Consider the following 139489-nt stretch of genomic DNA (forward strand, 5'->3'; position numbering starts at 1 on the left):
TCTGCTACACCACCCGCTCAACCATGCATTTACATCGTCAATTCAACGATCCCTGCTCAGTCCTTTCCCTTCAACATCCCTGCAGCTGCCCAAGGCTGCTTTCAGAAAGGGCCACTTGTGAGACTGACACCCATTGGCCGGCTAGCTTGGAGGTTTGGAACGTGGTGCTCGTACCACACAGACGCATCTTAAGAACAAGCCCCTTATTCAAACCATAATGGACTCGCTTTTCCGACGTCCCTGTAAACCTCAGGGCACGAGGAGGGAAGGATGTTTTGGAATTGCGATTTATTTCAAACTAAGTGCCGTGTAGGCAGCACCGAATTACAAAATAAGCTATTTCAATATTGACTCAAAATAAGCTACACAATGTCATTGCTTATTTGGAGCTGTGGGATGCACCCCTAGTGAGTTAGAGCCCAGATCTGCCCCTAGCTCCCTGCTCCACCCACCCATGTACTGACTCCCTTGCTGCCATGGGGCTGTTTGCATTGGCCTCTTCTCTCTGTAGCCAGGCTTTAGCCAGGACTGAGACTCAGGCAGGAGAATGTGACCCGGCTCCCTGGACCTGGGCCCTGCATTTCTCATCCCTTCAGAGATACTTGCTAGTGTAGGAATAAATCACAGTCACGTGAGTGTAGATTATGAAATGTTGTTGTTGCTGTTGCCTTGGAAACTTCCCACAGACCTTCCCCTGGGAACCCTGGGCAGCCTGCTCACATTGCACAGCTCACTTTGAGGTGAGGGTGCTGAGTAGATGCACCCACCCTGTTGAGGACCAGCCTACTGTGGGGAGGCTCTGGCCATTTCCTTTCCTTGTCTCTCTCAGGCTGTGTCTACACTGCAGGGCTACGTCTACACTGCAGGCTTTTTGCGTAAGAGCAGCTGTTCTTGTGCAAAAACTTGCAGAGCGTCTACACTACAGGCACGTTCTTGCACAAGTAAATTTATAGTACAGCATCAGACAACAGGGCTTCTTGCGCTAGAGTTATTCCTCTCCCACTGAAGTATAAGCCCTCTTGTGCAAGAACTCGTCCACAAGGAGGCAGTGTGGACGGGCAACAGCGGTTTCTTGCTTAAGAAAGCCCTACAGCTAAAATTGCCATCAGAGCTTTCCTGTGCAGGAAACTGTTGTGCAAGACCTTTTGCACAAGAACTCTTGCACAAAACTGTTCTTGCACAAGAAGCCTGCAGGGTAGATGTAGCCCGGGGGTGTCTGGATTTTTTACCGCACTGAGCTTTGCACAACAACCCAGGGAACATTGTGAAAAGCCAAAACCTTCCCGCCCTGGGTGTCCCCGGACTGCCATCAAGTGGCACAAAGGTGCCCTGAAGTGTTGACTTCAGGTCATTTGAAACAAACCCCAACAGCTCAGATGAGGTGGCCAAGTGGTTAAGGCGATGGACTGCTAATCCATTGTGCTCTGCACCATGGGTTCAAATCCCATCCTTATTGGGTGCTTGCAACCCTCCCTCTTGCTTCTCCCAGGTCTCTCTTCAGTTCAGTGCTAGCCCCTCCTGTCACCCTGCCTGCCCCAGCCCCTCCCACTTGTTGAAGCAAGAACACGCTCCTCTGTGTTTAGGCAGCTAACAAACAGCTTTATTAATTAATAAAGCACAGCATGAGCCAAACGTGGTCACAGCAGAGCCGGGCCCAGTAAGGCTGCTAATATAATCAATCCTAGTATCTTTATACCCTTAGCCAAACAGTCTGACGTCAGGGCATCCGATTACAGAAATCCTCAATTAAATTTGGAAAAACAAAGCCTTATCAACAAGATGGCGGACAGGTACAAGGGAGTATATCTCCTGTCCCAACCAGCCCAATTAACACATACCAATAGCCCATCCTGTAGGCCTCTTCTCACGGGGTGACAGAAAGTTCACTCTGGTCTACGTGCTTGAGAGAAAAGCTGAAATGGTTTCTGATGTACAAGATGGCTTCTAGCTAAACATAAAATAGCTTCTACACACTGCAGCCTGGGGAAAGGGGAAATCTCCACAGAGACACTCCCAGATGGGACCCTCAATCCCTTCTGCCCTCAAGGGGAAACCTCACAAAGGAGGCTCCAGGCAGCCAGGCCATGTGGGTCTCTGACATGCCCCAGCCCTGCAGCCTGTCCCACCTGGCTGTTGCCATGGACCCTGTGAGGTCACTGCCTCCCAGCCAATGAACTGAGGTGATAGGGGTGGGAAGCCTGGGGGAAGCTGTGACCCCCCCTGCCCAAAACCTAGACATGTCCATTTCCCTCCTTTCTGCCCCCTGCACTCCAGGTCCCCCCATCCAGCCCCGGTCTGCTCCCCACACTTGACAGCTCCCCTGCCCCTGGCCCCATGACTGCACCAGCCAGGCTCTAGGGGCAAGTGGGTATGAAGGGGACAGGACGGGAGGGTCCAGGCGCTTCCATTCCCAAATTGGACACCTGCCACCCTCCCCTGCCATCATAACATCCTAACATCTGCCCCCAGCTAGGGAGTCGGGCTCACCCCCCCCCCCCAGCACAGACAGGAGGGGACAAGGACCCCGCACCCCAGGTGCTAATAGCTCTCAGGTGGGCCCCACCCCCTCTGCCCACTCTGGGTCCGTGAGGCCCCAGCCTGGCTCCTTGGCCCAGGGGGCAGCGAGGGGCCTGGGCTGCCTGGCCCCAGGAGGGGGGTTCCTAGGCCGAGCTCAGCACCTGCCTGCAGCGGGGAATTAGGCACCAAGCTCTGTGAGAGCCGGGACTTAGGTCAAACGCCCTGTGGGGGGCTCCCATTGGCTGGCTCCGGCGGCTCCCTGCTCACACGCTGGCGTGTGTGGGGCCCATTTTGAGGGGGCGTCTCTCCCCTTTCCCTGCTGAGGGAGCCCATGGGCCCAGCTCAGGCTGGATGGGTCCCGGCGCGTCTTGTGACTGGGCAGGCGCTGGTCAGTGAGGTGCCTGGGGATCGGTCTCAGCCCCTCAGGCCAGTGAATGTGGCCCCCAGGCCTTTCCTCCCGCCTGTGCACGGGGGTTTATTTCCCTTCTGCAGCCGCTGGGGAGCTTGGCGCTGGAGTGACTCTGGCGCAGACACAGCGAGGGGAAGGCAGGCAGGGACGTGACTGAAATAAGAGCAGCGGGCAGGGGGCTCAGGTGTGGGGCCAGCGCACAGACACTTTGTGCTGCGGGGGTGTCAGTGGGTGTAGCCCTGGCAACATGGTGGGTCAGTGTAAGGAGCAAGGGGAGATCTTCTGCCCAAGAGCCTGTTGGGAAGGGATTCGTCAGCCCATCCAGTGCTGTGACACGGCTCCCCATGACGGTCAGTGTGCGGTGTGTCGCACAGCTGCTCACCACAGACATGCAGGCCTGTGTGATGCTGCTCCCCCTCCTGCACGTGTGACCATGGGCGGCAGGTTTGTATAATTTTTGGTAGTGCCTCATTAGCCACGCCTCTGGACGTAACACGCTTGGGGCAAGATGGACACACGACCAGAAGTAAATGGTGTCATGTCACCCCTCTCCAAGGGCTTTTCCCACCATCCTCCTACCAACAGGGATTAGCTTGGCCCTCACCAACCCCCCCTCATGCAACTATCCTACAGTTGCATTAACCCAACATGTGGGACATTAACGCGGGGGGGGGGGGGGGCGGAGAGGCTGGGGCAAGTGTTCTGTCTGAGGCTATATCTACACTCGTGGCTTCTTGTGCAAGTACAGCCGTTCTTGTGCAAGAAGCCACAGAGTATCCACAGTGCCTGCCTGCACTTGAGCAAGGAAATTTACAGTATGGCGTGGTAAGAGAGGACATCTTCCATAAGAGCTATGCTCTTTTCTAACAGGTGTAAGCTCTCTTGTGCAAGAGGGCAGTGTGGATGCTCGGCAGGATTTCTTGTGCAAGAAACCTCTATGGCTAAAATGGACATTGCTTTCTTGTGCAAGAGAGAGTCCACACTGCCATGGATGCTCTTGTGCAAAAGCACAATTCGCACATGGCAGTGCGGATATGTTCTTGTGCAAGTCTTCTTGCACAAGTACCCTTGCGCAAGATGTTATTGTGCAAGAAACCTCCGGTGTAGACATAGCCTAAGAGTTTCCTCCCATGAGCAGAATGAATTTTGTGTTGTGCACCAGTACTGAGGTCATGTGGCTTGTTTGGATGTGCCACTGTGGCACCCAAGTTATTAATACATATTTTTAAACCTTTCCCTTTTCTCGCTGCTGCCATGTCTCCTCCCCTTGTTCCATCAGCTCCCCTGGTGCCTGCTGCCCCCCCCCCCCCCACCAACCCCTCATCCTCCTCTGCTGTCCTGACTCCTTCCCTTCTCACTGCCTTCGGCCTTCCTGAGACCTGCCCCCCTCCACCAGCCCTTCTTTGCCCCTTGTTCCCACTCTTCCAGTAGCCCCACTCTGACCATGTGAGCTACCCCTCCTCATCCTCTCTCCTACCACCTCCCTCTACACACCTGCCCTGCCTCTCTTCTATGGTGCTGGTCCCTCCCTGCAGGTGTCTGCCCTTCTGCTTCACCCCCAGAATCCACCTGCACCCTCCTGGTGCCTCTCCCTTCCCGTGCCCACTTTGTCCTATTTTTCCCTGATGCCCAACCCCTCACCACCCTCTGCCCCCATTCCCCTCATGCCCGTGACCTCACACATGATTTGCTCCATCCCTGCCTTCTTCATGCCCACTCCCTCTTTCAAACCGTCTCCCAGCACTCTCTCTCCCCCTCCAGCCCCCAATACCCTTCCCCTCTTCTCTCCCAGCATCACCCTGTCCCCCTCCCACTGACACCTCCCCTCCTGCCCTTTTCCTCATTGTCTGCACTTGGCCCCCTTCATTTGTCTCTTCTCCACCCTGTCCCTTGGTACCTTCCCCTTTCTTTTCCTGACCTGCCCCCTTCCCCTCAGCACAAGCCCCTTCCTCTCCCAGCCCTGACTCCTATTTTTCCCCTTCCCCTACCTTCTGCCTTCCAGTTTGCGGGGTAGCAGGGCTGGAGTCTGCAATCAGGCCCTGCTGCCCCACTGTCTGTCAAGGGGACATAGACCGTTCCTTCTAGGGCTGCGGAGTCTGGGTGTCCGCTCGCCAGGTTTGCCTGCTGGGTCCTGGCAGAAGAGTGGGCACTTCCCTGAGCTCACCCCACGGGCCCGGGGCCTGGGTGGACTCCCTTGCCCTTGACTGCCACATCGCCGGCATTTAAAATACCCGGCATGGTGTGAGCATGCACCGCAAGGGTGCGGGGCTGCCCGCCGTGCCCACTCGCTGTAGCATCTGCCCACGGGTGAGGCCTCCGCATTCCAGCACCCCTGTCTGGCGTGCAGTGCGTGCATGTGCCGCAAGGGCGCAGGGACGGGGCCAGCCTACCGCGACAGCTTGCCGTGGCATGACCAGTGTCCTCCATCACATTGGGGCTGTGGGCGCCCTGTTACAAGTCTCCTCCTGGGATGCTCTTGGGCTGGGGGGGAGGAGCAATATTCAGAGCCAGGGGAGAGACCCAGCTCCAAATATTGCTGGAGCACGGGCACCACGAACCCATATAACTCGCCACCCATGCGGGTGACAGCTCATGTCTCTCTGGTCACTGGCACATGTGGGGCCAGCAGCCAGCTGGCTCCCTGGGCTGTCCGTGCAGTTAAAACAAGCATTGCACTGGCAGAAATGGGGGCAGAGGCTGGGCTGTGGGAAATATTGGGGGGTGGCTGCCAGTGCTGACCCCCTGGGACTGGCTGTGCCTGTTGCACTGGGTGAGAGTTCGGTGTTTCTCAGGGGCTGGACGAGGGTTTGTTATGACACCAGGACCAGCCCAAGGCCAGGAGAGGGGCAGAGCCAAGTGTGAGAACCTGGTGTGTCGGGCGGGGGGGGGGGGGGGGGGGGGAGGGACATCTCCTGCCTGGCACAAGAAGTTCCAGAGATGCTAAGCAGGAGAACTGTGAGCAAAATACTCTGTTGGTTGCTTCCCTCCCTCCTCCTTGTGCCCTAGAAGAGGAGCCGTGCCCCAAACATTCCTCTTATCAGTGTGAGCTCTGGGGAAGGGAAGGACAAGCCAGGGCAGGAAAAACTTTCTCTCTACTGGGCTTAGATGCTGGGTGTGGGCCAGAGAGGGAGGGGGATGGTGGCGGGGGGAGGGTTAGGTACAAACTGAGGGATCTGCAGTGGCCCCACACTGAGCTGGCTCATCAGAGGCGTCTCTATTCCCTTGGGGCAGGCAGGAGTGCACCGCGTATGTGTCCAGCTGCTGCGTTCTCCCTGTGAGTAACTCTCCTTCCCTTCTCTGGGCCAGTAAATCGTTCGTGACGGTGCCATAGGACTGGCTGCAGGCGCTGGGTTTGCTTTCAGCCAGGAGGTGCCAGTGACTTGGGGCAAACGCTCCTTTGGGACGGGCAGAAACCAGAGTGTTGTGGAGCTTGGGGAGGGAGCAGGTATCTGTCACTCGGTGTCCTGCTGGGGTGGGGGGAGGAGGGTTCCCTTGAATTTGTTGCTATGTGTAGAATAAATGTTGTTGTGTGCACCAAGGCAGGTGCAGATGTGCACCACCCCATAGAAACACAGGCTGCTGCCTGGGTTGGGGGGATGGGGGACGGGGGGGGGGGGAGGCTCTGCTAATCACCTGGGCAGCACCTGAATCTCTCCTGAGTGGCTGCCCAAGTGCTCAGCTTACAGGGAACACTGGTGGGGGGCCCATGAGCAGCCCCAGCCCATGTCCACACCCCCGCCCAGGGCAGGTGGAGTCTGAGGCTCCCCCCAACTGCCCCTGTGTTTCTTACCCCATTCATGTCACAGTAAGAGCTGGCTGGGCAGTGGGGGGCATCCATGGACCCTCCATGTGCCCTGGGCAGGGGCTGCTAGGACTGGTCCATCAGCCAGGGGCAGCTTTTGAGCCCCCCCATCCCCAGGTGGATGGTCCTGCGATGGCCCCAGTTGCGTTGGCACCTCAGGGCTTCTCCTCTCTGGGCAGGGCTCCAGCTTCTAGCCAGGGTGGGGCAGAGCGCAGGGGAAAAGGGGAGGGGCTCCCAGAGGCCAGCCCCGCCCCCTGCACTCCGATGTCCTGGCCCCGCCCCCCGCTGGGTGACCCCCCCCCGCCGCGCTGGGTGCGGCCCCTGCAAACCCCCTCCCCCCGCGAGGGTCCAGGCCCGGCCGCTGCCCCAGGCCCTGCCCCCATCTCGGCCCCGCCCCGCGTGTAACAATGGGGGGCAGGGTTTCCTCACAGCCGGGCTTGGGAGGCAGCACCACGTGCCGGGAGGCGGGGCCGGGGCGCGCTGCTGTTCGGCTCCCGCGTGTGCCGGTGCTGACACGTGACCAGACCCTTTCTCTTTGCTGGTCGGTCCGAGGGGCGGGGCTGGGGTTGCGGGGACCCACGTGGGTGCCCGGGGGAGGCTGTTGCGGGTTTGCGTGCGACTCCCCCTCCCCCACGGCTCTTGTGCATTTCACGGGGGGACACCAGGGAGCCCGCATCAGTGGGGCTGCTCCTGTCCCTGCTGGCGCCCCCTGCCCCCTCGCGTGGGAACACACCCGCCTCAGGCAGCTCCTGTGCGGGGCAGCGAGAGACCGAGCTCCCGCACCCCTCCCCCCCCCCATCAATCCAGAGCGACAGGAGCTCTGTCTACACTGGCCAGGGGTTTTCTTGTGCAAGAAGGGCCTGTGTAGACAGCTCCTGGCACAGGACCCTCTTCTGCAAAAATGGTGGCTCATTAGATATGCAAATGAGGCTCAGGATAGTCCACCTTAGCCTCATTTGCATATTTCTGTCACAAGAACAGTGTAGACACAGCCAAGGTGAATGCCAGAGCACTAGAAAGTCTGTTGCCTGCCTATTGTAACCTGACGACATCACTGAGCTAGCAGCCTTGCAGACTGTGGGGCTGTGTCTAGATTGGCAAGATTTTGCGCAAATATTTTTATCGGGAAAGTGGCAGGGGAGACAGAGGCATGGAGGAGAACATGGGTGAACCAGGAATCACATATCCTGGCTCATAGCCAGTCCCAGATGCTGTGCCTCTGCTTTTTAAAGGGAGGGGCATTTCAAAAGAAGAGGTGCAGCATCTGGTACCGAGCCTGAGACTGGACAGCTGATTCCCAGCTCGCACTCGGTCCCAAGTGCACCTCTGTCTTTTTAATGGAGGAAGAGCAGGTGTGGGGCGTGTGCAGGGCCATGGAGCCAGCGCTGGGGTGGGTATAGGCAAGGGGCTGAAGAGGGGAACAGGGATATGTGAGGCTGGGGCAGGAGAGGGATGCAGGAGGTGTGAAGGGAGATGGGGGGATTCAGGGAAGACTTATGGGGTGAATGGGAGCAGGGGTGCAATGGAACAAAACTCTGAGGGGGGTCACAGGCAGGGAAAGGGGGATGTGGGAGGAGGCAGGGGCGTTACTATGGGAACAAGAGCAGCCTGGCTGGGAAAGGGGAGACACAGGGCAGGGGTTGTACAGAAGGGGAGGGGGAGATACAATGGCAGCTCCCCCACCTCATGGAGCAGGGGGGACAGGGCAGAGGTGACTGACTGGTGGTAGCAATAGGGGGCATCAGCTCCTGGGCCCCAAAAATATTTGTTACTAAATAGGGAGTCCCAAATGCCCCTGCCCCGGCGGATGCCCCTCCCTGCACCAGTCGCCCACTCAACAGCGAGACGGGAATTCCTTCTTCTGAATTTTTTTTTATGTTGTAGATATTGGCAAACTCTGATCCATCACGGACTGGTACATTTCATTTGCATAGTCGTTATTTGCATAAAAAATATGCAAAGAAAATCTTGCCTGTCTGCCAAGGGTTTCTGAATGGCTTTACCGGTCAGCAGTATAAAACAAGGTTGGGAGCCACTGGTCTAGTGGACAGGGCTCAGTGTGGAAGCTGAAGCCAGACAATTTCAGGCTAGAGAGGAGGCACAAATGTTTCCTAGGGTCGAAGATGAGCCACAGAAACCAATGGCCACAGGAAGTGGTGGATTCTCCATCTCCTCATACTGTCAACTCAGCACTGGGCAACTTAGTAGAAAACATTTTGTGGGGAAACAGCTTTGTGCCTGGGTAGCTGGGCTAAGTGCAATGGCTTGTGTCACAGAGGGGGTCAGACTGCAGGGCTAACGTTCCCCTTGGATACTGCAAATCTACAAATTTCAGGGTCTCATCCTGCAAACACTCACCACACGTGTTTAATAAACATTTGACTGGCATTAACTTCCCTGCATCTCTGCTGTGGGGAGAGGTTATAAAGTTTCTGTTGCTTTAGTCCTTATGAGAGGGCCTGAGTCTGTGCTACAAATATATGGAGGAAAACCAGGTAGACTCAGTATCTGCGCACAATGGCAGAGTCTAGTGTGTCGGGGGCATCGCCTGCCTCGTACAGGAAGCTCCAGACAAGACTCTGTTCATTGCTCCCCTCCTCCACGTGCCCTTTGAAGAGGAGCCAGCCCCAAAATCTCTTATCAGTGTGAGCTCTGGAGGAGAGAAGGACTGGCCAGGGCAGAAAGAACTTTCTCTCTCCCAGGCTTAGGGTACATCTAGACTACATGCCTCTGGCGACAGATTAGGCTACCAGGCATAGATTAGGCTACCCAGGTAGGCTACCTCGGCATACCTGGGTGGTCGACAAATGCCTTTGATGTCGACACCCGCGCGTCCAGACTACCGTGATCTGCTCAGCGTGGCAGCCATGTAAATTTAAATGAAGCGGCAATTAATTAAATTGCCGCTTCATTTTCCTATGCCTTGTAGCCTAATCTACATGCCTCTGTCGTATCCTTAGATGCTGAGCGTGGGGTAGAGAGGGAGGGGGATGGTGGTGGGAGGAGGGATGGGAACAAACTGAGGGATTTGCAGCTATCCCGTTTGGGCTGGTTCTACAGGACACAGGGAGCTGGCTCACCAGAGTTGCGTCTATTCCCTTGGGCCAGGCAGGAGCGCACTGCACGCGTGTGTGTGTGTGTGTGTGTGTCTGGCTGGTGCATTCGCCCTGTGAGTAACTCTCATTCCCTTCTCTGGGCCAGTAAATCGTTCGTGACGGTGCCATAGGACTGGCTGCAGGCGCTGGGTTTGCTTTCAGCCCAGAGGTGCCAGTGACTTGGGGCAAACGCTCCTTTGGGATGGGCAGAAACCAGAGTGTTATGGGGCTTGGGGAGGGGCAGAAGTTATGAGGGCAGGGGAGGGGAGCTGTGAGGGATGGGGGCAGGGTGAGGGGGGAGGGATGAGGGAGGCAGGTGTTTGGTTTGGGACTGGAAACCCCTGGTCCAACAGGCTCCTGGGGGCGCCAGGCAGCACCGCTGGCCGGGGTGTTGAACGTCTGGTTTGTGGCTCCGCAGGCTCCCTGCCAGCCCCTGCACAGCCCATGGGGCAGCCCCTGAGCCGGCATGGCCAGCTCTTAGCATTGGGGTAGCTGGAGCGGGGGGCATGTGCTCCCCATTGGCTGGGCCAGAGCCAGGCAGGAACTGCTCCTGGGCAGTGTGGTGAGCAGGGCTGGCCCCTGTCCAGGCTCCCTGGGGAGGCACCCCCGGCCTCTCCCCTTGCACCCAGTTCCCTCAGAGCCTGGCTGGCACGGCTGCCCCACTGCTTGGCATGGTGCAGTCATGGGGCCAAGGGCAGGGGAGTCCTTGGGTGTGGGGATCAGATGGGAGTTGGAGGGGGACCTGGAGTGCAGAGGGCAGGAGGGAGGGATACGGGATGTGCCAGGCCATGTCTGGCTTTAGTCACAGGTTCCCCCAGGCTCCATGACCTGCTCCCCACCCCATTTCTGCTTCCAGCATGACCCTTGGTCCAAAAAGTTTGTCAAGTCCTGAAGTAGCACCATGCTCATCCCCTTCTGACCCACAGTGCACCCTCCCTCACTTCACAGCATCCTGCCCCACCCCCTCACTGCCTGCTGGGATGTCCTGAGACAGGCACAGAACTCTGCCTCCCTGCAGCCAGCCCCAGCCCCAGCCCCACTCCCCAGGGTTCTGGCAGAACAAAGGGGGAAGCCCGCCTCCCCCCACAAGCTTGGCTTTCCTCCTCTGCCCCCTGCTCTTCTTTGGGCATATTCCTTGCGAGGAGCCAGCCCCATCCTGCCAGAACAGGAAAGGCCAAACCAGAAGCCTACCACAGGTACCTGGCCTGACATCTCATTTCCCCAGGCTGGCACCCAGGGGCAGTCTCAGCTCATGTCACCCCCTCTATCACATAGAAGTTGGGTTTATCCCAGGTGCAAGCTGGGCAGCAGGAGCTGCGCTTACCTGGGCACCAAGGGGAGCCACCACAAATGAAGACCCTGTGTTTATACTTGGCTTTGAACCAAGGACCTTTTGCATATTAAACAACCACGATAACCACTACACCACAGAAACACACTTTGGCTGTGTCTACACTGGCATGATTTTTCACAAATGCTTTTAATGGAAAGGTTTTCAGTTAAAAGCATTTGCAGAAAAGAGCGTCTAGATCGGCACGGACGCTTTTGTGCAAAAGCACTTTTTACGGAAAAGTATCCGTGCCAATCTAGGCGTGGTTTTGTGCAAGAAAGCCCCAATCGCCATTTTAGCCATCGGGGCTTTTTTGTGCAAAACACTTTTTAGCTGTCTACACTGGCCCTCTGGCGTAAATACATTTGCGCAAGAGGGCTTTTTCCCAGATGGGAGCAGCATAGTATTTGCACAAGAACACTGACAATCTTACATGAGATCGTCAGTGTTCTTGCGCAAATTCAAGCGGCCAGTGTAGACAGCTGGCAAGTTTTTCCACAAAAGCAGGCGCTTTTGTGGAAAAACTTGCCAGTCTAGATGCAGCTTTGGGTGTCAAGAAACACCCCTTTATGGCCTTCTCCTGCTGGACTTAAATTTGGGCTAATATTCTGTTACTAATTCTTTGGCCAAGGTCTTGGGGGGAAGAGGCAGAGCAAGAGCAGGGAACAAGACACCCCCCCCACACACACAACTTCTCTAGCCCTTCACTCCCAACACTGGGGAGGGGGGGATGCATATCACATCCCCAGCATTTTCCCCCTGCAGGGATGGACCTTTGGGGCAGGCCCAGACTCCCTGGCCTCTCACCGACCTTCTGTCACACTCTAGGGTGGAGCAACCCCCTGGGGTAGGGCTGGGCCATAGGGCACTGGGTGAAGGGCAGGGGCTGCGGGAGCTGAGAGTTTGCCCGAGACCTCGGCATGAGGCACCATCCCAGGCGTCTCTCTGACAGGAGCAGAAAGGAATTGATGCGGGGAGAGTGTCTCAGGGGTTGTGCAACTTGTTGCCTGGTTAGGGGGTGGCCAAAACGCAAGCCTCACTGTGAGCAGGATTTGAACCTGCACGGGGAAACCTGGCTGGATTTTTAGTCACACACCTTAACCACTCAGCCAGCACAGCTGTGAGTGCAAAAGAGCCCCAGGGCCAGGGACACTGGTAAATAATCCCAGTGCCCAGGCCTGACATCACCTGCCCCCACAGAATTCACACAGCAAACCTGGCTCCCAACACACAGGGGCAGTTTGGGGGCTCGTTCCTGGGCCATGGGGATGAAGCATCAAACCAGCCCCCTCCTGTGGGGCTGTGAGTGTTGCTGTCCCTGCTGTACAGACAGGGCCATAGAGCCAGGGAGAGATTCACTGAATGGGTCAGGGTCACCCAGCGAGTTAGAGCCCAGCTCTGCCCCCAGCAACCTGCCCCACCCACCCACCCACATGCTGACTCCCTGGCTGCCAAGGGGCTGTTTGCATTGGCCTCTTCTCTCAGTAGCCAGGGCTCAGCCAGGACTGAGACTGGCACATTCTAGCCAGGAGCTGCCCAGGAGCAGCAGCCTGCGCTGGGCTGCAATGGGATCAGCGGCCAGCCCTCACCCAACCCAGAGTGACGGGGACACAGGGAGGTTGCCCTGCACCAACCAGGGACCAGAGTTACCGGGTGTCCGGTTTGGGACCAGGGCCCACAGTGCGCAGGGGGAGGAGGTAGCGGATTCTGGGATGATCAGGGGCAGAGAGTGGGGGGTGTAGAAAGGAAGTGGGATTCCCCTGGGTGGGGGCCAAGGAGAAGGGGCTGGGGGCTGGACAGGAAGCAGGGGCCAGGGGTGGTCGTCACAGGGCCAAGAGCATGGCAGGATGGGTAGCAGCTGGGGTCCTAAAGGGGCAGGCAGGGACCTTGGAGTACAGGAGCTCAGTAGGACTTGGGGATCTCAGGGGGCAGTCAGAGGGTGCAGGGGGGTTGGATAGAGGGTGGGGCCCCAGGGAGTCAGGGGGAGGGACCAGGACAAGCCTGGCTCTTCGGGGAGGGGAACAGGACCCCCCCTTCCCCAGCTCTCTGTACAGTTTCTGTACCCGACGTGGCTCACAAGCCAGAAGTTTGCCCACCCCTGGACTAGCTGTGCTCAGAGCTCAGCAGGTGGCTGCTCAGGGCTGTGTGGGATGCCCCTCCCCCGCTGCCACCTGGTCGCCTTCGCATTCTTGTCGTGTGCTGGGGCACGAGCTATGGCACATGCGTCTGTTGCCCCATTGCCAGCACCCAGGAGTTTGGGGTCTGTGAATCCCCATCTCAGAGCGCGGGGACAGGGAGAGACACAGTGGGTGAGATGGGACAGGAGGTGGGCTGGGGAGGGAGGCAGTGAGGGGGTGAGGAAGGGGGTAGAATAGGGAGGGAAGAAGTAGTGAGGGGTGGAGCAGAAGGTGGAATGGGGAGGGACACAGTGAGGGGGTGGGATAGGAGGTGGGATGGGTAGTGAGGGGGTGGGGCAGGAGGTGGGAGAAGGAGCGACACAGCGGGGGTGGGAAGGGGCCACGCTTCTGGACACTCATGTGGTGCTAGTTCAGGGCTTGGCAAACTTTTCAGTCCAAGGGCCACGCTGGGAACAGAAATTGAGGGGTGGGGCAGGTAGAGAAGCCTGAGAGAGGCTGTACCCCCCACAAGCCAAACATGGCCTGGCCCATTCCCCTATCTTTCCCTCCTTCCCCCTGCACTCCAGGCCCCCCACCCAACTCCCGTCTGCTCCCCACACCCAAGGACACTCCTGCCCTTGGCCCCATGACTGCACCACACTGAGCAGTGGGGCTGGCATTGGGGCAGCCTCGCCAGCCAGTCTCTGGCGGAACGGGGGGGTGCAGAAGAGAGGGGCCAGGGGTGCCTTCCTGGGAGCCTCGCCAGTGGCCACCCTGCTCGCCGCGCTGCCCAGGAGAAGTTCCTGACCAGCCCTGGCCCAGTCGATGGGGCCGTACCTGTGGGCAGGCAGTGGGTAGCACATTCCCCACCCCCCAATTGTCTCAATGCAAAGAGCTGGACATGCCAGCTCAGGGGCTGCCCCACGGTCTGTGCAGGGGCTGGCAGGGAGCTTGAGGAGCTGCAAACTGGACATTCCACAGCCCGGCCAGCGGTGCAACCTGGCGCCTCCAGGAGCCTGTTGGGCCAGGGGCTTCCAGTCCCAAACCAGATACCTGCCTCCCTCATCCCTCCCTCTGCCCCCATCCCCTGACAACATTCCTCCCCCACCCTCATAACTTCTGCCCCCAGCTATGGAGACCCTGCCTCAGTTTCCCCACCTGGCAGAGACAGGAGGGGATGAGGATCCTGCACCCCAGGGACTAACCCGGGGGCTGAAAGCTCTCAGGTGGGCCCCTGTCCCTCCTCTACCCACTCCAGGTGCATGAGGCTCCGGCCTAATTCCTTGGCCCAGGGTGCATCAAGGGTGCCTGGGCCCCTGTCAGCCAGTGGTCATGGAGGTGTGTGTGTGTGTGTGTGTGTGTTATACACCCGAGACTTCAACTGCTGGGACCGGGGTCCCTTTGCTGCGGCCAACCTGGAGAAGCTTGACGGGCACCCCAAGAAGTTTACAGGGAGAGCTTATTACACCTCAGATTTTTACTGCTAGGATACATGATCCCTTCGCAGCGGGCACCCTGGGGAGGCTGAGAGATGCCCCAACGGCTCTGTCCTCTGGAAGCGACACTATCCGAATGCCCATCTCTGCATGTATCTGTCCCTTATGACCGGCTGGAGTTCTTTTGTTTGTGTTCGGTTCGGGTACAGCAGCACGGGTTCAAGTCAGAAACTTGACATGCACTGGCTTATTTGTAGGAGAAAGAAGAAAGAAAATAAAGAAAACTTGGTTCAATATATATAAGTGAATGAGGGCACCAACTTATTTTTACTTTAATTTAGGCAGCTGTCCGAAAGCAAACCGCGGCGATTTGATTGTCAGGAAAATGATTTCTCAGGGCTTTAAAAATGGCCACCCAATTTATGAATGAAGCAAAATGGCTGTTGCACCTTTGTTTGACAAGCTAATGATTTTCCTGCGGTTTGATTGGATAATTGCTGACCGCAGGTTTCCAATGAAACAAAATGGCCACTCGGAGTGCTTCCATTAAGGAGAAAGTTTTCTTAAGTGTTTTTGACAGCCTAACAAGATACCGGAGTTTACAAAAAAGGGTACGGCCATTCTAATAGAAGTTAAGTGTTTTTTTGTAGTTACAGATAGATACAAAGACTCCCTGCGGTTTGATTGACAAGTTAATTGGGTTCCACAATTTATGGCTAAGTGACCTTACCAAAGGCAGTTTTACAATAGAGATAAAGCAGTTTGACTTAAGAAACTATAATAGAGGAACTAAACTTATAACATAGTAACAATTAAAGTGTACACATAAAGAAACACATTGCAGGTATAATTCTCACCCCTGCATTCCAGACTTGGCGTGGCCAGCGTCTTTCTCTCAATCCCTCGGGAAGAAGTAGGGCGAGGTTGGGTATCCCACGGACCTGGGGAGACAATCAATACCTGCCAGCAGGTGTAGGTGATTGGAGCTCAAATGGGGTGGGCTACTAAACCCACTTTATACCCCTTGGGTCACGTCGGCTTCTTCCTGGTCTCAAGTGGCCAATTAGGAAAAATGGCTTTGAACGCCAAGTTTCCCACGAAGGGTGCAAAGCATAATTCACACCTGGGAAAGTGCAGACAATGGGCACCTCTGGTATGTGATGGGCGAAGATTCCTCTCCTGAGACAGTGCAGGCGTGTCAATTACTGGTACTAGCCATCAGTGCGGTGGGAGGCCGCCCAGTCGTCAGCTAGCCCATTTACTGTCTGGTTTCTGTTTATGGTAGAGTCAGGGACAGGCAGCACACCTGCGTTCCCAGGGCATCAAAGGCTGACTGCTTTTCTCTTGCTCTCCGGGGTGGGGTGGGGTGGGGTAGGGTAGGGGGGGAACAAGATGGGGTTCATGTTTGGCTACTGGCCCCTGGCCCCGGGAGAGGGGTTCCTAGGCAGAGCTCAGCACCTGTCTACTGCAGCATGAGTCACCAAGCTCCATGAGAGCCGGGGCTTAGGCCGCACGCTCTTTGGGGGGCTCCCATTGGCTGGCTCCAGCAGCTCCCAGCTAGCACACTGGCGTGTGTGGGGCCCATCCTGAGGGGGCGTCTCTCCCCTTTCCCTGCCCAGGAAGCCCATGGGCCCAGCTCAGGCTGGGTGGTTCCCGGCGCATCCTGTGACTGGGCAGGCGCTGGTCAGTGAGGTGCCTGGCGATGGGTCTCAGCCCCTCAGGGCCGGTGAATGTGGCCCCCAGACTTTTCCTCCTGCCTGTGCACGGGGGTTTATTTCCCTTCTGCAGCCTCTGGGGAGCCCGGCGCCGGCGTGACTCTGGCACAGACACAGCGAGGGGAAGGCAGGCGGGGATGTGACTGAAATAAGAGCAGCGGGCAGGGGGCTGAGGTGTGGGGCCTGCACAGACACTTTGTGCTGCGGGGCTGTCAGTGGGGTAGCCCTGGCAACAGGGCAGGTCGGTGTGAGGAGCAAGGGGAGATTTTTTGGCCAAGAGCCTGTTGGGAAGGGATTTCTCAGGGGCTGTACCAGGGTTTGTTGTGACACTGGGAGCAGCCCAAGGCCAGGAGAGGGGCAGAGCCAAGTGTGAGACCCTGGTGTGTCCAGGGAATGGGGGAGGGGGCATCTCCTGTCTGGCACAGGAAGCTCCAGACACCAGACAAGCCACCGTGGAGCATAAGACTCTGTTGGCTGCTCCCCTCCTCCAGCTGCCCTTGAAGAGGAGCTGGGCCCCAAAGCCTCTTATCAGTGTGAGCTCTGGGGGAGGGAAGGACAAGCCAGGGCAGGAAGAAATTTCTCTCTCCCAAGCTCAGACGCTGGGGGTGGGGCAGGGAGTGAAGAGGATAGCGGGGGGAGGGTTAGGCACAAACTGAGAGATCTGCAGCTGGTGGGCTGGTGCTACAGGACACACCAAGCTGGTTCACCAGAGGCTCCTCTATTCCCTGGGCCAGGCAGGAGCGCACCGTGTGCATGTCCGGCTGGTGTGTTCGCCCTGTGAGTAACTTTCATTCCCTTCTCTGGGCCAGTAAATCATTGGTGATGGTGCCATAGGACTAGCTACAGGCGCTGGGTTTGCTTTCAGCCCGGAGGTGCCAGTGACTTGGGGCAAACGCTCCTTTGGGACGGGCAGAAACCAGAGTGTTGTGGGGCTTTGGGAGGGAGCAGGCTATCTGTCACTCAGGGTGTCCTGCTGGGGTGGGGGCAGAGTTCCTTCAAATTTGTTTCCATATATGTGTGGAATAAATGTTGTTCTATGCAATAAGGCAGGTGCAGATGTGCACCACTCAGACACAGGCAGCTGGCTGTGGGGACTCTGCTAATCGGCCGGGCAGCACCTGAATTGCTCCTGAGTGGCTGCCCAAGCGCTCAGCTTACAGGGAACACTGGTGGGGGGGCCCATGAACAGCCCCAGCCCATGTCCTCCCCCGCCAGCCAGAGCACGTGGAAAGTCTGAGGCTCCCCTCAACTGCCCCTGTGGTTCTTACCCCATTCACGTCACAGTAAGAGCTGTCTGGGCAGCGGGGGATCCATGGACCCTCCATCTGTCCTAGGCAGAGCCAGGGGCAGCTTTTGATCCCCCCCCCCCACTTCCAGGGGGATGGTCCTGTGATGGTCCCAGCTGTATTGGCACCTCAGGGCTTCTCCTCTCTGTGCAGGGCTCCAGCTTCTGGCCAGGGTGGGGGGCAGAGCCCAGGGGGAATGGGGAGGGGCAGGGGGAACTGGGGAGAAAGAGGCCAGGCCAGACCTGCCCACAGTCAACAGTGGGAGGGGCCCTTGGCCTCCTGTTCTGGGGCCCCCGAGGGGGATGGGCAAAGGCAGAGGTGGCTCCTTGTGACAGGAGTATCCCGTATCCGTGGGAACACTGCACCCCTGCCCTAGGGGCTGGTGACAGGTGGAGGAGGGGCAGCAGCACATGGGGCTGGGAATGGGAAGGTCCCAGCCACCAGGACCACCCAATCCTGGAGGAAAAGCTGGAGAGAGGCAGGAGGGGAACTGACAGACCCCTCCCCTATTCCAGCCTGTGTCCCTGGGCCAGTCGGAGGGGGGAGGGGCCACACTGGGGTGGGAATGTCCCGGCTCCCAGCGCACTGCCAGGGGCTGCCGGGCCGGGAACAGGAGAAGCAGCAAAGGGGGGGGGGGGCAGGTGTGATCCCAGCCCCCAGCAGCAACAGGCCGGCAGAGAATCACGGGGGGGGGGGTTGCTATTGGGGGGGGGCGGTTCCTACAGCCGGGGGGGGGGCGGGTCAATCCGACTGCACAGGAACCCAGAGGAGCTGGAGCCATCGCCCCGCAGCTCCATGGCCCGCGGGGGGGAGCAGCCCGGCAGCCAGGGACACGCGTGGGGCAGAGCCCAGGAGCCGGGCGGAGCAGCGAGGGACTTGCCAGGAAGACGGGGCGAGGCCAGGAAGCTCCCGGTCTGACCTAAGCCCTGGCGCTGGACTCCCAGCGGAGTCACTGAACCTCTGCGCATGCGCGATCTCATCGGGCCCCTCCATTCAGTACGGCCGGGGCCGGGTTTTCGTGCTTCCCCGCCCGTCACTCCCGGCCCGCAGTAGCGTCTGACTCCGCGAGCGAGCAGAGGGAGTCAGTGAACTTCTCTGTGATCACTGCGCATGCGCCGCGCGCCCTCAGGCAGCCCTTGGTGCCCTTATTCGCCGCGCTGCTTCGGGGGAGCGAGGAGCAGAGTGAGGTGGGCGGGGCTCTGCGTTGCTGGGAGGGCGGGGCTCTGTGTTGCTGGGAGGGCGGGGCTCTGCGTTGCCTGGAGGGCGGGGCTGCTTGTTTGTTTGTTTGTTTCCCTCTGCGGCGCCTCATTGGCTCCCGTGCGCTCCCTCTGCTCCCGGCAGCTGGGAGAGCCCCGCACTGCGCATGTGCGAGCTTTGCGGACGGGCCTATGGCTGCCGGGGGCCTCGCTCCTGACCCGCCCCCTCCTCCCCCGCCCACGTGTCTGTGGAGCGGCCCCTGCTGGGTGCGCGGCTGCGCCTTCGTTCCGGCGGGGGGAGGAGGGTTGTGGGGCAGGGCCTCAGTGGGAGGGGTTTGTGAGAGGGGCTCACACAGGCGGGGAGTTGGCCAGGTGGGGGGCGGGGAGGCTGCAGCTCGGCTTGTGGGAGTTGGGGAAGGGGCACAGCTGGGCTGGGGTCAGGGCTGTGACCCCCCTTCCTGTGCTGCCTGTGGGGGGCTGCTCCAGCCGGGCAGGGGCCTCAGACCAGCTCACTGCTGCCTCTCTGTGGCTGAATGTTGCACATTCAACGCAGGGCCTGTTGGCCCGTCTGTCTCTGGCTGTCGGTGCTTCCAGACGCTCATGCTCGACACAAGCCGAGAGGCCGAAGATTGTGCCTGAGTTTCAGCAGCTGCGGCAGTTCCTGGAGGAAGAAGAGCGACTCCTGCTGGCCCAGCTGGAGAAGCTGAATGAGCAGATTGGGAGGCTCCAGGCTGACACTGTCAGGAAACTCTCTGCTCAGATTTCCCGTCTCAGCGAGTGGATCAGTGAGCTGGAGCGGAAGTGTCAGAAGCCAGGGAGTGAATTCCTGCAGGTGAGACTGAGAGAGCAACATCCCCAGCTCCCCACACAAGGACGATAGGCTCCTGAATAACAAGCGCTGGAGTCCAGCCGTCAGATCTGGGTGTAACTCGGCGGGTGCATTGATGCCATGCGAGTGACCCTTGTGCTTTGCAGAGTCACAGGCACAGAGCTATTAGAGATGGCAAAGCCCCATTCGCTCAGGGGATCCATGGCCCTGGGGCCAGGGCAGGGCCCCTTGTTCCCATGTTTGCAAAATCCCTTCCTTGTGTGTGCCCAGTGCAGCTGAGATTCTTTTCTCACTCTTTTCTCTAGGACTTAAGAAACAGCTTGAGCAGGTAGGTGGCTCACACTCCTGTCATACTGCACAGCGCAGGGAAAGAGCTTGGAGCTGATGTTGGCACCACATCTCCCCAGGGCTCTACAGCCAGATGTTGGATAGAAATGTCTCTGACTCACTTAATTCTGAGGATCTCACCCTTGCACAGCAGACTCTGGAATCCCCCATTCAGGGGCACAGTCTGACTTCAGATATTTCCTAGAGCTGTCACCTCCCTGGGGACTGGCTGCCTCGGGACTGTGGGGCTGGAATATGGGTCTGTCACTGCTGGGCACTGGGCACATTCAGCCCAGGGCAAGGAGTGAAGGATTGGCCATCAAGACTCAATAATAAAGGTATTAGAAACTATTGAATCTGGCCTCTGAAGCCAACCTTCCCCTGCCTCGATTCCCACATGGAGAATGACGGCCACATCATGCTGCTCTTCTTAGAGACACTGAGCGAACAGACCCAACTGCTTGCAAATAGAGCCAGGGGTTTGCAAACTCTAAACCTCCCGTTGGTGTCAAGGGATCAAAATAGGTAAAGTTAATGTCATAACAACGTGTTCCCCCAGCGCAGCTCTAGGTTATGAGGAGAGGTGGTAAGTGACAGAGAAACCAGGTGGGAGGGGATGAGGAGGAAAAAGTAAATCTCACTTTCAGTTTGTGTCTCCTGGAGCGTGAATGAGGCTGCAGAGATGTTGGCTCCGTTGCTGGGAGGTGCCCAAGCGAGAGAGGACACGGAAGGTTTCAGACCTTTTCATACTAAACACTTGTGTGTGTGTCTGTCTGGTCTCTGATACAAGTGAAATGCAGAGTTCAGTGTGAGGACATTGTTATATAGAGGAGAGCCTGGAATTTCACCTCTCTTATCCCTTCCCCCACCAGATACTCTGCCCTCTGCACTGGAGAGAGCAAGAGGAAAATCCCTGGGAGCGTTCAGACAAGGTGAGTTTGCAGGTGGAGAGTCTTTAAATGAGAAAATTCCAGTGAAAACATCTTCATGGGATTGTCATTGAAGTTACCAACCAGACCCAGTGACCATGGTGAGCACAGCCCTAAATCTCACCCACTGATCAGTGAGGAGCCCCAGGGGCACTGCATGGGGATCTGCAGACACTTTGAGAATCACTGATCTACAGAGTGTGATGCTAAAGGGGTGAAGTTCAATCTCACAACGGACGGCACCCTTCAGGCTAGGATTTCACTGCTCAGTTTCAATCTGGGGTTGGTTTCAAACAATAAAAAGGCTGAGAGCTGTCTGGCTTCCACGGTATCAGTTTGTTCATGGCGAGAAACTGCTGGATCCCCAAGGGCTCTACAGTCTAGAGCAGGCATGGGCAAAATACAGCCCAGGGGCCGTATCTAGCTCGCCAGGCCATCGGATCTGGCCCACTGATGCTTGGTGACTCATGGGCTTCTTCCGTGCTTCCCACTTCCCACCTGCAAGCCACTAAAAGCGAAGGCGAGCCTGGAGGTGAAGCGGGAAGGCATCAGGGACTGCTTCCACCCCCAAGACAATCTCATTGGCTGGTTTCTGGCCAGAAAGGAAGCAATGTGCCCCCTCCCCTCTGGCTCATAGTTATTCACACACCCACATGGCCCCGCAGCCTTTGCAAGGATTAGGCAGGCTCCCTGCCTGCCTCAGAGAGGTGCTTGGCTGCTGGTCGGGAGTCACTCTGGTAAGTCTCCTGGCTAAAGCCTGCATCTGGCACCCCAACCTCTCTCTGCCCCCCACTCCACATATCCAAACTCTTTGTTCTCTTCCTGCATTCAAGTATGCAAAAAGCTCTTCATGGTCAGAAACCCTCAGCCCCTTATTTGTCCACTCAGCTGGTTCTCTAAATTAACTTTTCTTTAAATATCTCTTGATGTGTTCATATCAACACTGGGCGACTTTCTAGAAAACATGCTGTGGGGGAACAGAGCTCTGTGCCTGGGTAGCTGGACTAAGTGTAATGAGTGTGATGGCGCGTTGGGGTCCCCTGCCTCCTGCACCCCCGAAAGGGCACGAACAGACTCCACCAGCCGGTAGAACAGAGGGAGTTTATTGCCTCTCCAGAATACAGCACAGCCCAGATATCACCAGGTTACAGGACAGGCCTAGGATGCCTCAGCCCCCCTTGATATGGGGGGGGTCCGGCTTCTATACCCCCCAGCTTGTTGCTGAGGCTGCTTTCTCCATGCTCCCAGACAGAAACTAAACTAACTCTCCTCCAGCCCTGCCCCCCAGCCAGGGCAGCATCCACCTTCCTTGTTCCTCTCCATGGGGGGTAGCTGGTCAGACAGGTTGAGATACCCTTTTTGCATAGTGACTCATCGCCTGTCTTGCTCGGTGCTGCTAGAGACAGTGGCCAGTGAGTTAGCAAGTTCCCCCCCACTACTTCACAGGCTTGTGCCACAGAGGGTACAGACTGCATATCCTAGGAACACCATCCTGTGCAACCCACTGGCAGGTATATCTAAGCCTTTACCACACAGATGAAAAATAGTCCAGGTTCTTTGTTAAGGATAGGGGAATATGGTCCCTTATACCACCCCCTTTCTTTAGGGGCATGGTACACAGCACAATAGCTGCTATTAAAGATGGAGCACTGGAGAGCAAACAACAGATCCTGTAGGATCTGATCTGGTTGAAAAAGGTCTGTCCTACCACACTGGCCAGGTAGCAGGCTATTGTTATATACCAGTATGGGGTTGTAGATGTGTCTGGTGCTGGGAACTATAAAGAGGGAATTATTGTACCAGGCGCTGCTCTCTGCATACGGACTAAAGTTTAAGGAGACAATAGAGGCATTACTAATGCCAAACAAAGGTCTGTGACCAAGAGAGACATTGATAATATTCCCCCAGCAATTTAATGTCTCCTGGTGAGTATAATTATTTTGGTGTGAGTAAATTTTGGTGTGGAAAGGATTAAAGCCCTTTTTGAAATGTCTCTGATTCTCTTTTTCCCCGACAGGCTGCAGAACACCCATGTCTGACTCCAGCTCAGCCCCTGGCCTGCAGAGGCGGGGACAGGAAATGGCCATGTTGGAGCCAGTGACCTTCGAAGACGTGGCTGTGTATTTCTCTGAGGCGGAATGGTCTCTGCTGGACCCGAGCCAGAGAGCCCTCCACAGGGATGTGATGCAGGAGAATTATGAGGCTGTGAGCTGGCTGGGTGAGGATTCCTGTCCCCTTGGGTAACAGAAGCTGGGTGGGTTCTGGAGCAGCTGGGTTGGGTTTGATTCAGGGTCCCTCATTGCCCGAACCCCCAATATCAGCAGTATCTGCCCCAGTAATCCTGGCTCCTGTGTGAGAGGAGGTTCAGTGACATAATAGTGGTGCTGCTCTTCCCACAGCCAAGGTCTCATTGTGGTTCCAGCCATCTTGCCCATGTTGTGCCTTGGCCAGAGGTGTCAGTGGAAGGGCCCAGGCAGGAACGGCAGGTATCAGAGTTGTGGGGCTGGGTGCAGCTGCTCTTAGTGTCTGCAGAGTCCCCTTGTGCTTGTGCCGCAGAGGGGACAGACTGCATGCGTAAGGATAGCTTCTGATGCCATTAATTCATGAATTTTAAGGTCTTATCCTGCAAACACTCAGCACATGTGTTTAATAATATGCATCTGAATACTCATATTAACTTCACTTCCTCTCTGTTGTGGAGAGAGTTTATAAAGTCTGTGTCAGATGAGAGTACCAAAGTTTGGGCTGCAAATCAATGCATGAAGACTAAGGATTATAAATACTGCAGCCCAAATTAAATTAAACCTATCTCCATGTTCAGGCAGATGAATATGTGGCTTGTTAGCAGAAACATTGGGTGCTGAGAACTGAATCCCATTGTTGCAGGCAAGATAATGTAACTGAAGCCAGATATTGAGAAAAATAAATATGGCTTTCCGATCTAAATCATGTGTGGTGTTTATGGAATATCTAGACTCAGCGTTTGCCCAAAACTTCACATTCCAGCATGTGTGTCACCAGCAACAGAGCCTGGGCAGAATTGGGGTGTGGAGAGGATTAAAGCCCTTTTTGTAATGTCTCCAATTCCCCTTCTCCCCCTGTGTCAGCCGATGGTCAGGGCAGTGTGTGTGTGTGTGTGTGTGTGTGTGTGTGTGTGTTACACCCGAGTCTTCAACTGCTGGGACACAAGGCCCCGTCGCAGTGGGCAGTCTACGAGAGACTGACGGGCACCCCAAGGAGTTTAACGTCCATGTCTTTGTCCGCTAGGATCGGGATCCCTTCGCGGAGGGCAGCCAACAGGCTGACAGATGCCCCAGAGTTTATAGGAAGAGCTTATTACATCTCAGATATTAACTGCTAGGATACAGGATCCCTTCGCAGCGGGCAGCCTAGGGAAGACTGAGAGATGCCCCTACAGATCTGTCCTCTGGAAGCGACATGATCCAAATGACCCAGCTCTTCCTATATCTGTCTATGACTGGCTGAAGTTCTTTTAAATTGTGCTTGGTTCTATTACAGCAACTGAAGGAGTCAGGTTACAGCTTAAACAGTTTCAGGTTTATTAAAGAGGCTTATAAATCATATGGTTACAATGGCTATTGCTCTATTTCTTAACTGCTAGTAATAACAGATCTTATGGTTACACAGGAAGAAGGAAGATAGAAATTAGAAATAATGGTACCAAGTGACAGCTTAATCTTTAAAGAGCTCTATTCTATGCATGCACTAAAACAAAAGGACACATACGGGTACAATTTTTACCCCCTCCTGCATTGCTCGGTCCCAGCGTGTCAGGCCAGGATCGGTCCCTCAATTCCTCGGAAAGACGAAATACGAGGTGGGCGTCCCTGTGGACCTCGGGAGGTCAATCTCCTAACCCGACCAGCAGATAGATGGTAGATTGATGCTCAAAGTGAGTGTGCTGCTGGACTCATCTTTATACCCATGGGGTCACGTATTTCTCTTTCTTATCTGTGATGCCAAATGGTGCTGGTCCGTCTTTGTGACACCAGTTCTTACAAGGAAGTTGTGAACTAAATTTAAACTTGTAAGAGAGAGAACTAAATTGGGAGAACTGGGCATTCTTTTCTCAGTGGGAGATTCCTCTCCCAGGGACAACTGTGTGTGATCGTATCAATATAGGTGTCAGCCAGGGCAGTTCTCACAGCTTCGAGGTCAGCTTATTGCCTTAATCGTTCTTTCTCATATCTATGTTTTCAGCTTACCCAGGGTCAGATGAGCCGGCATATCCTGGCCTCGCATCGAGGCTTCAAAGGCTATGCTGATTTTATTGCTTCTCTCTGCCCTGCATTCTCCAGGCACTTCAGAGGGGCAAACAAGATGGATGTGACAGGGGGGGCCTGTCTGGCTACATTCCACCTCCTAATACGACACACCAGTCCCAGGAATGCAAGATGGTGGTGTGCCAGCACCTCTAGCCCACCTTGGAGGAATCTAAAAGTACCCAATGGCCTGATTAGAGGGCTTGGGGTCGAGGAATTGGCTGGGATCTTTTCCCAGCGCTGTATATCGAATGTGTGCAGAGGAAATGGCTGCATTAACCAAGCATCTGACAACACACAATATTATACAAAAGGCAATTATTACAATCAAAATAATCAAAACAGTGGTTATGATAGAATGTAAGAAAGGAGTTAAGAAGAGTCCCAGCTGTTAGGCTAACCAACTTAGCCATGAGAATTCTCCATCTTTAGTTACAGCATGTAACATTTTAACTGCATCTTTTATGGCAGACACATCCTGTTCAATCTGCCCTGACTGATTTACATAGAAACAGCAAGACTGATTAATTACAGCACAGACTCCTCCTTGTTGAGCCAAAATTGCATCTAATGCTATCCTATTTTGCAGGGCAAAGCAGGCCACTGATTGGATCTGCTCGTTGAGCAGGCCTAGGGCATCTGCAGTGTGGTTGAAAGCTATTTCTAGTTGCCCTGACACATTTACTATGGCTTGTTCAAGTTCAGTTACACCAAGGCAGAAATGCACGGGTAAATCGATGAAAACCTATGGGGCGTCTCACAAGAGGGGTAATAGTAAATTTCCTCTTGGATCGATGCAGGAAGCTTCCAAGGTTTGTAATACCTGGAGCTGTAATGTGTGGGTGTACTGTTAATCCTCCAGGCACCGCATGTCCTAGGGAACACCATCCTGTCCAACCCACTGGCAGGTATTTCTAAGTCTTTACCTCACAGATGAAAAATAGTCCAGGTTCTTTGTTAAGGATAGGGGAATATGGTACCTTATACTACCCCCTTCCCATGGGCCTTTCTTTAGGGGCATGGTACACAGCACAACAGCTGCTATTAATGATGGAGCACTGGAAAGCGAACTACAGATCCTGTAGGATCCGATCTGGTCAAAAAAGGTCTGCCCTAGCACACTGGCCAGGTAGCAGGCTATTGTTATATACCAGTGTGGGGTTGTAGATGTGTCTGGTGCTGGGAACTATAAAAAGGGAATTATTGTACCAGGCGCTGCTCTCTGGATACGGACTAAAGTTTAAGGAGACAATAGAGGCATTACTAATGCCAAACGAAGGTCTGTGACCAGGGGAGACATTGATAATATTCCCCCAGCAATTTAATGTCTCCTGTTGAGTATAATTATTTTGGTGTGAGTAAATTTTGGTGTGGAAAGGATTAAAGCCCTTTTTGAAATGTCTCCGATTCTCCTTTTCCCCGACAGGCTGCAGAACACCCATGTCTGACTCCAGCTCAGCCCCTGGCCTGCAGAGGCGGGGACAGGAAATGGCCGTGGCAGAGCTGGTGAGCTTCGAGGAGGTGGCTGTGTATTTCTCTGGGGAGGAATGGGCCCTGCTGGACCCGGGCCAGAGAGCCCTCTACAGGGATGTGATGCAGGAGAATTACGAGGCTGTGAGCTGGCTGGGTGAGGATTCCTGTCCCCTTGGGTAACAGAAGCTGGGTGGGCTCTGGAGCAGCTGGGTTGGGTTTGGTTCAGGGTCCCTCATTGCCCGAACCCCCAGTATCAGCAGTATCTGCCCCAGTAATCCTGGCTCCTGTGTGAGAGGAGATTTAGTGACATAATAGTGATGCTGCTCTTCCCACAGCCAAGGTCTCATTGTGGTTCCAGCCATCTTGCCCATGTTGTGCCTTGGCCAGATGTGTCAGTGGAAGGGTCCAGGCAGGAACAGCATGTATCAGAGTTGTGGGGCTGAGTGCAGCTGCTCTTATTGTCCACAGGGTCTCCTTGAGCTATTGTGCTGAGCCCTTAGAAGGAAGGTACCAACTCAGAGTCCTTCCCTGCCTCTGGTAGATTCTGTGTAAGCCAGAGAGGCACCAAATGGCAGGCCCAACTGGCCACAAGAGGAGGGCTGCTGCTGCTGGCAGAGTAGAACCAAGGCTGCAAAAGGGGAGCTGAGCTGCAGGAGCATCTACGAGCAGCAGAGAAGCATCCCATCCCATCTCCACCTTGGCTGGCCACAGGAGCAGACCAACACTGCCCTGGCTGTCTGCAGGACCGACCGCTGTTGTGGGCAGGTGACAGGGCCCACCATGGCACAGTCAGTCAGGATCAGGAGTGTGGACCATAGGCAGGGCCTGAAGTGGACAGCCAAGGATTCATTTTCCTGATCAGAGAATTCCCCTGCCTCCTTCTGGCTCAAGTAGAGCATCTGAGCCCAAGAGCACGGCAAGTCCAGCCCCCAGCTAAGAGCTTTATGGGCAGAGCCCCTAGGGCTCTAGAGCTCTGCTGGATCCTTTCCCTCCCAGATCTAGAGACCTGACATGCGTCAGCTCAAATCTGAGTCCTAGCTAGAGGCATCTGTCAGTCCTGAAAGTCTTAGAGCTCTCCCCTTATGAGCAGTGTCTTCCTGTCCTGCCCAAGTATGCAACAGGCCCTAAGGGAGACTGAGTTGTATCCTGCAGAGTGCAGCAGAGTGCTCAGTTCCCCATGGGAGTCAGCTGGGCTATTCCCAACATGGTTGTGGGTGGGAGGAGGATGGAATTAGTGAGTCCTGGGATGTTGTACCAGCCAGAGACCAGAGATCAAGTCTGACTGGCCCTTCAGCCTGTCTTCAACTCCAGTTTGAGAGTGCTGCATGGGGAAAGAGTTATGGGGGTGAAGGGGATGAACTCGGCTCATGATTATTGAATCTTTCCAGCCATTCTTTGGGTTTGTCCTGCAATTTCTGTTCACCATTCAGAATTTTTCTTTCAGCTCAGCTCAAGGAATGACTCCCATGTGGTTTCTCTCTCTATCCCAGCAGGTGATGGGATGCTAAATGAGAACAGTGAGAGGAACCTTCAGGAGGAAGGACCTGAACAAATGGCTCCATGTGGGGTGTTAGTGGAAAGATGTGAAGAGTATGTTTCTCAGAGTCCTGAACAAGAAGAGACTTGTGAGAGTCAGCATAGTCTACAAAGGCAGCAGGGAAACCATCTAGGAGCAGGACAGGATAAATCCAGTCACAGGAGCAGAAGGTTGAAAACAAACACAGAAACTGTTCAAAAGAAAATCCATCAACATTCACCTTGTTCTTGCAGTGACTGTGCAACTCTTATTAAACATGGAAGAGCCCAAACAGGAGAGAAACCCTTCAGCTGCTCTAACTGTGGGAAAAGATTCAATCACCGGTCAGAACTTGTTAGACATAAAAGAGTTCACACGGGAGAGAAACCCTTCAGCTGCTCTGACTGTGGGAAAAGCTTCAGTCGGCAGTCATACCTTGTTATCCATAGGAGAGTTCACACGGGAGAGAAACCCTTCAGCTGCTCTGACTGTGGGAAAAGCTTCAATCGGCGGTCAAACCTCGTTACCCATAGGAGAACCCACACAGGAGAGAAACCCTTCAGCTGCTCTGACTGTGGGAAAAGCTTCAGTGACAAGTCACAGCTTGTTATCCATAGGAGAGCCCACACAGGAGAGAAACCCTTCAGCTGCTTTGACTGTGGGAAAAGCTTCCGTCACAGGTCATACCTTGTTATCCATAGGAGAGCCCACACAGGAGAGAAACCCTTCAATTGCTCTGACTGTGGGAAAAGATTCAGTGACCGGTCACAGCTTGTTAGACATGTGAGAGCCCACACAGGGGAGAAACCCTTCAGCTGCTCTGACTGTGGGAAAAGCTTCAGTCAGACCTCAATCCTTGTTAGACATAGGAAAACCCATATGAAAGAAGCTATTCACCTACACTCACACTAGGAAATGGTGCAGTCAGAGGTCACACCTTGTTGTCCATGAGAACTCTCACAGGAGAGAAATCCTTTAACTGCTCTGACTTTGGGAAATGCTATACCTAGAGGTCAAGCCTTGTTGCATATAATTGATCCCACACAGGTAAGAAACCCTATAGTGGGGGTGAGCAAAATTTTCTCTGTTGGCAGACTCCAGCCTTCCTAAGACATTGATCCTGTCCACAAGGCAGTGCCAGGCCCCACCTCCAAATGAAGATGTACTGAGGGGGAAGGAGCTAATCCCCACCCCATCTTCATGCCTTGTAGCCACTAGGGAGGAGGTAGCGCTAGGCTGAGTCTTTGCCACCCAACCTGAGGCCGGCACTAGAGGCACTGAGCCACTGCACTGCTGGCCTCAAGGTCCTCATGGCCATGTCAGGGGTGCCTCTGGTGCTTTTTCTTGGCTGCGTGGCTGCAGCAGCACCTCTAGCCCTGGACTGAATGGGTGCAGTAGTGGTGCCGCTGGTGTCCAGGGCTGGTCCTAGTCTGTGTGGTTGCTGCTGCAGCAGAAGAGCCTCCCTCCGGGGTGACCAGGACAGTGTGGCTGGAGATGTTGCTGCAAGGGGGCCCAAAGCCAGGTAATATTTGCTTTCCTTCCCAGACACTCCCTCCCAATCTCCTCAATTCCCTTTCCCCCAGCAGCCAGCACTCCGAACTTACACTGACACCCTCCTTTTTTCTTGCACTCTCTCTCTACTGGCCACACACTGCACCTTCCCCTAGGCCAGACACCTGCCTGCTTCTGCATCCCAGATCCTTCTTCAAGACCCCAACCCTTTCTTGAGGCCCCTGTCACTTTATTGGATTTTAAGGTGTGCATACTCACCTTAAGATCTTTGCTGTACTCACGGGAAACTGTTTGCCCCAAATTTGGTACAGAGTGGGCCATGCGAGGTGTCAAATGCAAGCTGATATTGTGCTGATTCTATGTGTGGTATTCATGTACTTTTTGGATTTTGTATGGGGAGTTATGACTATGGGCTCTGCTGATGCTGCATATGGACTGCCTGTCATGAGGAAGGAATGTCCAATGACTTACTATGCTAATCAGTATGGCTCCAAGGACAATGGTTCTCAGGGTGGCCTATGCACATCTGAGGAATGCGTGTGGAAAGCTGCAAAGCAGCCAGGGCACAATGGCTGCTGGCATATGAAACAGGTCACTTGACCATGTCACTAGCTCCAGCTTGGGAGACACCAGAAATGAATATCAAATGCCATGAGGGAGGCTCCATCTTGTCTTCAGTCTTGCTACTTATCCCAGATGCATCCTTACTAAGGACAGAGACACGGGAAGGATTGCTGACCCATCCTGACATACGATGTATGCCAAAGACTTTTATGCTAGCAGTTTGTAACATCTCCACTAAGATCCTGCATCAAGAACTTGCTGATTGATGTATACAATGTATTCTCTTTAAGGGTATGTCTACACTACCCTGCTAGTTCGAACTAGCGGGGGTAATGTAGTCATCCGCAGTTGAAATGAAGCCCGGGATTTGAATTTCCTGGGCTTTATTTGCATGAAGCCAGCCGGCGCCATTTTTAAATGCCGGCTAGTTCGAACCCCGTGCCGTGCGGCTACACGTGGCACGGAGTAGCTAGTTCGGATTAGGCTGGGATATTAAAATGGTTTTGTCTGTCTTGAACCCTAAAGCTAGCATGTGTTTATTCCATGACAGTTCTGATGCCGTGACTCAGATCCCCACACATCCTGTTTTTCGCTTGGGAAAAACCATAGGCCACTCCCTAACTAACTCTGGGCACCGCAAGCAAGGTGAGAGTTTTTTAAATTCCTACTTTGAGAATCAGTAGAGGGCTTCCAGTTGGCTTCATGTGCTTGGTGGAATTGCTGGATCCGAACTTTTAAACTCAGGTCAGTTCAAAACCAGTGTGCCTGCTTAAAAAAACCCAGTTCTGTCAGGAATTTGGAAATAAGAACGTTCTGGATGGAGAGTCTGGTATATAAGTCCGGTTGTTAAATCATGCGTTTGTTGAGTGTGTGAATGTATCTGACTGAGTTTGTGATTCCTGAGAAATGAGCATTGAGTCTTGTCTCCCTGGGATAGACTCCTAGGGCATCCGTTAGCCACCGTGGCTGCCTGCTGCGAAGGAGCAAGCAGCTCTAGCAGTTGAAGTCTTGGATGGTATGAGGTCTCAGTGGTGACTAACCCCATTTACCCCTCCCTATCTTGAGCTACATCCCATTACCGGGGGGTCAGGATCACCTCAGTGACAGAAATTGCGAGATGATGCCTGGGTAGTGATGGGTCAGGATCATCTTGGCGACAGAAATCGCGGGATGATGCCTGGACGGTGCAGACTTCCCCACTAGTGGACCTGTGTTTCCCAGTGTAAATGAGGTAATAGGTACTGGACAGTCAAAGGAGATTCCCGTTCCCCCTTAAGGGGACTCCAGCATATTATATGTATGTGCATTGCTCTCCTAAAACTTGCAAGTTTCTGGGTAAGTGGGATATGTACACATAAAATGATTCATCTAGACAGTTTCTGGTGAAAGGTACTTTTAATATAGGTAAAATAGTGCACTTAAAGGGTGCCTTGGAATCCATAGGATCTAAGATACCCCAGGTTCAATGGGATGCCTTTTTCAATTGGTATGAGGAGGTGTCCAAAAGGAAAACTGAATCTCAAATTAGGAGTATAAAAGACTCACAAAAAACAAAAATAAAAAAAATCTTAAATTACATTTAAAACAAATCAAGAAAAATTGGCTACTCCTTGAAATCCAATCTGCAGTGGTATAAGAAAACGTCCAGGCACTTAAATAAATCCTGGGTAAGGAGTCTAAAGGACTCCCCCCCAAAATTAAATTGAAATCTTTTAAAACAATCAAATTGAAATATTTGGCTACAGACACTTTGTTAAATCTACTAAAAAAATGAGAGATAAGAAATGCTATTAACACTTAACTGGTTAACTGCATAAAAGAATGGAATATATACATTGTACATTTATTGTAAGAGCTGCACCCTTAAAGGTTAAATTAACTTTGATAGGCGCTACACATGCAAACCACTAGTTCGAACTTAATTCGAACTAATGGAGCACTTAATTCGAACTAGGTAAACGTCATTCTACGAGGACTAACGCCTAGTTCGAATTAAGTAGTTCGAATCAAGGGCTGTGTAGCCACTTAATCCGAACTAGTGGGAGGCTAGCCTTCCCTGGCTTGCCCTGGTGGCCACTCTGGGCTCCGCCAGGGAAACTTGTCTGCCCCCCTCCCGGCCCCAGAGCCCTTAGAGGGGCAGGGCCTGGCTACGGTGCCCGTGACAGGTGCAAGCCTGCCAGCACCCAGCCAGCAGACCCTGCACCTGGCACGGCATGAGCCAGCCACCTGCTGCCACCCAGCCCTCCACCTCTTCCCAGGACCAGGCTGGCAGCTCCCGGGAGCCTGCCCGGGACTGCAAAAGGTGGGCACCCACCTGGTCTAGTGCAGACATCATGGACCTCATCGAGGTTTGGGGGAAAGCCTCCAATGTACACGACCTCCGCACTAGGCACAGGCAAGTGGCCATCTAGGACAGGATAGCTGCCAGCCTGGCCACCCAGGAGCAGGTTTGCATGAAAATCAAGATGGTCGAGTGAGACCCCCAACCTTGAGCCCTGATCTTAGAACATAAAAACATAAGAATGGCCGCACTGGGTGAGACCAAAGGTCCATCTAGCCCAGTAGCCTGTCCGCCGACAGCGACCAACACTAGGTACCCTGGAGGGGATGGACCGAAGACAATGACCAAGCCATTTGTCTCGTGCCATCCATCTCCTGCCTTCCACAAACAGAGGCCAGGGACACCATTTCTACCCCCTGGCTAATACCACTCCATAGACCCAGCTTCCATGAGTTGATCTAACTTCTCTTTAAACGCTGTTATAGTTCTAGCCTTCACAGCTTCCTGCAGCAAGGTGTTCCACAGGTTGACTATTTGCTTTGTGAAGAAGAACTTTCTGTTATTAGTTTGAAGCCTGCTACCCATTCATTTCTTTTGGTGTCCTCTAGTCCTTCTATTATGGGAACTAATGAAGAACTTTTCTTTATGCACCCTCTCCACACCACTCATGCTTTTATAGACCTCCATCATATCCCCCCTCAGTCTCCTCTTTTCTAAGCTGAAAAGTCCCAGTCTCTTTAGCCTCTCTTCATATGGGACATGTTCCAAACCCCTGATCATTTTAGTTGCCCTCCCCTCTCCCACCCTCTCTCTTCCTCTCTCCCACCTCCTTTTCCCAGTCTCCCCGAGTTTTGTTCAATAAAGAGAGTTTCTATTTTTGAACACACGTGCCCTTTATTTTGTACATCAGGAAGGGGGGCTAGGGAGGGGTAAGTGGAAGGAGGTGAGGGAGGAATGGAGTACGAGCCCCCGATGGGGAGGACTGGTGTGGCTCTGCAGGCTCCTCGGGGTGGAAGCTCTCCTGCAGCCCCCCGATTGACACCCCCCCAGATGGCAGCCTGCGGCAAGTGCAGCCGGGCTGATGGCCGAGTGCTGTGATGTGCCGAGTGTGGGCACTCAGGGCACTCCAAGCCAGGACTGCTTTGCAAGCAGGGAACCCCTGAGAACTGTCTGTCTGGGGTGGGGGTTGGGTCCCTTTAAGCACAGCCCTCGGCTAGCCTGAGACTGGAGCTCCACACTCTCAGGCCTAACCTGATGCCCTGCCGGCACTGCTTCCAGCCATCCTTAACCTCGGTTCAGGGTCCACTCAATGTGGATATGATAGTTCGAATTAGCAAAATGCTAATTCGAACTAGTTTTTAGGTCTAGATGCACTAGTTTGAATTAGCTTAGTTCGAATTAACTAATTCGAATTAAGTTAGTTCAAATTAGTGCTGTAGTGTAGACTTACCCTAAGAAAACAAATCATACACTTTTGGCTTGCTTTCAGATCCAAGGTTGTATGAATAACAAACTGCCTGTTTATTTCAGAAAAATGTGGGGCCCGCTGTCCCCCATAAGTAAGCTTGTAACATTGTATATGATTCTTTTCCAGAAAAAAAATCTTTTTGATTGCTGGAATAATAACTAGCAAATGCCTTGTTTTTAAAAAAAGAGTTTCTAGCAGTAAATTCTCTCATCATAATAATTTGAAGCTTCACACGTTAAAAACCCTAATCAGCAGTACAAGAGAGAAACTAAAACATGCCACCTTTAACTTAATAATTGAACAATAAAGTAATCCACTCAAATCCTCTAAAACTAGTGTGCAAAACAGAAGCATACCATTGAGTAACAGCAGGCTAATCAAAATTAGCAAAGACATCTGTAAAGTATTCTAAAATATAATGTGCCACCCCCACGGAAGTAGAAATATTTTCTTTGTCTTGCAAAACATCAAAAAGCACTGGTACCAGGTTAAAAAAAAAAGCAACAACCATGGTTCTCTGTCATGACATAATGTTGTTTTTGTGGTGTTTTGTATTGTTTTAATGTTTTGCAAATGCGTATAGAATATTGTTTTTAAATAAAAAATATTTTAAGTAAAGCAAAAGTGTAACTTTAAACAAAACAAAATTAATAATTGGGCCCAATCAATTGGCAACTCAAAATTTAGTAAAAAATAATAGTGTAAAAATTGTTTAAGTAAAAGAATGTTAACAATGTCTCCACTGCTCCTGCTACTCTTATGGAGCTGAAGGAAAAAAGCAAAATTTGCACAGTGAAAAGGAGGTTTGAAAGTGGGGTACCAATTCCCTTCCACTGGGTTTGCTTTGCTTAAATTGCCATACTAAAGAAATATTTAGCTTTTGCAACTTGACACTAATTATAAAAGTGGTTTAGCCAGAGATGACAAAGAATCTATAAGTAACACAACACGGGCAAGTGAGACATCAAAATATTTAAATACAGTGAGGAAACTAGTAACCCCACCATTGCAATAATGGCCACTTGCCCTGCTATTTGTTGGTGTCGGACACCATAAAAAAATCATTAGATTAAATGATCTTTTGCTCACCTTTCTTAACCTTAAAGCTTGTAGATAAGATTCCCTTGTTCTCTTAAGTGCACTAACTTGCGCTTGCATTTTACTTAAAGGACTGTCTGCCAATATTTATACTGACTCCCGATATGCCTTTGGCATTGTCCATAATTGTAGACAGTTGTGAAAGCAACGTCTTACCTTTGCTGGTTCCCCATTTACAATAGCTATTATGTAAATGTACTTCTTTGTGTTTTCCTTTACCCTCCTCCTTGTCTATTGTCAAGTGTCAAGCACACTTGGCCCCCTCTGACAAAGTTACCTATAAAAATGCCTTTGCTGATCAATCAGCAAAGAATGCAGCCCTTTCTGGCCCTCAGGCTCCTAAACATGTTCTTGTCTGCCCTTCTGTAGCCCAGCCTATGTAGGTGTCCCTCACAGAACTGACTGGGCTACACGGCAAGGCACCTGAGACTGAAAAAGCAGACTGGCTGCGGCGGGGCTTCTTGTTGCACCCTGACTCGCTCCGGCCACCTGGTTGTGTCTCAAGCTATCCTGCTCTACCTTGCTCGTGTGCCCCACTCGGTGGCCCACATGAGCAAAGGGGGGACGACTGCAGCAGTGAAGCAGGATTGGTTCGCCCCGCATTTTCCTGCTGTGGCGGCACAGTACTGCAGTACTTGCTCTATCTGTTTATTTCATAACATTGGACAAAGGGTAAAAACTAAAATTGCAACACCCCCTTAACCCCTCCCCCCACTGTGGGGGACCCTTTGTGAATTTACAAATGGATTTTGTACAAATGCCTAAATCTTGTGGATATAAGTACATTCTTGTAATCATTAATATGTTTTCGGGGTGGGTAGAAGCTTATCCTTATAAACATGCTGATGCTACTATGGTTGCCAAGAAACTCCTCAGAGAATTAATCCCCCGGTTCGGAGTGCCTCTTTCTTTAGACAGTAACCGGGGAACTCATTTCACAGTAGTTCAAAAGGTATGTGCTGCTCTAGGAATCCAACAGCATTTACACTGTGCCTACCATCCACAGTCCAGTGGAGCGGTAGAAAGAAAAAACTCTGACCTAAAGACCAAATTAGCTAAAATCTGTGAGGACTCTGACCGTAATTGGCCAGATGCATTACCTTTGGCCTTAATGTATATTGGGGTACAGGGAATAGGAAACATGGGTTATCTCCCCACAAAATGTTAACCGATAGACCTATGAGATTATTACACACCCTGCCTAGAGCACTGCATCAATTTGATCTACATATAATAGATGATGTTATGTTAAGTTACTGTAAAGCCTTAATGAAATGTGTAGGGTCTATTCACACTCAGGCCAAGAAAGCCCTTCTTGAACCTGCATCAGAGCCATGTCATCTTTTAAAGCCTGGAGTCTGGGTTTACATCAAGGCACACCAACAGAATAATGCCCTCCAATCTCACTGGAAAGGGTCTTACCAAGTCCCACTCACACTGCTGTAAAATGTGAAGGACTCCAGAGCTGGGTACATGCATCGCACTGCAAAAAGGAACCTCCCCTGGCTGATCTACATCCGTTCTCAGCTACTGCACCTCCAATTGCAGCACAATCAGTTACACATTCTACAGAAACAGAGTCTCCACGATATAACTTAAGATCACGAAGGAAAGAGGATTTAATAATCCCCACGATTGAATTGTTTGGTACAAGATTTGTCGTTTTCATGATTTGGGGAATTATAGGAGTTTGTTATTGGATATATATATATATATATATATATATATATATACTCCACGCACAGGGCCAGGTAGGGAGGCAGAGAGAGCTTCAAAGTCTCAATGCAGGGATGAGACTATGGTGTAGGGAAGAGGGGTTTGGATTTATTAGGAACTGGGGACACTTTTGGGAGAGGGGGAGCCTATACAGGAAAGATGGGTTCCGCCTAAACCAGGGTGGAACCAGACTTCTGGCACTAAACATTAAAAAGGCCGTAGAGGAGTTTTTAAACTAAGAGATGAGGGAAAGCCGATTGGTGTGGAGATGCACGTAAATCAGATGGAGACTTCTCTTAGAGGAGAATCCGTTGATAGAGATTCTCTAAGCTGTAGTCAGAAAGAGAGGAGGGGAGAGGACAAACCATGGGCCAGAGTAGACAAGCAACTGCATATAAAGGAATCCAATGCATCAGGGAAGGGCAAACAAATAAGTAGTGGCAAATTTTTAAAGTGCTTCTACACAAATGCCAGGAGTCTGACTAATAAGATGGGTGAACTAGAATTCCTTGTATTAAAGGAGGAGATTGACATAACAGGCATCAGTGAAACCTGGTGGAATGAGGAAAATCTGTGGGACACAATCATACCGGGGTAGAAAATATATTGGAAAGATAGAGCAGGCCAGGTGGATGGTGGAGTGGCACTGTCTGTGAAAGATAATGTAGAATCAAATGAAATAAAAATATTAAATGAAGCAATAGGTTTTATAGAATCACTATGGATAGTAATTCCATGCTCCAATAATAAGAAATTAGCAGTAGGGATATGTTATCGACCACTTGAACAGGACAGCGATACTGACATTGAAATGCTGAGGGAGATTAGAGAGGCTACCAAAATAAAGAAGTCTATAATAATGGGGGATTTTAATTATCCCCAAATTGACTGGATACATGTCACCTCAGGAAGAGAAGCTAAGATAAAATTTCTCAATGTCTTAAATGACTGCTTCTTGGGGCAGCTGGTACAGGAACCCAGAAAGGGAGAGGCAATTCTCGATTTAGTCCTGAGTGGAGTGCAGGATCAGGTCCAGAGGATAACCATTACAGGACCGCTTGGGAATAGTGACCATAACATAACAACATTTAACATTCCTGTGGTGGGAAGAACACCTCAGCAGTCCAGCACCCTGGTATTTAATTTCAAAAAGAGGAATTACACAAAAATGAGGAGGTTAATTAAACAGAAATTAAAAGGCACAGTGACTAGAGCCAAATCCCTGCAAGCTGCATGGAAACTTGTTAAACACACCATAATAGAGGCCCAACTTAAATGTATACCCCAAATTAAAAAAACATAGCAAGAAACCTAAAAAAGAGTCACTGTGGCTTAACCACCATGTAAAAGAAGCAGTGAGGGACAAAAAGGCATCTTTTAAGAAGTGGAAGTCCAATCCTAGTGAGAGAAATAGAAAGGAACATAAACACTGTCAAATCAAGTGTAAAACTGTAATAAGAAAAGCAAAAAAAGATTTTGAGGAACAGCTAGCCAAAAACTCAAAAAGAAATAACAGAATGTTTTTTAAGTACATTAGAAGCAGGAAACCTCATAAAAAACCTGTGGGTCCCCTAGATGATCGAGATATAAAAGGAGCAATCAAGGACCATGAAGCCATTGCGGAGAAACTAAATTATTTCTTTGCTTCAGTCTTCACAGCTGAGGAAGTTAGGGAAATTTCCAAATCTGCACCGTCCTTTGTGGGTGATGAATCTTAGGAACTGTCCCGGATTGAAGTGTCATTAGAGGAGGTTTTGGAACAAATAGAAAAACTTAATGTTAACAAATCTCCGGGATTGGATGGCATTCATCCAAGGGTTCTAAAAGAACTCAAATGGGAAATTGCTGAACTATTATCTGTGGTTTGTAACCCATCCTTTATATCGGCTTCTGTACCTGATGACTGGAAGGTAGCTAATGTGACACCAATATTTAAAAAGGGCTCTAGAGACGATCCTGGCAATTACAGACTGGTAAGTCTAACTTCAGTACCGGGCAAATTAGTCTCAGGGCATCCCAGGGAGGCTCCTTGCATCCCAGGAGAAGAAGGGGGCTCTGGGTGGAAGGAAACAAGAAAAGCTGGTCCCAGTGGGCATGGGCATGGGCTCCAGTTTGGCCCAGATGAGTCAGGGGTGTCTTGTGTAGGTCCCATGGTGTAAGGGGCAGCACTCAGGACTCTGAATCCTAAATCTCTGTGAGACCTGCTGTGGCTGGGCTGGTTGCTACAAACCTCTCAAAACCCATCTTCTTCGGCTTCCTTTCCTGTGGGTTCCCTAGAGAGGAATTTGTGCCTCCTGCTGTGAGTCTGAAAACACCTGTCCCCCTGGTAGCTTTGTCTGGCAGTCTGTGAGGGGCTGGGGCTCTGGAGATGCAGGCTCAGGCCTACATGTGGCTGGAGACAGCAACAGAAAGTCCCAAGAGCAGAAAGCTGAAAATTCAGCATCAAATGTGCCCCGTGCTGTGGGCCTGTAAGGTGACCTTAACAATACAGTGCTATTTTGGGGTACTAAGTCATCTGTAATATCTATTTTTTGGGGCATGAAGGCATCTTTAACGTCCATCCTGCATGTTAACAGAGTCCCATTATTTTGAAATACAATGGGCTCGCTAGTCCAACATCCCTGTAAACCTCATTCCATGAGGCGTAAGGGACATTTCAGAATAGCAGGTTATTTCAAAATGTGGTGCTGTGTAAACAGCAAAGTGTTTTTCAAAATAAGATCAAAATGACAACTTCTGTAGCTCAAATTGGTTACCATATGTCCACCCTATGTCTACGCCAAACCCTAAACTTAAAATAAGATGCTATATCAGGGCTCTGTCTACACTACAGAGACAACGCTTTAGTCCGGAGAACACATCTGCTCTTCCACAAAATTTTTCAGAAGAGCAGACATGCTTTTTTGGCATCTCTGTGAACTTCATTTTATGAAGAAGAAGGGATGTTGCAAAAAAGGTTTTTTTTCCCCAAATTTGGCCCAGTGTAGACAGGCCAAATGTCAGAAAAGCCTTTTCCAAAAAAAGAAGCAGAAAAAGCTATGCAAATTGGAGTTCACAATTTGCATAGCTTTTTCCAGAAGAACAGTGTAGTGTAGACATAGCCTGCGTGTTGCACAGCACTGGTAGGAGACATGGAGGGACAAAAGGGTCTATCGGCACCTGCAGCCTTTCAGAACAACCCCCGTCCCAACCCCCCTGTACTAGCCCTTTCCTCCACCCTTACTGGGGTCTGCTGGGAATTGCCTGGATGCCAGCCCACCCCTGTGTCAGCCTAAGGATTGACTGGTCTGTAAAAGCTGCATCCTGGAAATAAGGAAGCAGCTAAAGTGACTCTGGTGGGACTTGAACCCACAACCTTTGAATGTCTAGCTGGGCTCACATTAACCATTACACCTTAAAAATCCAATGTGCTTTCCATTGCACCACAGAGCCTGATAGACTGCTGGGGTTGATATCTCCAGTCTCTGATTTGCAGCATGGCAACTGCTGGGGGAAAAGAAAGGGGATCCAGGTCTGTCTCTTTTTGGAGAGGAGGTAGGAAGAGGGCCACTGAGCCCCCAACAGTGAAAACTAGGAACAAACTGCAGTTGGAGAATGTGGGCATTGATCACACTGCCTTTTACACACAAAGCAAGGGGTCTCTGCCTTGAGCTAATTCCCTGGCCTATTAATACCTCTCCTGCCCCACCCACCTCGTTGCAGACCCCATGACGTCTCTGTGGTGGCCTGAGGCTCCTTTCTGAAAGAGCCACTTGTGGGACTGACACCTGTGGGCCGGCTAGCTTGGAGGTTTAGAACGTGGTGCTCATATCACACAGATGCATCTTAAGAGCAAGCCCCTTGCACATGTACATTTATAGTACAGCATCAGAAAACAGGGCTTCTTGCACAAGAGTTATTCCTCTCCCTACGAGGAATAAGCCCTCTTGCGCAATAACTCATCCACAAGGAGGCAGTGTGGAGAGCCAACAGGGGTTTCTTGCTCAAGAAAGCCCTATGGCTAAAAGGGCCAACAGAGCTTTCCTGCGCAGGAGAACATCCACACTGCCATGGGCGCTCTTGCAGAAAAGCACTTCTCTTGTGCAAAAGCACATGGGAGTGTGGACACACTGTTGTGCAAGACCTTTTGCACAAAACAGTTCTTGAGCAAGAAGTCTGCAGGGTAGATGTAGCCAGGGGGTGTCTGGGTTTGTTACCAGCACTGAGCTTTGTACAGCTGCCCAGGGAACATTGTGAAAAGCCAAAACCTTCCCGCTCTGGGTGTCCCTGGCCAGCCAGCGAGTGGCACAAAGGTTCCCTGAAGTGCTGACTTCAGGTGGATTGAAACAATTTTTTACAGCTCAGTTGAGGTGGTTAAGGGGATGAACTGCTAGTTTATTGTGCTCTGCACACATGGGTTCAAATCCCATCCTCATAGGGTGTTAATAGCCCTCTCTCTTGCTTCTCCCAGAAGTTCAGTGCTAGCCCCTCCTGTACCCCTGCCTGCCCCAGCCCCCTCCCACTGCAGCCTGGGGAAAGGGGAAATCTCCACAGAAACACTCCCACATGGGACCCTCAATCCCTTCTGTCCTCAAGGGAAAGCCTCATGTAACCCTTCTGCCAGGCCAAGTAAAGGGCCGTGTTCAGTATCTTGGGGTCTCCTCCCAACAAGGTAATACAACACCGGCTCAAGCCCCCACCCAGTGACCTGGGAAATGTCACACACACCTCTGGGTGCCTCAAAGAGGCAATTCTTCCCCTCTTGCAAGCACAGAGCCTCAGTATAGCAGCAAACCTTTAATAACATGAGGTAACCGACATCAGCATTAAATTGGGAAAACACCACAACTCGGATTTACAGACCAAACATGAGCAAAGGCCCTCCCCCCAGCCACAAATCCCCCCAAAGTCCCAAAAGTCCAACACCCCAAGAGTCTCTTAAGTCCAGCAACCCAAAAGTGTCTGCCCTGGGGTCAGTGCCGCCCCAGGGTTCAAAAGTTCACCCGGCAGGGTTTTACCATCCCAACCCAGAGGGGCAGGGATCGATACGCCTTACGTGGTCCGCCGATGGCTCCGCCTCTCCGTAGTGTTCTGCCGCCGCCGTCAATGTGAGTCACTCTGCCGCACTCCACCTGTCGTCCTGTGAGCCACCTCAGCTGCCCCATGAACTGTCCAGCTCCGTCAGCCATCTCAGTCCTGGTTGCTCCTGCTGCTGCTCCACTGGCTGTCTGCTGCGGCTCCTACCAGCCGCAGGTCGTCCCCACCAGCTGCTCTGCCGTCTGCCTGCACCCACCGGTGGTCCCAGCAAACGGCTCTACTGTCCGCCTGCGCTTGCTGGTTGTCCCCTGCAAGCTGCTCTGCTGGTAGCTTAGCGCCAGGCTCCCCTCAGCAACAGTGATTTCAGCTCTTCCATAGTATAGCGCCGGGCTCCCCACAACATACAGTGATTTCAGCTCTTCAGCTCATAACAGATGAGCCTCAATGCTAGTGCACCACTGACCCACAGTGAAGTTAACTCCACAGCTGACAACTAGACTCCTAATGGAATCCAAATTAGTTCTGATATTCCACAGTGGAGAGGGTGCAATTGGTGTTTAGGCCCTCAGACAGAGAGACGAGACGTCAAGGCCCAGGACTCGGAGCCAGCTACTGATACCCATGGAAAGCTGATTTTCAGAGGGGTGTGATCAGCCCTTCCTGTGTATCTGGCTTCTTCAAAGGGGCTTAATAAGGATCTAAAAGTTGAAGAGGGGCCATTTAGAAGGGTGAATTTCTGTCCCTAGCAGTGTTTTCTGTGTGTGCTGGTGGCCTAATGGACAAAGCAGGCCTCCTAGGCCAGGGATTGTGGGCTCAAGTCCCACTTGGGGTGACAGTTCTCTCTCATTGACAAACAATTTGCCTTCCTTGGCTCTTTGAGACAGTTGGATCAGCCATGGTGGCTGTCTCTCTCTTTCTCTACAAAAACTGATCAGACCCCTCCCTAGCAAATGCTGGAGTGTTTGCTATTTGGTTTGGCAAACTGACAGACAGTCCCCAGGCTGTGAGCATGGTGCGGGTGAAGCCCATGGGGCAGTTTGCCTGGTGAGATTTGGCGGGTGGAGAAGCTGTGAAGCTCTGTGAGTGGATAAGGTCCCTTGCTGAGCTGTGCCCCCTGCCGTGTGTGTGACTCAAACTGTCCCTTGTCCCCTTTTATGTCTCTGTTGCGCTTCCAGCATCTTTCCTCAGGCACGTTCATCGGGCAAAGACTCCCCCCCCCCCCCCCCAGTGATCTTGTATCTTCCTTTGTGCGGCTTAGCCGCAGACACAGCAGAAGGGTTTTCCTGCAGCCACCGGCCCCAGCCCCTCTCTCCAGGGAACTGTAGCCCCTCGGACCTGGCAGCTCCTCCCAGCATTCAGCAGGCACCAGGCTGAGAAGAAACCGTCTGACATGGTGCTGCCAGGGAGGAGCCTCACTGCTAGTGACTGTTCCTGTTCCTGTTCCAGGAGCGGAGCGAGTTTTGCCCTGGGCACCATTATTGAGAGCATGTGCACCTGTTTGTGTGTGAGCCCCCATGGTGCCCATTGGCTCCTGCTGGGGGGTGGAGGGTCCCCTGGTGCCATAGCTCCTCCTGGGGAGAGGTGGAGGGACCCCCGGTCCAGTATTTCCTGCTGTGGAGAAGTGGAGGTAGCCCATTCCCTATAGCTCCTGCCGGGGGGACCCTGACCCCTTATCTCCTGATGCGGTTTCAGTTTTTCCCTGGCAGATGCTCCAGACACAAGGGATGCCAGCGCACTGGCCCAGCCTTGGCCGGCAGTGATGGTTTTTACGCATACAGGGAAATGCCCCAGCTTCTCACCCTCACAGAGCTGCTGCCTCTCCGGGAGGCGGATGAACTGCAGGTGCGGGACAGCTCCCTGCCAGCAGGGACAGCAGCCAACGCACCAAATATCGCTGGGTCTGCAGCCAGTGTTGGGAACTGGGCAGGGAACAGGAGGCTTTTGTGTCACACACGTCTCAGGTAGGACGGACCCTCACTGAGCCCAGACTGTGACTGGTCTTAGCCAGGAATGTGCCCGGGGCTGGTTTGTGTCACTCTAAGGCCGTGTCTACACTGGGTGTAAAAGCGACACTGCCGTGGTCGATGTTCCGGGCTCTAGGGAAGACCAGCTGATTGGAACTGAGCTGTGCAGAGTCTTGTAAAGGGAACCGCAACTTCTCTGTATATTTGCCGAATTTTATATGAGGGTTTAGCAGAAGGGACGTTGTGGGCTCTGGAACAAGGTGGGTGGGACAGGAAAACTCTCCACAGGCAGGGGAATTAGCTCAAGTGGCAGAGTGCTCGCTTCGCATGTGAGAGGCAGTGGGATTGATGCCAACATTCTCCAGTGATAAATGCCTCCAGCTTCCTTCTTTTCACAGGCAGAGCCAGCCAGGGGCTAAGTGCTTCCAGGGGCTCCTTCCCTCTTCCATAAGGCAATGGGCTGGTTTCCGCAGTGCAGGGGGTGTCCCATTTGCCTCACAGGGAGCAGTTCCCTGGCTAAAAGTCAGGCAGGCAAAGTCTAGCCTGTAACACCCAGCGGCGGGGATTCTCCTGCCTGGGGAGGGCAGGAACAGACCAGCACTTGGGAGCCTGTTTAAAAAGCCTCAGGCACCTCTTCTGCCTGGGGAGGTGTCTGTAATAGACGCCTAGTGTGACATCAACCTGGGGTTTTACCCCTTTAACCTCACCCAGGGCTTGACGACAAGTCTGTCTCAAGTGTCCATCTCCACCTCAGGCCAAGTGTTCGCATGTTTCATATCTAAGGAAACTCCTCCTCCCTTTTTCCCTGCTTACCTTTCCTTCTGTACCAATATTCCAGTCGTGTATTATCCCACCAAGTCCCTGTGATACCAACTTCTTCCTGCTTATTACCCATCATTCCTGTGTGTCTATACCAGCATCTAAGACACAGATTAGATTTTGCTTCCCTGTGGTCCCTCATCCCTCCTTTATCTCTTCTGTTACAGCCCCTGCTCTCTCCCATTTCTGCCCCATCTCACAGGTGTCCATGTTGTTCACTTACCTGTGGGCTTTGGGTACCTGCCCCCATCAAACCTACTGTAAAGTGTCCTCACTAGGTTAGCCAGTCTGCATCCAAATACTCTTTCCTTCCTCCACAGGTGAACCCCATCCCTGCTGAGCAGCCCTTCCTGCAACAGCATCCCATGGGCAAGGAAGCCAACGCCCCCGGCCTATGGAGCTTTCTGTGCCCAGGGGGCCAGACCCCACCAGGGCTGGAAGGCTCGAGGGAAATGGGGAATGGCTGCACTTTGGGAGTCAAAGGTGTTGTCTGGGACCATAAAGCAGAAGAGTTTTAAAGCAAGTTTGTGGGTGGGTGCCATGGCTTAGCTTAACACATGGAAAGTTCCTGGTTTGCAACCAGGCAGAAACACAGGGTCTTCTCCTCTTGCAGCTCCCCTTGGTGCCCACAAGGCAGTTCGGGTACGTCTATATGTGCACCGTCTTTTGAGAGAGGGATGCAAATGGAGACATTCAAAATAGTAAATGAAGTTGGGATTTAAATATCCTGTGCTTCATTTGCATATTTGCGTTATGGCACGATTTCAAAATAGCGCTATTTCGAAATAACAGACACTGTATTAAAGGGGCCCTTATGGCAGGCAACATGGCTTAGGTGCCTAAAGCACCTGCCATATAAACAGGAGCGCCTGGGTTTACAGAAGAAAGTGAAAAGCTGAGCCAAAAGAACACATGCTCCCCCTCCCACACTCAGACCCCCCCAAACCCAGCCCCTGTCATGGCTTAAACCTGGATCCAGAGAGAAGAGCCAATGCAAACAGCCACATGGCAGTGAGAGAGTCAGCGCATTGGTGGGTGGGGCAGGGAGCTGGGGGCAGAGCTGGGCCCTAACTCACTAGGGATGTGTCCCATAGCTCAGAATAAGCGATGCAATTGTACAGCTTATTTTGAGTCAATTTTGAAATAGCTTATTTTGTAATTTGGCACTGGCTACACAGCACTTATTTCCAAATAAATTGCTATTCCAAAACGCCCCTCACTCCTCGTGCTATGAGGTTTTCAGGGATGTCTGAATAGCGAGCCCATTATGGTTTGAAATAAGGGGCTTGCTATTAAGACGCGTCTGTGTGATATGAGCACCACGTCCTAAACCTCCGAGCTAGCCGGCCCACGGGTGTCAGGCTCACAAGTGGCCTTTCCAGAAAGGAGCCTTGGGCAGCCACAGGGAGGTTGTGGGCTCTGGACCAAGGTGGGTGAGGCAGATACACTTCTTTCAGGCAGGGGAGTTAGCTCAAGTGGTAAAGCACTTGCTTAGCATGCAAGAGGCAGTGGGATCAATGTCCACATTCTCTATCTGTAGTTCAGTTCTTAGCCCTTACTTTCCATGGTGGGGGCTCAGTGATCCCCCTCCATCTTCTTACCTGCTTTCCCAAAAGAGACAGACTTGGCTCCCCTTTCTTTTCCCCCAGCAATTGCCATGCTGCAAAGCAGAGAGTGGGGATATCAAGCCCAGCAGTCCCTCAGGCTCTGTGGTGCAGTGGAAAGCATGTTAGACTTTAAGTGCCCATGGCTAATGTAAGCCTAGCTAGACATTCAAAGGTTGTGGGTTCAAGTCCTGCAAGAGTCACTTTAGCTGCTTCCTCATTTCCTGGGCACCTTTTACAGACCAGGCAATTCTTAGGCTGACAGTGGGGTGGGTTTGAGTCCAGACACTTCCCCGCAGACCCTAGTGTGGGTGGAGGGAAGGGTTGGTTCTTGGGGTTGGGGGTTGTTCTGAAAGTCTGCAATTGCTGTTAGACCATTTTGTCCCTCCCTGTCTTCTACTAGTGCTGAGCAACACTCAGGCTATGTCTACACCGCACTTCTTCTGGAAAAACCTACGCAAATTTCGAAACCCAATTTGTGCAGCTTTTTCTTCTGCTTTTTTTGGAAGAGGCTTTTCCGACATTTGGCCTGTGAACACTGAGCAAATCACACAGCAGCTGCCTGGCCTGTTTCATCTCCCTTCCCCAGGCTGGCACCCAGGGGCATTCTCAGCTGACGTCACCCACCTCTGTCACATGGTAGTTGGGCTCATCCCGGGCACAGGCTGGTCAGCAGCAGCTCCGTTTACCTGGGCACCCAGGGAAGTAGCAATAAGAGAAGGCCTTGTGTTTCTACCTGGCTTTGAAACAGGGACCTTTCATCTGTTACATAACTTTGATAACCACTACACCACAGAAACACACTCTGGCATACATGGCACTTGGCTGACTGTTCTGTTCCTAGCTCTTTCTAACACCCTGCTCTGCAGGGGAGGGGAATGCACCTTGTGAATACTCCACCTCTTGTTCTCATGGAAGCGACTAACCCGAGCTGCCAGCTCCTCATTTCCTCATCAGCCCCTTGATATTTGTAGCTCAAAGCTGGAGCTGCTGTGGAAGAGATGAAGCTACAGAAGCTGACAGGGGACAATCAGCGGGCGGAGGGTTATTTTTTCTCCTCCCTAGGCTGATGTGGAGAAGAAAATCCTCTTCCCTTCTCCTCAGAAGATGAAAATTGCATTTTGTTCTCTCTGCTTCTACTAAAGCTGGACTCCAGGACTAGACTTTTTCTTTCTAAAACCCTGGTGAAAGCTGATAGTGAATTGCTTGTAGTCTGAGAATGTGAGTTAAAGAAGGGCATGCCCTCATTTGCATACCTAATGAGCCATCATTTTTGCAGCAGAGACTTTTGTGCAAGAAGAAGCTGTCTACACTGCTCCTTCTTGCACAAAAAAACCCTCTTGTGCAGAGCTGTTCCGCCGCTTATTTTCAGGAATCCTCGTGCCAGTTGGCAGAAAAATCCAGTTCTGACCAGTCTCTGAGTGGCTGGTGCCTGAGGGGATCCATCATGGATCCCTAGGTTACAGGTCACAAGCACCATTTAGTGGCCCCAGTTACTGACCTAAACACCATCATAACACGACGTCTACGTCTACACTGCAGCCTTCTTGTGTAAGAACTGTTTTGCGTAAGCGTTCTTGTGCAAAAGGTCTTCCAGAAGAGCACGTCCACACTGCCAAGTGCTTTGCACAAGAGATGTGCTTTTGTGCAAGAGCGTCCATGGCAGTGTGGTTGCTCTCTTGTGCAAGAAAACTCTGATGGGCATTTTAGCCATACAGGTTTATTGCACAAGAAATTCATGTTGCCTGTCTACACTGCCCTCTTGTGGAAGAGCTCTTGTGCAAGAGGGCTTATTCCTCATGGGGAGAGGAATAACTCTTCTGGAAGAAGCACTGTTTTCCAATGCTGTAGTGCAAATGTACTTATGCAAGAACACTCGTGCTGTGCTCTGCACATTTTTGTGCAAGAACATTGAGCAAAAACCTTGCCATGTAAATGTAGCCTACAGGTTTGTATTCATTCAAAGAGTTCATACAAAGGAAATGTCTCTATTAAATAGACACTCTTGCAGGGGGCACTTGGATTTGAACCAAGGACCATGTGACCTGCAGTCAAACACTCTGCCACTGAGCTACACCCCCATATAAAAAAAAAGTGTCTGCAGCCAGTATTGAGAAGTGGGTGGGGAACAGGAGGCTTTTGTAGAACACACATCTCAGGTGGGACGGACCATTACTGACCCCAGATTGTGACTGGTCCTAACATGGAGTTTGTCCAGAAAGCATCAGAACTGGGGCAGGACAGAGGTTCTGTCCACACAGAAAAGTTATTTTGAAACAATGGCCATTATTCCAAAATAACAAGGCAAGAGTCTAGACAGCAATTCCGTTATTTTGAAGTAACTCTGAAATAACGGACGGCTAATTCCAACTTCTGTAGACCTCACTGTACGCAGAAAAATGACTATTCTGAAATAGCTATTTCAAAATGAGGCGCGTGTACATGCTCCACTTCTGCTATTTCAAAACATCCCCTTCTCAGGGCCATTCTAAGTTATTCCCCCTGGGGCTCTAAATCAAGGTAACACATCTACATTAGGGAAGCCTCCTCAGACTCATTTTGAGGTTTCCCTGCAGTGTAGACGTGCTATTTTGAAATAACTGTTCCAGAATAGCTTATTCCAAAATAAACGTGCCGTGTAGACGTAGCCAGAGAGTCCTGAGAGATGAAGCAGCTGGAGGGAAGCCAGGAGAGCAGAGGCCAGACTGAGAACTGAGTGTCCCAGGTGTCTACCTCAGGCCTTCTGTCTAGGTCCCAGGTGTAAGGGGCAGCACTAATGACTCTGAATTCTCCAATCTGAGTTTAAATCTCAGTGGGACGGGCTGGGGCAGTTGCTGGGAGGTCCTTGTGCTCCAGGCTTTTTGGCTTCCTTGTCCTGAGGTTCACTAAGGTGGTTTTGCTTGTCTGAGGCCCATTAGAGCTTTGTGAGCAGACTTGTGCTCAGGTGCCTGATGCCATCACAGCATCAGGGCAGGTCGCCCATCTGACCCCTGAGCTCAGCCCATGCTGGAGGCAGCCAGAGAATGTGAGCAGAGCGGGGGCGGGGGACTTGTATACTTTGGGAAGGGTCCTGGCTCCCAGCCACACGCCTTGCAACAAAGACCAACGGTCCCTGCACAAAGTGCATTGTGGGAATAAGAGTTGGGGCAGCAGGAAAGGGGCCGGCCCCTCAGCACCAGCGAGCAGGTGGGGGAAGATGGGAGTGAATCCTGCTACACCTCATGTGCAAAGGGAGCACTAACCCACGTGCAACTCATCTCTCGTGCTCTGGCCTCCAGCAGCTTTGTGCCCCACTAGGGTGGGTTATTTCAGAGACCAGAGAGGAAGAGGGAGGGGTCTCTGGATGTGCGGAGTCCCCCGGCTCTGCCTGTGAAAAGAAAGAACAAGGGCTCAGCAGAAACTTCAATTCCACTTTGTGCTTCTTGACTTTTTCAATCTTTGAAGAAGCACTTCAAATATCTGCTCCAGTGGGGCAATGGGTCAGTGCACAGTACTTATAAAACAGTACTTGTAGGAGACATGCTGAGGTTGTGAGTTCAAATCTCACTTGTTGTCACCATGCAGTGGTTCCCAAACTTTTCGGCATCACTCCCCCCCTGCTTTTTGATTTGTAAAAACCCTCATGCCCCCCCTGGAATTTCATCACACACTCTCTCCTCCCTGCCCCTCCCCCCCCCAGGCTGTCCCCAGAGCCCAGGGCCCGGGAGTCTGGTCAGCAAGTGAGACTCGCCCGTCAGTCCAAGCTGTTTTCTCCCTGGCTGCCGTTCCTGCCTGTCCCGTGCCAGCGCCGCACGCAGGCCAGTGGGGCAGGACAGGGGGTGTCAGTGGGGCCCTGCTCTCAGTCCATCCCTCACAGGCCCTGTGGGCTGCTCGAGGGCTGAGCCCGTCGCCCAGGCCTGGCGCGGGGATGGAACATGGGGCACGTTTCCCCCTGTGAGTGTGTGCGGGGGCAGGAGGGAGCCACACGGGCCCAGCTGAAGTGTTTTGTGCTGGGGGTGGAGGCTTGAGCCTGAGCTGTCGGCCTCAGCGGGACTTGCTCCTCCCCCCTCTCCTGCCTTGCTGCCTCCTTTGGCCAGCAGCGCTCAGGGGCAGCCAGGAGAGCTGGCACCAAGGGCAGAGGAGGCCGAGGCACAAGCCCCTCAGAGGGGACAGGCCTGAGGCCTCTGGCTTGCCCAGGCTCGCGCCAAGGGGCTTTCTGTGGTGCTGGGCGGGGGAGGGAGGCCAGGCCCAGGTCGGTGGGAGAAGGGGCAGCGCCTGCCAGGGCAGCAAGGGGAGCTGAAGGGAGTGAGATGCGGCGTTTCTGCCGGGATCATTCAAGGGTCCTTCTGCTGGGTTCTCCTGCCCCTCCCCTGGAAGACCGTCCCCTTCGGGGGGGCTCTTGCCCTGGCACTCATCCAAGGCCCACCTGGGCAAAGCAGCCTGCCCCAGGCACCTTCCATAGCTCAGCTGGCAGAGCAGAGGCCTGTAGCGGGTGCTCGGCAAGTGACCTTAGGTTGCTGATTAAACTCTAGCTGACAGAAGAGATTCTTCTTCCTCCCCCTGGCTGCAGGCCCGGCCTTAGGACCAGGCGGCTGCTTTGGGTCTGTCCCTTTGGGGCCTTATTCCTCTTAAAATAAGGAATAAGGGATCTTTCAGAAAAGGTTTTATTTTCCAAAAGATCCGCGTCTAGACTGGCGCTCTTTTCCAGCAAAGCTTTGAGCCTGCGTGTTGCACAGCACTGGTAGGAGACATGGAGGATCTATCAGCACCTGCAGCCTCTCAGAACAACCCCAGACCAGACCCCCAAGTCCTAGCCCTTACCTCCACCCTTAATGGGGTCTGCTAGGAATTGCGTGGATGCCAGCCCACCCCAGTGTCAGCCTAAGGATTGATTGGTCTGTAAAAGCAGCATCCTGGAAATGAGAAAGCAGCTAAGGCAACTCTGGTGGGACTTGAACCCACAACCTTTGAATGTCTAGCTGGGCTCACATTAACCAGTGTAACTACAAAGTCCAATATGCTTTCTAGTGCACCACACAGCCTGATGGACTGCTAGGATTGATATCTCCACTCTCTGTTTTGCCGCATGGCAATTGCTGTGGGAAAAGAAAGGGGAGACAGGTCTGTCTCTTTTGGGAGGGCAGGTAGGAAGAGGGAGGGGCCACTGAGCACCCAACAGTGAAAACTAGGAACCAAGACAAAGCTGCAGTAGGAGAACATGGGCATCAATCCCACTACTTTTTGCATATAAAGCAAGGGGTTTCCCATCTGAGCTAACTCCCCTGCATGTGAGCATCTCCCCCAACCCACCCCACCTTGTTCTAGATCCTACAAGGTCTCTGTGGCGAACTGAGGCTCCTTTCTGAAAGGGCCACTTGTGAGACTGATACCCGTGGCCCGGCTAGCTCGGAGGTTTAGAACATGGTGCTCATATCACAGTGATGCGTCTTAAGAGCAATCCCCTTGTTTCAAACCATAACGGGTTCCCTATTCTGACGTCCCTGCAAACCTCATGGAGCGAGGGGCATTTCAGAACAGCCATTTATTTGCAACTAAGTGCTGTGTAGCCAGCGCCAAATTACAAAATAAGCTATTTCAAAATTGACTTGAAATAAGCTACACAATTGCATCGCTTATTCTGAGCTATGGGACGCACCCCTAGTGAGTTAGAGCCCAGCTCTGCCCCCAGCTCCCTGCTCCACGCACCCACGTACTGACTCCCCCGCTGCCATGGGGTTGTTTGCATTGGCCTCTTCTCTCTTTAGCCAGGCTTCAGCCAGGACTGAGACTCAGGCAGGAGAATGTGACCCAGCTCCCTGCACCTGGGCCCTGCATTTCTCATCCCTTCAGAGACACTTGTTAGTGGAGGAATAAATCACAGTCACATGAGTGTAGATTATGAAACTTTGTAGTTGTTGTTGCCTTGGAAACTCCCCACAGACCTTCCCCTAGGGTCCCGGGCAGCCCACTCACATTGCACAGCTCACTTCGAGATGAGGGTGCTGTGTAGACGTGCTCATCCTGTTGAGGACCAGCCTGCCAGGGGGAGGTTCTGGCCACTTCCTTTTCTTGTCTGTCTCAGACTGTGTCTACATTCCAGGGCTACATCTACACTGCAGGCTTTTTGTGCAAGAGCAGATGTTCTTGCGCAAAAACTTGCAGAGCGTCTACAGTGCAGACACGTTCTTGTGCATGTAAATTTATAGTACAGCATCAGAAAACAGGGCTTCTTGCACAAGAGTTATTCCTCTCCCCACAAGAAATAAGGCCCCTTGCCCAATAACTCATCCACAAGGAGGCAGTGTGGAGAGCCAACAGGGGTTTCTTGCTCAAGAAAGCCCTATGGCTAAAATGGCCATCAGAGCTTTCCTGCTCAGGAGAACGTCCACACTGCCATGGGCGCTCTTACAGAAAAGCACTTCTCTTGTGCAAAAGCACATGGGAGTGTGGACACACTGTTGTGCAAGACCTTTTGCACAAAACAGTTCTTGAGCAAGAAGTCTGCAGCGTAGGTATAGCCAGCCCCTCTCTCCAGGGAACTGCAGCCCCTCGACCCAGGCAGCTCCTCCCAGCATTCAGGAGGTACCAGGCCGAGAAGAAACCATCTGACATGGTGCTGCCAGGGAGGGGCCTCACTGCTAGTCACTGTTCCTGTTCCAGGAGTGGAGCGAGTTTTGTCCTGGGCACCGATATTGAGGGCGTGTGCCCCTGTTTGTGTGTGAGCCCCCATGGCACCCATTGGCTCCTGCTGGGGGGTGGAGGGTCCCCTGGTGCCATAGCTCCCCCTGGGGAGAGGTGGATGGACCCCTGTTCCAGTATTTCCTGCTGTGGGGAAGTAGAGGTACCCCATTTCCTATAGCTGCTGCTGGGGGGGACCCTGACCCCTTATCTCCTGATGTGGTTTTAGTTTTTCCCTGGCAGATGCTCCAGACAGGAGGGATGCTAGCGCACTGGCCCAGGCCGGGCCAGCAGTGATGGTTTTTACGCATGCAGGGAAATTCCCCGGCTTCTCCCCCTCACAGAGCTGCTGCCTCTCCGGGAGGCGGATGAACTGCAGGTGCGGGACAGCTCCCTAACAGCAGGGACAGCAGCCAAGGCACCAAATATTACTGGGTCTGAAGCCAGTGTTGGGAACTGGGCAGGGAACAGGAGGCTTTTGTGTCACACACGTCTCAGGTAGGACGGACCCTCACTGAGCCCAGACTGTGACTGGTCCTAGCCAGGAATGTGTCTGGGGCTGGCTTGTGACACTCTCAGGCCGTGTCTACACTGGGCGTAAGAGCAACGCTGCTGCAGTTGATGTTCCGAGCTCTAGGGAAGACCGGCTGATTGGAACTGAGCTGTGCAGAGTCTTGTAAAGGAACCGTAACTTCTCTGGAGATTTGCTGAGTTTTTGATGAGGGTTTATCAGAAGGGATGTTGTGAGCTCTGGAACAAGGTGGGGGGGGGCAGGAAAAACTACTCACAGACAGGGGAATTAGCTCAAGTGGTAGAGCGCTCGCTTCGCATGCGAGAGGCAGTGGGATCAATACCCACATTCTCCAGTGATAGATGTTTGCTGTTTCCTTTTTTCCACAGGCAGAGCCAGCCAGGGGCTAAGTGCTTCCAGGGGCTTCTTCCATAAGGCAAGGGTCTGGTTTCCGCAGGGCAGGAGGTGTCAGGTTTGCCTCACAGGGAGCAGTTTCTTGGCTAAAATCAGACAGGCAATGTCCAGCATGTAACACCCAGCAGAGGGGATTCACCTGCCTGGAGAGGGCAGGAATAGACCAGCACTTGGGAGCTTGGCTGCCAGCTGCTTAGCACATCTGGACACAGAAGAATCCCAAGACTTGGTTCTGCCAGGCTCCAGTTTCCCCTCTTCTGTTTCTTTTCAGCTCCCTGCAAACTGCCTCCCAGCTGTCGGTGAGGCTGAGTGTGTGTGAAACCAGCTGCACTTTGGATGATTTTGTTAATTGTTTAAAAAGCCTCAGGCACCTCTTCTGCCTGGGGAGGTGTCTGGAACAGATGCCTATTGTGACATCACCCTGGGGTTTTACCCCTTTAACCTCACCCACAGACTCCCAACAAGTCCACTCCTGTGTCAAGTGTTCACATGTTTCCTATCTAAGGAAACTCCTCCTCCCTTTTTCCTGCCAGTCCTTCCCGAGCAAGCTCTACCTGTCTGTGCCAATATACCAATAAAGTGTATTATCCCACCAAGTCCCTGTGATACCAACTTCTTCCTCCTTATCACCCATAGTCCTGTGTGTCTGTACCAGCATCTAAGACACAGATTGGATTTTGCTTCCCAGTGGTCCCTTATCCCTCCTTTATCTCTGCAGTTACAGCCCCTGCTCTCTCCCATTTCTGGCCCATCTCCCAGGTGTCCATGTTGTTCACTCACCTGTGGGCTTTGGGTACCTGCCCCCGTCAAACCTAGTTTAAACCTCCTCACTAGGTTAGCCAGTCAGCACCCAAATACTCTTCCCTTCCTCCACAGGTGAACCCCGTCCCTGCTGAGCAGCCCTTCCTGCAACAGCATCCCATGGAGAAGGAAGCCAAAGACCCCTGCCCACGGAGCTGTAGCTCTCTGTGCACGGGGGGGCCAGACACCACCTGGGCTCGATGGCTGGAGGGAAATGGGGAACGGCTGCACTTTGGGAGTCAAAAGTGTTGTCTGGAAACATAAAGAGCCATTTTTAAGAAACTGTGGAAGAGGGCACCATGGCTTAGTTGGCTAAAACACCTGTCTCATAAATGGGTGATCCTGGGTTCAAGTCTCAGTGGTGCCTTTTTGTAACCCTTGCTCACATTTTCCTAGGTCCTTCTAGGACACAGAAGAGGCCTCCCCTGGCCACCCATGGAACTGCTGGTTCAGGAAAAGGCTGACTGGGGAGGAGTGTTGGGAAGAAGGAAACCACAAGCCTGGAGCGGGTGCAGAGGCTGCTGTGACTGGCACTGGCACGAAAGGGCTCTGACTGATCCCCACATACCCTGACTCGCCGCTCCCCCCAGCAGACCAGGGAGACGGGGAGCAAAGCTGCGGAGGACCCAGGCGGCGGGACCGCGGTGCGTCTCCGTCCCGCCGCCCGCGTCTCCCTGGTCTGCTGGGGGGGGGGGGGCGCAGCTAGTGCATCCCCTCCCCCCCAGCAGACCAGGCTTTTCTCCGGATGCCTGTGGTAGAGCAGCTGGGGCGCTGCCGGTTGGTCCTGCAGCGCCACTCTGGGTGCTACTGGACCAACCCGGCAGCACACCAGCTGCTCTGCCCCAGGACTGCTGAACTGAAAGTTCCCCATTTCCCTCCTGCCTTCCCACCCTGGTGGTGTCTGGCTCCCTGGGCACAGAAAGCTACAGCTCAGTGGGCAGAGGCTCTAACATGCACATCTCCCCCTGCTGCTGGGGCTGCAGAGTTGCCTTTGAGGTTCTCCAGGGTTAGGGGAGGGCAAAATGCAGCAAACGTTGATTCTCTGGCTTGTAAACCCCTTGGTCTCAGGGTTTAGGTTGGAGTCCCCAGGTGGGGGCCCGGCCTCCTTCAGTTTGGTCCCTTCCTGAGGGCACAAAATTGACATCAGAGAATTCATTTGCTGTGCAGCAATCTCTGTGGGCCAAAGGGTTAGCAACAGAATATTTGCCCAAGCTTAAGTGCAGCAGCAGAAAACACTGTTGTGTGTGTTTCTGTGGTGTAGGGGTTATCACATTTGCCTAACACGCAAAAAGTCCCTGCTTCAAAGCCAGGCAGAAACACCGGATCTGCTCTTATTGCGGTTCCCCTTGGTGCCCACAAGGCAGTGCCAGGGCCTGTTGCAGGGATGTGTGGCATGTGCGCTGGCTTTCAGGAGCGTGTGGGAGACAGCTCAGCAGGTTAGGCTGAGATAGGAGGATGCAGGGCTGGGGCTGAGACTTCTCAGTGGTGCCTTGCCTGGGACCAGGTGATCGCAGCCACACAGTGGAGGGCTCACCCTGGAAGTGCCACTACTGTGCTGTTCACCTTTGGGGCAGTGTGGCTGTCGCCTTTGGTGCAAGTGGACACAAAGCCACATAATGGCTTGCCTCATGCCCAGACCCCAGCCACCCCGTTCCCCTCACTTTCTTCCCACCCAGCACCCCCAGCTTCCTTTGACACCCTCCCTTGTTCCTGCTCCCCCACCCTGCTCCTTCATCCACATTCCTTCTGCTCCCTTTCTCTTGGCCACACACGGCTCCTTGGCGCTTCTCAAGCCAGGCCCTGCAAGGAGCCACCAGGACAGGAACCAGCCATTGGAGCTCAGCTTGCACCTGATCTGGGAGTTTCCCACCACATCTCACCTGGGAAGAGGTGACTTGTTCTCCTTCCTTCTGACCTTACGTCTCCATTCCCTTCAAAGTTCTCTGCTGCCTCGGGACCCGCCTCCTCAGGGCGCTGCCCCTCTGCCACTGGGCTGGGAGTGGGAGACTCCACAGTCTCAGCACTTGGGCTGAGAAGTCTCACAGGGACTCGTCTGTTGATGGCGTTAGTCAGCCCGATTGCCAGCTGGATCCATTCCGTAGCGCTGCCCGAGAGGGAGCGTTACAAGTGCCCAGTGTCCATTGGTATTTTCTGGGGCTCTGTGTAGGGGATTGGCCTTGGCCATCTTTCCACGGGAAATGCCTCTTCTTTGGAACAGCAGCTCCCAGGAGTTCAGGGAACTTCTTCTTCTCAGCTTGGGAAAGGGAAGACTCAGGGGTGATTGGAAAGATATTTGTGCTGTGAAAACAGCAGGGCCCCCAGGGAAACTGGTAAATAATCCCAGTGCCCAGGCCTGATGTTACCTGCCCCCACACAATTCACACAGCAAACCTGGCTCCCCGAGCACAGGGCGAGTCTGGGGGCTCATTGCTGGGCCGTGGGGTGAAGCAGCAAACCAGCCTCCTCCAGTGGGGCCCGTGAGTGTTGGTGAATCTGGGCCCCTGCACCTGGGGAAAGGCAAACAAAAGGTCTGGGGGTCACACACAGACCCCGCTGGGCTGAGCAGGAAGTGGCTGGCACTTTGCTTTGTCTTTGCCTGTGGGCTTGGCTGTCTGCAGCCTGGAAACCTCCTGGCTCCTCAGACCACTGGTCTGGATGGTGCGTTACAGACGTCGGAATAATGGAATTGCTGTGTAGATGCTCCCATTGTTATTGCCGTGTAATGGCCGTAAGGAACGCTGCTGTGTAGATGCAGCCTAAAAGAAATGCTTTCATGAGCATGTGGGAGGAGCAAGGGCTCCTACAATGTCAGGAGAAATGGGGAAATGAGGTCACCTCTCTAGACATAAAAGAGATGATATAAGAAAAGATGATGTGTCAGGAATGGGATTTGAACCCACACCTCCATTTGGAGAGCAGAACACCCAACTAAGGGAAAGACAGGCCCTTGAGTCTGGCGCCTTAGACCACTCGGCCATCCTGACACCTATACAGAGACCTCTAATGGCAGTTTTCTTACATGTGTGAGTTGCTCAGGGAGGCGGCGGGAGCACCTCTCTTTCCCCATCTAAGAGCCGCTCTACAGCCCAGCTGGGTTTATCCACACTCATCCTCATCTAATGTTGTGAGGTGTTTTGCAGGGAGCTGACAAGAAACAGAAGAGGAGAAAACTCTGGCCGGCAGAACTGAGGCTTGGGATTCTCCTGTGCCAGGGAGTCTGTGTCAGTGCACCTGGGGATCCTGAGCTGAGTGTCTCCTGGGCTTGTTGGCTCCATACCAGGGGTGTCTCTTCTGCAGGGCGATGCTTGTTCCCGGGGCTAACACTTATCTCTGGGACACACTTTGTGCAGGGACCATTGGTCTTTGTGCCACAGTATGTGTCTGGGACGTGGGCGTGAGGAACCTGCCTCAAATAGACACATATCCGCCCCCAGCAGTGCTCTGCTTGAGACCCCGGAGCCCTGGCTTTGACTGGTGCCTGGCACGTGGGGAATTAGATCTCAGGGGAGATAGAATCATAGAATAATAGGACTGGAAGGGACCTCGAGAGGTCATCGAGTCCAGCCCCCCGCCCTCAAGGCAGGACCAAGCTCTGTCTACACCATCCCTGATAGATGTCTATCTAACCTGTTCTTAAATATCTCCAGAGAGGGAGATTCCACCACTTCCCTTGACAATTTATTCCAATGTTTGACCACCCTGACAGTTAGGAATTTTTTCCTAATGTCCAATCTAAACCTCCCCTGCTGCACTTTAAGCTCATTACTCCTTGTCCTGTCCTCAGAAACCAAGAGGAACAAATTTTCTCCTTCCTCCTTGTGACACCCTTTTAGATATTTGAAAACCGCTATCATGTCCCCCCTTAATCTTCTTTTTTCCAAACTAAACAAGCCCAGTTCATGAAGCCTGGCTTCATAGGTCATGTTCTCTAAACCTTTAATCATTCTTGTCGCTCTTCTCTGTACCCTTTCCAATTTCTCCACATCTTTCTTGAAATGTGGCGCCCAGAACTGGACACAGTACTCCAGCTGAGGCCTAACTAGTGCAGAGTAGAGTGGCAGAATGACTTCACGAGTTTTGCTTACGACACACCTGTTGATACAACCTAGAATCATATTTGCTTTTTTTGAAACAGCATCACACTGTTGACTCATATTCAACTTGTGGTCCACTATGACCCCTAGATCCCTTTCCACCATGCTCCTTCCTAGACAGTCGCTTCCCATCTTGTATGTATGGAACTGATTGTTCCTTCCTAAGTGGAGCACTTTGCATTTCTCTTTATTAAAACTCATCCTGTTTACCTCTGACCATTTCTCTAACTTGCTAAGGTCATTTTGAATTATGTCCCTATCCTCCAAAGAAGTCGCAACCCCACTCAGTTTGGTATCATCTGCAAACTTAATAAGGGTACTCTCTATCCCAATATCTACATCATTGATAGATATTGAACAGTACGGGTCCCAAAACAGACCCTTGAGGAACTCCACTTGTTATCCCTTTCCAGCAGGATTTAGAACCGTTAACAACAACTCTCTGACTACAGTTTTCCAGCCAATTATGCACCCACCTTATCATGGCCCTATCTAAGTTATATTTGCCTAGTTTATCAATAAGAATATCATGCGAGACCGTATCAAATGCCTTACTAAAGTCTAGGTATATGACATCCACCGCTTCTCCCTTATCCACAAGGCTCGTTATCCTATTAAAGAAAGCTATCAGATTAGTTTGGCATGACTTGTTCTTCACAAACCCATGCTGGCTATTCCCTATCACTTTATTACCTTCCAAGTGTTTGCATATGATTTCCTTAATTACCTGCTCCATTATCTTACCTGGGACAGATGTGAAACTGACCGGTCTGTAGTTTCCTGGGTTGTTCTTATTCCCCTTTTTATAGATGAGCACAATATTTGCCCTTTTCCAGTCTTCTGGAATCTCCCCTGTCTGCCATGATTTTTCAAAAATCATAGCTAAAGACTCAGATACCTCCTCTATCAGCTCCTTGAGTATCCTGGGATGCATTTCATCAGGACCTGGTGACTTGCTGACATCTAAATTTCCTAAGTGATTTTTAACTTGTTCTTTGTGTATCCTATCTTCTAAACTTACCCTCTCTCTGCTTCTATTCACTACGTTAGGCACACCTCCAGACTTCTCGGTGAAGACCGAAACAAAGAAGTCATTGTGCATCTCTGCCATTTCCAAGTTTCCTGTTACTGCTTCTCCCTCCTCACTAAGCAGTGGGCCTACCCTGTCCTTGGTCTTCCTCTTGCTTTTAATGTATTTATAAAAGGTCTTCTTGTTTCCCTTTATGCCTGTAGCTAGTTTGATCTCATTTTGTGCCTTTGCCTTTCTAATCTTGCCCCTGCATTCCCGTGTTGCTTGCCTATATTCATCCTTTGTTATTTGTCCTAGTTTCCATTTTTTATAGGACTCCTTTTTTATTTTGAGATTTCTAGAGCCCCACAAAAGCTGCTGCTCACATGCACATGTGCACATCTGTCTGGGGTTACTGGGCACCCAGCCTGCTTCCTGTCCCTGCCAACCTGGGCAAAGCGACATCACTGGTTCAGGGGTTCCTCTCCTCAGCGCACTGCAGAGAAAGCCCTTCTGTGTTAAAGGGCCTTAGGGAGCCCAGAGCAGAGGGAGCTGGGAATCTAGTCCCATTGATCCCCTCAACACACACACACAGTCCCAGCCCCAAGCACCCCCCCACATCCCTAATCCTGTACCCTGATTCCCATATCCTCCCACATCCTCACCCCTGCCCTGAGCCCCACACCCCACTGAGAAGCTCCCCAAGTACCTACCTTGAGCCTCCCACACTCCACTCTACACTTTAATTTCTTACAGGTACTGTCCTATCACAACCCCTCCCCCAACTTCCTGCCTTGAGCCTTCCCCTGCCCAAGGGGTGGTGCCCAATAGAACAGTCCCTGTAAGAAATGTGTCACTTTCACCCCTGGGAGCAGCTCAGCCATGCAAAGGGGCTGCCTGGGGTAGGACATTAGCCCTGGAGGGCAGGGGTGGGTGTGGCAGTGACATCACAAGGGCCTTTCACAACCCCTCAGCTTATTGGCTAACGGAGGTTGAGAGCCTGTGTGGGGGCAGGGAAGTAGCTGCCTGAGAAATGTGCTGGGCTGAGAGGCGGGAGTGAGCCAGGTAAGTCTCCCATCCAGAGCCTGCCTCTGGCACCCCAGCCCCTCCCTTCCCTCAACCCACTGGTACCCCATGTAAACCAAACCCTCTGCCCCCATCCTGAACCCTCACCCCTCCCAGATCCTGCACCCCAATCCTCTGCCCCAGGTCACAACCCAACCTCCTGCAACTGTTCCTGCACCCCAGTCCTCTGCCCCAAGCTCCTGTCTGCACCAACCTGCATCCCAGACCCCCTCCTCCTCCATTAATAGCATGGAAAAGTGCAGCCCTGGGAGTGGTTCCCCATCAAAAGTCATTGCCCAGGCCAGCCCTAACCTGTGCAGCAACCCAGCCGCCCCCCCCCCCCCCCAACTGCTTAATGAGACCTGCCCTGCCAGGGGCTCAGGACTCTGCCCATGGAGCTGCCATGTCTTCTCCAGAGCCCTTAGGCTGGCACCGGGGAGGACTGAGTCCAGACAGTGCCCAGCAGAGTCCAGCAAGGGCAGAGGGAAGAGCTGGGATGTGGTGGTGGGGCCAGGGATTGTTCTGAAAGGCTGATGGCACCGTTACACCCTTTTTTCCTTCCCTGTCTCACCCCAGCGCTGAGCAACACTCAATGTCGGTCTGAGCATCCGTCCTGCTCTGGGACGTGTCTCTGTGGCAGGAACCTGCCCAGGCGGCTCTCGCAGTGAGGCCCCTCCCTGGCAGCACTGAGCAGTGAGAGCTGAGTGAAGGGGGAGGCAGGACCAGGGGGAGAAGGCTCCATGACTGTGTCAGAGGGAGGCTCTGCCCTGGCCAGTGGGGAATCGTTGCCTCTCCGAGGGGCCCAGGCCTGGTGGGTCATTTCCCCAGGTTACTGAGTGGGGGCTGGAGCCAGTTCTGGGTTGTCGCCTTCAACAACCAAACTGAACCAATGGATCTTGTGCCGACCTGACACTGCGCTGGGCTAGTGCTGTGTGTGCCACAGAGCTTCCTGCAGGGCTGCCCACATGGGAGAGGGGAGGGGCAGTTTGAGTCACCAGCTCTGCCCCTTCTGAAGGGCTTGTGAAAATGGCAGGTGCTGTCTTGGCAGTGAGGGAGAGGTGGGAAAGGGGCCCTGAGAGAACCTCTTGGGTCACAGCTGCTGTAACAATGAGGTAAGATGAATGAGTAGGCAGATGTCAAGTGAAAAGTGAGGCTGGTTTCTCTGACTGGGAATTGGACCCAGGCCTCAGCAGTGAAAGTGCTGAATCCTAAACACTAGACCATCAGGGACACCTGCACATGGGGTCTTTCCTTACCTGCACTAGCCTTTCACAGGCCACTTTCTGTCCCCTTCAGGACACGGGTCCATTTTCCATTGTCCAGAGGGGACAAGAACTGAAACCAAACAGAACAGCAGAACAGCCAGACTGGGCCATGCCAGTTGCCCAACTAGCCCAGGATCCTGTCTCACGACAGCAGCCAATTTCATTGCCCAGTGGGAATCCTCAGGACAGTCAATTAAGTGATGCCTTCTGTCGCCCATTCCCAGCTTCTAGAATACACCAGCTAGGGACACCTGCCCTGTCCATCCTGGTTAAATGCCATTGATTGACCTTTCCTGCATTCAATTATCCAGTTCTTTTTTGGACCTTCTTGTAGATTTCACCTTCACAACATCTTCTGGCAAGGAGTTCCACTGGGCGCAAAAATGTTCCCTTTTGATTCACTTTTAATTTGGTTACTTACCAGTTTCATTCTGTCACCCAGGATCTTGAGTAGGAGAATAAAAATTCTTATTGTTTTCTGCACCCCGGTCTTCATTACATAAAACCCTGTCCCATCGCACCTTAGTCATCCCTTTCCCAAGCTGAGAAGAAGAAGTTCCATGAACTTCTTCCTTCAAAGTAGGAATAAGAGATCCTCCGGAAAACTGCTTTATTCCAGAGGATCGGGCCAGTCTAGATGCTTTTTTCCGGCTTTTCCCCAAGCCGGAAAAAAAGCGGCGGACTTGTTTATTTAAATCCCCCTGTGGATTTCCCTATTCCTGCTTTCCGAAGAAGGGGCCAGTGTAGACGTAGCCCTAGTGTTTTCCCTGCCTTGCATTTAGCCACCCCCCATGGATCAGGCCAGTGATTGCTAATCTTTTTTTAATACCATGGACAGCCAAACCCATTCACAAGCTTTTGCCAGACTGGTAACATATTTACATATCTGCATATACATTATGCAAATAACAAATATGCAAATATGGAAATAAACCATTACCAGTCCCTAACAGATCAGTGTTTGCAGTTATCTACACTTAAAAATTCACAGAAGAAATTTCCCTCAGGGTCCTGGGGGGGGCAGCTTTTCCCCCCCGGGAGGACTGGAGCCTGCAGAGGGAGGGGCGCAGGAAGAGGCACCCACAGAGGCAGGGGGCATTTGGGACACCCTGGTTATAAACTTCAGAAATGTTGTTGGGGCAGAGAAGTTGGTGCCCTCAAGTGCCACCACCAGTCACCTCTGCCCTTCCCTCCTACCCCACGGGGGTGGGGGAGTTGCCGTTGTATCTTTCCCCATCTCCTGTACAAGCCCTGCCCTGTGTCTCCCCTTCCCCAGCCAGGCTGCTCTTGCTCCCCCTGTCTCCTCCCAACCTCCCCTGCCCCCTTTCCCTTCCTATGACCCCCCGAAGTTTCCCTCCATTGCACCCCTACTCATGCCACCCACTGACTGGCATGATCCCCCCAACCTCCCTTCAGCACCTCCTGCCTCCCCTTCCTGCCCCCACCTCACACATCCCTGTTCCCCTTCACCTCTCTTATCTTCCCTCACCCCACTTGATCCCCCTCCCCACCCTCTCTGGGGTGGCTCTCCCCGCCTAGCCCCAGGCTGGGGTCACAGCCCCCTCTGCTGAGAGCAGCCCTGGGCCAGATACTCCCACTGCCACCCTGGGGGGGTCTGCTCTTCTGTGAAGGGGAGGGGGGCCTCTCCTACCTGCCCCCTCAAATGCTGCCCACCCTGGGGGGGGGGGGCCGGGCTGAGGGCCGGGCCGGGCAGGGACTGGCCAGGCTGGGGGCACTGCCATGGGAAAGGTTCCCAGGGAGCAGCTTTCTACATCCCACCAGCCCTGCGGGAGATTCCCCTTCCTGGCTGCAGCCCACGCTCCGGGGGCCCAGCAGTGCTGCACCCAATGCTGGGGCTCAGGGATCTGCCCAGAGCCATTTCCAGGGGCCCTGCAAGCAGAGGGCAGGAAAGGAGCCAGGCTGAGGCTTTGCAGGGAGCAGGCCGGGGACCTGGCAGGAGGAGGCTCCAGCGAGCACAGAGCCTGCGCAGGGCCAGCCTGCTGGGAGGGGAGCAGGAGCATCCAGCACCATTCAGGCCAGCGGCAGCCGACACGGGGGAGCTCTGAGACTCCAGGGCAAAGGCCTCCAGCCCCCCAGCCCCTGGGGTTAGGTGGCCCTGGAACCAGGCCCCCTGGAGTAGCATTGTGGCCGGGGGGCTCTGACCCACAGGGGGGCTGGCCCCAGAGCCCAGGGCCTGGGAGTCTGGTCAGTAAGTGAGACTCGCCCGTCAGTCCAAGCTGCTTTCTCCCCGGCTGCCGTTCCTGCCTGTCCCGTGCCAGCGCCGCACGCAGGCCAGTGGGGCAGGACGGGGGGTGTCAGTGGGGCCCTGCTCTCAGTTTGTCCGTCACTGGCCCTGTGGGCTGCTCGAGGGCTGAGCCCGTCGCCCAGGCCTGGCGCGGGGATGGAACATGGGGCACGTTTCCCCCTGTGAGCGTGTGCGGGGGCAGGAGGGAGCCACACGGGCCCGGCTGAAGGTTTTGTGCTGGGGCTGGAGGCTTGAGCCTGAGCTGTCAGCCTCAGCGGGACTTGCTCCTCCCCCGTCTCCTGCCTTGCTGCCTCCTTTGGCCAGCAGCGCTCAGGGGGCAGCTAGGAGAGCCAGGACCAAGGGCAGAGGAGGCCAAGGCACAAACTCCTCAGAGGGGACAGGCCTGAGGCCTCTGCCAAGGGGCTTTCTGTGGTGCCGAGGTGCCGAGCAGGGGAGGGAGGCCAGGCCTAGGCAGGAGAAGGGGCAGCACCTGCCAGGGCAGCAAGGCACTGCATTTCTGCCTGGTTTCACTCAAGAGTCCTTCTGCAGGTGAAGCACCCATTAGAGCCCCCTGTGTTGCTGGGTTCTCCTGCCCCAACACTCACCCAAGGGCTACCTGGGCAAAGCAAAGCAGCCTGCCCCAGGCCCCCTTCCAAAGCTCAGCTGGCAGAGCAGAGGCCTGTGGCTGGGGATCAGCAAAGGCCCTTAGGTTGTTTTTAAAAAAAAAAAAAAAAAAAAGAATGGAGATTGCCTATCTTCTAGAACTGACCTTGAAAGGTCATCAAGTCCAGTCCCCTGACTTCTCAGCAGGACCAAGTACCATCCCCAATTAATTTTTGCCTGAAACTGCCTCTGCAAGGATTGAACTCATAACCCTGGGTTTAGCTGGCCAATGCTCAAACCACTGAGCTATCCCTCCCCAAACATCTCTGTCCTCAGCATGGGGCTTGAACCCATGACCTTGGTATTATTAGCACCAGGCTCTAACCAACTGAGCTAGTTAGCCTGCTGATTTGACTCCAGCTGAAAGGAGAGATTCTTCTCCCTCCCCCTGGCTGCAGGCCAGGCCTTAGGACCAGGCGGCTGCCTTGGGTCTGTCCCTTTGGGGCCTGGGGCTACAATTGCCAAAAAGGGTTTGGGTTCCAGCTGCCAATCTAACGTCTTAGGCTGCGCAGACCTCAAGACACGGCAGGAGCTAGAGGGGAACGGTGAACAGCTGCACTTTGGAATGGGAACATGTTTTCTGGAACCATAAAGTAGAACAGTTTGAGGGTTGTTTTGAATGAGAGCACCATGGCTTAGTTGGCTAAAGCAGCTGCCTTGTAAGCAAAAAATCCTGGGTTCAACTCCCAGTGCTGCCTTGTGGTGAGGCCAATGTGTCTCTTCTTTCCACCATATCCCAACACATAGCTGGAGTTGGTTTTACTGTTTGCTGGTGTCCTAACAGTGGAAGTAGGATGGCAGCAAAGAGCTGGTGCAGTGTGTACTGGTGCAGGTGCCCTCTGGGTTTGATTTAGAGAGTCTTATCTAGACTCGCTAAATCAAACTCTGGGAGATTGATTGCAGCAGAAATCTCCACCTGAGTGAAGGCATGGCCTAATGGTGCAATTAGTTAGATGCTGATCACAGCCAGTCTGAGCCATTCTAGTGCTCCGGGCATGTGGCACTGCCCCCCGGCTCATGGTGCATGTGCAGCTCCACCCTGGGTGCACAGTGCATATACAGCCCCTCCCCCTCCATGCATGGAGGTTGTGGTGGCAGGATGCTCTTGTGCTGCACAGCCTGGCCCTGCCACCACCGCTGGCGTGCAACCCAGGGTCCCCTGGGGCAGGCCATGCAGAGCCCCACAGCTGCATGGGGAAGGGCACTGCTGACAGGTGCTGTGGAGGTTAATGCAGCCCCAGGGAACTGCTGCAGCCTGCCAGGAGCCAGGGCCTGATGGCAGCTGCCCCACTAGCTCAACCCTTATCCAGTCCTGATGCCAACAGTAACAGCCCCACTGCTGGTAACTCACAGAGGCCCTCGCTGCCCGAGGAAGAGGTGTGGGCAAAACACAGACCTCGCTGTGAGCAGGATTTGAACCTGCACAGGGAAACCCCATTGGATTTCTAGTCCAACGCCTTAACCACTCGGCCATCACAGCTCTGGGCAAAGTGGATTCAGGGAAACTGGTAAATAATCCCAGTGCACAGCCCTAATGTCACCTGCCACAGAGTTCACACAGCAAACCATTGCAACAGCTGTGCAGAGGAGTCCCGGCCATTCTGCTCTTAGGCTGTCTTGGAGGTGAGTTCTGCTTCAAGGTCTTCCCTCCTCCTTCTTGGTCTTCCTTTCCCTTTTCCTTCCTCTTCTCTCCTCCCCTTTTCCTTCTTCTTGCTGGTGTCCTTCTTGGACCCCAGTTTATAAAGAGAAATTCAAGTACCGCTTAGTTCTACCTTAACCAATTATTTTAGTATAATTTCACTATCCAGTCGGCTAAGATCGAGTGCTTCCAGCCTCTCGGAGAGCCATGTCACAGGCACAAGCCCCCAGAGATCCCTCTGGCCCTTCCAGGGATACTTTGCATGAGCAAGCAAGTGGCAGCAAGTGCTGGGCACTCTCATGGTAGGGGCCAGAGATAAAGCTGTGGTCCAAGGAGGAGTCTCTGCAGGCCCTGCAGTCCAGGCGGAGGAATGCAGATATTTATGGCTGAATGGTTGACGGCCTTGCAAAGAAAGGCCACCTCCCCCAACCCCAGACCAAGTCAGAGCCAAGGTCAAGAAATTGCGGCAGGGGTATGTGAGGACCTGTGAGCGCAGTTCCCGGACTGGGGAAGCACCTTAGCACTGTGAATACTGTGAGGAACTGGACCAAGTCCTGGGGGTTGGGGAACCCTGTCTCCAGGGACAGTTGTTTAGTCTGGAATGGAGACACCTGGGCAGCAGCGGCCGCAGCTTCAGGATGACAACCCAGATGACCAGCAGCTCCAGGATGAGGAAAAGGAGGATTCCAGGAACGTCGTGACCCTCACCCTGGCACCAGTCCCCCAGATGGAGGAGGCCTCCCAAATGTCCTCGGGCACCCGGGAGGGAACATCAGGTGAGTGCTGTGAGGTTGCAACACACACAAGGCAGGCGGGAGCACAGGGGATGATGCGATATCATGACGTGTCATGCTGATTGTAGGTTGGGGGACACCACACATGTCTGACCCCATAGAGGGCCGTCCTCCCCCCGCCATGTGTGCAAGGCACCACCTGCTCCTGCAGACAGTGCTGCCAGCGGCTAATTTCCTAACACTGGATGCAAACAAGCAAGTGTAATGGGGGTGTAGCTCAGTGGTAAAGTGTTTGACTATAGGCAAAAGGATCCCTGTTTCAACTCCAAGTGCCCCCTGAAAGGTTGATCAACTTCTTTGAAACCTTTGCATCTCCAGTTGCATCTCACTCTGCATTTATGATGTGCAGAGATTACTACAAACCCCTGGGCTGTGTCTATGCTGGGTCACTTATTCCGGAAAAGCAGCCGCCTTTCCAGAATAACTTGTCAGCTGTCTACATTGGCCGCTTGCTTTTCCAGAAAAGCAATGACAATATACTGTAAAATTGTCAGTGTTTTTCCAGAAAAACTATGCTGCTCCTGTTCGGGCAAAAGTCGTTTTCCGGAAAAACTGTTCCGGAAAAGGGCCAGTGTAGACAGCCCAGTAGTCTTTTCCGCAATAAAGCCCCGATCGCAAAAGTGACGATCGGGGCTTTTTTCCAGAAAAGCGCATCTACATTGGCCACGGACTCTGTTCCGGAAAAAGTGCTTTTCTGGAAAAGCATCCTGCCAATGTAGACACGCTTTTTCTGGAAATCCTTATAACGGAAAACTGTTCCATTTTAAGCATTTCTGGAAAAGGGTGCCAGTGTAGACGTAGCCCTAATGTGTTTCTGTGTCAATGCGCATAAACCAGGCAAACCCATCTCAACTGAAACAAGTTAAAATCTGCTGTGTCTGGTTTCTAGTCCCATCAATTCAGCAAGGGTGTGATCTGAAAGTCCTTGGTCTACCTGGGCTTTGCTGTGCAGAAGAACAAGAATCACACCCAGTGGGGGAGGAATGGCCACAATCAATCTTCTGGAGTTTGATTTAGCAAGTCCAACTAAGACTCACTAAATCAAATTCAGAGGGTACCCCACCAGTTTCCAGGACTTCTGCTCTTTGTTCCCTTTGGGTTCCTGAAGTAGGGAAATAGCCAGGCTCAGCTGACGGAGGTCAACTCTCGCTATGTAGGGTATGTTTACACTTGCACCCTCTTTTCCAAAAAGGGATGCAAATTTAAAGACTGAAAACTGTAAATGAAGCCACCAGGGACACATACAATGGGCCTGCAAAAAAATGAAACAGGTGAGCACTTTGCAGAGAACAGGCCATCGCCCTGCTGGGAGAGGCTCCATCATGCACAGACTCTGCACAGGGCCAGACTGCTGGGAGGAGACTCTAGCCATGGACTTTCCTCCCCTCTCTGTTACCTCCTGAACCTGGGGCTGAAAGGGACGTGGGCTGCAGACTGGTCCTGCCCAGCTGCCTTCCCCAGTGGGAGCAAAAGCGACGAGGAGTCCTGTGGCACCTTATAGACTAACTAAAGTGTAGGAGCATAAGCTTTCGTGGGCAAAGACCCACTTCGTCAGATGCATGTAGTGGAAATTTCCAGAGGCAGGAATAAATATGCAGGCCAGGATCAGGCTGGAGAGGTTGGAGCATATGCGGTTGTACCTCAGTGCTTGGCTGTAAACAATGGATCGTGTGGTGTGTCCGGGATGGAAACTGGAGGCATGCAGGTAAGTATAGCGGTTGGTAGGTTTTCGGTATAGGGTGGTATTGATATGACCGTCACAACTGGTGGCTGAACTCTGTGAATTTATCCTCACACACAACTATTTCAGATTTGGTGACAACATATACCTCCAGACCAGTGGCACTACTATGGGCACCCGCATGGCCCCACAATACACCAACATTTTTATGGCTGACCTGGAACAACGCTTCCTCAGCTCTCGTCCACTTACACCCTGTCATGATTATGAGGGTTAGCCAGCAGCCTGGGGATTAAGGGGTTAACTACACCTAGCCAGGTGGAGTGACCAATAGGAATGTAGGTGGGACTTTTCAAATTGGGACAAAGGAATTTGGGTTTTTTCTTTTTTCTCCCTTTTGTCTCTCTGAGAGTTCTCTGCAGCTACAGAGAGGGACAAGCATGTCTCTCTCTCCAAGACACCATTCTTCATTTTCTGTAAGTAGGGTAAAGTTTAGGTAGTTTCGCTAGGTTTTATTGTGTTATGGATTGGGTATGGGATCTGAGATCTGGCACTGCTTAAAAGATGTTTTGGCTTTTCTTTGTAACTAAGTTCTAGGCCCATAGAGTTTCTCCATGAGTATATTTTGTTACCTTCCTCTCTAGTCATTATACTTGCAACCAGAATATTGTTGTAATAATAAAAGTTCTTTCTTTTCTTTTATTAACCTGGCAGTGGTTAATGGTGTGCCCTGATTTTTGTTTTAGGGGGAAGATTTCCCAAATGATCTTTCCCCTGGTTTCTTTAGCATCATTTGGGTGGTGGCAGCGGAAGTTTTATTCCCAAGATCTAGGTTTTTAAGATCTTGGGGGAAGTTTTATACCAAAGCCTGGTAGATAAGGCTTTGGGGTACACTTGCTGGCCCCCACTTCTGCATTTATCATGCCAGAGTGGGGAAGGAGCCATGACACACCCCTTCTCTACCTACGCTACATTGATGACATCTTCATCATCTGGACCCATGGGATGGAGACTCTGGAAGAATTTCACCATGATTTCAACAGCTTCCACCCCACCATCAACCTCAGCATGGACCAATCTACACGGGAGGTCCATTTCCTGGACACCACGATACAAATAAGTGACGGTCATATCAATACCACCCTATACCGAAAACCTACCGACCGCTATACTTACCTGCATGCTTCCAGTTTCCATCCCGGACACACCACACGATCCATTGTTTACAGCCAAGCACTGAGGTACAACCGCATATGCTCCAACCCCTCAGACAGAGACCTACACCTACAAGATCTTCAAAAAGCATTCTGTAAACTGCGATACCCACACGAGGAAGTGAGGAGACAGATTGACAGAGCCAGACGTGTATCCAGAAGCCTCCTGCTACGGGACAAGCCCAAGAAAGAAACCAGCAGAACACCACTGGCCATCACCTACAGTCCCCAGCTAAAACCTCTCCAACGCATCATTAGTGATCTTCAACCCACCCTGGACAATGATCCCTCGCTTTCACAGGCCTTGGGAGGTAGGCCGGTCCTTGCCCACAGACAACCCACCAGCCTGAAGCATATTCTCACCAGCAACTACACACCGCACCATAATAACTCTAACTCAGGAACCAGTCCTTGCAACAAACCTCGGTGCCAACTCTGCCCACATATATACACCAGCAACACCATCACAGGACCTAACCAGATCAGCCATACTGTCACTGGTACATTCTCCTGCGCATCTACCAATGTAATATATGCCATCATGTGCCAACAATGCCCCACTGCTATATACATCGGCCAAACAGGACAGTCCCTACGTAAAAGAATCAATGGACACAAATCTGATATTAGGAATGGCAACATACAAAAACCTGTAGGAGAACACTTCAATCTTCCTGGACACACAATTGCAGATCTAAAAGTAGCCATCCTGCAGCAAAAAAACTTCAGGACCAGACTTCAAAGAGAAACTGCTGAGCTACAGTTCATCTTTAAGTTTGACACAATCAACTCTGGATTAAACAAAGACTGTGAATGGCTTGCTAACTACAAAAGCAGCTTCTGCTCTCTTGGAATTCACACCTCCAGATCAGCTGCTAGAAGTGGGCCTCATCCTCCTTGATTGGATCCACCTCGTCATCTCCAGCCTGATCCTGGCCTGCATATTTATTCCTGCCTCTGGAAATTTCCACTACATGCATCTGACAAAGTGGGTCTTTGCCCACGAAAGCTTATGCTCCTACACTTTAGTTAGTCTATTAGGTGCCACAGGACTCCTCGTCGCTTTTGCAGATTCAGACTAACACGGCTAACCCTCTGATACTTGACACCAGTGGGAGCAGAAAATGCTTATGGAAGGGTTCACACATTGTCCCCAATGCACTTGCCTGAGGGACTGAATTCTTGCTGCCCCTGGGTGCACCCAAATGCCCTTCTGGGGGGGCAGGTTCCCCAGCTCACACCCCTCCTGTCACACAAAGCTTGCAAATGGGGTTGATTTTCCTGCATCTCCTCTTGCTTGCTGCTGCACTAAAAGAAATCTTGAAAACAGCCCCGTCTCCTGTCACTGGAGAGATGGCCCTGTGCTGGGATATGAGAGTATCCCAGTGATGCTCCTCGCAGCCCAGGAAAGAAGGGGGCTCTGGGTGGAAGGAACCCAAGTAAAACAGGTCCCAGTGGACATAAACTGGGCACCAGCTTGGCCCAGTTGAGTGAGGGGAGGTTGGTCCCATGGTGTCAAGGGCAGCGCTCAGGACTCTGCTGCTGCTGGCAGGGAAGAAGCTGGGAGGCAAGGTGCTGGCAGCAAGAGATTCCGGCTTCTCTTTGTCCTGGGTCTGCCGGCCGCTAGCCACCTTGACCAACCCTCGAACCAGCTGGACTAGCCAGCCCATGTCACAGTGAGTCGCTAGTGACCCTGTCAGAGAAGAGCCATTGGCAACTTCAGAGACGTCCCTGCAGCTGCCTGAGGCGCCTCTCTTGAAAGGGCCACTGGTGACCTGTACTTTTATAGGCCGGCTAGCTCAGCTGGTTAGAGTATGGTGCTAATAACGCCAAGGTCATGGGTTCAAACCCCATGCTGGCCACAGGGGTGTTTGGTTCGGTGACTTCCCTTCCTTTAGTTGCCTGCTCTGGACAGGGAAACAGAAACAAGCAAAAGGCTGAGAGCTTTGCAGGAAGCAGGGCAGAGATCTGGTAGGGGGAGGCTCCAGCCTGTACAGCTCCAGTGGCTAAAAAGGCCTGGGCCTGGCTTCCTGTCCCCAAAAGCAGGGGAACTGATGCCCAAATTCCTGCTGCTGCAGTGGCTACCTCAAGGCACCAGCTGGGGGGCAGGCTCTGGAGCCCAAGCCACAACAGGAGGCTCAATATGACTGGGAGGCCTAGACTGTGTGTGCCCTGCACAGAGGCTGCTGCTGGGGGCCTGCTTCAGTGGCCCAGAAGCTCAAGTTCCTCTGAACCAGCTTCTCCCCCTGGAGCCACCCCCCCAGTGCTGCTGAGGCCCCTGACATGAGGCAGTGGGACCATCAGAGGAAGGTGCCAGCCTTAGCCCTTCCTCCCAGCCTCCTCCCCCTCCCAGGGTCTTTCCCCAGCCCCTCCCCAGTTCTACATTCCACAGATAAAAACCAGAGAGTTCGTTCTTTCAACAGGGAAAAGTCCTGTTTGTGTTACCGGGAGGGGGAGAGGGAGAGGGAAGAGGATGTGTTGGGGTGTGTTGAAGTTGGGAGGTAGGCACAGAGGGCAAACAATGAGGAGTAATATTAGTTAGTTGAAACCAAGGGGGCTGGGTTTGAACTACTGCAGAAAAAAGGACTCTGCCCCTGGAGCTGCCCTGTCCTCTCCAGAGCCCTTAGGCTGGCACTGGGGAGGCCTGAATCCAGGCAGTGCCCAGCCAAGGGGGAGGGGTTAGGGTTAGCCCCATGCTAGGTGTCAGCTGCTGTAACATGTGGGAAGAAGATTGACTAGGGACATGTTTTGGGAAAGTTGCAGCTGGTTTCCCTTACTTGGAATTAAACCCAAGCCACAGCAGTGAGAGTGCTGGATCCTAACCACTAGACCATCAGGGACACATAAAACAAGTTACCTACACTAGCCTTTCGCAGGCCATTTTCTGTCCACTTCAGGATGCGGGGGGGCCATTCTCCCTTGCCCAGAAGGGACAAGAACAGCCAAATAGAACATCAAAGCAGCCAGACTGGGCCATGCCAGTTGTCCAACTAGCCCAGGATCCTGTCTCACAACAGCAGCCAATTGCATTGTCCGGAGGGAATCCTCAGGACAGACAGTTATTAAGTGATCCCTCCATTCCCAGCTTCAGGTATACATCAGCTAGGGACACCTGCCCTGTCCATTCTGGTGAAATGCCATTGATTGACCTTTCCTGCATTAAATTATCCAGTTCTTTTTTGGACCTTCTTGTAGATTTCACCTTCGCAACATCCTCTGGCAAGGAGTTCCACTGGGTGCAAAAATGCTTCCTTTTTAACTCGGTGTCACGTTGCTGAATTGGAGGGAAGCAGCCAGATCGCTGCTGCACCCCTAGGTGGGGGTATTGGCCCCAGAAATTGGTGTGGGGGGAGCCATGTGGGGTATTGAATGGGAGATTATTGTTTGTTGATCTTATGTATGCTATTTATGTGAGTGTATAATGTCTATGTGTGTAGGTAGGAATCTGTAATCTGTGTGGAAGCTGAATATTTCTGTGAATGTGGTTAAGCATGGCTATGGACAGGCTGAGTAGCAAAGCCCTGTGGAACAATGACTCTCAATAGGCTATGGACACACCCAAAGAATGGGATTTGTCACCTGAGGGCAGCCGGCAGGGAACATAGAGATTGGCCTCTGACCAGGTGACTTGCTGCATACAAGAAGAGGCCAGGAAGGAGTATAAAGAGGCCATGTGGTCGATGCCATTTTGGTTCTCAGCTCAGCACTTCATCCCAGAGACAGCATTGCAGGGATTGAAGAGCCCGGAAGACCTGTGAACCCATTCTGATCGCAGGATGTGCAATAAGAACTTTTAAACAAGCAGCTGCAATATCTCTGCTAGAGCCTGCATCGAGGACTGGGAAATTCGGTGCATGTAACGTACTGTACTTTAATAACCTTACTCTCATGCTTTTCTTTCTTGTAATAATAAACCTTTAGATATAGATTCTAAAGGATTGGCCCAGCATGATTTGTGGGTAAGATCCAGAGGGTAAATTGACCAGGGATCTGTGGCTGGTTTCTTGGAACCGGACAGAACTTGTTCGGGGTAGGTGGGATTGGGTGCTAGGACCCCCCACCTGTGTATGAGGCCTGGGGCCATCTGGGGCACGGATATTGCTGGGGTGTCAGAGGGGTTTTTCTCGGGAGGCTTCAGGCAGGTTGCTGAAGCGCTCTGTGAGACTGGTTTTTGGCCTGAGTGGAGAGGTCGCCAGTCGGGGGCTGTAAGGAGCCCCGGATTTGAGCAATTCGCCCTGAGCGGACGCACTCAGCTGTGCCCAGACACGGCCCGGTCCGTCACACTCGGTTACTTACCAGTTTCATTCTGTCACCCTGATTCTTAAGTAGGCGAAAAAATAATTTCTTATTTGCTTTTGGCACCCCTGTCATCATCACATAAACCCCTGACCCATCGCCCCTTGCTTGTCCCTTTCCCAAGCTGAGAAGAAGAAGTTCCATGAGCTCCTGGGAGCTGCTTTCCAAAGAAGAGGCATTTCCAGCAGAGAAGATGGCCAAGCCCAATCCCCCTACACAAAGCCCCAGGAAATACCAATGGAGACTGGGAAAGCTCCCTCTCGGGCAGCGTTATGGAATGGATCCGGCTGGCCATTGGGGTGACTAACGCCATCAACAGACGAGTCCCCGTGAGACTTCTCAGCCCAAGTGCAGAGACTGTGGAGTCTCCCGCTCCCAGCCCAGTGGCAGAGGGGCAGCGCCCTGAGGAGGCAGGTCCTGAGGCAGCGGAGACTGTTGAAGGGAACAGAGACAAGGGAGACATGAGGTGAGAAGAAGGGGAACAAGTCGCCTCTTCTCAAGTGAGACGTGGTGGGAAACTGCCGGTTCCGGTGCAAGCCGAGCTCCAAGGGCTGGTTCCTGCCCCAGTGGCTCCTTGCAGGGCCTGGCTTGACACGCACCAAGAAGTGCCGTGTGTGGCCAGGAGAGTGGGTGAGGAGAACAGAAGGTGTTGGAGGAAGCTGGGGCTGCTGGGTCTTGGGGGATCTGGGCATCAGGGGGGAACCTTACCTGGTTTTGTGTCCCCTTGCAGCAAAGGCCACAGACGTCCCAGAGGCTGGATGTGCTGCCATTGACCTTGGCCTATGTGGTTGCAATGCCCTGGTCCCTGCCAAGGCACCACTGAGGAGCCTCAACCCCAGTGCTGCCTCCTCCCATCTCAACCTAACCTGCCTAGGGCTATGTCTACACTCGCGGCTTTTTGCGTGAGTAATATGCAAATGAGGCTAAGCATGGAATATCGCTGAGCATCATTTACATACCTAATGAGCCACCATTTGTTTCAGAAGAGGCTCTTGTGCCAGAAGGAGCATCTACACTGCCCCTTCTGGCACAAGAAAAACCCTCCTGTGCAATGCCGTTCTTCCTGAAAGGTAATAGATGTAACGACATTGCACAAAAGCGTTTTTCTTGCGCAAGAAGGGGCAGCGTAGACAGCTCCTTCTTGCGCAAGAGCCTCTTCTGCAATTTCTGCTGAGATGTGTTTTAGTAGTTAAATTCCTGGATTGCCCTTGCTCATTAAAACTGCTCTCATATGGTTGGAAATGGGGAAAATACTGCATTTTATTAACAGCAGCAGAACTGACTTACATAGGGCCTGTGTGTTGTGTAGTCTTGCCTTAATCTTTGCATTCATGCCCATCAGTGTGAAAGAAGATATTTGCATATATATTTGCATATACAGGCATCTGTGTATAATTCCCTGTAATATTATCACTCTCATATAACTTTGTATTAACATCTCATTTTAGATATATCTCTAAGGCTATGTCTACACTCGCGGCTTCTTGCGCAAGAACATCTTGCGCAAGGGTTCTTGTGAAACAAGTCGTGCGCAAGAAAACGTCCACACTTCCATGTGCACACTGTGCTTTTGCGCAAGAGCTCTCATGGCAGTGTGGACGCTCTCTTGTGCAAGACAAGGGTGACGATGTGGAAGGTAGAGAAGTCAGGGCACAGGATTCGGGATGGGGGGAGTCTTGGGGTTGGGACTGTGTTTGTGTGTTGAGGGGATCCCTCTGCTCTGGGCTCCCTGAACCCTTTAACACTCAAGGTCTTTCTCTGCAGCGCTCTTGGTGCCGTGAGAACAAAGCTTGGAAAGGGGGTTGATTTTCCTCCATCTCCCCTTGCTGCTGCGCTAAAAGAAATCCTGAAATGGGCCTCTTTACCTGTCACTGGAGAGATGCTCCTGTGATGGGGGAATGTTGCAACATAGAGCCTGGCTAGCTCAGTTGGCAGAGCATGAGACTTTTAATCTCAGGGTCATGGGTTCAAGCCCCATGCTAGGTGATGCTGTTCTTTAACTCACATTCTAAGTCTACAAGCAATTCACTTTCAGCTTTCAGCAGGGTTCTAGAAAGAAAAAGTCTAGTCCTGGGGTCCAGCTTTAGTAGAACCAGAGAGAGGGGAACAAGCTGCATTTTCAATCTTCTGAGGAGAAAGCAAGAGGATTTTCTTCTTTTCAGTTCTCGCCACATCAGCCCAGGGAGGAGAAAAAATAACCCTCCGCCCGCTGATTGTCCCGTCAGCTTCTGTAGCTTCACCTCCTTCCACAGCAGCTCCAGCTTTGAGCTACAAATCTCTGTGTGTAGCCATATGGAATACTGAGCTTTCAGACTGGCCTCTGCACTTCTGGCTTCCCTCCTGCTTCATCCTTCTGGCTACGACCACACGGCACATTTATTTTGGAATAAGTTGGTCTTGAATAGTTATTACAAAATATCTTATTTCAAACTAGCACGTCTACACTGCAGGGAAACCTCAGAATAGTCCGAGGCAGGCTCCCCAGTGTAGACGAGCTACCTCGATTTAGAGCCCCTGGAAGAATAACTTAGAATGGCCCCCGGGAGGGGCTAGTTCAAACTAGCAGCAGTGGCGCAGCTACACGGGCCTTTTTTTAAAATAGCTAATTTGGAACAGGCGTTATTCTTTGTAGAATGAGGTTTGCAGAAGTCAAAATAAGCCATCTGTTACTTCAGAATTATTTCAGAATAACGGAATTGCTGGGTAGACTCTAGCAGTGTTATTGTGGAATAACGGCCATTGTTCCGAAAGAACTTTTGTGTGTGGACAGAACCTGTGCAGCCCAAGAAATGTGATTGGCAGCTCATACCCACAATCTTTCTGTCAATTGCAGTGCAGGGCTCTGAAGACATGGACCCAAGGCAACCACCTTGATTGCCTTCTGCTAAGGCCAGGCTGGAGGGAAGAGAATGGCTCCTTCAAGCTAGAGTTGAACCAGCATCCTAAGGATCACTTGCCAAGCACACACTACAGTCCTCTGCTCTGCCAACTGAGCTGTCAAAGGGAGCCTGATTAAGGGTGGGGGTCCAGGTTTTCCCTACTACAAGTCTCGGGGCACGTGCTCCCCCAAGTATATGGCATTGCTGATGAGGGGCAGAGAAGCCAGGTGCTGTCACAGGTGTTGTACCAATAAAAGCAAGCAGGATCTTATGAGGGGGATAAGGCAAAAAGCCACATTTATTGTAAAGATAATAATAAAGAATAAAGAAAAGATAGAAGCAAACAATGTTGCTTAACTACTTATTCCTATCACTACTTAACCTTATACACTTTATATATATAAACATTCATTCAATCATTCATCCATTCATTCAGGTTCTGTATAGTTGTTATAGTTACCAGCCTTGAAGTTGCTTGTGACAGAATACTGGCCAGGTATTCTGTACACAAGTGAGGGTAGTGGGGAGCGAAGTCCTGATCAGATGCGCATCTGAAGCTCCTGGTGGGCTGGCAGCAGAAAGTGGGACTCTGACTCCATAGTCTTTTAGTCCAGTTCTTATAGGAATTTCTTCCTATGCCAGTCTATGGGAATTGCTGCATCATGTTCAGGGTTGTCAGGTGCTCGTCAGTGATCTCATAGGGTGGGCCTCCAGTACTTGGTTTTCTCCACTTGACACCTTTTGGTTGCACTGGCACCTGACGCCTTCTTCAGCCCTTTGTTGCTGCATTCTCAGGCTGGCACCTCTCAGAACCATTCATTCATCATCCAAGCACTCTCTCTCTCTTACATACATTCCCTAATTAATGTTTCCCATACAGTATTTTGTATAATAATAACTTTACACGTACAAAAAGTCACAAGTTTCTGGGTGGCATTTCTTAAAACATTCTCTCTCTGAGTGCTGAGTTACTGTTATAGTTACAATGTTTCACTTTGCGATTAGGGTTAATTGCTTCACAATGTTTTGAAGAGAATGGGCGTCAACTGTGTAACAATAAGTTTGAGCGTGCCCTGGGACACAGAGAAGGGGAGCTGTTCCTGGCTACATAGTATTATATTTTTAACAGTTTTAAGTTACATGACCTAATATTACATTCCTAACAAATTATATTCGAGAGGGGCAATAATTATAAATCTAAACATTTAACAATCTTAACAAATAATAATAATAATAAATCTAAACACTTTAAGTTGTGGGGAACAAATTATGGGGAGTCACTTCCACTTGGGGGAATCATTTTTAATACATTTATATGTTATCCCTACACAGGTACTTCACAGGCAGACGGACCTTTTGAGTGAAACCTGAGCTAGATCCATCCATGTCACAGCAAAAGGAAGAAAGTTGGGTTCTTCTCACGTGTCTTCTTTGTTCCAGAGTCTCTAGGGGTGTGGTCGGGGCAGGTCCACAAAAAAACAAATCACTTGAATGAACCTTGGTCTAGAACAGTGGTCTCCAACCTTTTTACACCCAAGATCACTTTTTAAATCTCAGAACAGGCGAAGATCTATCTCCCCGCCCCTTCCTTGAAGCCCCGCCCCTTCTTGAAGCCCTGCCTTCTCTATTCTCCGCCTGTCCATCACTTGCTATCCCCAGCCCTTACACACTCTGATAAACAGTTTATTTTTAAATTATGCGATACATACAATTAAAATCACCTGTTTATAGTTATGAAATAAATGGTCTGTTTTTTATTCATGCTATTTAAATCTAAAATGAAGTGTTTATAATTATACATTTTGTGGGGACAGAGTACTGTGGCTGGGGGCAGGGGAGAGGGAACAGGGTGCTGGGAGGGCAGGGGACAGAGTGCCAGTGGGGACAGAGTTCGGGGAGTGGGGACGGGACTGGGGACAGAGTTCGGGGAGTGGGGATGGAAATAGAATTCTGTAGCTGGGGACAGGAGAGTGGGGACAGAGTTTGGGGAGAGGGGACAGGAAGGGGGACCGAATTCTGTGGCTGGGGACAGGAGTGGGGACAGCGTTCTGTGATTCGGGAGTGGGGGTTGGGGAGTGGGGTGCCAGTGGAGGCAGAGAGTCCCCTGCATCTCCCTCCTCCCAGCATTCTTCCCCTCCCCAGGGAAACCAGCGCACGCCTGCCACGGGGCCAACCCCCCTTCCCCCCGTGCAGGGAAGCCCCGCGCGCGCGCACGCTTGCCCAGGGAGCCGACCGTCCCACAAGCCCAGGGAAAGCAGCGCACGACTGCCCCGGAGCCAGCACTCCCCCCCATTCAGGGAAGCCCCACGCGCACGCGCCTGCCCATGGAGCCAACTAACCCCCCCACGCAGGGAAGCCCCGCGCGAACACCTGCCCCAGGGCCAACCCCCCGCGCGCGCCGGAAACCCCCTGCACGCCTCCCGCGGGGCTGACTCACCCCTCCTGTGCGGTGCAGGGGGCTGGAAGAGCAGCTAGCGCACTTCTGGCATTGCTGGAAGTGGCGCTAAGCTGCGGGACTTCTGAAGCCGACACTACCTCTTGAGGTAAGTAGTGGGGCTTCTGGGGGGTGGGAGGGAAATGGGGGTGGGGTGGACAGGACACCTCACGAGCTACTGGTCGAGGCCTTGAGATCGACCAGTAGCTTGCAATCGACCTGTTGGTGACCACGGGTCTAGAAACTCACAGAAACACCCCTGAGAGTTTCCTTGCCTGTACTTAAATGTTGACAGAAATTTTGTTGCTAACTCCTTGGCCAACTCCGATTGCTCTGGGGTTAAGAAATTCTCTCTCCTTAATTCTGTGTCCTCAGGAAGGGAGCAAATTGAAGAAGGTCAGGTCCTCTCCTGGGGGCTCCAACCCAAAGCCTAGGACCAAAGGATTTACAAGCCAGCTGATTAATGTTTGTTGCACTTCTCCCTCCCCACATCTGGGCCAAACCGCAAAGGCCACTCTACAGCCCCAGTGGCTGGGGGAGATGAGCATGTTAGAGCCTCTGCCCACTGCGCTGTAGCTTTCTGTGCCCAGGGTGCCAGACACTGCGAGGGCTGGAGTGAAATGGGGATTGGCTGCACTTTGGGAGTCAAAGATGTTGTCTGGGACCATGCAATAGAATAGTTTCACCAAACTTCCAAGGGAGGGTGCCATGGCTCAGTTGGCTAAAACACATGTCTAGTAAACAGGCGATCCTGGGTTCAGCTCCCAGTGGTGCCTTTTGACACCCTTTAATCACATTTTCCTATGTGTTTCTGGGACACAGAAGAGCCCTCCCCTGGCCACCCATGGAACTGCTGGTTCAGGAAAAGGCTGATTGGAGAGCAGTGTTAGAAAGAAGGAAACCACAAGTGAGAAGCATCTGATGCCCACAGGCCCTAACTCTCCATGGCTGCAGGAGCTGCAGAGGTTTCACCCTCAAACTCTCTGAGCATGGACACCCCCAGAGAATCACCAGGGTGTGTGGTGCTGGCTCTCCCGTCCCAGCAATTGCAGTCAGAGCCCTGCCTTGCCAGTGCCAGTCACAGCAGCCTCTGCACCTGCTCCAGGCTTGTGGTTTCCTTCTTCCCAACACTCCTCCCCAATTAGCCTTTTCCTGAACCAGCAGTTCCATGGGTGGCCAGGGGAGGCCTCTCCTGTGTCCCAGGAGGACCTAGGAAAATGTGAGCTGTCACCTGGGAAATGTTCCTGGCTTTAGGCAACGTGTCCTGTCTAGGGCTTCATCAGCCCGGGAGCAAAGGGCAGGCAGCATCCCCCATGATGCAGAGGGGCATGTCCACATCTCCAACCCTGAGGGTGCAGCCAGGGAAGAAGTGCTGGGGAGCATCTTCTGGGAGAGCCTGGAGCTACAAAATACGCATCTATGCCGGCATCACGCTCCTTCTCCGAGAATGGACCCACGTCCTGAAAGGGAGAGAAAGTGGCCTGGGAATGACTAGTGTAGCTGAGCAAACACTGCAGGTTTGTGTCTGTTGAGTGGCTAGGATTGAGCACTTCCACTGCTGCGGCCGGGGTTGGGCTCCCAGTCAGGGGAAATAGCCTCCTCTGTATTCATGAATTCTGCCAAGTCTTTGCTTTTTCATCATGGGAAGGGGCAACGGACTGAGGGAAGGGAGGGGCTGGGGTGCCAGAGGCAGGCTCTGACTGGGAGACTCACCTGGCTGAGCCCTGGCCAACAGCCCAGCACATTTCCCAGGCAGCTCCTTTCCTGCACAGGCTGCAGGTGTCAGGTTTCTGGGGGAATAAGAGCCTGAGTGGAGGAGGGGGGAGGGCTTCATGCAGGCAGCTGCCACTGGCATTGGAAACAGTTCAGAAAAGCACGACAAAAATGATGAAAGTTTGAATCAGCTGCCATAGTTAGTATAAACAATTAATAACACACATACTAAATGAAAGCGAATATGCTACAACAAGTCACAGCTGGAGAGATCTCTGAAAACATCCACTCCATGTGCAGCCACAAATGTGATGTTAGAAATTATTTTTAAAGGCCTTGACAAGAAGACAGTGACTATCATATTACATCTCTATAAATCCACGTGGTGCCCACAACTTGAGCACTGACTGGAAATGTGGTTGCCTTATCCCCTGCCCCCCCAAAAACCATTCTTTGGTATTGGAAACTTCAGAAAAGCACAACAAAAATGATGAAAGGTTTGGATCAGCTGCCACATGAGGAGAGATTGGGACTTTTCACCTTAGAAAAGTGGAGACAAAGTGGAGATAAGATAGAGGTCTATACATGATGGCTGTTGTTGAGACTGTAAATAAGGAAAGGTATTTTTCTTGTTCCCATAACAGAAGAACTAAGGGTGCACCATGATATTAGCAGGTTGAAAACAAACAAAAGGAAGAATTTCTTCACACAAGCACAATCAACCTGTGGAACTCCTTGCTAGAGGATGTTGTGAAGACCAGGACTATAAGGGCATGTCTATACTTGGAAACTATTTTGAAATTGCTTAAATCGACTTAACTTCCAGTCTAAGAAAATAGAAATAGTGTGTCCTCCGTATGGGGAAGCCTCAGAACTAGTCCGAGGCAGGCTCTGTTAATGTTCCTTCCTGGGAGCATGGAATTAAAAACAGAAGCAAGGCTGGGAGCAGCTGAAGCCAAGAGCCCTGTTCTACTGAGGTAACAATCTCTGAGGTGGCATGAAATCCCCTCTCCACTTTCTAACACTGAAATATCATCATCTTTATGACATCGTTCCTGGCCTTTTGGTTCAGCCTTTGAACTCTGACTGCAGATGTTTGCTTACCAGAGATGGAGAGATGCCAAAACAGACTAAGCCATATTGGCAAAGGCTTCTGCCAAAGCCTGGGATTGAACCTGGGACCTTTTGAGCTTCAATCTAACGCTCTTGCAACTGAGCTATTTCGGCACATGCCTCAAGGCTTCTGAGGCCGACACTTCTCTCAGGCATGTTTTTCTCCGCAGCAGTGCACAAGAGAGATGCTGCTGCCAGTGGCCCTGCAAGGCAAGATGAGATTTGACTGCCCCCCTCAGCCTGACTTGCACTTGGCCCCATTCCTGCCTTTGTGTCTCACAGCTGTAGAGGAAAAGGCTTCATGCCTGGTTCCTGCTCCAAGCTTGTTTATGGCCCCAGGCTACACAGCTCCTCTTTGCGCAAAAGCCTCTTGTGCACCCCAATTAATTGGACCCCAATTAATTATGCAAATGAGCATGGCAATATGCTAATCTGCACTTTATTTGCATGAGCTTTTGCAGAAAAGAGATGCAGTATGGAGATAGCCTAGGTGGTAGAGAGTCATGAAGTGACATAGACTCAGGAAAAATCCCTGGGCTGCAATCCTTAGTTACACAAAATAAGAATAATTCACCAGCTCTGATGTGATTCTAACCCCAAAACAAGGAAAATAATAAAACCTGATGGACTAGGGAGACTACTCCCTACTTACACATTTCAAGATGCCCTGACTTCTGTATCCTCTCACATCCTCACCCCTGCCCTGAGCTCTCCCTGTCAAATCTCTGCCTTGAGCCTCCCACACTTTAATTTCTTACAGGTACTTTCCTATCTTAACTCCCCTGCCCTTCAACTTTCTGCCTTGAGCCTTCCCCCTGGACCAAGGGGTGGTGCCCAATAGAACAGTCCCTGTAAGAATGTGTCACTTTCACCCCTGGGAACAGCTCAGCCATGCAAAGGGGCTGCCTGGGGCAGGACATTAGCCCTGGAGGGCAGGGGTGGATGTGGCAATGACATCACAAGGGCCTTTTGCAGCCCCTCATCTTATTGGCTAAAGGAGGTTAGGAGGTGATGACCTCACAGAGAGTCCATGACAATGGCCAGGTGGGACAGGGGCCATCTCTCAGAGACCCCCCCCCCCCCCATGGCTTTGCTGCAGGGAGTCTCCTTGAGTTCTGTTCTTGAGGTCAGAGAGAGAATGGGAGTCACAAGAATGAGTGTGAGAAGGAGCCTTCTCCTCTCCCACCAGTTAACTGACCTAGAAGACAGAGAGGTGGGAGAAGGGCCCTGAGTTAATCTCTTGGGTTACAGCTGCTGTAACAATGAGGTAAGATGAACAAGTAGGCAGTTGTCATGTGAAGAGTGAGGCTGGTTTCTTTGACTGGGAATTGACCCCAGGCCTTAGCAATGAAGGTGCCAAATCCTAACCACTAGACCACCAGGGACACATGAATAAACCTCTTTCCTTACCTACACTAGCCTTTCACAGGCCACTTTCTGTCCACTTCAGGACGCGGGTCTATTTTCCATTGTCCAGAGGGGACAAGAACGGAAACCAAACAGAACAGCAGAACAGCCAGACTGGGCCATGCCAGTTGCCCAACTAGCCCAGGATCCTGTCTCAGGACAGCAGCCAATTCCATTGCCCAGTGGGAATCCTCAGAACAGACAATTATTAAGTGATCCCTCCCATCGCCAATTCCCAGCTTCTGGTAAACACCAGCTCGGGACACCTTCCTTGTCCATCCTGCCATTGCCATTGATTGACCTTTCCTGCATTAAATTATCCAGTTATTTTTTGGACCTTTTTGTAGATTTCACCTCCACAACATCCTCTGGCAAGGAGTTCCACTCGGCGCAAAAATGCTTCCTTTTGGTTTATTTTTAACTTGTTTACTTACCAATTTCATTCTGTCACCCTGGTTCCTGAGTAGGAGAAAAAATAATTTATTTGCTTTTTGCATCCCTGTATCATTACATAAACCCCTGTCTCATCGCCCCTTGCTCATCCCTTTCCCAACCTGAGAAGAAGTTCCATGAACTCCTGAGAGCTGCTTTCCAAAGAAGGGGCTTGGTTTGAACTACTGCTTCAGCCCCAGATGCCCTTTCACTTTCAAAACAGCACATGGGTGAGAGTATGCAAATGAAGCACATGTTATTTAAATCCCTGCTTCATTTGCAACTTTGGTGTGTCTTCTTTGCATTGGTTCGAACTAACATTACGCCTCATTTTTTGCCCTCTGTGCCTCCCCCCCCAACACACCCCAACACATCCCCTTCCCACTTTCCTCTCCTCCTTCCCCTTCAGGTAACACAAACAGGACTTTTCCCTGTTGAAAGAACAAACTCTCTGGCTGCGTCTAGACTGACAAGATTTTGCGCAAAGGCACATGCCAGTTTCTCTTGCGCAAATACTTTTAAGGGAAAAACTTCTCCATTAAAAGTATTTGTGCGAAATCATGCCAGTCTAGATGCAGCCTCTGTTTTTTTTTAATGTGGGGAATGTAGAACTGGGGACGGACTGGGGAAAGAACCTGTGATGGGGATGGGGGTTGGGGCTCATGACTAAGGTTAGGACTGGCACTGGCACCTTCCTCTGGCAAGAGGGGGGTGGTGGGGCTCAGGTATGGGGCTGGCTCCTGCCTCAGGTGGTCCCACTGCCTCACGTCAGGGGCCTCAGCAGCACTGGGGGGTGGCTCCAGGGGGAGACACTGGTTCAGGGGAACTTGAGCTGCTGGGCCACTGAAGCAGGCCCCCAGCAGCAGCCTCTGTGCAGGGCACACACACTCCAGGCCTCCCGGTCTTATTGAGTCTCCCTGCGTGGCTACTTTACCTACTTTACTTGTTTTCCTTCTGCCCAGAGCTCCCTTCTTCTCCTGGGCTGCAAGGAGCATCCCTAGGACCCCCTGAGACAGGCACAGGACTCTGCCTCCCCGCAGCCAGCCCCACTCCCACTGCCTTTGGCAGAACGGGAGGGGAGGGGCTCTGTTCATGCCACTGAATCCCACAGAGGCGCTGAGGCCCTCAGCTTGGCTTCCCTCCTCTGCCGCATTCCTGCCTCATTTCATCCTTGAGCAAATCACACAAAGGAGGCAGCAGGAAGATCCAGCCCCATATGCCAGTCTCCAAAGGCAGGGGAGGCCAAGCCACAAGCCTATACGTGCCCTGCCTGACCTCTCTGGCTTCCCCAGGCTGGCACCAAGGGGCTTTTTCAGCTGATACCACTCCCCTCTGTTACCTGGGCTCATCCCAGGCACAGGCCGGGCAGCAGGAGCTGCACTTACCTGGGCACCAACGGGAGCGGCAATAAGATGAGACCTTATATTGCTGCCTGGCTTTGAACCAGGGCCCTTTTACGCGTTAGGCAAACATGATAACCACTACACCACAATTCAGTGGTGGAACCTGTCTGACTGTTCTGTTCCTAGCTCTTTCTAACACCCTGTTCTGCAGAGGAGGGGAATGCACCTTGTGAACACTCCACCTCTTGTTCTCAGGGAAGCCACTGTGGAGGCAGGAAAAGGGAATAAGGGAATTTGTGTTCAGCCATCTTGGTCTTGTTAACAAGAGAGCAAGAGTCAGGCTAAGTCTGTGGCCTGACAACGTGAGATCTGTAATTAGACGCTGCCTTCGCCTCTCGCCTCCATACGGAGATAAGGATAGAATGCTGACTCTGGTAGGGACCTTGAGATAAGGAGCATCTGGGTGGAACTAAATAACTGTTAGCCATTGGTGTTTGTAATGGGAAGGAGACTAATTGTTATTGTTATTATATTTAATAGACAGTATATAAACTGCTTCATAATTGCTTGTATTCGAAGATCTGCCTCGGAGGGGGGGGCTCCCCCCCCCGTCTGAACCAGTTTTTCCCTTGCTGCAGCTCGTAATAAAACTGCCTCTGGCTACTTGTTGCTTACAAACTCAGAGTGAGGACAACGTTTTCTTCCACACCACTAGCCCAAGCTGCCAACTCCTCATTTCCTCACCAGCCCCTTGAGATTTGTAGCTCAAAGCTGGAGCTGCTGTGGAAGGAGGTGAAGCTACAGAAGCTGACGGGACAATCAGCGGGCAAACCCCTTTGCAAGCTTTGTGTGACAGGAGGGGTGTGAGCAAGGGAGCACCCCCCCCCCCCGACCCGAAGGGCTCTGGCCTGTTCTCTGCAAAGTGCTCAGCTGTTTCATTTTTTTGCAGGCCCATTGTCTGTGTCCCTGGTGGCTTCATTTACAGTTTTGAATCTTTACATTTGCATCCCTTTTTCGAAAGAGGGTACAAGTGTAAACATACCCTACGTAGCTAGAGTTGGCTTCCTTCAGTTGAGCCTGGCTGTGTCCCTACTGCGGGAACCCAAAGGGAGCAAAGAGTAGAAGTACTGGAAGCTGGTGGGGTACCCTCTGAATTTGATTTAGTGAGTCTAAGCTGGACTTGCTAAATCAAACTCCATAGGATTGATTGCGGCCATTCCTCCCCCGCTGGATGCGGTCCTTGTTCTTCTGCACCGCACAGCCCATGGAGACCAAGGACCGGCCAATGGGCATTCTGATCACACCCTTGTTGAATTGAGGGGAATAGAAACCAGACAAACAGCAGGTTTGAACTTGTTTCAGTTGAGAGATGGGTTTGCCTGGTTTACATGCATTGATGCAAGATCACGTTAGGGGTTTGTGGTCATTTCAAGAATCCCAGTACAATGGAAATCCAAAATGTGGCACACCTGGAGATATAAAGGTTTAAATGAGTTTGGTCAAACTTTTAAGGGGGCATGTGGAGTTGAACCAAGTACCAACTGAGCAGTAGTCAAACACTCTACCACTGAGCTATACCCCTGCTGCAGTTGCATACTTCCAGTCAGTTTTAGGAAATTAGCCTCTGGCAGCACTATCTGCAGGAGCAGGTGGTGCCTTGCACACATGGTGGGGGGAGGATGGCCCATTATGGGGTCAGTCATGTGAGGTGTCCCCCAACCTACAATCAGCATGACGCTTCATGATAGCGCATCATCCCTTGTGCTCCCGCCTCCACAAATCGCTTGATCATTGTCTTCGGACCACCCTCTCTGGGACACCTGGTGCTGGCCATTGTTGTCAGACAGGCTACTGGGCTAGATGGACCTTTGGTCTGACCCAGTACTACCGTTCTTATGTTATTATGGGTTTCTTGCACAAGAAATTCATGTTGCCTGTCTACACTGCCCTCTTGTGGAAGAGCTTATTGCTCATGGGGAGAGGAATAACTCTTCTGGAACAAGCCCTGTTTTTCAATGCTGTACTGTAAATTTACTTGTGCAAGAACAGTCGTGCAGTGTAGATGATATGCACATTTTTGTGCAAGAACATTTTTTCTCAAGAAACCTGCAATGTAGGTGTAGACTAAGGGTTTATATTCATTTAACGTACAATGGAAGTCCAGGAAAGGTGAATGTCTCCATTAAATAGACAGTCTTACAGGGGGCACTTGGGTTTGAATCAAGGACTACTTGATATACAGTCAAACACTCTAACACTGAGCTACACCCTCATGCAAAACACATGTCTGCAGCCAGTATTGAGAACTGGGCAGGGAACAAGAGGCTTTTGTAGACAACCCATTTCAGGTAGGACGGACCCTCACTGACCCCAGATTGTGACTGGTCCTAACAAGGAGTTTGTCCTGAAAGCAGCAGAGTTGGGGCAGGACAGAGGTTCTGTCCACACAGAAAAGTTCTTTTGGAACAATGGCCGTTATTCCAAAATAACAACACAAGAGTCTACACAGCAATTCCCTTCTTTTGAAATAACTCTGAAATAACAGACAGCTAATTCCAACTTCTGTCAACCTCACTGTACGAAGAAAAATAGCTATTTCAAAATGAGGCCTGTGTAGATGCTCCACTTCTGCTATTTCAAAATAGCCCCTTCCTAGGGCCATTCTAAGTTATTCTTCTTGGGGCTCTGTAATGGAGAAAACTTGTCTACATTAGGGAAGCCTCCTTGCCCATTTTTAATTCACTCTCTCCATCTACAGGCAATTCACTCTTAGATTTACCAGGGTTTTAGAAAGGAGAAGTCTAGTCCTGGGGTCCAGCTTTAGTAGTACCAAAGAGAGAACCAACTGCAATTTCCATCTTCTGAGGAGAAGGGAAGAGGATTTTCTTCTCCTCAGTTCTAGCCACATCAGCCCAGGGAGGAGAAAAAATAACCCTCCGCCCGCTGATTGTCCCCTGTCAGCTTCTGTAGCTTCACCTCCTTCCACAGCAGCTCCAGCTTTGAGCTACAAATCTCAAGGGGCTGGTGAGGAAATGAGGAGCTGGCAGCTCGGGTTAGTGGCTTCCCTGAGAACAAGAGGTGGAGTGTTCACAAGGTGCATTCCCCTCCCCCGCAGAGCAGGGTGTTAGAAAGAGCTAGGAACAGAACAGTCAGCCAAGTTCCACCCACATTAAGATATTTTTCTGTGGTGTAGTGGTTATCATGTTTGTCTAACATGCAAAAGGTCCCTGGTTCAAAAACACAGCATTTGCTTCTATTGCTACTCCCCTGGGTGCCTAGGTAAGTGCAGCTGCTGCTGACCAGACTGTACCTGGGATGAGCCCAACTCCCCATGTGACAGAGGGGGGGTAACATCAGCTGATAATGACCCTTGGTGCCAGCCTGGGGAAGAGAGATGAATCAGGCCAGGCAGCTGCTGGAGGCTTGTGGCTTGGCCTCCCCTGCCCTGGGAGGATGGTGTAGTGCGCTGGATCTGCCTGCTGCCTCCCTTGTGTGACTTGCCCAGTGTCCACAGGCCAAATGTTGGAAAAGCCTCTTCCAAAAAAAGCAGAAGAAAAAGCTGCACAAATTGGGTTTTGAAATTGGCATAGATTTTTCCAGAAGAGCCATGCAGTGTAGACATAGCCTGAGTGTTGCTCAGCACTAGTAGGAGACAGGGAGGGACAAAATGGTCTAACGGCACCTGCAGCCTTTCAGAACAACCCCCAGCCCCAACCCCAAGAACCAGCCCTTCCCTTCACCCTCACTGGGGTCTGCTGGGAATTGCCTGGATGCCAGCCCACCCCAGTGTCAGCCTAAGGATTGTCTGGTCTGTAAAAGCTACATCCTGGAAATGAGGCAGCAGCTAAAGTGACTCCGGTGGGATTTGAACCCACAACCTTTGAATGTCTAGCTAGGCTCACGTTAACCATTACAGCTTAGAAGTCCAAAATGCTTTCTATTGCACCACAGAGCCTGATGCACTAATGAGTTTGATAGCTCCACTCTCTGCTTTGCAGCATGGCAATTGCTGGGGGGTCTGTCTCTTTTGGGAGAGGAGATAGGAAGAGGGAGGGGGGCACTGAAATTAAAGGTTAAGAACTAAGCTGCAGTTGGAGAACATGGGCATCAATCCCACTGTCTCTCACACACTAAGCAAGTGCTCTACCACTTGAGCTCATTCCCCTATTTACAAGAAGTACTGCTGCCCCAATCACCTTGTTCCGGAGCCAACAACGTCCCTGCAGCTGCCCAAAGCTCCTTTCTGAAAGGGCCACTTGTGAGACTGACACCCGTGGGCCGGCTAGCTCGGAGGTTTAGGATGTGGTGCTCATATCACACTGACGTGTCTTAAGAGCAAGCCCCTTGTTTCAAGCTATAATGGGTTTGCTATTCTGACGTCCCTGCATGGCAGGAGGAGGAAGGGATGTTTCAGAATAGCGATTTATTTCGAACTAAGTGCTGTGTAGCCAGCACCAAATTAAAAAATAAGCTATTTCAAAATAGGCGCATTGATTATTTTGAACTATGGGACGCACCCCTAGTGAGTTAGAGCTGAACTCTGCCCCCAGCTCCCTGCTTCATTCACCTACCTACCGACTCCCTCGCTGCCATGGGGTTGTTTGCATTGGACTCTTCTCTCTGTAGTCAGGCTTCAGCCAGGACTAAGACTCAGGCAGGAGAATGTGACCCGGCTCCCTGCACCTGGGCCCTGCATTTCTCGTCCCTTCAGAGACACTTGTTAGTGGAGGAATAAATCACAGTCACATGAGTGTAGATTATGAAACTTTGTAGTTGTTGTTGCCTTGGAAACTCCCCACAGACCTTCCCCTAGGGTCCCAGGCAGCCGCTCACATTGCACAGCTTACTTTGAGGTGAGGGTGCTGTGTAGACGTGCTCGTCCTGTTGAGGGCCAGCCTGCCAGGGGGAGGGTCTGGCCACTTCCTTTCCTTGCCTCTCTCAGGCTGTGTCTACACTGCAGGGCTACATCTACACTGCAGGCTTTTTGCGCAAGAGTAACTGCTCTTGTGTAAAAACTTGCAGAGCGTCTACACTGCAGGCACGTTCTTGCACAAGTACATTTATAGAACAGCATCAGACAACAGGGCTTCTTGCACAGAAGTTTTTCCTCTCCCCATGAGGAATAAACCCTCTTGCTCAAGAACTCGTCCAAAAGGGGCAGTGTGGACAGGCAACAGGGGTTTCTTGCTCGAGAAAGCCCTATATCTAAAATGCCTGTCAGAGCTTTCCTGCGCAGGAGAGCGTCCACACTGCCATGGGCGCTCTTGCAGAAAAGCACTTCTCTTGTGCAAAAGCACATGGCAGTCTGAACACACTGTTGCGCAAGACCTTTTGCACAAGAACTCTTGCACAAAACAGTTCTTGCGCAAGAAGTTTGCAGGGTAGATGTAGCCAGGGGGTGTTTGGGTTTGTTACCAGCACTGAGCTTTGTACAACAGCTCAGGGAACATTGTGAAAAGCCAAAACCTTCCTGCCCAGGGTATCTTTGGCCAGTTAGCAAGTGGCAGAAAGGTTCCCTGAAGTGCTGACTTCAGGTGGTTTGAAACTAACCCCAGAAGCTCAGATAAGGTGGCTGAGTGGTTAAGGTGATGGACTGCTAATCCATTGTGCTCTGTATGCATGGGTTCAAATCCCATCCTCATCGGGTGTTAGCAATCTTTGCTCTTGCCTCTCCCAGAGGTTCAGCTCCAGCCCCTCCCACTGCAGCCTGGGGAAAGGGGAAATCTCCACAGAGACACTCCCAGCTGGGACCCTCAATCCCTTCTGCCCTCAAGGGGAAACCTCACAAAGGAGATTCCAGGCAGCCAGGCCATGGGGGTCTTTGAGATGCTCCAGCCCTGCTGCCTGTCCCACCTGGCAGTTGTCATGGATGCTCTGTGAGGTCACTGCCTCCCAACCAATGAGCTGAGGTGCTGCGCAAGGCTCTTGTGATGTCACTGCTGCCTGGCAGGCTCACGGCCAGCCCCTTGGCATGTGTGAGCTGCTCCCCCTCTACCCCTGTCACTCAGGGCTGGATCTGGGGCTCAAGCAGGGAACATCAGAGGCTGCTTAGGGGGCCACATTGCTAGGCCAGGGGCCCTCCTGTGGGGCTGTGAGTGTTGCTGTCCCTACTGTACAGACAGGGCCATAGAGCCTCAGGAGGCTGCAGCAGTGGGAGACACTTCCCTGGTGTCAGGAGGGAGACGAGACGTTAGGGCCCATGACTCCGAGCCAGCTACACAGCTATACACACCCATGGAAAGCTGATTTTCAGAGGGGTGTGATCAGCCCTTCCTGTGTATCTGGCCTCTTCAAAGGGGCTTAACCAGGAGCTAAAAGTTGAAGAAGGGTGAATTTCAGTCGGAAAAGCATCTGTGCCAATCTAAACACGGTTTTGTGCAAGAAAGCCCCAATTGCCATTTTTGCCACCGGGGCTTTTTTGCGCAAAACTGTTTTTAGCTGTCTACACTGGCCCTCTTGCGCAAAAACATTTCCAGAAAAGGGCTTGTGCTTTGCCCTAATGGGAACGTCAAATAATTTGCACAAGAAGCACTTATTTTGGACAGTAGCATGTCAGTGCTTTTGTGCAAAATCAAGCAGCCAGTGTAGACAGCTGGCAAGTTTTTGCACAAAAGCAATCACTTTTGCGGAAAAACTTGCCAGTCTAGACACAGCCAGGTGTACAAAGTCAGAATGAAGGGATGCATATTGCTCTAGAAGTGACAGAGGGAGGTGGCTGTAGCAGAGTAGGGTCTGTCTGGAGATAAAGTGGAGACCGAGGATGAGAAGGTGCATGAGAGGTAGAGACTCCAGAGTAGGGTGGAGAGGGAGAGAGGGGGCTTAGTTATTTGGTCTGGCAAACTAACAGAAAATCCCCAGGCCCTGAGCATGGTGCAGGTGATGCCCATGGGGACTACCTAGTCCATCAGATTTTATTATTTTCCTTATTTGTGGGTTTAGAAATCACGTCTGAGCTGGTGGATTATTCTTATTGTGTGTAACTAAGGATTGTAGCCCAGGGATTTTCCTTGCATAATTAATTGGGGTCCATTTTTGCACAAGAGGCTTTGGCACAAAGAGGAGCTGTGCAGACTGGGGCTCTTCCTGCCTCCTGCTTCCCCTGGCTCCAGCCTGACCTTGGCCTGTCGTGCATGCTTGGCAAGTAATCCTTAGGTTGCTCTGCGACTGACAAACTGTTTGTGGGTACGAGCTGTCAATCACATTTCTTGGCTGCACAGGCCTTGAGACCCTTCTGAGGCTGGAGGGAAATGGGGAATGGCTGCATCTTGGAATTCAAAGGTGTTGTCTGGGACCATGCATTGGAACAGTTTTGGAGACACTTTTCTTTTTTCAGAAGAGTCTTTTCTGACATTTGGCCCATCTATATGGGCCCAAATGTGGGGAAATCCTTCTCTTTGGGAAAAGCCCTTATTCCTAATAAAATGAGGAATACAGGGCTTCTGAAAGAACAGTTTTTCCCAGATACAAAAGGTATCCTGGAAAAGCTCAATATTGGGCTTGTAGCCAAAAAGGACACTGTGGCTTAGCTGGTTAAAGCATGTGCCTTATAAGCAGGCAATCCTGGGTTTGAATCCCAGTGGTGCCTTGTTGTAGCTTTGCTCATGTTTTCCTGCGTCCTTCTGGGAAACAGAAGAGGCCTCCCCTGGCCACCCATGGAACTGCTGATTGGGGAGACACATTGAGAAGAAGGAAACCACAAGCCTGGAGCAGGTGCAGAGGCTGCTGTAACTGGTACTGGCAAGGCAGGGCTCTGACTGCAATTGCTGGGACAGGAGAGCCAACACCACATGCCCTTGTGATTCACTGGGGGTGTCAGCACCTAGAGATCCTGCCAGGGATGTGAATGTAGACACATGAAATTGAAAATGAAACGGGGATTTAAATATGCTGCACTTCACTTGCATATTCACACACCAGTGCTATTTGAAAATACTTTATTTTGAAAATATAGTATTAAATACAAAATAAGCGTATCTCAACAGCGTTTTGTATTTCAAAATACTTTATTTTGAAATACAAAACACTGTTGAGATACGCTTATTTCCGGAGAAAACCCTTCTTCAGAAATAACCCTTAAACTGCATTTTATAAGGAGTAAGGGTGATTTTGAAAGAAGGGTTTTCTCATCCTTCTCTTCCTCAGTCTCCACTTTATCTCCAGACAGACCCTGCTCTGCTACAGCCACCTCCCTCTGTCACTTCTAGAGCAATATGCATCCCTTCATTCTGACTTTGGACACCTGGCTGCGTCTAGACTGGCATCTAGACAGCACCTGTTCTTTCAAACTAGGGTATTTCAAAATCGCGGCCAGACGTGATTATGCAAATTCCCGCTTCATTTGCAATTTCACTCAGCTGAATTTGCATTGCTCTCTCAAAAGAGGAATGCCATGTAGACAAACCCTCACATAGGGGAGATGCGGAGATCAGAATTTTCCTGCCTTCCTCAGCTTGTCTGGCTCCTTTGCCCCATTTCCTGCCTCCCTTCCTGAGCTGACCCAATGGCTGAAAGGGACAGCAGCTGCTGATTGGTAGGGGGTGAGGGGAGAAGATGGGCAACAAGACCCTGGAAGCAAGAAGTACTAATGTCCAATTCTCTCTGTGCCACTCGGCCTTAGATCCTGGCCACCCAGCATTCACTCTGATGAGGCCATAATATGTGAAGGGGGAATTTTGACTGATAGTCTCCTATGAGTTGGAATCCCAGCTCCCACAGGGTTCACTGGAAGGGGACAGCCCAGCAGGGATTGAAAACCACTGCTCAAGATCAGGTTTGAATTCACAACCTCAGCAACGCCTTATAACTACTGTGCACTGACCCATTGTGCCACTGGAGCAGATGTTTGAGAGTTTTCTCCAAAGTCCTTACACTGAGAAAGTGAAGAAGCACAAAGTAGAACTGAGTGAGAAAGGCAAGAAGACCAATATTCAAGGATTTACACAAACAAACATTTCCCCAGTAGGGTCCACTGAGATTTGAACTCAGCTTGTAGAATTCAGACTCCTGAACCCTGCCCCTTACACTATGGGACCAACACACCATGATGTGCTTGAGGTTCTCAGGTGGTGCCCTACTGTCCTTGCTTTTTCCATTCAGCTGCTTCACCTCTCCAGACCCTGCTTCATTTGTAGGCAGCCTCACGGGAATGAGCTGGCTCCCTCTCTGCAGAAGAAGGAGAAACGTTGCCCTGTCCCTCCTACTTAGCTGGCAGACCTCAGGTAAGGTTACATGAGATTATCCAAATACATCCCCATAGCCACTGTTCCATATCTAGGGCCAGCAGTGGGTGGGCATTAAGCAAGGAGGCAACAACTCACAGGAAGAAGTCAGGGACAGGGCTAATCAGATTATCTTGATTTATCTTTGCTAAGCTGTGGCCATAACCAGCAAGGTAAGGATCAAAAAGAGGAATAACACCAGCTCAGCAGATATGTTCCTGTCCCATGTTGTGGCATGCTAAAGCCTGGGATTGAACCAGGAACCTTTAGACCTTCAGTGTAATGTTCTGCTAACTGAACTACTGTGGCTGTAGATATCGCTGGCCTCTAATTCTCTATCTGGGATGTTTTGCAGCCGTGCTGCACAAAGTAGACATCATCATGCCCTGCCCAGGAAGACCAGACTGGTGCAGGGAAGGAGCTGCCTGAGAACTGTGCTTGGCAGGTCTCCCAGCCAGAGACTGCCTCTGGCACCCCAGCACCTCCCTTCCCTCAATCCACTGACACTCCCTGTGATTAAAAAGGGCAAAGAGCAGATGCGTTTCATGACAAGGCTGGTTTCCCTAACTGGGAATCAAACCCAGACCACAGCAGTGAAAGAGCTGAATCCAAGCCACTAGACCATCAGAGAGATGAACAGCCACACTGCTTGCTCAGCTACACTAGCTCTTCTCAGGCCACTTTCTGTCCCCTTCAGGACATGGGTCCATTCTTGGAGAAGGCGCATGATGCCGGCGTATTTTGCAGCTCCAGGTTCTACCAGAAGGTGTCTCCCAGCACTTTTCCCCCGACCGCTCTCTCAGGGTCGAAGACGTGGACCTGCCCCGTGCATCGTTGGGGATGCCGCCTGCCCTTTGCTCCCTGGGCTGATGAAGCCCTACACAGGACAGCCCTAAAGCAAGAATCGTTTCTCAGGCAGGCTCAGCAGGGCCCGTATTGGTATGGAGGAGCCTTCGGGCTCTTTAAAGAGAGATTCTGCTGTCTGCTCCCCTGGCTGGACCTTGGCGAGACGAACGTCCCCCAAGTGTCCTCCAGAATAGTTGTGAGAACAAGGCGGAGACATTCCTGCCCCCTGCACAGCTGGCCTGGTCACTCCAACCCTGCTGCTTCAGCCCCCTGCCAGTCTCATTCCTACTCTTCCCTGCCGCCCCATCTTTTAATTGGCGTATCGGGTAATGTTCTCATGATGATCTAACAACCCTTCAATGATGGGAATGCCCAGCTTCTTGTTCTTAGTCACCCAGCCTGCCTCTTTCTAGTACAAACTCCCTGTCCCAAAGGCAGAGCTACAAGCAGCTCAAACTCTGTTGCATTTAAGAGCAGCCTCTGGAGTCAGATCCTGCAGCTTTAAGCAGAGCTCCAGTATGAAATCCAGGGAGTTCAAACTCTCCCACTGCCTTGCCAGTCACAGTGGCCTCTGCAACCACTCCAGGCTTGTGGTTTCCTTCTTCCCAACATTCCTCCCCAGTCAGCCTTTTCCTGAATCAGCAGTTCTATGGGTGGCCAGGGCAGGTCTCTTCTGTATCTCAGAAGGACTTAGGAAAATGTGAACAAAGACTACAACAAGGTATCACTGAGAGTTGCATCCTAGATATCTTGTTCACAAGGCAGGTGCTTTAACCAGCTAAGCCATGGTGCCTTCCCTGGACAGGGCTGTTCTGGTTTATGGTCCAGGACAACACCTTGGACTCAAAAAATGAGGAGTAACATTAGTTCGAACCAAGGGCTTTGGTTTGAACTACCGCATCCAGGCACGCACTTCCTGGTTCAAATCAGCTGTGATTTGGACCAGCAAGCAGGGCGAGATCTTGCTAATGAAGCAGGAGATATTTAAATCTCCGCTTCATTAGCAATTTTGGTCACCTACATTTGCATCTCTAGTCCGAACTAGGGAGCAAATGTAGATGTACCCAAACAGGACTCTGAACTGAGCCCATTAAATAACAGAATATTTAATTTCCATCATAAAGTGTAACAACTATTTCATTTCATGTAGCAATATGAATCATCATTGCTTGTTTGCTAACTCAAGAAGATGGACAATTTTGTTTTATGCCTCAAAGGAACAATCCCTGTAAGATACCTAATAGCTATGGAATGTGTTGCAGTGTTAATGTTCTTTTCATTTGATTTCATGCTAAATATATGAAGTCATGTACCTTGTTAACTATCCCTTGTTTCAGAATTTTTTCTTCTATCAAATTATAAAACTATATTTAGCTAAGCTGTTTGTGAGTAACTGGTGGGTACCACAGTAGTACACACCCGCACAAGTGAAAACAACCTTACTAGTGGTGCACATTATGAAACTCACTCCGCCCATTGGCAGCCGCAGTCCTTTCAGCCACTGGGACACCCTGAGAAAAGCGGCAGGAATGGGGCCAAGTGCAAGTCAGGCTGAGGGGGGCAGGCAAAACTCATCTTGCCTTGCAGGGCCACAGGGAGCAGCATCTCTCTTGTATAATGCCACGGAAAAAAACATGCCTGAGAGAAGTATCAGCCTTAGAAAGCTGCAGACAGTTGCCAAAGTAGTTCAGTTGAGAAAGTGTTAGACTGAAGGTTTGAAGGGCCCTGGTTCAATCCCTGGCTTTGGCAGAAGCCTTTTTTGAGATGGCTTAGTCTATTGTGGCATCTCTGGTAAGCAAACATCTGGGCTATGTCTACACTTTTGGGATCTTGTGCAAGAAGTTTTGCGCAAGAACACGTCCACACTGCCATGTGTGAGCTGTGCTTTTGTGCAAGAGCATCCATGGCGGTGTGGATGCTCTCTTGTGCAAGAACTTTCCAATGGCTATTTTAGCCATAGGGCTCTCTTGCACAAGAAACCCCTGCCGAGCATCCACACTGCCCTCTTGTGCAAGAGACCCTGTGCAAGAGGGCTTACACCTGTTAAAAAAAGAGCATAGCTCTTGCACAAGAAGCCCTCTCTTACCACGCCGTACTGTAAATCTTCTTGCGCAAGAGCAGGCCGGCAGTGTGGACGCTCTGCGGATTCTTGCACAACAACAGCCATTCTTGCACAAGAACCCGCCAGGGTAGACATAGCTCTGCTGTTGAGTTCAAAGGCTGTATCAAGGGGCCGGGAATGACATCATAAAGATGATGATATTTCAGGGTTAGAAACTGGATAGGGGATTTTATGCCACCTCAGATATTGCTGACACAGTAGAACAGGGTTCTTGGCTTAAGCTGCTCCCAGTTGTCGTGGAATAAACACATGCTAGCTTTACGGTTCAAGACAGACAAAACCAAATTAATAACCCAGCTGGGGGCAGGGGGTTTTTGTCACAGATAGCAAGGAGTCACACCTTACCAATACAAGCCCCTTCCTCACACTCAAATGCCTGAGATATTTATACCTTCTTACAAAGTCACAGTGGAAATTTACAGAGAAAAGAGGAAGTAAGGCACTTCATCCTTAAATGGTAATCTCTGCTTGACCCAATAACAAATTGCAAGCAGTGCGATTTTTTTGTTTGTTTGTTTAACAGCATTGTGGTTTCTTCCTCAACTTGCTTAGGAAGCTCGCTTCTGACGCAGGATGCACTGCGTATGGTTCAGTCTTTGGCCAGGCTAGTGAGGCCTACCTCCACAGTATGTATTGGACAGAAATATTTTACTTGATTTAAAATAAAGTTTGATCAACTAACATGAGAAAGTTAAAAGGTTTAATCTCTAATAATTTAAATGCAACTGCCCAGATGCAGCCCTATCAAAATGGCTTGACTAATTATGTAATTAACAGTGAGTTTCCATTAGCAACAGTACTCTACAGAAGGTTTGCAGAGGGCAGGGCTGTGATTAGCTGGGAGGGCCAGGCCTGAGCACCACTGAGGGAATCCACTAAGGGCAAATTGCTCAAAACCAGGACTGCTGAAAGCCCTTGACTGGAGACCTTTCCAAAATAGGCAACAAACCAGTCACACTGAGCACTTCAGCTGCCAATCCAGCCTGCAGGAAGCCTCATGAGCAAAACCCCTCCAATACCCCAGCTCTTCCTATGCCACAATCAGCCCTGGGCTTACACACAGGTGAGGGGTTATACAGCCCAATCTCTCCAACCCAGAACAGATCCACCCAGTTCCAAAGAACCAGCCATGAATCCCTGGTCAATTTATACTTTAGATCTTACCCACCAGATCACAGTGGACCAATCCTTTAGAATCTAAAGGTTTATTAATAAAAGAAAGAAAAGGTTGAGAGTAAGGCTGTTAAGGAGAATACATTGTATACATCAATCAGCAAGTTCTTGATGCAGGATCTTAGCAGAGATGTTACAAACTGCTAGCATAAGTCTTTGGGGTACATCATATGTCAGGATGGGTCATCAATCCTTCCCCTGTCTCTGTCCTTAGCAAAGCTGCATCCGGGATAAGTAGCAAGACTGAAGACAAGATGGAGCCCCCCTCATGGCATTTGATATTCATTTCTGGTGTCTCCCAAGCTAGAGCTAGTCACATGGTCAAGTGACCTGTTTCATATGCCAGCAGCCATTGTGCCCTGGCTGCTTTGCAGCTTTCCACACACATTCCTCAGGTGTGTACTGGCCACCTTGAGAACCATTGTCCTTGGAGCCATACTGATTAGCATAGTCTCTCATTGGACATTCCTTCCTCATGACAGGCAGTCCATACACAGCATCAGCAGAGCCCATAGTCATAACTCCCCAAACAAACTCCAAACAAGTGCATGAATACCACACATAGAATCAGCAAAATATCAGCTTGCATTTGACACCTCGCATGGCTCACTCTGTACCAAATTTGGGGCAAACAGTTTCCCATGAGCACAGAAATGATCTTAAGGTGATTATGCTCACCTTAAAATCCAATAACGTGACAGGGGCCTCAAGAAAGGGTTGGGGTCTTGAAGAAGGGTCTGGGATGCAGAAACAGGCAGGATTCTGGCCTGGGGGAAGGTGCAGTGTGTGGCCAGGAGAGAGGGTGCAAGAAAAAAGGAGGGTGTCAGTGCAAGTTGGGGGTGCTGGCTGCTGGGGGAAAGGGAATTGAGGTGATTGGGAGGGAGTGTCTGGGAAGGACAGCAAATATTACCTGGCTTTGGGCCCCCTTGCAGCAACATCTCCAGTCACACTGTCCTGGACACCCCGGAGGGAGGCTCTACTGCTGCAGCAGCAGCCACACAGACTAGGACCAGCCCCAGACACCAGAGGCAGCACTACTGCACCCATTCACTCCAGGGCTAGAGGTGTAGCTGTTGCAGCCATGCGGCCCAGGACCAGCCCCAGAGGCACCCCTGACATGGCCATGTGGCCCTGGAGGCCAGCAGTGCAGTGGCAGCAGTGCCTCTAGTGCCAGCCTCAGGTTGTGTAGCAAAGACTCAGCCTAGCACTGCCTCCTCTCTAGTGGTTACAAAGCATGAAGAGTGGGTGGGGCTAAACTCCTTCCCCCTCAGTACATCTTCATTTGGAGGTGGGGCCTGGCACTGCCTTGTGGACAGGATCAAAGCCTTAGGCAGGCTGGATTCTGTCAACAGAGAAAAATTTTGCTCACCACCACTATAAGGTTTTTCACTGATGTGGATTCAACTATATGCAACAAGGCTTGAACTCTCACTATAGCATTTCCCAAAGTCAGAGCAGTTAAAGGATTTCTCTCCTGTGAGAGTTCTCATGGACAACAAGGTGTGACCTCTGACTGCAGCATTTCCTACTGTGAGAGCAGGTGAATAGCTTCTTCCATATGGGTTTTCCTATGTCTAACAAGGGTTGAGGTCCGACTGAACCTTTTCCCACAGTCAGAGCAGCTGAAGGGTTTCTTTCCTGTGTGAACTCTCCTATGGATAACAAGCTGTGACCTGTCATTGAATTTTTTCCCAAAGTCAGAGCAGGTGAAGGATTCCTCTCCTGTGTGGACTCTCCTATGGCTAACAAGGTGTGAACTCTGACTGAAGCTCTTCCCACAGTCAGAGCAGCTGAAGGGTTTCTCTCCTGTGTGGGCTCTCCTATGGGTAACAAGGTATGACTGCCAACTGAAGCTTTTCCCACAGTCAGAGCAACTGAAAGGTTTCTCTCCTGTGTGGACTCTCCTATGTCTAACAAGGTGTGACTTGAGACTGAAGCTTTTCCCACAGTCAGAGCAGCTGAAGGGTTTCTCTCCTGTGTGGACTCTCCTATGTCTAACAAGGTGTGACTTGAGACTGAAGCTTTTCCCACAGTCAGAGCAGGTGAAGGGTTTCTCCCCTGTGTGAATTCTTCTATGTCTAACAAGCTCTGACTGGTGATTTAATCTTTTCCCACAGTCAGAGCAGCTGAAGGGTTTCTCTCCTATGTGGTCTCTCTTATGTCTAACAAGGTGTGACTTGAGACTGAAGCTTTTCCCACAGTCAGAGCAGCTGAAGGGTTTCTCTCCTGTGTGGGCTCTCCTATGGGTAACAAGGTATGACTGCTGACTGAAGCTTTTCGCACAGTCAGAGCAGCTGAAGGGTTTCTCTCCTGTGTGGACTCTCCTATGTCTAACAAGGTGTGACTTGAGACTGAAGCTTTTCCCACAGTCAGAGCAGCTGAAGGGTTTCTCCCCCGTGTGAACTCTTCTATGTCTAACAAGCTCTGACCGGTGATTTAATCTTTTCCCACAGTCAGAGCAGCTGAAAGGTTTCTCCCCTGTGTGGTCTCTCTTATGTCTAACAAGATATGGCTGCCGACTGAAGCTTTTCCCACAGTCAGAGCAGCTGAAGGGTTTCTCTCCTGTATGGGCTCTCCTATGGGTAACAAGGTATGACTGCCGACTGAAGCTTTTCCCACAGTCAGAGCAGCTGAAGGGTTTCTCTCCTGTGTGGACTCTCCTATGTCTAACAAGGTGTGACTTGAGACTGAAGCTTTTCCCACAATCAGAGCAGCTGAAGAGTTTCTCCCCTGTGTGATCTCTCTTATGGATAACAAGCTGTGACTTGTGACTGAAGCTTTTTCCACAGTCAGAGCAGCTGAAGGGTTTCTCTCCCGTGTGAACTCTCCTATGGATAACAAGGTGTGACCTCCGACTGAAGCTTTTCCCACATTCAGAGCAGCTGAAGGGTTTCTCCCCTGTGTGAACTCTTCTATGTCTAACAAGCTCTGACTGGTGATTTAATCTTTTCCCACAGTCAGAGCAGCTGAAGGGTTTCTCTCCTGTGTGGGCTCTCTTATGGATAACAAGGTGTGACTTGTAACTGAAGCTTTTCCCACAGTCAGAGCAGCTGAAGGGTTTCTCACCCGTGTGAACTCTTCTATGTCTAACAAGCTCTGACTGGTGATTTAATCTTTTCCCACAGTCAGAGCAGCTGAACGGTTTCTCCCCTGTGTGGTCTCTCTTATGGATAACAAGGTGTGACTTGTGACTGAAGCTTTTCCCACAGTCAGAGCAGCTGAAGGGTTTCTCTCCCGTGTGAACTCTCCTATGGATAACAAGGCGTGACCTCTGACGGAAGCTTTTCCCACAGTCAGAGCAGCTGAAGGGTTTCTCTCCTGTTTGGGCTCTTTCATGTTTAATAAGAGTTGCACAGTCACTGCAAGGACAAGGTGAATGTTGATGGGGTATTTTCTTTTGAACAGTTTGTTTGTTTGTTTTCAACCTTCTGCTCCTGTGACTGGATTTATCCTGTCGTGCTCGTGGATGGTTTCCCTGCTGCCTTTGTAGACTACGCTGACTCTCAAAAGTCTCTCCTTCCTCAGGATTCTGAGAAACATGCCCTTCAGACCTTCCCACTAACACCCCACATGGAGTCATTTGCTCAGGTCCTTCCTCCTGAAGTCTCCTCTCACTGTTCTCATTCAGCATCCCATCACCTGCTGGGATAGAGAGAGAAACCACACAGGAGTCATTCCCTATGCTCTGCTGAAATAAAGTTGTGAATAGTGAATAGAAAATGGGGGACAAACCCAAAGAATGGCTGGAAAGACACAATAATCATGAGCTGAGTTCACTCTGCACCCCCATAACTCATTCCCCACCCAGTTTTCTCAGACTAGAATTGAAGACAGGCTGAAGGGCCAGTCAGACTTGATGAAAACACACAACCAACATCTGCTGCAAACACAGAAATTGGTTTGAGTCAGTTTAGCTGATTTCTCCCCTTCCTCCCCTTCCTCACAGCCTTGAAGATCCGGGATCTGCAGCTCTTCCCTTCGCTCCGCCCAGGAGAGCACATGAGCTTTGAAGACTGGAAATCCTATTCGGGGAGCAATTAATCAAGTGCTGATTTTGTTCATTAAGGTCTGTGCCATTCCTGCTTCAAAGCCAGGATCTGAGTCTCCTACCCAGAGAGGCTCCTTCCCCACCTTCCAGAGACTGGTCTCTGGCTGCTACAAGATCCCAGGACACACTAATTCCATCCTCCCCCTGCATCACTACCATGTTGGGAATAGCCCAGCTGACTCCCATGGGGAACTGAGCACTCTGCTGCACTCTACAGGATACAACTCAGTGTCCCTTAGGGCCTGTTGCATACTTAGGCAGGACAGGAACACACTGCTCATAAGGAGAGAGCTCTAAGACTTTCAGAACTGACAGACGCCTCTAGCCAGGACTCATATTTGAGCTGACACATGTCAGGTCTCTAGGGCTGGGAGGGAAAGGATCCAGCAGAGCTCTAGAGCCCTATGGGCTCTGTCCACAAAGCTCTTGGCTGGGGGCTGGACTTTCCCTGCTCTTGGGCTCAGATGCTCCACTTGAGCCAGAAGGAGGCAGGGGAATTGTCTGATCAGGAAAATGAAACGTTGGCTGGCCACTTCAGGTCCTGACTATGGTCCACACTCCTGATCATGACTGACTGTGCCATGGCGGGCCCTGTCAGCTTCCCACAACAACTGTCAGTCCTGAAGACCGCCAGGGCTGTGCCGGCCTTTTCCTGTGGCCAGCCAAGGTGGAGGCAGGATGAGCTGCTTCTCTGCTGCTTGTAGATGCTCCTGCAGCTCAGCTCCCCTTCCGCAGCCTTGGTTCTGCTCTGACAGCAACAGCAGCCCTCCTCTTGTGGCCAATCAGGCCTGCCATTTGGTGCCTCTCTGGCTTGCACAGAATCTGCCAGAGGCATGAAGGACTCTGAGTTGGCGCCTTCCTTCCAGGGGCTCAGAACAATACCACAAGAGGACCCTGCAGACACTAAGAGCAGCTGCAACCAGCCCCACAACTCTGGTCCCTGCCGTTCCTGCCTGGGCCCTTCCACTGAAACTCCGGCGAAGGCACAACATGGGCTAGATGGCTGGAACCACAATGAGACCTTGGCTGTGGGAAGAGCAGCACTGCTATTATGTCACTGAAGCACCTCTCACACAGGAACCAGGATTACTGGGGCAGATACTGCTGATATTGGGGGTTTGGGCAATGAGGGACCCTGAACCAAACCCAACCCAGCTGCTCCAGAACCCACCCAGCTTCTTTTACACAAGAGGACAGGAATCCTCACCCAGCCAGCTCACAGCCTCGTAATTCTCCCGCATCACATCCCTGTGGAGGGCTCTCTGGCCCGGGTCCAGCAGAGCCCATTCCTCCTCAGAGAAATACACAGCCACCTCCTTGAAGCTCACCGGCTCTGCCACGGCCATTTCCTGTCCCCGCCTCTGCAGGCCAGGGGCTGAGCTGGAGTCAGACATTGGTGTTCTGCAGCCTGTCGGGGAGAAGGAGTATCGGAGACATTTCAAAAAGGGCTTTAATCCTTTCCACACCAAAATTTACTCACACCAAAATAATTATACCCACCAGGAGACATTAAATTGCTGGGGGAATATTATCAATGTCTCCCTTGGTCACTGACCTTTGTTTGGCATTAGTAATGCCTCTATTGTCTCCTTAAAGTTTAGTCAGTATCCAGACAGCAGTGCCTGGTACAATAATTCCCTCTTTATAGTTCCCAGCACCAGACACATCTACAACCCCACACTGGTATATAACAATAGCCTGTTACATGGCCAATGTGCTAGGGCAGACCTTTTTCGACCCGATCAGATCCTACAGGATCTGTTGTTTGCTCTCCAGTGCTTCATCATTAATAACAGCTATTGTGCCATGCCCCTAAAGAAAGGCCCATGGGAAGGGGGTGGTATAAGGGACCATATTCCCCTATCCTTAACAAAGAACCTGGTCTATTTTTCATCTGTGGGGTAAAGGCTTAGAAATACCTGCCAGTGGGTTGGACAGGACGGTGTTCCCTAGGACATGCTGTGCCTGGAGGATTAACGGTACACCCACACATTACAGCTCCAGGTTTTACAAACCTTGGAAGCTTCCTGCATCCATCCAAGAGGAAATTTACTATTTACCCTTTTGTGAGACGCCCCACAGGTTTTCATCGATTTGCCCGTGCATTTCTGCCTTAGTGTAGCTGAACTTGAACAAGCCATAGTAAATGTGTTAGGGCAACTAGAAATAGCTTTCAACCACATTGCAGATGCCCTAGGCCTGCTCAACGAGCCGATCCAATCATTGGCCTGCTTTGCCCTGCAAAACAGGATAGCATTAGATGCAATTTTGGCTCAACAAGGAGGAGTTTGTGCTGTAATTAATCAGTCTTGCTGTTGCTATGTAAATCATTCAGGGCAGATTGAACAGGATGTGTCTGCCATAAAAGATGCAGTTAAAGTGTTACATGCTGTAGGTAAAAATGGAGAAATCTCATGGCTAAGTTGATTAGCCCAACAACTGGGACTCTCCTTAACTCCTTTCCTACATTCTATCATAACCACTGTTTGGATTATTTTGATTGTAGTAATTGCCTTTTGTATAATATTGTGTGTTGTAAGATGCTTGGTTAATGCAGCCATTTCCTCTGCGCACATTCGATATACAGCGCTGGGAAAAGATCCCAGCCAATTCCTCGACCCCAAGCCCTCTAATCAGGCCATCGGGTACTTTTAGATTCCTGCAAGGTGGGCAAGAGGTGCTGGCACACCACCGTCTTGCATTCCCGGGACTGGTGTGTCATATCAGGGGGTGGAATGTAGCCAGACAGGCCCCCCCCCCGTCACATCCATCGTTTGCCCCTCTGAGGTGCCTGGAGAATGCAGGGCAGAGAGAAGCAATAAAATCAGCATAGCCTTTGAAGCCTCAATGCGAGGCCAGGATATGCCGGCTCATCTGACCCTGGGTAAGCTGAAAACATAGATATGAGAAAGAACAATTAAGGCAATAAACTGACCTCGAGGCTGCAAGAACTTCCCTGGCTGACACCTATATTGATATGATCACACACAGTCGTCCCTGGGAGAGGAATCTCCCACTGAGAAAAGAATGCCCAGTTCTCCCAATTTAGTTCTCTCTCTTACAAGTGCTGTTTCCGTAACCCCAAATGTTTCCTAGGACAGGGTGGTTAGCCCTGTGCCAAACCCCCAACCTGGAGGACCAGGGACCACACTTTGTCTTATCTCTACCCTTCGACCTGTCTGGCATGGAAAAGCCTACCAGGAGCACAAAGCTCCAGCCAGCATAGTTCAGCTTTGGGTAGTATCATCACCCCAGATGGTGGAAGTAAGCAAGACATTCAAAATAGACTGAGTAAAGCACAAAATGCCTTTATCAGTATGAATAACATCTGGAAATCCTCAAAGTATAGCGTGTGCACCAATATGAAACTATACAGCAGCTGTGTTCTTCCAGTGCTTCTCTATGGAGCACAATGTTGGCGCATGATACAACGAGACCTTACTAAATTGTCTACATTCCATACCAAGAATCTTAGAAGAATAATCAGGATATTTTGGCCAAATAAAATTTCCAACAAAGACCTATTGTCTCTGTGTAAACAAGAAGATATGGCCACTATAATTATGAAAAGACGCTGGTGATGGATAGGTCATATGTTACGAAGAGAAGACGGATCTATTACGAAAATTGCACTCCACTGGAAACCAGATGGGAAGAGAAAGAGAGGAAGACCAAAAACAACCTGGCGCCAAACGGTAGAACAAGAATTAAAAGACCATCATCACACTTGGGGAACAATAGGCGCTTTGGCCTGTGACCGACAGAAGTGGAAGGACTTTGTTGCTGCCCTATGCGCCATTGGCATAACGGGCAGTAAGTAAGTAAGTAAGTCTTACAAGTGCAAATTTAGTTCACAACTCCCTTGTAAGAACTGGTGTCACAAAGATGGACCAGCACCATTTGGCATCACAGATAAGAAAGAGAAATACGTGACCCCATGGGTATAAAGATGGGTCCAGCAGCACACTCACTTTGAGCATCAATCTACCATCTATCTGCTGGTCGGGTTAGGTGATTGACCTCCCGAGGTCCACGGAGACGCCCACCTCGTATTTCGTGTTTCCGAGGAATTGAGGGACCGATCCTGGCCTGACACACTGGGACCGAGTGATGCAGAAGGGGGAAAAAATTGTACCCGAATGTGTCCTTTTGTTTTAGTGCATGCATAGAATAGAGCTCTTTAAAGATTAAGCTGTCACTTGGTACCATTATTTCTATTTTCTATCTTCCTTCTTCCTGTGTAACCATAAGAACTGTATTTGCTAGCAGTTAAGAAATAGAGCAATAGCCATTGTAACCATATGGTTTATAAGCTTCTTTAATAAACCCGTAACTGTTAAAGCTGTAACCTGACTCCCTCAGTTGCTGTAATAGAACCAAGCACAATTTAAAAGAACTTCAGCCAGTCATAAGGGACAGATATAGGAAGAGCTGGGGAATTTGGATCATGTCGCTTCCAGAGGACAGATCTGTAGGGGCATCTCTCAGTCTTCCCTAGGCTGCCCGCTGCGAAGGGATCCTGTATCCTAGTAGTTAAAATCTGAGATGTAATAAGCTCTTCCTATAAACTCTAGGGTGTCTATCAGCCTGTTGGCTGCCCTCCGCGAATGGATCCCGATCCTAGCGGACTAAGACACGGACGTTAAACTCCTCAGGGCACCTGTCAGTCTCTCCTAGACTGCCCACTGCGATGGGGCCTTATGTCCCAGCAGTTGAAGACTCGGGTGTAACACACACACACACACACACACACACACACACACACACTGCCCAGACCCTCGGCTGACACAGGGGGAGAAGGGGAATTGGAGACATTTCAAACAGGGCTTTAATCTTTTCCACACCCCAATTCTGCCCAGGCTCTGTTGCTGGTGACACACATGCTGGACTCTGCAGTTTTGGGCAAACGCTGAGTCTAGATATTCCATAAACACCACACATGAGTTAGATCGGAAAGCCAGATTAATTTTTCTCAATATCTGGCTTCAGTTACATTACCCTGCCTGCAACAATGGGATTCAGTTCTCAGCACCTAATGTTGCTGCTAACAAGCCACATATTCATCTGCCTGAACATGGACATAGGTTTAATTGAATTTGGGCTGCTGTATTTATAATCCTTAGTCTTCATGCATTGATTTGCAGCCCAAACTTTGGTACTCTCATCTGACACAGACTTTATAAACTCTCTCCACAACAGAGAGGAAGTGAAGTTAATATGAGTATTCAGATGCATATTATTAAACACGTGTGCTGAGTGTTTGCAGGATAAGACCTTAAAATTCATGAATTCATGGCATCAGAAGCTATCCTTAGTCATGCAGTCTGTCCCCTCTGCAGCACAAGCACAAGGGGACCCTGCAGACATTAAGAGTAGCTGCACACAGTCACACAACTCTGATACCTGCCATTCCTGCCTGGGCCCTTCCACTGACACTCCGGCAAAAGCACAACATGGGCAAGGTGGCTGGAACCACGAGACCTTGGCTGTGGGAAGAGCAGCACCACTATTATGTCACTGAATCTCCTCTCACACAAGAGCCAGGATTACTGGGGCAGATACTGCTGATATTGGGGGTTCGGGCAATGAGGGACCCTGAACCAAACCCAATCCTGCTGTTCCAGATCCCATCCAGCTTTTGTTACACAAGGGGACAGGAATCCTCACCCAGCCAGCTCACAGCCTCGTAATTCTCCCGCATCACATCCCTGTAGAGGGCTCTCTGGCCCGGGTCCAGCAGAGCCCATTCCTCCTCAGAGAAATACACAGCCACCTCCTTGAAGTTCACCAGCTCTGCCACAGCCATTTCCTGTCCCTGGCTCTGCAGGCCAGGGGCTGAGCTGGAGTCAGACATTGGTGTTCTGCAGCCTGTCGGGGAGAAGGAGAATCGGGGTATGTCTACACTACAAAGTTAGTTCGAACTAATGGACGTTAGTTTGAACTAACTTTCATAGGCGCTACACTAGCACTCCGTTAGTTCGAATTTAATTCGAACTAACGGAGCGCTTAGTTCAAACTAGGAAAACCTCATTTTACGAGAATTAAGCCTAGTTCGAACTAGCTAGTTCGAATTAAGGGGTGTGTAGCCCCTTAATTCGAACTAGTGGGAGGCTAGCCCTCCCCAGCTTTCCCTGGTGGCTGCTCTGGCCAACACCAGGGAAACTCGTCTGCCCCCCTCCCGGCCCCGGACCCCTTAAAGGGGCACGGGCTGGCTACGGTGCCCGTGCCAGGTGCAAGCCTGCCAGCACCCAGCCAGCAGACCCTGCCCCTGGCACGGATCAAGCCAGCCACCCGATGCCCCCCAGCCCTCCCCCTCTTCCCGGGACCAGGCTGGCAGCTCCCGGGAGCTTGCCCGGGACCGCAAGAGGCGGGCACCCGCCTGGGCTAGTGCAGACATCATGGACCTCATCCACGATCTTCACACTAGGCACAGGAAAGTGGCCGGCTAGGGCAGGAGAGCTGCCAGCCTGGCCACCCAGGAGCAGGTGTGCAAGAGAATCAAGGGGGTCCACTGAGACCCCCGACCCTGAGCCCTGAGCTTACAATGGCCATCCTGGGTCAGACCAAAGGTCCATCTAGCCCAGTAGCCTGTCTGCCAACAGCGGCCAACCCTAGGAACCCTGGAGGGGATGGACCGAAGACAGTGACCAAGCCATTTGTCTCATGCCATCCCTCTCCAGCCTTCCACAAACCTTGGCCAGGAACACCACTCCTACCCCCTGGCTAATAGCACTCCATGGACCCAACCTCCATGATTTGATCTCACGTCCCTTTAAACTCTGTTCCAGTTCTAGCCCTCACAGCCTCCTGCAGCAAGGAGTTCCACAGGTTGACTCTTTGCTTTGTGAAGAACAACTTTCTGTTACTAGTTTGAAGCCTGCTACCCATTCCTTTCCTTTGGTGTCCTCTAGTCCTTCTTTATGGGAACTAATGAAGAACTTTTCTGTATGCACCCTCTCCATCCAACTCCTGCTTTTAGAGACCTCTATCCTGTCCCCCCTCCGTCTCCTCTTTTCTAAGCTGAAAAGTCCCAGTCTCTTTAGCCTCTCTTCATATGGGACCTGTTCCCAATCCCTGATCAGTGTAGTTGCCCTCCCTTCTCCCAGCCTCTCTCTTCCCCTCTCCCACCTCCTTTTCCCAGTCTCCCCCAGTTTTGTTCAATAAAGACAGATTCCATTTTTGGACACAATTGTCCTTTATTTTGTATATCAAGAAAAGGGGCTAGGGAAGGGTAAGTGGAAGGAGGTGAGGGAGGAATGGGGTACGAGCCCCCGATGGGGAGGACTGGGCTGGCTCTGTGGGCTTCTGGGGGTGGAAGCTCTCCTGCAGCCCCCCAATTGCCCCCTCTCCCCAGATGGCAGCCTGCGGCAAGTGCAGCCGGGCTGATGGCTGAGTGCTGTGATGTGCCCAGTGTGGGTACTCCGGGCACTCCAAGCCAGGACTGCTTTGCAAGTGGGGCACCCCTGAGAACTGTCTGTCCGGGGTGGGGGTCAGGACCCTTTAAGCGCAGCCCTCGGCTAGCCTGAGACAGCATCTCCACGCTCTAAGTCCTCCTCTGATGCCCTGCCGGCACTGCTTCCGGCCATCCTTAAGCCCGGTTCAGGGTCCACTTAATGTGGACATGCTAGTTCGAATTAGCAAAACGCTAATTCGAACTAGTTTTTAGTTCTAGATGCGTTAGTTCAAATTAGCTTAGTTCAAATTAACTAATTCGAACTAAGTTAGTTCGAATTAGTGCTGTAGTATAGACGTACCCTCGGTTAGCCCAACAGCTGGGACTCTCCTTAACTCCTTTCCTACATTCTATCATAACCAGTATTCAGATGCATATTATTAAACACGTGTACTGAGTATTTGCAGGATAAGACCTTAAAATTCATGAATTCATGGCATCAGAAACTATCCTTAGTCATGCAATCTGTCCCCTTTGTGGCACAAGCCATTACACTTAGCCCAGCTACCCAGGCACAAAGCTCTGTTCCCCTACAGCATGTTTTCTAGAAAGTCACCCAGTATTGATATGAAGACATCAAGAGATGGAGAACCCACCAGTTCTTTGCTCATTTGTTTCAGCAGCTAATCCTCTTACCCATCAAATAGTTGTGCCTTTTCTCTAGCCTGAAATTTTCCAGCTGCAGCTTTCAGTTATTGGCTCTCACTGAACTGTATCCACTAGACCAGGGGTGGGCAATTCATTTTGATGGCGGGGGAGGGGAGGGGAGAACTCCAAGATTTTGGAAAGTGGTTGAGAGCTGCACTCTTCCAAGACATTAAGCAGGAAATACAGCGTATGGGCTGGACACCGGAAGAAGAAGGGAGTTTTATGTGATGGTTTGGGATGCAGGGGGGAAAGAGGGGTCTGGGAAGGAGTTTGGGTGAAGGAAGCTGGTGTGAATTGGAGCACTGGATTAGCCAACTACTCATGAGATATTTAAAGAAAAGTTAATTTAGAGAAGTGGCTGAGTGGACAAATAAGGGGTTGAGGGTTTCTGACAATGAAGAGCTTCTTGCATACTTGAATGCAGGAAGAGAACAAAGAGTTTGGGTATGTGGAATGGGGGGCAGGAGTGGGGAGGGCAGAGAATTAGGAGAGGAAGAGAGAGGTTGGGGTGCCAGAGGCAAGCTTTAACCAGGAGACTTACCTGAGTGACTCCCAACCAGCAGCCAAGCACCTCTCTGAGGCAGGCAGGTAGCCTGCCCAATCCTTGCAAAGGCTGCGGGGCCATGTGGGTGTGTGAATAACTATGAGCTGGAGAGCAGGGGGCACGATGCTTCCTTTCTGGACAGAAACCAGCCAATGAGATTGTCCTGGGAGTGGAAGCATTGCCTGCCGCCTTCACACTTCCTCTCCAGGCTCACCTTCGCTTTTAGTGGCTTGCAGGTGGGAAGTGGGAAGCACAGAAGAAGCCCATGGTTCGCCAAGCATCAGTGGGCCAGATCCGATGGCCTGGCGAGCTAGATCCGGCCCATAGGTTGTATTTTGCCCAGGCCTGCACTAGACCGAAGAGCCCTTGGGGATCTAGCAGTTTCTCGTCATGAACAAACTGATACCATGGAAGCCAGTGAGCTCTCAGCCTTTCATCCTATTTACTGTTTGAAACCAACCCCATATTGAAACTGACCAAGCAGTGAAATCCGAGCCTGAAGGTGCCGTCCGTTGTGTGCTTTAACGTCACCCCTATAGCATCACACCCCGTAGATCAGTGATTCTCAAAGTGTCTGCAGGTCCCTATGCAGTGCCCCTGTGGCTCCTCTCTGATCAGTGGGTGAGATTTAGGGCTGTGAGCACCGTGGTCACTGGGTCTGGTTGGTAACTTCAATGACAATCCTATGAAGATGTTTTCACTGGAGTTTTCTCATCATTTAAAGAATCTCCACCTGCAAACTCACCTTGTCTGAAAGCTCCCAGGGATTTTCCTCTTGCTCTCTCCAGTGCAGAGGGCAGAGTGTCTGGTGGAGGAAGAGATAAGGGAGGTGAAACTTTCTGTGTCCTCTCTCGCTTGGGCACCTGCCAGCAATGGAGCCAACATCTCTGCAGCCTCATCCCCGCCCAAAGAGACACAAACTGAAAGTGAGATTTACTTTTCCCTCCTCATCCCCTCACCTGGTTTCTCTCAGTCACTTACCACCTCTTGTCATAACCTAGAGCTGCGCTAGGGAAAGACGTTGCCATGACATTAACTTTACCTATTCTGATCCCTTGACACCAACGGGAGGCTTAGAGTTTGCAAACCCCTGGCTCTATTTACAAGCAGTTGTGTCTGTTTGCTCAGTGTCTCTAAGGAGAGCATCACGATGGGGCCATCATTCTCCAGGGAGGTGACAGCTCTAGGAAATATCTGAAGTCAGACTGTGCCCCTGAATGGGGAATTCCAGAGTCTGCTGTGCAAGGGTTAGACCCTCAGAATTAACTGAGTCAGAGACATTTCTATCCAACATCTGGCTGTTGGGGAGATGTGGTGCTGTTGGGGACCTGGGGAGATGTGGTGCCAACATCAGCTCCGAGCTCTTTCCCTCCGCTGTGCAGTGTGACAGGAGTGCGAGCCACCTACCTGTTCAAGCTGTTTCTTACGTCCTACAGAAAAGAGACAGAAAAGAATCTCAGCTGCACTGGACACACACAGGGAAGGCAATTTGCAAATATGGGGAAGAGACGCCCTGACCTGGCCCCAGGGCCATAGATACTAATAGGTCTGTGCCTGTGACTCTGCAAAGCACAACAGTCACTCGCATGGCAGCAATGCACACACCGAGTTACACCCAGATCTGATGGCTGGACTCCAGCACTTGTTATTCAGGAGCCTCTCTTCTTTGCATGGGGAGCTGGGATGTTTCTCCCTCAGTCTCACCTGCAGGAATTCACTCCCTGGCTTCTGACACTTCCCCTTCAGCTCACTGATCCGCTCGCTGAGATGGGAAATCTGTGCGGAGAGTTTCCCGTCAGCGTCAGTCTGGAGTCTCCCAATCTGCTCGTTCAGCTTCTCCAGCTGGGCCAGCAGGAGTCGCTCTTGTTCCTCCAGGAACTGCTGCAGCTGCTGAAACTCGGCCACAATCTTCGCCTCTCGGCTTGTGTCGAGCGTGAGCGTCTGGAAGCACCGACAGCCAGAGACAGACGGGCCAATGGGCCCTGCACGGAACGTGCAACATTCAGCCACAGAGAGGCAGCAGTGAGCGGCCTGAGTCCTCTGCCCGGCCGGAGCAGCCCCCCACAGACAGCACAGGAAGGTGGGTCACAGCCCTGACCCCAGCCCAGCTGTGCCCCTTCCCCAACTCCCACAAGCCGAGCTGCAGCCCCCCCGCACTCCACCTGGCCAACTCCCCCCCCCGCCTGTGTGAGCCCCTCCTACAACCTCCCCCCCCACTGAGGCCCTGCCCCACAACCCTTCTCCCCCCGCTGGAACAAAGGCGCAGCCACGCACCCAGCAGGGGCCGCTCCACAGACACAGGAGGAGGCGGGTCAAGAGCAAGGCCCCCGGCAGCTATAGGCGAAACTCGTGCATGCGTGGCGCAGGGCTCTCCCAGCTACCAGGAGCAGCGGGAGCGCCTGGGAGCCAATGAGGTGCCGCGGAGGGAAACAAACAAACAGCCCCGCTCCCCCAGCCACGCAGAGCCCCGCTCCCAGGGCCCCCCCAGCATTAACTACCCGGCCCCGCCCACCTCGCTCTGCTCCCCGCTCTCCCGAAGCAGCGCCGTGAATAAGGGCACCAAGGACTGCCTGAGGGCGCGCGGCGCATGCGCAGTGACCGCAGCAAAGTTCGCTGCCTCCCTCTGCTCGCTCGCGGAGTCAGATGCTGCTGCGGGCCGGGAGTGACAGGCGGTACCGAATGGTGGGGCCCGATGAGATCGCGCATGCGCAGAAGGTCAGTGACTCTGCTATGAGTCCAGCACCAGCGCTTATGTCAGACCAGGAGCTTCCTGGCCTCGCACCCTCTTCCCGGCAAGTCCCTGGCTGCTCCGCCCAGCTCCTGGGCTCTGCCCCATGCCTGTCCCTGGCTGCCGGGCTGCTCCCCCCCGCAGGCCATGGAGCTGCGGGGTGATGGCTCCAGCTCCTCTGGGTTCCTGTGGAGTCAGATTGACCCCCCCCCCCCGGCTGTAGGAACCGCCACCCTCCCAATAGCAACCGCCCCCCCCATGATTCTCTGCCGGCCTGTTGCTGCTGGGGGCTGGTATCACACCTGTCCCATCTTTGCTGCTTCTCCTGTTCCCCGCCCCGCAGCCCCTGGCAGTGCGCTGGGAGCCGGGACATTCCCACCCCAGTGCGGCCCCTCTCCCCTCCGACTGGCCCAGGGACACAGGCTGGAATAGGGGAGGGGTCTGTCAGTTTCCCCTCCTGCCTCTCTCCAGCTTTTCCTCCAGGTCTGGGTGGTCCTGGTGGCTGGGACATTCCCATTCCCAGCCCCATGTGCTGCTGCCCCACTCTGCCCCACCCCCCACATTGGTCACCAGCCCGTAGGGCAGGGGTGCAATGTTCCGATGGATACGGGATACGCCTGTCACAATGATCAACCTCTGCCTTTGCCCATCCCCCTCGGAGCCTCAGAACAGGAGGCCAAGGGTCCCTCCCGCTGTTGAATGTGGACAGGTCTGGCCTGGCCTCTTTCTCCCCAGTTCCCCCTGCCCCTCCCCATTCCCCCTGGGCTCTGCCCCCCCCACCCTGTCCAGAAGCTGGAGCCTTGCCCAGACAGGAGAAGCCCTGGGGTGCCAATGCAGCTGGGGCCATCACAGGACAATTCCCCTGGCAGCAGGGGGGAGGGGGAGGCTCAAAAGCTGCCCCTGGCTCTGCCCAGGACAGATGTAGGATCCATGGATACTACCACTGCCCAGCCAGCTCTTACTGTGACGTGAAGGGGGTAAGAACCACAAGGGCAGTGGAGGGGAGCCTCAGACTTTCCACGTGCTCTGGCTGGGGGTGTGGACATGGGCTGGGGCTGCTTATGGGCCCCCCACCAGTGTTTCCTGTAAGCTGAGCGCTTGGGCAGCCACTCAGGAGCAATTCAGGTGCTGCCCAGCTGATTAGCAGAGTCCCCACAGCCAGCTGCCTGGGTTTGAGTGGTGCACATCTGCACCTGCCAGAGTGCATAGAACAACATTTATTCCACACATATATGGAAAAAATTTGAGGAAACCTTGCCCCTGTCCTAGCAGGACAGCCTGAGTGACAGATAGCCTGCTCCCTCCCCAAGCCCCCCAACACTCTGGTTTCTGCCCAACCCAAAGGAGCGTTTGCCCCAACTCACTGGCACCTCCTGGCTGAAAGCAAACCCAGCACCTGCAGCCAGTCCTATGGCACCGTCACCAGCAATTTACTGGCCCAGAGAAGGGAAGGAGAGTTACTCACACAGCAAACGCAGCAGCCAGAAACACGCACACGCACATGGTGCACTCCTGCCTGGCCCAGGGAATAGAGGCGCCTCTGGTGAACCAGCTCAGTGTGTCCTGTAGCACCAGCCCACCAGCTGCAGATTCCTCAGTTTGTGCCAAACCCTCCCCTCCACCATCCCCCTCCCTCCCTGCCCCACCCCCCTGTCTAAGCCTGGGAGAGAGAAAGTTCTTCCTGCCCTGGCTCATCCTTCCCTCCCCCAGAGCTCACACTGATAAGAGGGTTTGGGGCCCAGCTCCTCTTCAAGGGCAGGCAGAGGAGGGGAGCAGCTAACAGAGTCTTATGCTCCACAGTGGCTTGTCTGGTGTCTGGAGCTCCCTGTGCCAGGCAGGAGATGCCCCCTCCCCCGTCCCCTGGACAGACCAGGGTCTCACACTTGGCTCTGCCCTTCTCCTGGCCTTGGGCTGCTCCCGGTGTCACAACAAACCCTCGACCAGCCCCTGAGAAACACTGAACCCTCGCCCAGCGCCACAGGCACAGCCAGTCCCAGGGGTCAGCACCGGCAGCCACCCCCCAGTATTTCCCAGAGTATTTCCCAGCCCTGTCTCTGCCAGTCCAAGGCCTGTTTTAACCACATGGACACCCCAGGGAGCCAACTGGCTGCCGGCTGGCATGTGCCAGTGTCCAGGGAGGTCTGGGGCCTGGGCAGGAGCTGGCACCTGGAGGGAGGAGGAGGAGGCAGCATCACAATGGCCCTGCATGTCTGTGGTGAGCGGCCATGCAATGCACACCACACACTGACCATCACGGGGAGCCATGTCACAGCACTGGACGGGCTAACAAATCCCTTCCCAACAGGCTTTTGGCCAGAAAATCTCCCCTTGCTCCTCACACCGACCCACCCCGTTGCCAGGGCTAGACCCACTGACACCCCCGCAGCACAAAGTGTCTGTGCAGGCCCCACAGCTCAGCCCCCTGCCCGCTGCTCTTATTTCAGTCACGTCCCCGCCCACCTTCCCCTTGCTATGTCTGCGCCAGAGTCGCGCCGGTGCCGGGCTCCCCAGTGGCTGCAGAAGGGAAATAAACCCCCGTGCACAGCCGAGAAGAAAGGCCTGGGGGCCACATACACCAGCCCTGAGGGGCTGAGACCGATCGCCAGGCACCTCACTGACCAGCGCCTGCCCAGTCACAGGACGCACTGGGACCCACCCACCCTGAGCTGGGCCCATGGGCTCCCTGGGTAGGGAAAGGGGAGAGACGCCCCCCCGGAATGGGCCCCACACATGCCAGTATGCGAGCCAGAGCCAGCCAATGGGAGACCCCCATAGAGTGTGTGACCTAAGTCCTGGCTCTCATGGAGTTGGTGACTCATGCTGCAGTAGACAGGTGCTGAGCTCAGCCTAGGAACCCCTCTCCTGGGGCCAGGGGGCTGTAGCCAGACATGATCCCCATCTTGTCCCTCCCCTCCCCCAGAGAGCAAGAGAAGGGCAGTCAGCCTTTGATGCCCTGGGAACACAGGTGTGCTGCCTGTCCCTGACTCTACTATAAACAGAAACCAGACAGTAAATGGGCTACCTGATGACCCGGGGCCTCCTGCTGCCCTGATGGCTAGTACCAGTAATTGACACGCCCGCACTGTCCCAGGAGAGGAATCTTCACCCATCACATACCAGAGGTGCCCATTGTCCGCACTTTCCCAGGTGTGAATTATGCTTTGCACCCTTCGTGGGAAATTTGGTGTTCAAAGCCATTTTTCCTAAATTGTCCACTTGAGACCAGGAAGAAGCCTACGTGACCCAAGGGGTGTAAAGAGGGGTATAGTAGCCCACCCCATTTGATCTACAATCACCTACACCTGCTGGCAGGTATTGATTGTCTCCCCAGGTCCGTGGGATGCCCAACCTCGCCCTACTTCTTCCCGAGGGATTGAGAGAAAGACGCTGGCCACGCCAAGTCTGGAACACAGGGGTGAGAATTATACCTGCAATGTGTTTCTTTATGTGTACACTTTAATTGTTACTATGTTATAAGTTTAGTTACTTTATTATAGTTTCTTAAGTCAAACTGCTTCATCTCTACTGTAAAACTGCCTTTGGTAAGGTGATTTAGCTATAAACTGTGGAACCCAATTAACTTGTCAATCAAACCGCAGGGAGTCTTTGTATCTATCTGTAAACTGCAATATACACTTAACTTCTGTTAGAACGGCCATTCCCTTCTATGTAAACTCCAGTATCTTGTTAGGCTGTCAATCACACTTAAGAAAACTTTCTCCTTAATGGAAGCACTCCCAGTGGCCATTTTGTTTCATTGTAAACCTGCGGTCAGCAATTATCCAATCAGACTGCAGGAAAATCATTAGCTTGTCAATCAAAGGTGCAGCAGCCATTTTGCTTCATTCATAAATTGGGCGGCCATTTTTAAAGCCCCAAGAAATCATTTTCCTGTCAATCAAATCGCCGCGGTTTGCTTTCGGACCACTGCCTAAATTAAAGTGAAAATAAGTTGGTGTCCTCAGTCACTTTATATATTGAACCAAGTTGTCTTTATTTTCTTTCTTCTTTCTCCTACAAATAAGCCAGTGCGTGTCAAGTTTCTGACTTGAACCCGTGCTGCTGTACCCGAACCGAACACAAACAAAAGAACTCCAGCCGGTCATAAGGGACAGATACAGTGAGCTTGGCATTTGGATTGTGTCGCTTCCAGATGACAGAGTCGTTGGGGCATCTCTCAGCCTCCCCAGGCTGACCGCTTCGAAGGGATCGTGTATCCTAACAGTAAAAATCTGAGGTGTAATAAGCTCTCCCTGTAAACTTCTTGGGGTGCCCGACAATCTTCTCCAGGTTGCCCGCTGCGAAGGGACTCTGGTCTCAGCAGTTGAAGTCTCAGCTGTATGACTAACACACACACACACACATACACACCAACCACTCACTGCCCTGACCACCTGCTGACAGAATTGGCGTAGTCGGCAGGATTTGTGATATCGGTTCAAAATACAGCAGCATGAAGCCAGTCACTGATTCTAGCAAGGTAGAAAAGAGTTTCACCCAGGAAGGTTGGGCTGACCTTAAATGGGATAAAGAAATGTTAGAGGAGGAGTGGGGAAATCCTGAGGAACTGTGGTTGCAGTTCTGTAACTGGAGAACAGCTTGTAAAATGAAAAGGGGAAAGGAGCATGTATTTGGCTATTTAAAGGTGCCCTGCAGACAGCATGTAAAAGCCATTTAAAATTGGAACTGGAGCGTGAAAGGGTACAGAAGGAAAGGGATGAACCTAGACATCTGGGCGCGCTTGCTAAGCAATGATGTGCACCAATTAGAACAATGTCTTGCTCCAATAATAAAAAGGGAGGGAGCAGAAAGGAGAGCGAGATTAGAGAGCAAGCCCCGAAAAATTAATCAAGCCAAAGTAGAGGCTGCTCTCTGGGTAGATCCGGAGGATTGGGATGGAGACATCTGGGACTCCTCCGATGATGAGTGTTCCACCTCCCCTGAGTTAGGGAATCCCCCTGTCCACATGAGACCCACCATCACATACCAAATGGATTTAACTGAGAAGGAAGAGGGTGAGGTGGATGAAGATAACCCCTCCATTGGCAAAAGGACAGAACCCCGACCTACCCGAATTATTACTCGCAGTTATGAGCCTGCAGAGTTGAGGAGGAAAAAGGATGAATTTGCCAAGAGACCTGGGGAAGGCGTGATAGAGTGGCTGGCTAGGATATGGGATACAGGAGCTGGCTGTATCCAACTGTCCTCCTGGGAGTGTGGCAGGGTAAATCTGGGTGCAGGAATATTCCTTAGCCCCAGGAATCAGGAGGGTCCAAAGTTTATATGGACCTTTGCCTATAGATGGGCTCGGGGAATTCACCACACTGATAGAGGTGAACCCACTAGCATCCCATGGATTAATGGGGATGAACTTAAAGGAGCCCTACAAACTGTTGCTATAATAGCTATGCTTTATCAAGGGGGTCCCCAGAATAGGAGGCAGGAAGAGAACCCTTGGGAACAACAGGTAGTAACAGGAGATTTAAGACCAGTGCTAAAAGGGGCTCCCGGATCCTATAAGGCTATAGCGCTAGCCAGAAGAAATCATGCTCAGAACCACCACCTGACCTATCAGAACTTATTTGATTTTATGCTGTGAGATCGCCAAGAATTTGGGGAAACTGAGGCACTGCAGGTTAAAGTTAAGATGCAGAACTTAAAAGGAGCAAGAGCAAGCAGGAAGGTTTTAAGCCTAGACATGAAGTAACACCACAGGAGAGGGAATTTAGGACTAAATTGTGGAAACGGTACTTGGATCTAGGGTTCACCTGAGATCTATTACATGGGCTGGCAACCGATAAGCTAAAGCTTCTGGCTGCCTCGAAGGGGGTTGAGCAGGAGAAAGCAGCAGTCACTCCTAGTGCTCCCTGCTTCAGCTCCGAGCCTCCACACGCACAGCTAAGGCAGCAATTACATGAGCTGCTGCCGCTAATTGAAACTAACCAGGGAAACTGACAAGCGGGAGTGGGATCTCTCTCTGTATAAATAAACTTGAGCAGGCAGAGAGGGAAAATCCTAGCAACGACCCCCGGATCTTAGTAACAGTTAATGATAAGACTGCTGTCTCTTTCTTGGTAGACACTGGAGCCCAATTATCCATGAATAAAAGAGAAAACTTTTTCGGACCTCCACCTTCTGGCCGAAAGCAGGTTTTGGTCACAGGAGTGAACGGCACTATTGTGTCTTACCCGCTGGTCAAAGTAAAGCTGGATATCCCTTTAAACCCCTACCAGCAGCCCAGGAAACATGAATTGATACTTGGGAATGCCAATACACTGGGCATGGACATCCTAAAGGGCAAGGAAGGAATCATTGGTGGGAAAAGGTGGGCATTCGGAGCCGGCTGCAAACCCAGCACAGCAATCCTGGAGGAAGGGAAAGTTCCCCTCTATAGTGTCAGGTTACTAGCCCAAGCTCCTGCTCTCCCACCATCAGCTGTGACTCATGTAAAACAATACAATGTCCCAGCTGAAGCTATAGCGCCTGTCACTGAGCTAATTAAAGATCTGGAAACACGGGGGCTATGTCTAGACTGGCATGATTTTCCAGAAATGCTTTTAACGGAAAAGTTTTCCGTTAAAAGCATTTTCGGAAAAGTGCGTCTAGATTGGCAGGACACTTTTCCGCAAAAGCACTTTTTCCAGAAAAGTGTCCGTGGCCAATCTAGACACGCTTTTCTGCAAAAAAGCCCCAATCACCATTTTCGCGATGGGGGCTTTTTTGCGGAAAACAAATCTCTGCTGTCTACACTGGCCCTTTTGCGCAAAAGTTTTTCGGAAAAAGACTTTTGCCTGAACGGGAGCAGCATAGTATTTCCACAAAAGCACTGACAATCTTACATGAGATCGTCAGTGCTTTTGCGGAAATTAAAGCAGCCAGTGTAGACAGCTGGCATGTTTTTCTGCAAAAGCAGATGATTTTGCGGAAAAACTTGCCAGTCTAGACACAGCCGGGGAGTTTTAATTCGCACTCACTCCCCATACAACTCCCCAGAATGGCCGGTAAAGAAACCTAATGGTAAATGGAGGCTTACAATTGATTACAGAAAATTAAAGTGTAACATAGGGCCCCTAACAACAGCAGTCCCCAACATAGCAAGCATTGTAAATACCATACAGACTTGGAACAAGCAATGGCTAGCCGTGCTAGATATAAAGGACATGTTTTTCATGGTCCCTTTACAGCCTGCAGACCAGAACAGATTTGTTTTTACATGGAAGGGTGTCCAATACACTTTCACATGTATGCCCCAAGGGTTCAAGCATTCGCCCACTATTTGCCATGGGGCACTGTCAAAGGTCCTAGATGGTTTAACCATGCCACCTAGTATCCAAATGCTGCAATATATAGATGACATTGTGATAGGAGGGGATACTGCTGAAGAAGTGCAGCAGGCTGTGGATTTAGTAAAGACTGCCTTAGAAAATCTTGGGTTAGCTTTACCCCCCAGATAAGTGCCAGGGAACCTCTCATGAGGTGAAGTTCCTGGGTGCTGTCTGGATGGGAGGGCGGAGGTCGGTGCTTGATGACACTGTACAGGAACTGAGCCAGGCACCTTCACCTCGGGACAAGTCCCAACTAAGGCAAACCCTGGGGCTGTGTCTACACTGGCCACTTATTCCGGAAAATCAGCCGCTTTTCCGGAATAACTTGCCAGCTGTCTACACTGGCCGCTTGAATTTCCAGAAAAGCACTGACGATCTACTGTAAAATCATCAGTGCTTTTCCGGAAAAACTATGCTGCTCCCATTCGGGCAAAAGGCCTTTTCTGGAAAACTGTTCTGGAAAAGGGCCAGTGTAGACAGCACAGATTTCTTTTCCGCAAAAAATCCCCGATCGTGAAAATGGCGATCGGGGCTTTTTTGTGGAAAAGCGCGTCTACATTGGCACGGACGCTTTACTGGAAAAAGTGCTTTTCCGTAAAAGCATCCTGCCAATGTAGACGCGCTTTTTCCGGAAATACTTATAACGGAAAACTGTTCTGTTTTAAGCATTTCCGAAAAATCATGCCAGTGTAGATGTAGCCATGCAGTGCGCTCCTGCCTGGCCCAAGGGAATAGACACACCTCTGGTGAGCCAGCTCACTGGCTGTGTCTACACTGGCAAGTTATTCTGGAAAATCAGCCGCTTTTCCGGAAAAACTTGCTAGCTGTCTACACTGGCCGCTTGAATTTCCGGAAAAGCACTGATGATCTAATGTAAAATCATCAGTGCTTTTCCGGAAAAACTATGCTGCTCCCATTCGGGCAAAAGTCTTTTTCCAGAGAACTGTTCCAGAAAAGGGCCAGTGTAGACAGCACAGTAGTGTTTTCCGCAAAAAAGCCCCGATCATGAAAATGATGATCGGGGCTTTTTTGCGGAAAAGCGCATCTAGATTGGCCACGGACGCTTTTCTGGAAAAAGTGCTTTTGCGGAAAAGTGTCCTGCCAATCTAGACGCGCTTTTCCGAAAATGCTTTTAACGAAACACTTTTCCGTTAAAAGCATTTCCGGAAATTCATACCAGTGAAGACGTAGCCCCAGTGTCCTATAGAACCATCCCACACAGGATAGCTGCAAATCCCTCAGTTTGTTCCAATCCCTCCCCCCACCGCCATCCCCCTCCCTCCCTGCCCCACTCTCAGCATCTAAGCCTGGGAGAGAGAAAGTTCTTTCCGCCCTGGCTTGTCCTTCCCTCCCCAAGAGCTCACACTGATACGAGGGTTTGGGGCTGGCTCCTCTTCAGAGGGCATGTGGAGGAGGGGAGCAATGAACAGAGTCTTGTCTGGAGCTTCCTATGCGAGGCAGGCGATGCCCCCGACACACTAGACTCTGCCATTGTGCGCAGATGCTGAGTCTAGCTTTTCCATAAACTCCACAACCAAGTTAGATGCCAAATCCACATTCGTTTCTCTTAACACCTGGCTTGAGTTTCAACATCCCTGCACCCGCAACAATGGGATTCAATTCTGAGCACCCAGTGTTTTCCAGAAACAAGCCACTAATCATGGCTACAGCTGCCTAAATTTAGGTTCCTGCAGCTAAAATACCTGGTTTTCCTCCATATATTTGTAGCATAGACTCAGGCCCTCTCATAGGGTATGTCTACACTACCCCGCTAGTTCGAACTAGCGGGGTAATGTATGCATACCGAACGTGCAAATGAAGCCCGGGATTTGAATTTCCCGTGTGGTGAGTGTTTGCAGGATGAGACCCTGAAATTTGTAGATTTGCAGTATCCAAGGGGAACATTAGCCCTGCAGTCTGACCCCCTCTGTGACACAAGCCATTGCACTTAGCCCAGCTACCCAGGCACAAAGCTGTTTCCCCACAGAATGTTTTCTACTAAGTTGCCCAGTGCTGAGTTGACAGTATGAGGAGATGGAGAATCCACCACTTCCTGTGGCCACTGGTTTCTGTGGCTCATCATCGACCCTAGGGAACATTTGTGCCTCCTCTCTAGCCTGAAATTGTCTGGCTTCAGCTTCCACACTGAGCCCTGTCCACTAGACCAGTGGCTCCCAACCTTGTTTTATACAGCGGACCGGTAAAGCCATTCACAAACCCTTGGCAGACAGGCAAGATTTTCTTTGCATATTTTTTTATGCAAATAACGACTATGCAAATGAAATGTGCCAGTCCGTGATGGATCAGAGTTTGCCAATATCTACAACATAAAAAAAAAATTCAGAAGAAGGAATTCCCGCCTCGCTGTTGAGTGGGCGACTGGTGCAGGGAGGGGCATCCGCCGGGGCAGGGGCATTTGGGACTCCCTATTTAGTAGCAAATATTTTTGGGGCCCAGGAGCTGATGCCCCCTATTGCTACCACCAGTCAGTCACCTCTGCCCTGTCCCCCCTGCTCCATGAGGTGGGGGAGCTGCCATTGTATCTCCCCCGCCCCGGCTGTACAACCCCTGCCCTGTGTCTCCCCTTCCCCAGCCAGGCTGCTCTTGCTCCCATAGTCACGCCCCTGCCTCCCCTCCCACATCCCCCTTTCCCTGCCTGTGACACCCCTCAGAGTTTTGTTCCATTGCACCCCTGCTCCCATTCACCCCATAAGTGTTCCCTGAATCCCCCCATCTCTCTTCACACCTCCTGCATGCCTCTCCTGCCCCAGCCTCACATATCCCTGTTCCCCTCTTCAGCTCCTTCCCGATCTCCACCCCAGGGCTGGCTGCCCTGCCCTGCACACGCCCCTCACCGGCCCTTACTCCATTTCAAAGGCAGAGGTGCAATTGGGACTGGGTGCGAGCTGGGAATCAGCTGTCCAGTCTCAGGCTCGGTACCAGATGCTGCACCTCTTCTTTTGAAATGCCCCTCCCTTTAAAAAGCAGAGGCACAGCATCTGGGACTGGCTATGAGCCTGGATATGTGATTCCTGGTTCACCCTGTTCTCCTCCATGCCTCTGTCTCCCCTGCCACTTTCCTGATAAAAATATTTGCGCAAAATCTTGCCAATCTAGATGCAGCCCCACAGTCTGCAAGGCTGCTAGCTCAGTGATGTCGTCAGGGTACAGTAGGCAGGCAACAGTCTTTCTAGTGCTCTGGCATTCACCTTGGCTGTGTCTACACTGTTCTTGTGACAGAAATATGCAAATGAGGCTGAGCATGGACTGTCCTGCGCCTCATTTGCATATCTAATGAGCCACCATTTTTGCAGGAGAGGGTCCTGTGCCAGGAGCTGTCTTCACTGCCCCTTCTTGCGCAAGACAAACCCTCGCCAGTGTAGACATAGCTCCTGTCATTCTGGATTGATGGGGGGGGGCTCGCTCTCCCGCTGCCCCTGCCCCGCTGCCCCACACAGGAGCTGCCGGAGGTGGGTGTGCTCCCACGCGAGGGGACAGGGGGCCCAGCGGGGACAGGAGCAGCCCCACTGGTGTGGGCTCCCTGGTGTCCCCCCGTGAAATGCACAAGAGCCGTGGGGGAGAGGGAAGGGGAGCCGCACACGAACCCGCAATCTCCTCCCCGGGCGCCCACGCGGGTCCCTGCAGCCCCAGCCCCGCCTCTCGACCGACCAGCAAAGAGGCGGGGGCTGGTCACGTGTCAGCACCGTCACGCGCCGGGTGGGCAGGGGAGACCCCGCATGTTGACGGGCGGGAGCCGAACAACAGCGCACGCCAGCCCCGCCCCCCGGCACGTGGCACTGCCTCCCCAGCGCGGCTGTGAGGAAACCCCGCCCCCCATTGTTACACGTGGGGCGGGGCCGAGATGGGGGTGGGGTTGGGGCAGCCGCCGGGCCGGACCCTTGCGAGGTGGGGGGGCATTTGCAGGGACCGCACCTAGCGCGGCAGGGTGGGGTCACCCAGCGGGGGGCGGGGCCAGAACATCGGGATGCAGGGGGCGGGGCTGGGCTCTGGGAGCTCTGGTGCGGGAGGGGCCGGGGGTGCAGAGTGTGGGGCAGGGGCTGGGGGCAGGCTCCGGGCTGGGGGAGATATGGGGCGAGCGGTGCGGTACTTTCCTGCCCCCCCCCCGGGCGAAAGGGGCAGTTCGGGGGAGTTTCCAAAGGGGTCTGGGTCCATTTCACACCCATTTCCCAGGCTCCCTCCCTGCTCCGGGCTCGGCTGCTCAGCCTGCCCCCCCCCCAACTCTGCACCAAGCCCCAGAATTATCCCCGCCCCGATTCCCCGCGCCCCACAGGCCCACAGCCCCGCCCCCTTCGCACCCCCCACCGGCTCCCCTTCTCCCCAGGGGCTGCGAGGAGCGAGGGCGCCTGCAAGTCCCCGCCTGTGCCCCGCTGCTCCGCCTGACACCCCCTGGGTCCTAGCGCCCTGCGATCCCTGGGCTCTTTGCCCCACATGTGTCCCTGGCTGCGCGGCTGCTCTCCCCTGGGGGCCATGGAGCTGCGGCGTGATGGCTCCTGCTCCTCTGGGTTCTTGTGGAGTCAATTAACCTGCCCCGGGCTGTAGGAACCCCCCCCAGTTCCTCTGCCCCCCAGGACTCCCTGCTGTGGGGGTTGCTTCTGGGAGCTGGTATCACACCTGCCTCCTGCCCTTTGCTGATTCTGCTGGTCGCTGCACCCTGCAGCCCCCTGGACAGTGCTCTGGGAGCTGGGACATTCCCACCCCAGAGGGGCCCCTCTCCCCACTCACTGGCCCAGGAGTACAGGGGAGGATAAGGGTGCATCTGTCAGTTTCCCCTCCTGCCTCTCTCCAGCCTTTGCTCCAGGGCTGGGAGCTGAGACATTACCAGCCCCACGTGCTGTTGCCCATCCCTGCCCCACCCCACATGTCGCTAGGCCCTAGGTCAGGGGGTGCAATGTTGCCATGGATACGGGACACTCCTGTCACAATGAGCAACCTCTGCCTTTGCCCATCCCCCGGGGGGGGGCAGAACAGGAGGCCAAGGCCCCCCCCCCCCCCCACTGTTGAATGTGGACAGGTCTGGCCTGGCCTCTTCTTCCCAGACGCCCCTGCTCCTCCCCAAACCCCCTGCGCTCGGCCCCCGCCCCACCCTGGCCAGAAGCTGGAGCCCTGCCCAGAGAGGAGAAGCCCTGAGGTGCCAATACAGCTGGGGCCATCACAGGACCATCCACCTGGGGATGGGGGGCTCAAAAGCTGCCCCTGGCTGATGGATTGGTCCAAGCATCCCCTGCCCAGGGCACATGGAGGGTCCATGGATGCCCCCCACTGCCCAGCCAGCTCTTACTGTAATGTGAATGGGGTAAGAACCACAGGGGCAGTTGTAGGGAGCCTCAGACTCCACCTGCCCTGGGCGGGGGTGTGGACATGGGCTGGGGCTGCTCATGGGCCCCCCACCAGTTTTCCCTGTAAGCTGAGCACTTGGGCAGCCACTCAGGAGAGATTCAGGTGCTGCCCAGGTGATTAGCAGAGCCTCCCCCCGCCCCCCACCCCAGGCAGCAGCCTGTGTTTCTATGGGTGGTGCACATCTGCACCTACCTTGGTGCACACACCAACATTTATTCTACACATAGAAACAAATTCAAAGGAACCCTCCTCCCCCCACCCCAGCAGGACACCCTGTGTGACAGATACCTGCTCCCTCCCCAAGCTCCACAACACTCTGGTTTCTGCCCATCCCAAAGGAGCGTTTGCCCCAAGTCACTGGCACCTCCTGGCTGAAAGCAAACCCAGCGCCTGCAGCCAGTCCTATGGCACCGTCACGAACGATTTACTGGCCCAGAGAAGGGAAGGAGAGTTACTCACAGGGAGAACGCAGCAGCTGGACACGCACACGGTGCGCTCCTGCCTGGTCCTAGGGAATAGAGGCACCTCTGGTGAGCAAGCTCGGTGTGGGGCCACTGCAGATCCCTCAGTTTGTACCTAACCCTCCCCCCCTCACCAACCCCCTCCCTCTCTGGCCCACACCCAGCATCTAAGCCCAGTAGAGAGAAAGTTCTTCCTGCCCTGGCTTGTCCTTCCCTCCCACTGATAAACTCACACTGATAAGAGGAATGTTTGGGGCACGGCTCCTCTTCTAGGGCACAAGGAGGAGGGAGGGAAGCAACCAACAGAGTATTTTGCTCACAATTCTCCTGCCTAGCTTCTCTGGGGTCTGGAGCTTCTTGTGCCAGGCAGGAGATGCCCCCTCCCTATCCCCACAGACACACCAGGGTCTCACACTTGGCTCTGCCCATCTCCTGGCCTTGGGCTGGTCCTGGTGTCATAACAAACCCTTGTCCGGCCCCTAAGAAACACCAAACTCTCACCCAGTGCCACAGGCACAGCCAGTCCCAGGGGGTCAGCACTGGCAGCCACCCCCCAATATTTCCCACAGCCCAGCCCCTGCCCCCGTTTCTGCCAGTGTATTGCTTGTTTTAACTGCACGGACAGCCCAGGGAGCCAGCTGGCTGCTGGCCCCACATGTGCCAGTGACCAGAGAGACATGAGCTGGCACCCGCATGGGCAGCAAGTTATATGGGCTCGTGGTGCCCGTGCTCCAGCAATATTTGGAGCTGGGTCTCTCCCCTGGCTCTGAATATTGCTCCTCCCCCCCCCCCCCAGCCCCAGAGCATCCCAGGAGAAGAGGACTTGTAACAGGGCGCCCACAGCCCCAGTGTGATGGAGCACACGGGCTCCACCACAAGTCACGCCATAGCAAGCTGTCGCGGCAGGCTGCCCCCGCCCTTGGGCCCTTGTGGTGAATGCACACACTGCGCGCCAGACAGGGGTGCTGGGATGCAGAGGCCTCACCCCTGGGCGGATGCTACAGTGAGTGGGCACGGCGGGCAGCCCCTGCACCTTTGCAGCGCATGCTCATGCCATGCCGGGTATTTTAAATGCCAGCGACGTGGCAGTCAAGGGCAAGGAAGTCCACCCAGGTCCAGGCCCATGGGGTGAGCTGAGGGAAGTGCTCACTCTCCTGCGGCAGCCAGAACCCGGCAGGCAACCCTGTTGAGCGGACACCCAGACTCCACAGCCCTAGAAGGAACGGCCTATGTCCCTTGATGGGCAGCAGGGCCTGATTGCAGACTCCAGCCCTGCTGCCCCGCAAACTGGAAGGCAGAAGGTAGGGGAGGGGGAGGAAGGGGCTTGTGCTGAGGGGAAGGGGGCAGGTCAGGGGAAGAAAGGGGAAGGCACCAAGGGACAGGGTGGAGAAGAGACAAATGTCAGGGGACCAAGTGCAGACAATGAAGGAAAGGGCAGGAGGGGAGGTGTCAGTGGGAGGGGGACAGGGTGATGCTGGGAGAGGAGAGGGTAAGGGTATTGGGAACTGGAGGGGGAGAGGGAGGTGCTGGGAGAAGGTTTGAAAGAGGGAGTGGGCATGAGGAAGGCGGGGATGGAGCAAATCATGTGTGAGGGCACAGAGGAATGGGGGCAGAGGGTGGTGATGGGGTGGGCATCAGGGAAAAATAGGACAAAGTGGGCACAGGCAGTGAGGGAAGGGGGAGGCACCAGGAGGGTGCAGGTGCCAGGGGATTCTGGGGGTGAAGCAGAAGGGCAGACACCTGCAGGGAGGGACCAGCACCATAGGAGAGAGGCAGGGCAGGTGTGTAGAGGGAGGTGGTAGGAGAGAGGATGAGGAGGGGTAGCTCACATGGTCAGAGTGGGGCTACTGGAAGAGTGGGAACAGGGAGCAGATAAGGGCTGGTGGAGGGGGGCAGGTCTCAGGAAGTCCGAAGGCAGTGAGAAGGGAAGGAGTCAGGACAGCAGAGGAGGATGAGGGGTTGGGGGGGGGGGCAGCAGGCACCAGGGGAGCTGATGGAACAAGGGGAGGAGACATGGCAGCAGCGAGAAAAGGGAAAGGTTTAAAAATATGTATTAATAACTTGGGTGCCACAGTGGCACATCCAAACAAGCCACATGACCTCAGTACTGGTGCACAACACAAAATTCATTCTGCTCATGGGAGGAAACTCTTAGGCTATGTCTACACCGGAGGTTTCTTGCACAATAACATCTTGCGTAAGGGTTCTTGTGCAAGAAGTCTTGCAGAAGAACATATCCGCACTGCATTGTGCGAATTGTGTTTTTGCACAAGAGCATCCATGGCAGTGTGGACGCTCTCTTGCGCAAGAAAGCGATGTCCATTTTAGCCATAGAGGTTTCTTGCGCAAGAAATCCCTGCCGAGCATCCACACTGCCCTCTTGCACAAGAGAGCTTACACCTGTTAGAAAAGAGCGTAGATCTTGCGCAAGATGTCCTCTCTTACCACGCCGTACTGTAAATTTCCTTTCTCAAGAGCAGGCAGGCACTGTGGATACTCTGTGGTTTCTTGCACAAGAACGGCTGTACTTGCACAAGAAGCCGTGAGTCTAGACATAGCCTCAGACAGAACACTTGCCCCAGCCTCTCCGCTCCCCCCCCCCCCCCGAGTTAATGTCCCACATGTTGGGTTAATGCAACTGTAGGATAGTTGCATGAGGGGGGGTTGGTGAGGGCCAAACTAATCCCTGTTGGTAGGAGGATGGTGGGAAAAGCCCTTGGAGAGGGGTGACATGACACCGTTTACTTCTGGTCGTGTGTCCATCTTGCCCCAAGCGTGTTATCTCCAGAGGCGTGGCTAATGAGGCACTACCAAAAATTATACAAACCTGCCACCCATGGGCACCCGTGCAGGAGGGGGAGCAGCTTCACACAGGCCTGCATGTCTGTGGTGAGCAGCTGTGCGACACACCGCACACTGACCGTCACGGGGAGCCATGTCACAGCACTGGATGGGCTGACAAATCCCTTCCCAACAGGCTCTTGGGCAGAAGATCTCCCCTTGCTCCTCACACCGACCCACCCTGTTGCCAGGGCTACACCCACTGACACCCCCTCAGCACAAAGTCTCTGTGCAGACCCCCACACCTCAGCCCCCTGCCCGCTGCTCTTATTTCAGTCACGTCCCCGCCCGCCTTCCCCTCGCTGTGTCTGCGCCAGAGTCGCGCCGGGCTCCCCAACGGCAGCAGAAGGGAAATAAACCCCCGTGTGCAGCTGGGAAGAAAGGCTCAGGGGCCACATTCACCGGCCCTGAGGGGCTGAGACCGATCCCCAGGCACCTCACTGACCAGCGCCTGCCCAGTCACAGGACGCGCCAGGACCCATCCAGCCTGAGCTGGGCCCATGGGTTCCCTGGGCAGGGAAAGGGGAGAGATGCCCCCTCAGAATGGGCCCCACACACGCCAGTGTGTGAGCAGGGAGCTGCCGGAGCCAGCCAATGGGAGCCCCCCACAGGGCGTGTGATGTAAGCCCCGGCTCTCATGACGCTTGGTGCCTAATTCCCCACTACGGGCAGGTGCTGAGCTCGGTCTAGGAACCCCCCTCCTGGGGCCAGGCAGCTCAGGCCCCTCGCTGCCCCCTGGGCCAAGGAGCCAGGCTGGGGCTTCACGGACCCAGAGTGGGCAGAGCAGGGGTGGGGCCCACCTGAGAGCTTTCTACCCCCTGGAGTGCCGGGTGCCGGGTCCTTGTCCCCTCCTGGCTGTGCTGGGGGGAGTGAGCCAGGGCTCCCTAGCTGGGGGGCAGATGTTATGATGGCAGGGGAGGGGGGCAGGTGTCCAGTTTGGGAATGGAGGCCCCTGGACCCTCCCCTCCTGTCCCTGTCACGCCTACTTCCCCCTAGAGCCTGGCTAGTGCAGTCATGGGGCCAAGGGCAGGGGAGCTGTCAAGTGTGGGGAGCAGACCGGGGCTGGATGGGGGGACCTGGAGTGCAGGGGGCAGAAAGGAGGGAAATGGACAAGGCCATGTCTAGGTTTTGGGGGGTGGGGAGTCACAGTTTCCCCCAGGCTCCCCCCCCCCCCCATTGGTTGGGAGGCAGTGACCTCACAGAGGGACAATGGCAACAGCAAGATGGGACAGGCTGCAGGGCTGGGACCATCTCAGAGACCCCCATGGACCAGCTGCCTGGCGCCTCCTTTGTGAGGTTTCCCTTTGAGGGTAGAAGGGATTGGGGGTCCCATCTGGGAGAGTGTCTCTGTGAAGATTTCCCCTTTCCCCAGGCTGCAGTGGGAGGGGCTGGGGCAGGCAGGCAGGGTTACAGGAGGGGCTGGCAATGAACTGAAGAGAAGCAAGTTAGAGGGCTGCAAACACCCAATGAGGATGGGATTTGAACCCCATGCGTGCGGAGCACAGTGGATTAGCAGTCCATCGCCTTAACCACTCGGCCACCTCATCTGAGCTGTTGTGCAAAGCTCAATGCTGTAAAAAACCCAGACACCCCCTGGCTACATCTACCCTGCAGGCTTCTTGTGCAAGAACAGTTTTGTGCAAGAGTTCTTGTGCAAAAGGTCTTGTGCAACAGTGTGTCCACACTGCTATGTGCTTTTGCAAAAGAGAAGTGCTTTTCTGCAAGAGCACGCATAGCATTGTGGACGCTCTCCTGTGCAGGAAAGCTCTGATGGCCATGTTAGCTGTAGGGCTTTCTTGAGCAAGAAACCCCTGTTGCCCATCCACACTGCCTCCTTGTGGAAGAGTTCTTGAGCAAGAGGGCTTATTCCTCGTGGGGAGAGGAATAACTCTTGCACAAGAAACCCTGTTATCTGATGCTGTACTATAAATTTACTTGTGGAACAACGTGCGTGCAGTGTAGACGCTCTGTAAGTTTTTGCACAAGAACATCTGCTCTTACGCAAAAAGCCTGCAGTGTAGACACAGGCTGAGAGAGACAAGAAAAGGAAACGGCCAGAGCCTCCCCTCGGCAGGCTAGTCCTCAACAGGGTGGGTGCATCTACCCAGCACCCTCACCTCGAAGTAAGCTGTGCAGTGTGAGCGGGCTGCCCAGAACCCCCAGGGGAAGGCCTGTGGGAAGTTTCCAAGGCAACAGCAACAACAAAGTTTCATAATCTACACTCATGTGACTGTGATTTATTCCTCCACTAGCAAGTGTCTCTGAAGGGATGAGAAATGCAGGGCCCAGGTGCAGGGAGCCGGGTCACATTCTCCTGCCTGAGTCTCAGTCCTGGCTGAAGCCTGGCTACAGAGAGAAGGGGCCAATGCAAACATCCACATGATAGCAAGGGAGTCAGTGCGTGGGTGGGTGGAGCAGGGAGCAGGGGGCAGAGCTGGGCTCTAATTCACTAGGGGTTTGTCCCACAGCTCCAAATAAGCAATGCAATTGTGTAGCTTATTTTGCATCTATTTTGAAATAGCTTATTTTGTAATTTGGCGCTGGCTACACAGCACTTACTTCGAAATAAATCGCAATTCCAAAATATCCCTCACTCCTCATGCCCTGAGGTTTACAGGGACGTCGGAATAGCGAGCCAGTTATGGCTTCAAACAAGGAGCTTGCTCTTAATACGCGTCTGTGTGATATGAGCACCACATTCAAAACCTCCGAGCTAGCCGGCCCACGGGTGTCAGTCTCACAAGTGGCCCTTTCAGAAAGCAGCCTTGGGCAGCTACAGCAATGTTGTGGACTCTGGAAGTTGGAGGGTGGGGCAGCAGATGGTCTTGCAGGTAGGGGAATTAGCTCAAGTTTAAAGCAGTGGTCCCCAACCTTTTCAGGTTGGCGGGCGCCAGGGAGCGTGGCCGTTTGCCCGCCGGGCGCCAGGGGGCGGGGACACTTGCCCGCCAGGGGGTGGACCCCCCCAGCCGCATGCCCGGGGGCGGGGCCCCCCTCATAGCCACGGGGCCGGGGCCCTCCCCATAGCCGCGCGCCCCCTGGCAAGCGCCGCACGACCGGGGCTGGCGCTCCCCCCGTAAGCGCCGCGGGGCCAAGGCCGGGGCCGGGGCCAGGGCACGCGCGGCGCCCCCGGGGGCGGGGCCAAGGCCAGAACTGGCAAGGGCACGCGCGGTGCTCCTGGGGGCGGGGCCAAGGCCGGCGCCGGAGCTGGCAAGGGTACGCGCAGCGCCCCCGGGGCCGGGACCGGCCATGCGCCCAGGGCTGGCACCTGCCAGCCCAGATTGCTCCGCGGGCGCATGTAAAGAGCCCGGCGGGCGCCATGGCGCCCGCGGGCACCGGGTTGGGGACCACGGTTGTAGAGTGTTTGCTTAGCATGCTAGGTGCAGTGAGATCGATGCCCACATTCTCCAAATACAGCTCAGTTCTCATTCTTTATCTTCACTGGCCCTCTCTCTCTTCCTACCTGCTTTCCCAAAAGAGAGAGAGATCCAGCTTGCCTGTCTTTTCCCCCAGCAATTGCCATGCTGCAAAGTAGAGAGTTGAGATATCAAGCTCAGAAGTCTAGCAGGCTCTGTGGTGCCATGGAAAGCATGTTGGACTTCTCAGTAACAGTAGCTAATGTGAGCCCAGTTGCATATTTCAAGGTTATAGGTTCAAATCCCACCAGAGTCACTTTAGCTGCTTTCTCATTTTGAGGGCACATTTTACAGAACAGGCAATCCTTAGGCTGATACCCAGGTGGGTTTGAGTCCAGACAGTTCCCAGCAGACCCCAGTGAGGGTGGAGGGAAGGGCTGGTACTTGGGTTGGGGCTCGGGGTTGTTCTGAAAGGCTGCAGGTGCCATTAGACCCTTTTGTCCCTCCCTGTCTCCTACTAGTGCTGAGCAACACTCAGGCTATGTCTACACTGCACTGCTCTTCTGGAAAAAGCTACGCAAATTTCAAAACCCAATTTGTGCAGCTTTTTCTTGGAAGAGGCTTTTCCAACATTTGGGCTGTGTACACTGGGAAAGTCACACAAGGGAGGAAGGAGGCAGAGCTGGCCCAATGCACCAGCCTCCCAGGGCAGGGGAGGACAAGCCCCAAGCACCTGCCTGGGCTGATTCATCTCCCTTTCCCAGGTTGGCACCCAGGGGCATTCTCAGCTGATGTCACCCCCCTCTGTCACATGGAGTTGGGCTCATCCCATGCACAGGCTGGTCAGCAGCAGCTGCAGTTACCTGGGCACCCAGGGGAAGCAGCAATAAGGGAAGATACCTTGTTTCTGCCTGGCTTTGAACTAGGGTCCTTTTGCAGGGGAAGCAACTGTGATAACCACTTCACCACAGAAACACACTTTCTTGTGGATGGAACTTGGCTGACTGTTCTGTTCCTGGCTCTTTCTTACACCCTGCTCTGCGGGGGAGGGGAATGCACCTTGTGAACACTCCACCTCTTGTTCTCAGGGAAGCCACTAACCCGAGCTGCCAGCTCCTCATTTCCTCACCAGCCCCTTGAGATTTGTAGCTCAAAGCTGGAGCTGCTGTGGAAGGAGGTGAAGCTACAGAAGCTGACAGGGGACAATCAGCAGCCGGAGGGTTATTTTTTCTCCTCCCTGGGCTGATGTAGCTAGAACTGAGGAGAAGAAAATCCTCTTCCCTTCTCCTCAGAAGATGGAAATTGCAGTTGGTTCTCTGTCTGGTTCTACTAAAGCTGGACCCCAGGACTAGACTTTTTCTTTCTAAAACCCTGGTGAAAGCAGTGTGTGAATTGTTTGCAAACTGAGAACGTGAGTTAAAGGACCTTGTCCAGCATGGGGCTTGAACCCACGACCCTGAGATTAAAAGTTTCATGCTTCACCAACTGAGCTAGCCAGGCTGCATACTATGTTTTACCCCATGACAGGGCCATCTCTCCAGTGACAGGAGAAGGGTCCGGGTTCAGGATTTCTTTTAGCGATGCAGGAAGGGGAGATGGAGGAAATTCAAACCCCTTTGCAAGCTTTGTTCTCAGGGCACCAAGTGAGACAGGACAGGTGTGAGCTGAGGAATCTTCCCCCCTAGAAGGAGTATTTGGGTGCACCCAGGTGCATCAAGAATTCAGGACCATAGAATCATAGAATAATAGGACTGGAAGGGACCTCGAGAGGTCATCGAGTACAGCCCCCCGCCCTCAAGGCAGGACCAAGCTCCGTCTACACCATCCCTGCCAGATGTCTATCTAACCTGTTCTTAAATATCTCCAGAGAGGGAGATTCCACCACCTCCCTGGGCAATTTATTCCAATATTTGACCACCCTGACAGTTAGGAATTTTTTCCTAATGTCCAATCTAAACCTCCCCTGCTGCACTTTAAGCCCATTACTCCTTGTCCTGTCCTCAGAAACCAAGAGGAACAAATTTTCTCCTTCCTCCTTGTGACACCCTTTTAGATATTTGAAAACCGCTATCATGTCCCCCCTTAATCTTCTTTTTTCCAAACTAAACAAGCCCAGTTCATGAAGCCTGGCTTCATAGGTCATGTTCTCTAAACCTTTAATCATTCTTGTCGCTCTTCTCTGTACCCTTTCCAATTTCTCCACATCTTTCTTGAAATGTGGCGCCCAGAACTGGATACAGTACTCCAGCTGAGGCCTAACTAGTGCAGAGTAGAGCGGCAGAATGACTTCACGAGTTTTGCTTACAACACACCTGTTGATACAACCTAGAATCATATTTGATTTTTTTGCAACAGCATCACACTGTTGACTCATATTCAACTTGTGGTCCACTATGACCCCTAGATCCCTTTCCGCCATGCTCCTTCCTAGACAGTCGCTTCCCATCTTGTATGTATGGAACTGATTGTTCCTTCCTAACTGGAGCACTTTGCATTTCTCTATATTAAACCTCATCCTGTTTACCTCTGACCATTTCTCTAACTTCCTAAGGTCATTTTGAATTATGTCCCTATCCTCCAAAGAAGTTGCAACCCCACCCAGTTTGGTATCATCTGCAAACTTAATAAGCGTACTCTCTATCCCAATATCTACATCATTGATGAAGATATTGAACAGTACGGGTCCCAAAACAGACCCTTGAGGAACTCCACTTGTTATCCCTTTCCAGCAGGATTTAGAACCGTTAACAACTACTCTCTGACTACGGTTATCCAGCCAATTATGCACCCACCTTATCGTGGCCCTATCTAAGTTATATTTGCCTAGTTTATCAATAAGAATATCTTGCGAGACCGTATCAAATGCCTTACTAAAGTCTAGGTATATGACTTGGGCCTTGGGCCAGTGCATTGGGGACAATGTGTGAGCCCTTCCATGAGCATTTTCTGCTCCCACTGGGGAAGGCAGCTGGGCAGGACCAGCCTGCAGCCCACGTCCCTTTCAGCCCCAGGTGCAGGAGGTAACAGAGAGGGGAGGAAAGTCCATGGCCAGAGCCTCCTACCAGCAGGCTGGCCCTGCGCAGAGTCTGTGCATGATGGAGCCTCTCCCAGCAGGGCTCTGGCCAGTTATCTGCAAAGTGCTCAGCTGGTTCAGTTTTTTGCAGGAAGGAGTGGGATCCATGCGCCCTGCTCCTCACTGACAGGAGTATCCTCTTCCCTCCTTTTCACACAGGGTATGTCCACACTGCTCTCCGCTACCACTGAGCTACACCCCCATTTCCCATCTATCTTTACCTCAAGTCTTGGGAAATTACTCTCTGGCAGTACTGTTTGCAGGAGCAGGTGGTGCCATGCACACATGGCGGGGGGAGGACGGCCCTCTATGGGCTTGGTCATGTGTGGTGTCCCCCAACCTACGATCAGCATGACGCTTAACGATAGTGCATCATCCCCTGTGCTCCTGCCTCCCTGCCCTGTGTGTGTTGCCACCTCACGGGACTCACCTGATGTTCCCGCCCGCGTGCCCGAAGATGTCTGGGAGGCCTCCTGCATCTGGGGGACCAGTTCCAGGGGGAGGGTCACAACGTTCCTGGAATCCTCATCCTGGAACTGCTGGTCATCAGGGTCGTCCTGAAACTGCAGCTGCTGCTGCCCAGGTGTCTCCATTCCAGACTCCAGAACCATGGTAAGAAACAGACACAGGCATTGGTGGCATAGTGCTGAGCATAGTTACCTTCTAAGCAGTTGATGTGGGTTTAATTCCCAGCCAATGCAAAGGGAAGAAGGAGCAATGAAGCCCCTTACAAAGGTTTTACTTTAACCCCAAAAAATGGGCACAAGTGGGTCCCACAGCTGGGAGCTGCTTTTTCAATACGCAGGAAGTTCTTGATCACAGCCAAATGGTGGAGAAGCTACACTTGACCACCTGAAACATGAGAAAAGCTATTGGCCATGGGCCATGCAGAATGTCTGGCAGCCCCTTTGCTGCTCTTGAACTTGAGCCAAGAAGCTGCACCTGCCCCCTCCCAGAAACTTCTGTAACTCCTCTGCCATCCAATTCCTCCCCAGTTTCTTCCTGACACCTGCCCCTCCCCCCTCAACTGAGTCCTTTCTAGGTGGGAGCTTCTAGGAACAGGCATTCCTGGCCACAGGGTGGGTCTGGGTCCTCTCAGCCTTTGGATCCACGTGCAACGTGATCCCAGGGTAACCATCTCCTGGAGTTTCTCCTTGTCCCATGTATCTCAGGGCAGGGGGACCCAGGACCGGGGTCTGTATGCTGCCAACGGGTGTAACACATGGCAACATTTCTCCTTCCTCTGCCGGAGAGGGAGCCAGATAGTTCCCATGATACCACATACAGATGGGCAGGGTCTGGAGAGGTGAAGCCACTGAATGGAAAAAGCAAGGAGAGCAGAGTATCAGCTATCAGCTGAGAAACTCAAACATGGGGCAGTGTGGTGGTCCCATGGTGTAAGGAGCAAGACTTTGCTTTCTGCAGTCTGAGCTCAAATCTCAGTGGGGCCTACTGGTGAGGTGTTGGTTTGTGCAAATCTGTGAGAGTGAGTCTCCTTGCCCCTCTCCTTCAAGTCCACATTGTGTGTCTTTACTTTTTCAATCTAAGGACTTTGAAAAAACTGTTTCCAAAAGCAGCTCCAGTGGCACAATGGGTCGGCCTGCAGTACTTATACGACAGTGCACCCAGGAGACATACAGAGGTTGTGGATTCAAACCTCACCTAGAGCAGTGGTTTTCAGTCCCAGCTGGGCTGTCTTCTTGCATTGAACCCTGCTGGTGCTGGGATTTCACCCCAGAGGACAGGAGCAGTGAAAATTCCCCCTTCCCAAGAGCGGCCGGAGGCCGGCTGCAGTAGCTGTCGCCCTGGGCAGGGCGGCGCAATCGGTGCCTCTGCCTGCACAGCTGTCAATGCCTGTGATGGCATCATCGGGCACCCTGGTTAGTGGTGCCCTAGGCAGCTGCCTAGCTCCCCTAGGCCCACAGGCGATGGCCTCATCAGAGCGATTGCTGGGTGGCCACGATGTGAGGCCAACTGGCACAGAGAGGTTTGGACCCTTGACCCTCTTTCTGCTGGGTCCTTCCTGTCCGTCTTCTCCCCCCCGCCCCACCCATCAGCAGCCACCGTCCCTTTCAGCCTCTGGGTCAGATCAGGAAAAGAGGCAGGAAATGGGACAAAGTCAGGAGACAAGCAACAAACCCCCAAACTTCCCCTGTGCTCTGAGAGCCCAGTTTGCTGAGAGCCCCCCTGCCTGAGACCCCAGAGCCCTTCCTTGGGCTGCCTCAAGAACAAAAGCTTTTGTCAATGTCTGGGATTGACCCAGGGACCTTTAGAACTGCTGTCTAATGTGCTCCAAACTGACCTACTTTGGCACCTGAAGTACCTGC

General features: G+C 52.3%; 2 protein-coding genes and 11 non-coding genes across 22 annotated transcripts; 6 read left to right on the forward strand and 7 right to left on the reverse strand.

The window, feature by feature from the left end:
• Window positions 1–1375: 1375 nt before the first annotated feature.
• On the forward strand, window positions 1376–1456 carry TRNAS-GCU (transfer RNA serine (anticodon GCU)). Its single transcript has one exon. It is a non-coding gene; the product is annotated as a tRNA-Ser (tRNA).
• A 17845-nt stretch (window positions 1457–19301) lies between these two features.
• LOC142821503 (uncharacterized) lies at window positions 19302–33499 on the forward strand. Of its 4 annotated transcripts, XM_075912634.1 has the most exons (5): window positions 19658–19735; window positions 20932–20991; window positions 23006–23206; window positions 26698–26898; window positions 28235–33499. In XM_075912634.1, exons 3-5 carry the CDS (start codon window positions 23020–23022, stop codon window positions 29170–29172), a joined length of 1326 nt encoding a protein of 441 aa, XP_075768749.1. In that variant the 5' UTR covers window positions 19658–19735; window positions 20932–20991; window positions 23006–23019; the 3' UTR covers window positions 29173–33499. The 4 variants fall into 4 exon arrangements, with proteins under 4 accessions (XP_075768750.1, XP_075768751.1, XP_075768749.1 ...); XM_075912635.1 differs by having other exon boundaries at window positions 19302–20991; window positions 28238–33499; XM_075912633.1 differs by lacking the exon at window positions 19658–19735 and having other exon boundaries at window positions 20860–20991.
• Window positions 33500–40226: 6727 nt separating this feature from the next.
• Window positions 40227–40331, reverse strand: TRNAK-UUU (transfer RNA lysine (anticodon UUU)). The gene is made up of 2 exons: window positions 40295–40331; window positions 40227–40262 (listed from the first exon to the last, which is right to left on the reverse strand). It is a non-coding gene; the product is annotated as a tRNA-Lys (tRNA).
• Window positions 40332–48311: 7980 nt separating this feature from the next.
• On the reverse strand, window positions 48312–48383 carry TRNAC-GCA (transfer RNA cysteine (anticodon GCA)). The gene has a single exon. It is a non-coding gene; the product is annotated as a tRNA-Cys (tRNA).
• A 5369-nt stretch (window positions 48384–53752) lies between these two features.
• Window positions 53753–53825, forward strand: TRNAA-CGC (transfer RNA alanine (anticodon CGC)). The gene has a single exon. It is a non-coding gene; the product is annotated as a tRNA-Ala (tRNA).
• Window positions 53826–57560: 3735 nt separating this feature from the next.
• On the reverse strand, window positions 57561–57669 carry TRNAL-CAA (transfer RNA leucine (anticodon CAA)). The gene is made up of 2 exons: window positions 57632–57669; window positions 57561–57606 (listed from the first exon to the last, which is right to left on the reverse strand). It is a non-coding gene; the product is annotated as a tRNA-Leu (tRNA).
• An 8755-nt stretch (window positions 57670–66424) lies between these two features.
• TRNAS-AGA (transfer RNA serine (anticodon AGA)) lies at window positions 66425–66506 on the reverse strand. Its single transcript has one exon. It is a non-coding gene; the product is annotated as a tRNA-Ser (tRNA).
• A 5636-nt stretch (window positions 66507–72142) lies between these two features.
• Window positions 72143–72216, forward strand: TRNAI-AAU (transfer RNA isoleucine (anticodon AAU)). Its single transcript has one exon. It is a non-coding gene; the product is annotated as a tRNA-Ile (tRNA).
• Window positions 72217–76563: 4347 nt separating this feature from the next.
• Window positions 76564–76636, forward strand: TRNAK-UUU (transfer RNA lysine (anticodon UUU)). The gene has a single exon. It is a non-coding gene; the product is annotated as a tRNA-Lys (tRNA).
• Window positions 76637–89821: 13185 nt separating this feature from the next.
• TRNAR-UCU (transfer RNA arginine (anticodon UCU)) lies at window positions 89822–89926 on the reverse strand. Its single transcript has 2 exons — window positions 89890–89926; window positions 89822–89857 (listed from the first exon to the last, which is right to left on the reverse strand). It is a non-coding gene; the product is annotated as a tRNA-Arg (tRNA).
• Window positions 89927–91533: 1607 nt separating this feature from the next.
• TRNAS-GCU (transfer RNA serine (anticodon GCU)) lies at window positions 91534–91615 on the forward strand. Its single transcript has one exon. It is a non-coding gene; the product is annotated as a tRNA-Ser (tRNA).
• Window positions 91616–99334: 7719 nt separating this feature from the next.
• LOC142821487 (uncharacterized) lies at window positions 99335–113870 on the reverse strand. 7 transcript variants are annotated; one of them, XM_075912516.1, is made up of 5 exons: window positions 113431–113870; window positions 112769–112828; window positions 109046–109246; window positions 104586–104786; window positions 99335–102972 (listed from the first exon to the last, which is right to left on the reverse strand). In XM_075912516.1, exons 3-5 carry the CDS (start codon window positions 109230–109232, stop codon window positions 100856–100858), a joined length of 2505 nt encoding a protein of 834 aa, XP_075768631.1. In that variant the 5' UTR covers window positions 109233–109246; window positions 112769–112828; window positions 113431–113870; the 3' UTR covers window positions 99335–100855. The 7 variants fall into 7 exon arrangements, with proteins under 7 accessions (XP_075768631.1, XP_075768630.1, XP_075768633.1 ...); XM_075912515.1 differs by having other exon boundaries at window positions 112769–113453; window positions 113728–113853; XM_075912518.1 differs by lacking the exons at window positions 109046–109246; window positions 113431–113870 and adding an exon at window positions 105439–105616 and having other exon boundaries at window positions 112769–112901.
• An 18330-nt stretch (window positions 113871–132200) lies between these two features.
• Window positions 132201–132283, reverse strand: TRNAS-GCU (transfer RNA serine (anticodon GCU)). The gene has a single exon. It is a non-coding gene; the product is annotated as a tRNA-Ser (tRNA).
• Between the last annotated feature and the right edge of the window lie 7206 nt (window positions 132284–139489).

The sequence above is a fragment of the Pelodiscus sinensis genome, chromosome 31, assembly GCF_049634645.1.
Source record: "Pelodiscus sinensis isolate JC-2024 chromosome 31, ASM4963464v1, whole genome shotgun sequence".
NCBI classification, from domain to species: domain Eukaryota; kingdom Metazoa; phylum Chordata; order Testudines; family Trionychidae; genus Pelodiscus; species Pelodiscus sinensis.

What these genes read in the sequence shown, in the direction of transcription:
- LOC142821503 (XM_075912634.1), top strand. Translation starts at nt 23,020, where the DNA reads ATGTCTGACTCCAGCTCAGCCCCTGGCCTGCAGAGGCGGGGACAGGAA. An exon ending in TGAGGCTGTGAGCTGGCTGG is followed by an intron (nt 23,207 to 26,697) that starts GTGAGGATTCCT and finishes TTTCCCCGACAG; the next exon opens with GCTGCAGAACACCCATGTCT. An exon ending in CGAGGCTGTGAGCTGGCTGG is followed by an intron (nt 26,899 to 28,234) that starts GTGAGGATTCCT and finishes TCTCTATCCCAG; the next exon opens with CAGGTGATGGGATGCTAAAT.
- LOC142821487 (XM_075912515.1), bottom strand. Translation starts at nt 112,922, where the DNA reads ATGAGGCTGCAGAGATGTTGGCTCCATTGCTGGCAGGTGCCCAAGCGA. An exon ending in CCTGGGAGCTTTCAGACAAG is followed by an intron (nt 109,247 to 112,768) that starts GTGAGTTTGCAG and finishes TCTCCCCGACAG; the next exon opens with GCTGCAGAACACCAATGTCT. An exon ending in CGAGGCTGTGAGCTGGCTGG is followed by an intron (nt 102,973 to 104,585) that starts GTGAGGATTCCT and finishes TCTCTATCCCAG; the next exon opens with CAGGTGATGGGATGCTGAAT.